Here is a 140,207-nt window from a genome sequence, read left to right as displayed (position 1 = left end):
ATACAATCTTGTAGAGAATTTTCACTTTTATTTTCTTTAGTTCCATTTTGATAGGGCTTGCGGTTTCCCAGCAAAATCGTGAAAACCTAAAAAACCCTAAAAAATTGTGAACTTTAACCGCGATTTATTTAAAAAGCGCTCCGGCGTATTTTTTTTAATTTTTTTCTTTGTACATGTAGTTTCAGAATTTGCAAAAACTTTCCAGGTGTAAGCTCCTTTCATTTAATGTTGGTTCAAGAGCACCGCTCCTCGTTAGCATAAATGCTGAGGATTTCGGTTTACTTAAATTATGCATTCTATTACAGTCTCCATAGAAGTAAAATGTAATGTAATAAACATATTTAACTTTTCTTTCAGATTATTTTTTTAATTTCTCGATAACTCCATACATCCCATTGTCCTAGTAGAATATAAAAGCGAATTGGCTAACCATTGTCCACAGCCCGGTTTTTCCATTTTCCATTAGTCATATGCTATGGCCACGATAAGGAATAATTTGTTACCCACATTTCTTTATGGTTGCTTTGTTCTCTCAACACTCCTCATCCTCAAGCTGTTAGTTTTACACATACGGACTACTAATAATCTTAACGCCTAGTTTTTCAGCTAGAGCAAAAAAAATAGTTGTAATGGGATTTTCTTAATTGGTTTGTGAAATTCTCAAAAAATACGGGTAAGTTAATTTCGTTTTGGAACACAAAAAATCCCGTTTAATTGCAAAATGTTAACATTTTAATCTTTGCAGTTCATATATAAATCAATTGAAAGTCAGATAAAACACAGTACGATTTATTGGAATAAAATCCGGGCATTTTCATTGAGTCACTTATCACAGAATCGTTAAACAAAATATTTTTTTTTACACAATAAAAATGTTGTTGGTATTTTTATTGCCAATCAATTATAGTATTTTAAACATTAAATAGAGGCAATTAAATACATACATACATATGAATTTATTACTTGACCCTGTTGACAGCTAAATGTCCTCATTCAGTACAGTCACAACACAAATACCAATAACAGGAGTGGTGGATTAAATGTCCCATGTACTTACTCCCAATTTAAAAAAATAGGTGGCAAAAAAGTGTTTAAAGGTTTCCAGCGCAAATATGTGAGCAATTTGGGGTAGATATCACAAACTGTGGGTCGTATTATTGCTTTGACAGATCCAATCAATACAACCTACTTGAATTAATTCAATAATATTTCATATATAACAAAACTACCATTCGGGGTAAAAATACCGAGGTCCATACCTCGACATAAAAAAGCTTAGTAACAAATACCACAAAGACCCGAAATTACTTTACTTTTGTGCGGAAGTTTTATGAGGTAGTGACCATATATAATGGTCCATTTTGAGGTCCTTATCTCCAGAAGTTTTGGTTTCCCCTATAAGAAAATTATTCTATTGTAGTCATGGTCAGAAGAAATATCCAGATTTATAATTTCGAGACGATCCGAAAAATTCCTAAAACCGGATTTAATAACAAACGTGTTGAACTTTTGTGAAGGAGGACGTAGTCCATCGTTTGGTCTATATTTTGGAGAAACTCAATTGATTATCGTATAATGTACAGTCTGTCGCAAAAGTTAGTATACACCGTTGAAATCAAAATGTATTAGGGATAAAAAGCACAATAACTTATTGAAAACAACAAACAATTAGTTTTATTGGTAGACAAGAAGGTTGTCTTCTGTAATAACAACTAAAAGTGCGCAATATTTGCATACATTAGCAAATATACGGTTCGAATCCCAAAAAGACCAAAATTTATGTCGCAAAAGTTAGTATACAACGGAGAATCCTCGTGGAACTGTGTAAAAAATTCTTGATATTTTTGAACAAAATGAAACTAAATCTGTACTTAAGATCATAAAGAGTATATTAATGGGTTTTAAAGACAGTTATTGTACTTATAGTGACAAGTCCAACGTACACTGGATCGTAAAGTCCACAAAAATTGGACATCTACTAATACAACACTGTAGCGACAAAATTCCGAGTGTTATGTCCTGTTTATGAATTCTAAAGCCATGAAATGCTCAGAAAAGCTCTAAAGTTTCAATATGGGGTGATCTTTATAGAGTTTCGACTTGTCCTGTTTGAAAAAACGGGAATTTCTTGAAGGAAACCCATACTTTTGATGCCATTGTCCTTTTGAAAAATGTATTAATCCTTAATCCTTACACATAAGGACTTTCCTTTTCAGTTAGTTTTCTCACAAATTATATCCCTTTTTACATTCCCATCAAAAATAAATAGTACGAGAACCTCAAGTTCTGGTGTAAGCCCTACAGTGATACTCCACCACCACAGAAGTATATGATAGCTAATTTAAAATTTTAATACAGAGCTTTCTCTGCTGTTATAACGCATGGATTGTGCAAAAACGTTCGGAAAAGCTGTGTTCGCTTCACTTAAGACCAAAATACAACTAACTGAATCAGTTAGAAGTAGTTCATTAGACATTAGTAGTACATTAGACACTAGGGACACGAGAAGAATGTCCGATACTGCTACAAGGCCGGTAGGACAGTATAACTGAAGGGCTTACAACGGACCTTGATGTTCTCCTACTATTTGCTTTTGGTGGGAATATGAAAAGGGGCAACATTTGTGAGAAAATTAACTCAAAAGGAAAGTCCTTATGTGTAAGGATTAAGGATTATTACATGTTTCAAAGGACAATGGCATCAAAAGTATGGGTTTCCTTCAAGAAATTCCCGTTTTTTTCAAACAGGACAAGCCGAAACTCTATCAAGATCACCCCATATTGAAACTTAAGAGCTTTTCTGAGCATTTCATGGCTTTAGAATTCATAAACAGGATGTAACACTCGGAATTTTGTCGCTACAGTTGTTGTATTTGTATATGACAAATTTTTGTGGATTTTACGGTCCAGTGTACGTTGGACTTGTCACTATAAGTACTATAACTGCCATTAAAACCCATTAATATACTCTGTATGATCTTAAGTACAGATTTAGTTTCATTTTGTTTAAAAATATCAAGAATTTTTTACACAGTTCAACGAGGATTCTCCGTTGTATACTAACTTTTGCGACATAAATTTTGGTCTTTTTGGGATTCGAACCGTACATTTGCTAATGTATGCAAATATTGCGCAATTTTAATTGTTATTACGGAAGACAACCTTCTTTTCTATCAAATAAAACTAATTGTTTGTTGTTTTCAATAAGTTATAGTGATATTTATCCATAATACATTTTGGTTTCAACGGTGTATACTCAGACTGTATGTAGTATGCATATCACCAGGGCACAGAGTGGCCAAATCCAATATTCTTTGCCAAAAATGCTGCTATAGTTTTTTTTCTTAATTCCCAAAATATTGACAAAAAGTGATAGAAAACAAGCTAGTTAAGAGAGTATCATGAATATTTCGTTGGTTGCACCGTTCTATTTGAAGTAACGGTACCTATAACATGACCATTTTTCGTTTAAAAAATATAAAAAAACGACAAGGAATTCGTCGATTTTGTGTAAAACATATAATCACGAGGTATGGGAATTTCATTCGGGCAAAATGTGTCTCATCGAAATAATGGTTTTAGACCCCAGGGATGTTTGGACGAAATCCCTTTCGAACAATTTGGAGTTGATTAAGCCATGTCCGTCCGCCTGTCTATCCGTCTGTATGTCTGGCTGGAGCGTACGATAACTGTCGAACGGGTCAACCGATTATGTCCAAAATTTTGGCTTTCGTAATATTTTGTCCAAACTAAGTTTAAGTTCGGTACCTCCCCCAAAAGTTCGAAAATGCTGGGAAATTGGTGCGCACGATAACTCTTGAAGGGAGTAACCTATTGGTCCATACTTAGCACATCGTGAAATTTATACCAGACTTAGATGAAGTTCCAATATGGACATAATCGGTCCACTTCATCGGGAACCTCCCACACAAAATTTCGGAAAAGTTCACTTAAAGATCTGCTCTCGAATCGCTTTGATTTTTATTCTAACAACTTGTATTTTTTACAGGGGCAAGTCAATTTTTTTTTAAGAAAGAGCCCAGACCGAAAGGGTGTATAAAAAGCCCTATGGCGCCATATGTAGTGGCTGGAGAGCACGATAACTCTCGAACTGATCAAACGATTTTGGTCTAAAGTTTTCAGATAATTTGGAGTTGATTTAGCCATGTCTGTCTGGCTGGAGCGCACGATAACTCTCGAACGGATCAACCGATTTGGTCCAAAATTTGGCTTTCGTAAAATATTTTCCAAACTTAGTTTAAGTTCGAAGATAATTTTTATCGGTCCACTCCTTCCGGTACCTCCCCCACAAAAGTTCGAAAATGTTCTGAAAATTTGTGCGTACGATAAGTTCAGTTTAGGGGCTGCTCTCCAATCGCTTTGATTTTTGCTGTAATAACTTGTATTCACTGCCCCCTATACGAAGGTACAAGTTTCATCATGGGCAAGTCCATACTTCCTGAGAGAATAGCCTGAAAGGTGCAAAAAGCCCCTGTGACACTGTGTGTAGGGGTTGGACGCAAGAACGCAAGATAACGGATTTGCCGATTCGGTCCAAATTCGTATTCGTAATATTTGATTCAAACATAGTTAAGTTCGAAGATAAGCCATATCGGCCCACACCTTCAGGTACCTCCCCTACAAACATTCAAAAATTTTCGGTAAAAAATAGGCCACGATAACTCGGGTACCTCCCACACAAAATTTCGGATAAGTTGACTTTAGGACCTTCTCTCGAATCACTTTAATTTTTGATGAAGTTACTTGAATTTGCTTCCTCAATTATGAAGGTAAAAGTTTTTTTTTCAGAGGCAAGTTCATACTTCTTTAGAAAGCAGCCCGAAAAGGCGTAAAAAACCCCCATGACCTCTATGGCTGGAGAACACTATAACTCCCGAACCGATCAACCAATTTGGTCCAAACTTAGAATCTCCTAATATTTTGCCCAAATTTAGTTTACCTTCTAAAATGGTCGATATAGGTCCTCAACTTAGAGTACCTCTCCCATAAAAGTTCAACGTTTGTGCCTAAGTGCAGTTGAGGCTCTGTTCGAAGATCGTTTGTAAATGTATACCGATGGTGCTCCTTGTGGTCATGTCTAGAACGATATTATGTTTTCCGTGGACAATTCCATGCTTCCTGGCATACTGGTCCAAAATTTATACGATGACCCACTGAAATGACTAGCGGGCGCGATATCCATCGAAAAGGTATGACTTCCTAAATAAGATCCACTACCATAATGGGCTATGTCGGTCCATTCCTTCAAGTACCTCCTCCGCAACACTTTTTAACTTTAATCCTAATCATCATTTTTGTCGGCAAGTTTAAATGTCCAAAAAGAGCCACAAAATTCTGAATATACCCCCGACATAGGCTGAGGGTATATCTCTGTCGGCAAAGCCGACTGATATTTTTTACTTATTTTAGTTCATTTTTAACAGAATTGCAAAAAAAAATTTTAATTTGTGTGTTAACATTCTTCGACCTTGAACATCATGTGCGTACAACCCTGCCCACGCTTGCAAACAAAATAATCACCTGTACACAATTTTTGATTGAAGGATGGACATGCATACATACATATATCGGTATAGAATTTTGCCCTGATCAAGAATATGTGGACTCAATAAGACCACAAATGATTATTTCAATGCGTCACAACCTGAAAAACAGTCTTAATATAACATTTATGTTAAGATGGAAGGTGTAAAACTATGAAGTCGAAGACATGTATAGTGACAGAGGGATTTTCCTGAGATAGAATGAGTGTCCGAAACAGTTTTACCTCCAATCGCGTCCCATCGTAGATGTGAAATATGCAAATATTTACAGCTAAGCTACAGCCTGTTTAGCCAGATAACATAATATTTTCCAAAATAAGACTAATGAGAATAGGTAACATTTCCCGAGTAGTTTAGTCATTTAACACTTTTCTTTGACATGCGTTTCAGACTCGTCGGAAAAAAAGTATCTAGGTCCCATATCACTGAGCCAATATGAATTGATGTGCACCCATTGATATGAAATTCCTATTATTATTAGGAGGCGTAAAGATAGACTTTAATATTCCCACAAAGATCACATTAATGCGGTTATCTAACTTATTTTTAGTTATATCGCAATACCCCTGCAGCACTCCGGATCTAGTGATGTTAGTGACAATCCGAATATTTGCTTGACTTGACAAATCCACATTCTCTCTATCCACCCAATCTTTCCCCTTATTAACTTATCTGTCTTTTGCTTTCTTATTTATAGAAAAACTTTGATGAAGGGTTTAAAAGCAGCCATCCCATTCCATCAATCATCCTCTCTTGCTCTTCATTTAAAATGCGCTATTAAAGACATATATTTTTTTACTGCAAAAACTTTTTCCCGAAGTGATGACATTGGAAAAAAAGTTCATTGGACAGAATTTATTTGTTGGTTTTCAAAAATCACTACAAAGTGGCTACCATGGAAATAACTTGGAAAGCCGCAGAAGCAAGTCAATAAAACCCAAAAGCTATTAGCCTTGTGGTAGTTTGAACAATTTGTATTCGGTTGAAATTCAATACAGCAGACAGGTTCAATGCCTCGGATGACTATTAAATCTAAAATTTATTGAAGTTTTATCACAGGTATGAGGGATTGGCTAATGACGAATTAAAAGGCGGAGAAGAGTAATGATGTAAATGCTCCTACAAATGAATTGAAATAAGTTTAATGAATAGAAAGTTTTGGCTTAAAAAGGCATTAAGGTCACTGTCACAAGTACTAAGATATAGAATTTTCAGGAAAATAAGAGGAGGATGTACCATCCCAAACGTAGTTTAATCAAAACTACTTAACGATGTCGTGGCATCTGACGTTCTTCAGCTGTCAAAGACGGGTATGCGAAAATGCTCATCGGCTTTCTGATCTAGGGATTCTGTCTTATAACGGTGAATTGCTTGACAGAGATATAGATTGCTTGACAGTATCAGAGACTTCTCATATGTCGAGCGCCACCAACACCCTATCGGATGAGTCCTCGACCGATATGTGTGGAGATGGCATACAACACTGTTGTAGTGCAGCGATGCGTACGAAACCCATGTTAATTATCAGAAACTGGATACCTATTCCTGAAGCTGGTGAGGCGGTAGTTTTTGCAAGCGGCAATAAAAGGGAAATCGGTCTGTACGATTCCTTAAGGCCTCAATACATAAGAAGCATGGCATTCTTGCTTAAGTCATATCTGGTGACTAAAGACCAAGTTCGACCTACTTCAAATGTGATTCTGATATCTTTTTATTAGGTCGGACTTGGTGTTTAATATTTTATCAGATATGACTTAAGCAAGAATGCAGTGCTTCTTATGTGTCGAGGCCATTAGTGTTGCTAGCATCATTGCCAAAATTGTCGAAGAGAAGCCAATCACCAAAACAAGAACAACAACTATTTGATATACTGTTTCTTTAAAGAAGATGTTACACGTTTTTCCATTCAAGTAATCGAATTATACGTTGCTTGCAAAGCAATTTTTACGTGATAGTAATACACGCCCATTACAATTGGAATGGATATTCCATTCCATAGCAAGAGAAATGCATACACATCATGTCATAATTGAATGTTGCCATTCAATGAATACGCTTCCATTACTACGAAATTCTCACTTTCGTTTTTTTTTTCTTCAACGAGATATGCATGACTTTAACTTTGTTGCCTCGTCTGCATTGACAAGACATATTGTGTAACATGGAGATGGAGGAATAGGAATAAAATAAATGTCACGTCGACACGTACTTCGATCATTTGAATTTAGGTCAAGTTTATGACAATACAAACAATACAAACTATGGCAGTAACATTAAAATGTCAAAGGAATGTATTTATCTTCGTTTGCACACTTTACAGGAGAAACAAATAAATAATGGAAATGATATGCCATCGGCACTAGAGGACAAACATAAAAATGTTTTTTGAGTTATTATCAAGATTCTGCTGTGTATTCTAGATCTACTCCTCAGATTATATCTTTGGAAAGTGAAAGTTGTGATAAAAGCTATGTTTATCGTCAACATCAATCGCATCTGCAGACAAGTGCCTACAGAAGACGGGGACAAGCATACTAAATAAGAATATATCTTACAAGGACATAGAAAGACCATGTGACCAATACCCTACCCTTCTTCTTTATTTGTCAATCCCTATAGGGATATTAAGGATCATACAATTACAATATAGTGTTACTATAATTAACTTAACTAATTGTTAATATTTTGTTAAACAATTACATTAAATTTTTTGTTCAGTTTGAAGTTCAGCATTCATATGTCTAAGCACTTCCTCATTTGAGATATGTTCAGTAAAATGAATTTTACTATGCGACGATATATCCACATTTCAACAAATTTAATCTTTTTTGATCTGTTAGTTTTAGCGTCCAGGTTTCCGCTGAGTATAATAATACTGGCGTTATGTTTTTTCCTTTTTTATTCCGCATGGTAACATAGGGCTTTTACGATAGAATTCTATCTTATTCTATCATTACATACATATTTAATATGTTCAAAAATTAGGCAATCCGGTGGCTGCCTTGAGAGTCCATTCTAGAGCTTATGGTGTTTTGAGGCTTTCGCAGTGTGTGTCCTATCCATTTCCATTTTCTTCTACTTATTTGACGGGTAATAGATTCCTCGTTTGTTATCTGCCAAAGGCAGTCGGTTTTTATTTGATTCGGCCAGAATATACGACATATTATTCGAAGGCATTAGTTTACAAATGTCTGTAGTCTCTGCACTAAACTAGACGTAATTTTCCAATTTTCGATTCCATACAGAAGTGTGGATTTTACTAACTTACTTAGCTGGCCCATTACAGAATATTTGTTCCATAGACCGAACTAAGAAAAGATCTTCATTTCTTTCTATTTGTTGCTTCGCACTCTGGAATACCGCGCCCTGTCATCTCTTCATCCACTTGCTTGTGCCATATATTCCTTGGCCTGCCAAATCTGCGTGCACCGCCAAGCGGTCCGTATTTATACGCCTTTTTAGCGGGTTCATCTTCGCTAATTCTTATGATATGACCTAGCCAACGCAATCGCTGCATCTCGATACGTTTAACTATATTGATGTCGTTGTATAGCAGATACAGCTCTTGGTTCATGCGACGTCGATATTCACCGTCAACGCAGATTAGTCCGTAGATCTTTCGAAGAATTTTTCTCTCAAACACACCAAGCACTGCCATGTCTGCTTCCGCAAGTACCCAGGCTTCTACATCAGCACGGGTAATATCAGTTTTTTGTAGAGCGTTATTTTTGTTTGACGAGATGTGGCTTTGTTTTTATACTGCTTACTTAAACCAAAGTAGCATCTGTTGGCCAATACAATTCTTCTACTTATTTCACAACTGATGTCGTTTGTTGTCTTTATAGAGGTGCCGTGGTAGACGCAGTCTTTTACCACCTCAAAATTATAGGAACCAACTTAAACAGTTGGTCCAAGCTCAATGGACGCATTGCGCGGTGACACCATTAACTTGGTCTTCTCTCCGTTTACCGCCAGACCCACTTTAGCAGATTCTCCAGATTCTCCTTCGACCTTCAGAAAGGTATCAGTTACTTCTTTTACTGATCGTCCCATGATGTCTATATCATCAGCATAAGCAAGTAACATGTGGCTATTGGTGTAGATTGTGCCACTTCCTTTGACGTTTGCCTCTCGTATAATCTTTTCCAGCAGGATGTTGAAGAGATCACACGAAAGGTTGTCTCCTTGTCTGAAACCTCTTTTGGTACAAAACTCTTCGGAGAGGTTCTTTCCTATTTTAACTGAGGACCTCGTGTCAGTTAAAGTCACTCTACAAAGCCGGATGAGCTTTGCTGGGATACCAAATTCAGCCATGGCTTGGAATACCATTCAACGCAGCGGGCTGTCGAAGACCGCTTTATAATCGACAAAAAGGTGGTAGGTGTCGATCTGCATCTCTTGGGTCTTCTCCAGGATTTGCCGCAGGGTAACTATCTGGTCAATGATGGACTTGCCAGGTCTAAAGCCGAATTGGTATGGTCCAATTATCTCGTTGACCATAGGCTTTAGTCGTTCGCACAATATCCCTGACACGATCTTCGAGGCTATAGGGAGTAGACTTATGCCCCTATAGTTAGAGCACACAGTCTTATCTCCCTTTTTGTGGACGGGGCACAGAATACTCAGGTTCCAATCGTTGGGTACTCGTTCTTCCTGCCAGATGGTGCTAACTAGCTGATGAATACACCTTATCAGAGTGTCGCCTAGGGATTTGACCAGCTCGGCTGGTAAGCCATCGGCTCTTGCGGCCTTATTATTCTTCAGCCGGTTTATTGCTGTCTTTATCTCATTTTGGCTGTACCGTATACATTCAATATCATCTTCTGGGATTGGATCTGTGGTATCTTCGTTGTCTTCGCTGGATACCAACAGGTTTGAAAAATGTTCTTTCCATATCCTGAGCACACTATCTGTCTCAGTTACCAAATTACCTTGCTGGTCTCTACAGGAGGAGGTGCCTGTACCAAAGCTATCAGTTTAATGCTTCACTCTTTGGTAGAATTTTCGGACCTCATTCTGGCTCCTGTACATCTCGATTTTTTCACACTTCCGCTTTTCCATCTCTCTCTTTTTCCTGCGGAAAATACGTTTCTCCTCTCTCCTTTTCACCCGATACCTTTCTCGTGAGCTACGCGTTGCTTCGGATTGTAAAGTAGCCCTATATGCCGCAATTTTCTCTTCGATAGCAGACCTTGGTTGAGGTCTTTGGTATCCAAGTATGGATTTTGCGGCTGTTTGCATGGAGTGGGCAATACTTTGCCATTGCGCTGATATGTTATCGGGATGAGGTGTGCTTTGATTAGTCAATTGGGCTACTTGAGTGGAATATGCTGTGGCTATCTATTGTGATTGCAGCTTACCGATGTCTAACTTTCGTGTTGTGTTCGTTAGCAATTTATTTGCTACGTTTAATCTGGTACGCACCTTTGCTGCAGCAAGGTAGTGGTCCGAGTCTATGTTTGCACCTCGGAACGAACGTACATCTAACACGCTCGATGAATGTCTTCCATCTATCACAACGTGATCAATTTTATTTCTTGTTTTCTAATCTAGAGACAGCCAGGTGCCCTTATGGATGTCGAGATGTTGAGATCTGGTGCTGCTAACTGCCATGTTTTTGCCGCTGCGAAGTCTATCAGCCTCATACCATTGTCAGATGTTTCACTGTGGAGACTGAATTTTCCCGACTGTTGGTCCAAAGATATTTTCCTTTCTAATTTTGGCATTAAAATCGCCTAGAATAATTTTAATGTCATGGGCAAGGCAACGGTCATATGTTTCTTCTAAGCGGTTTTGATATTTTCAAATACATCTGCCAATGCGTAAACTGCACCTTCTCTATAAAGAGTGCGAACATTCCAGGTGCAGATTCGCAGATCATGGTCGTTAAAACGTTTGTGGGGTTCGTCAACTTTCCTTTTGTTTTTTCATAGTAGGCTGCTTTTTCTAGGGGAGGGTTACTAACCCTGCGCCCAAAACCAAGTTTTTAACGATCTTATGGGTGAACGCGCGGCACATTTTAGCTCACTACCTTTAACGGGTGTTAAAGGCAGCTACCCAAGGTGACACCACGGGGAGGTCAGTGTGCACTTGAGATGAAAGAGGGACCAAGATAAATCCTGGACGTTGACCCCCTACGTCACATAAGTTAAATATTTTTAATTTGGTTTTTGTGGATATTTGTGGTGATCGCCATATTTTATTAAGTCTGCCAAATGCAGAGCGCTTTATTTAGTCTATTTTTCATGTCTTCATCCACAGCACCATCTGCCAACATCGTACTTCCTACGTAGCAGAAGGACTGTACGTATTCCAGCTGCTGGTTATCAATCATTACGAGGGTACTGAATGTGTTATTTATGCGCATTGCTTTCGTTTTTTTTTTCAATATTAACTTGCAGTCCTGCTAATCTAGCCAGTCGAACGAGTATGCACACCCGCCTTGCACACTAAAGGTCGTGAGTTCGATTCCCCGGCCAGGCAACATCAAAAATTTCAACGGTGGCAAAATACCCCTCAGTAATGTTGGCGACGTTTTCTGAGTATTTCAGCCATGTAAAACTTCTCTACAAGTGGTGTGCTTAAGACACGCCGTTCGGACTCGGCAATAAACAGTAGGTCCCATATCATCGAGCTAATATGATATGAGAAAGAGGGCGGCCTTGCTTTACTCCTGCGTTTGCATCAAAGTCCTCACTCCTTGTACCATTGGTTGCATACGTTTGTCTTTATTGTGTTTAAAATCTTTGCTGGCACTATGACACTTTAAAGAGGGCCTCCATTCAACCGATTGCTCTATTACAATACGAAGAATATTTGTTTGGTCTAAGTATCAACAACAACTCTAACCAAAATTTTGCCGATCCTATGCAATGCATAGACTCGGAGGAATCTACAGCTATGAGTTACAACGTTACAACAATTGTACATACATACGTTAGTATACGTTTGTTCGATACGAAAATCGTATTCGAGAGCGAGAATTAACTAACATTCACATTCAGTGATGTAAAACTGGAGTTTATGTACTAAGCGATGGGATACATCATAATAATACACTAATACCTCGATTTGTGTCGTTTTGATTTGCGCTACTGAATCGAGTTGCGTTACTAAAAACATGTGGAAACATGTGTTTCGATTTGCGTTGTCTCGCATTGCGTCGGAAGCAACCATTAACGCAAATCGAGGTATTAGTGTACAGTAGTTACCCTTCATGACCTATTCAACAAACTTTGTATTAAATTGTCTACGATATTGATTGTATTAACCTGTATTGTATTAACCTTAAATGAAAACAAACTTTTTATAAAATTTCCCTGTAAATCACAATACCTTCACTTGGCAATGTTGTCCATTCTTCTTCTCAATGTTGTCTATGCCTTGGAATGTCAATTTGTGTACTATGTATGTATGTCCATTGAAATTTCCTTTCATTTTACACAATGAAATCCAACCATGCCACCCACCCAGACCACTTTTAAACTGTCAACACTTGGTTTGTCGGACGTGATACATGTTAAATCCTGTTCAGCAAATTAATATGAGAAGGTATGACAAGCTGTCATTTGGACAAAGACATTGATTTTTCTTTCCTTGTCCATCAACTTACGTGGGTGTATGTTGTAACAAATTTGAATTTTGTTACCACAAATTGACTAAAGACCATGTAGCAACTTTACATAACGGAACTGGATGATTGACAGATGATAAACTGGCATATCCGTGATAACAATTTATGACAGACGAGCAACGGACTTTTATTGTCGAAAATAAAATTTAGGACAAGAAGACCTCATTCCAAAACATAAAGAAGAGTCAAAAGATTGACTGGCCATTTCGTTATCAGTGTCTGCAAATAGATGATAATACAGAAATTAAATACAAAACTGTTAATATACTTTTTTACTTTTCGCTTAAAACTGCATTAAATATAACATATTAATGTTAGTATATGGTTTGTTCTAGAACTATTTTTTTTTTTCGATATCATAATGGAAACATTTTTATCGTAGTAAGAATTTTTGATTCTTTTAGGTTCAGGAACAGGCTTATAATTGTATTTATTTAGCAATGTAATTACGCATCTCATGTAGTTTACAAATCTAATTATATTTTATTTATTTAACGTATGGATTTCCTAAAAAAAACATATAGAGATAATTTTATCGTTATGTATCTACAGGTTCAATTTGTGTAGCCAATATTTCCTGGAAAAGATAGCACAGGACAGTTGTAAATTATGTGGTCGATCGACTGGGTTTGGGCTCCGCACACAGTTGAATGTTCGATAACATTGCTAGCCATTCTATCGGTGTTGATTTTAGTGTCACTGTTATCAGTCTCATGGTGGAGTTTAGTTGGGTGTTTATTCGTTTTACGTGGTGACTGTTGGTCCACACAGGTGCTCCGTATTCGGCTATTGAGTATACCAGAGACAAGGCAGATGTTCGATGGCTGTTGGCCGAGGCACCCCAATTCGTTCCTGCGAGTTTCTGGACGATGTTGTTTCTAGATTTGATTTGTTGGTGTTGTTTAAACGAAAGGGTTCTGTCAAGGGTTATGCCCAGGTGTTTTGGATTGAAGTTGTGGGAGAGAACAGACCCATTGGGGCGAACCGTTAGTTTTTTGCCTGCATCAATATACGTGAGGTGAAAGCAACACACTTCGGTTTACGATAGACTGGGCTTTAGTCTCTATCTTCGGCAATAGGATGAGATTATTGATAGGTCACTCTGTAAAACTTTTGCCAAAAAATGAAACTTAGAGTTTTGAACTACGAACGCCATATCGTCCGCGTAGATGAACTTGTGGTAAGCAGTCTTAGAAAGGTCGTGGAGGTACAGATTAAAGAGTGTAGAAGGTAGTACTGAGCCATGTGGCAAGCCGTTGTTGAGTTTTCTCGTTCTGCTATGGTTCTTGTTTATATGAACAGTAAAGAGGCGGTCGCTGAGAAGAGCTGATATAATATTGCAAATTCTACTGTACGGAACGATTTTATTTAATTTCAGCAGAGGTCCTTTTTCCATACTGTTCATAGGCAGCCGATAGATCGGCGAATAACACCGCTGTTCTTTGCATCTGGTCGTAACCATTTTCTATGAAATTTGTGAGCGCTAGTACTTGTCGCTGCAATTCCTACCTTTTCTAAATCGAGTTTGTCCAGGTGGGATAAACTTCTCTAATAAAGCCTAGATCGGGATTGTAATCACATTGCCATCTGGCAGAAAGAAAGCTGCAGGGGTTCATGGCATCGAACATGTGGAAGCCATGATTTCCCGACCAATGATGGAGCGGCTCCCCGTTTTCATCTTCGTTGGCATATCACCAGACGCTGCGTTGGCTATTGAAATCGCCGCAGTAGACAGCCGGGTGGGGGTAGACGGACAGTACCTGCAGGAGGTTGTGGGCCTTGCATCCGACTTGTGATTATTGATTTGTCTCCTGTATCTGTATATAAGATGACCTCAGCAGAAGAGATATCATTATGTACATACGTAAAAATGGCGTATTTGCTGTGATTAATAGCTGCTAGGTCTTTATAGGCAGAGTTTATTGCCTCAATTGTATAATCTGTTGTGACCCTGTATGGGTTTCCTGGATGAGGACGATATAAACTTTTTCATCTGTCAATAACCTGGACAAAAAGTCAGACGTAGATTTTCTTATTCCCTCGATACTGAGTTGGCACACACGGACCTCTGGTCCTATTTCTTTTGTTAATTTTACCATTTTAGCTTATTCGTGACTTTCTCGGGATTATATTTAGCTTGTTTTCCCTTATTTTGCTTGTATATCGTTTTCTGTTTATCAGTATTTTCTCCTCCTTTGTTGATGTGATAATTTGCGATTTCTTCTATGTCAGTTTGTAGATTACGAAGGGCTTCATTTATATTTCACCTTTGGTCTCTGTATTTTTGTATTGGTCCGGAGGTTAAATTCAGTTTTGAAGTCAACATAAATTCTTAAAATTTAGCGTTACTCAGGATTCACCACAAGGAGACGAACTATGGTTGCATCGCATCGTGGTCGTGTGTTTTTAACCAATTTTCATACCGAAATATGGTGTATTCATACAGGTTTTGTAGTCACTATATATTTTTTTATTTTAAAAAATATTCCAGCTATTGTGAATGGTGGGACTTGCATTTTTATTTATTTTTATCACTAAACATACATATAATATTGGCATAGTTACGTGACGAATAAACCAATACACATCATACATATCCATTTCATGAAATGAAACAAGAGTTTCCGGTTAAAACCAACAAATGTGTGGACAATTGCCAGCTGACTAATGTTATGATTTTTCTTAACCTTGTTTTGGCGAGAAAAACTTTCTGCTCAATCCTACGTTACTCCAACATAAATTCACTCACAATATACTAGCGACTTTATTCTCGGTCCATAAACTTTCACACTCAAATACAATGACACTCAAAGAGCTTCAACATGTATTCCAATGTATAAAGATGTGTATTGTTCTCTTTACCGTTAAATACTTTCTCTATAGCTTATTTGTAACTTACAAATTGTAAGCAACAGGTTTTTTCTTTCATTCTCAGCAATCAGTGTTGCCATTTTATTCACTTCTAGGATTTGTCAGAAAATAAAAACAATAGATATTGTTGTTATTTGTTATGTTAACCGTTTACATTGAAATCGAGTGTATTTCGTAATGTAAATGTAAACGTACCATAAACGTGCGGCGTAAAGAACACCGTTCAATAAATTTGGTGAACTCAATTTTGACATTTGTTTTTTGAATTTGTGGCAACATTGTCACCACAAATGGCGGCTTTTCCGTGTTCAAAGAATACAAAAAAGAAATTTCATTCTATTTGGCAAGAATTCGTTAAAGTGGCCGGTCATCCAATCAGAAAAGAAAAAAAGTTGCAATTGGTTGCAGAAAACAACCAATTCTAATCGACATATTTCTACAACGCACCAACCTAAAAGTGTTAGGTGATATTGTAGGGTGTTTCTCTCGGTTTGGATTACACAAGATCGGAATAATTGGCGAACAAAAAAAGGGGTGAGTTTTGTGCCAAAGTTTTTTTTGCACACCCTCTTGCATACTAAAGTCTGCATGCGTTTTTCTTTTTCGATTTTTGTTCAACAGGTTGAACCGCAAGGCACATGGTGGTTGGTCAGGTTACGTTTTGTCCAAGACTATGTGTAAATTCTGCCACAGCACCAATTCAACACAATTACCAAAACGGTTTTAAGGTGAATAAAAAAACCACGCCACTCTTTCTTGCAAAGCGAATTTTCTTACAGAAATTTTCCACGGCATAACACCAGCCAAAAAAAGAAATTTCCTGTAACAAAACTTGTAACCACAACGTTGACCGTAGCCACCATACCGGCCAAGATTTGTTTCAAAAACTTTCTTGACTAGCCTGTTTGAGTTCTTCTCGAATGTACCACCAGCTGCCAGCCTAGTAGTGGCCATACAGAAATTGAAATTTGTAGTTTTAGTTCCCGTTTAAAAACAACATTCCGCCAATAATCAGAATTGATGTGACGTCATAAATTCAAGCAGATTTACCCAGTAAACAAGTGTAGCAGTGTCGGTACACACCATCACATACATCTTTCCAGACGTACCATAGTTCAAGATCCAGCCGAAATTTATTGATGCAGCCTAGACCTGATCCTGGATCCCTTCTAAATTACGGATAAGTACCGAAAATATAAAAGCAGGTATGAGCAGTGTAGTGAAATGACCATATCAGTGTTTTAAGACTTATGGTGTATTTTTTTTTGGATCTTGATTTGTTAATTTATATTAGCATCTCGTATCCCTGCGGAGGAATGTGAGATCTATTTTTTTTATAAAGAAATATCGACGGTCAGCCGATTTTTGGTTATATACAGTGAGTGTCAAAAATATTCGGGTTTCAATTTCACCAATAATAACACCTCAGTATTTTAGAAGCACATACCCAATATCCAAAAAACCAAGTACTTAAAAAATGTTGGTCCTGTAGCAATTAAAAAATGTACGTAACATGGATTCATGGCAACCCTATAAGCGAGAATAACAAAGAAAACATTGTTAACCCTGTTTTCTATGCGTCAAAAATATTTGGTTTTTGCAACTTTTGTTAAATATTTTGGCAAAATACAGGTAATTATCGAACCTTTTCTGCAATATTAGTATACATTTTAATAATTGTGAACAGAATCTTTGTTCCTGTGTGCAAAAATATTATATTTTTTAGCAAATTATTAAAATTTAGCACTAAGGAAAAACGCTATCCTAGAAAAGAGAAAACTGGTTATATTTCATTATAAAATAAGCAGAAATAAAAGGAAATGTTGCTTATTTTTGAATATTTAGTCTAATATAGTTGGAATAATGTGCAAAAGTCACGAAAATATAGGAATAACAGATTTCGTGAAACACATAAGCCAGCCAAAACCAAGGTCTGGGAGAGAAGATAGAGGAATCTCCTGAAAAATTACGGCTAAACCGCACTAAATTTTCTTTAAATTGGTCACCGGGTCCTTAATGACTTCCAGAAGATAGAAAATATGCACTTACATTCCAAAGAAATCGTAAGGATAAAGCCTTTCATGTTTACAACAAACCATCAAAATTTGTTATGCGTTTCTTTGCAATGCAAAGACCATAACAGTGGGAAGTAGTTACTTGGTTTACATATGCGGCTACGAGATTTTTAAATATTTCTGATGAATTCGCATTTAAACGAATTCATCGGTTACGTTTATTCTTGAGCTCTGGTCGTCATAAAATTGTTTCAATACAAAGAACTGACGAGTCCAAGTGGCGTTGGACGAAACTAGTATTCTTTGCCTTTCCCGAAATTAAACCAATTTTAACTACATCCCAGTTTAAATAAAACTTGTTTTAAAATTTGAAAACAACAAAACCCGAGATTTAGCTGAATTATTTTACAAAAATAAAATAATACTCATCTCAACAAAACTGTCAAAAGTGAATCTATTAATATTTTTCACATTTGATTGAATATTTTGAAAAACATGAATGAAAATTCGTTACATGAAATTTTTGCATTTTTAGGCGAAGATCATTTTTAGTATTAATTTCTAATTAATTTCTCCTTGAAATCGAGTTTAATGAGCAATAATAATATCCCGACGATTCGAACCCACACACCCACCATTATGTGACATGTATGTTCGTTACATTTTCATTATGAAAGTATCCATATCATTCTACTAAATGGATAATTTCGCGCAAAAAGTATAATGCTTGCAAAAATGTTTGGGGTCGCTAAAAATTCATTGAAAAAGGAGAAGCTGTTTCAAACTTTCGTTTTGAAATCAAAGAAGCAAATCCCAGGAAAAAATGGAAGTTGTGCAATGTGGAGTACGGAATTCACTACATCTCACATTGGGCCCAATGACAGGTTTCTGAGGCAAAAAGTCTAGTTTTGAAGTCATATATTTGTATAAATTAGTAACGGGATTAGATTCTTAACACTTTGAGCCACTTAGAAACAAAATCATTTCAACCTGGCAACGCTTCGTGGTCACATACCGAGCTGTCAAAGATATTGCATGTTACTTTGTAAAATTTTATAAAAATTTATCCAACGAAGAACAAATTTGTTTCGCTCGGCAATTAAAAACCGCTGATTTAATAAACAGTTTTTTTAATGGATAAAACGTGTAAAGGTATATAAATTAATATTCTGATTAAGAAATAAAAGAAGTTAGATTTGGTAAGGAATATTTGAAGTAGACTTGTGGTGTATTTTTTGTGTAGTTCGTATTGTAGTTTAAATAGTTTTTGGAATAAAACTCGCGGTATTGCGACGTATTGTCGAAACTATATATATCTGATAGAAGGTAATAGTGAGTACTATATGTGTAAAAAAATTTCATGTCCGTATGGATTCGAATACTTATAGAAAATTACTTACAGATAGCGTGACACTTAAAAATGTGGATATTTTAATTTATTAGACTTGGTTGGGACTGGACGATGCTCAATATGACACAAGTCGCCAAATTTTATAGTTATCTTATCCGAGTTACACCAAGCATTGAAATCTTCAATATTCTAGATCTTTAAATTTAATAACTGGTACTACAAACACCTACTAAATTTCAAGATCTTAACCTGTAATTATAAAGTTTTCAAATAACGGACGCGATCGCGGTTTTCTACTTCCAAAACATAAATTAATGATAGAGGTCACAATTACTATTGTTTTGTATACCAATGCGTCTAATAATCTCTGAGATTTCGCGTTTGGCTAAAACTTGTTGTGGGGGAGGTCCCCCACTCCCTCCATTTTTCGGTATAAAAAGTACCTTACGATCTATTCTCAGACCTTATGAATCTACAAACAAAATTTTATCAAATTCGGTCCAGCCATTTCAGAAGATTTATATTTCGAACATCATGGTATACATCATGGTAGAATTATAAAAGGTAGTGGCATCTGTCAAATTTAGTTAAATACAACTCAGTATGTATGTACTGGAGCGTGTCATGTACAGAACAACAATAATACGTCATGACATTTCATAACAAAAACAAACAAAGTTTGTTATTAATTTGTGTTTACGAAAACTCAAAACAACAAATATTCCGTCTAATCCTCCGGCTATTCATGCTGTAGAGCAGGGATTAACCGCAATAACACGAGCAACAACATGGACCGTCTTTAAAACAAATGCTCCCTTGGCAAAATTTAGTTTTCCTGCAAAGCCAGATAGCACAAGGTGCAAAAGGTATTGATGTTTATATGCAGAGCAATTTAGCAATTTCTTTGTCGTTGGATTTTCCAACAGTAAGGAGTAATAATCTAAAACGATACGAGCTTCACCCGACCAAAGTTCCTCAACTGCACAGAATGAACAACAAAGCAACAACAACAGTTGCATCCTTCAGTTCATCAACAACAGCCAACATCAGCAAGAGATATCTTGCAACAACTAAACGAATTCCTTCAACTGCAAACCCAATCCTAATAAACACTATTAAGATCTTTTAAAATACTCCGCAAAAATTATATTTTTGTCATCATAACTTTATTAAACGAATAAAAAAGATCTTATTTTTTCTGTTTTTATTAATTATATTAATAAAAAACATCTCTATCCATAAAATATGTTATTTCACTGTTTCTATTTCCATTATGGAATTAGTTTCTCTGGTCATTCATCGAAGTCCTTGATAACTCCAACGGAACAGCTCCAAAACTTGCAGGACCTTGTCCTCTTTGTCCGTTTTGTGAAGTTCTTGTGGAAATCAAACGTATCAACGATTTCTTGTTCATGCTTCGTCATCAACAAACTTCTTGTAGTTCTCTTCATCTAATAGCACTTCTAAAATGTGCAAGACAGTTTAACGTTTGCCCGAATCTTTGCAGGTTTGGTATGATATTTACCATTAACATTAGCAAAGTCTTTAGAGCCACCAACAGCGGGAACACGACACCGATAGAACAAAACTATACAATTACAATTTTTTCATTTCATTCGAATGAAATTTTAATTTAAACTGACATGTGTGTAGGTATGTGTTCACATACATAAGCATTCTGCCAAAATCAATTTGACAATGGCCGTATATCAAATTAAAAATTTGAAAAAAAATTGTAATCAGCTGTTAGCATGGAACTACCTTTCTTGTTGTACCATGGTATACATGAAAAGGTTTCTATATACATATATGTAGATATATATCTGAACCGATCAGAGCCAAATTTTCAGGACCTGATTCTAACCTGAACAGGATTTACCATATCAAATTTTAAGGCGATCGGATGCAAATTGTGACCTTTGTGGGGCTTAAAAATAAAATCGGATGAAACATATACATGAAAACTATATCTATATCTGAACCGATTCTTACCAAATTTTGCAGAAGTACTTTTATGCCCATTAAAAACATTGGAACGAAATTTGGTAGCTCTAGCTGCTTCCAGTGACTTGTTGCCTCAAAAACCTGTCATTGGGCCCAATGTGCATCTGTCGATGTACTTCATTTGGATTTATGAAAAAGTCGATATGTTTCCTCACATTTGAATTACATGCACTTTAATGGATTTATGAAAAAGGCGATCTATTGCCGCACATTTAAATTACATCCAATCAGCATATTTAAGTATAAACATTAAATAATGTTTCTTTTTATTCTTCAAATAAATAAAGTGAGAATATACATCTTAATAAAAAAAGAATAACATTTATTGCAATTTGATGAATATCCATGCTACATAAATAATTATCAAGGTATCAAGTAATTGATCGCACAAGTAATCGTCAAGCAAGCAGCAATCAATAACACAAAAACAAAACGCGCACAAGCGAAGTGAAGTGAAGAAGACAAATTAAAATCAATTTAGCATTTATTCATAAAACGTGAATTTCGGTAAATATGAGTTCCAGGCATTATTTTAGAAAAAGTGTTCCAAAAGAAACAGGATTGATAAAATGTTGGAAAATTATAGATCCGAGGAAGCATCAACATCAGTGTCCATGGAAAGTGAGGTTCTGTTACCTTCGGACGTTGAACACAATATTCCAGAATCTCAAACAATTCCTTTACGTGACAAATTGAGAAAGTGGTTTTTGGAACACAACCCTTACGTAAAATGTTGCAACAGTCTCCTTAAAATTTTAAAAGAAGAAAATTTGAATGTTGCTATCCTTTATTGGAAGAACATACGAAATGTGTGACAAGGACAGTGACACCTGGCGAATACATACATGTAGGACGAAGACATCAATTAGAGAAAGCTAAGGAAGTGTTGAACAACATAAATGTTCTTCAATTGGATGTTGGGATAGACGGCCTCCCACTATACAAAAGTTCGGCAGTAGGTTTATGGCCTATTTTGGGAAAAATTGTGGATGAACCCCGTGTTGGTGTATTGTTAATAGGAACATATGTCGGAAAACAGAAGCCTACAAATGTGGATTCATACATACACGACGATGAAGACTTCAAACATAGAAATGACACTGATTTCCAGCTTGAGTCATTGGGAATATTGATACTGTTTTTAACCAACAAGACTACCCAAAAAGTTCCATCTTTACTAAAAGCAGCCATTTCTACTCCTCTACTTTCATTTGCCCCCTTCATAACGGCAGAATTTTCAAGAAGACCAAGGCCACTTGATGAGTTGGGAAGGTGGGAGTCAGTGGAATATCGACAATTTGGCCTTTATACTGGTGTCGTTCTGTTGAACGATAATGTGGGTTTTGATTTTTTAAGCACTTATGAACTTTTCCGCCTATGACTTTGAAATTTTTCTTCAAATTTTGAAGAAACGTATAAAAATTAATGGATTTATTTTCAAAATAAAATCACCCGACAATATATGTTTTATCGATAATACAACATATTCCATTATATCAAAAATCAATGAAAATGGATGTTTTGGGGGAAAAGGTTTCTGAATTTAAAACCGTATTTTGATTTTTCTATAAATCCGTTAGATATTGTCATTGCGTACAGCGAAAATATACATACAACGGACACAGATCAAAGTATTGATACTATTGGAGATATTTTGAAAATTATGATGCTCCCTTATAAAAACGGTGGAGTATTATTTCCTCTCCTCAACTAATAATATTTCTAATCAATTTAGGAAAATGAGACAACCGATTAAAATAACCAAAGCAAGAACAACCGAGAGTATTTTTGAGTATTTAATTGATTTAAGCAAGAAAATTGATATATTGAATGGTAAGCACACAAATATTTTATAATTGTTTTAGATTAGGAGTAATGAATTTTGTCATTTTAGAAACCGTAAATGCAATAAAAGAGGAAATCAAAAACACCTGTGTAACCAGCAACACAATCCTGGAAAAGGAAATAAAAAGTACGTACTGCAAGAAAAGCATTAAATTCCACAACTTACCAAAATAACTTTTTGGTATACAGATTTTCTGGCAGGCACTTGATTTTTGTTTCTAAATTTGTACGCGAATTTGAAACGATGGACAAGAAATGCAACTGCAATGTAAGAGAAGACAAAATTTGATATGATTTGAATGTATACTAGTCGTTAAACCGTTTAGTTTTCAGTCATGTTTTGCAGTTTTTCTAAAAATGTTTGGGTTTTTAATAAAAAGTATTCTGAAATGATGCACTTACAGGTTTTTCTATGGTTCGCAGGTCACAAAGCCTGTAGTTTCAGGGTCATATCTGACCGGTTTCACGTGTCACTATTTGCGGTGGGCTCCATTATAAACCATGGTACAACAAGAAAGGTAGTTCCATGCTAACAGCTGATTACAATTTTTTTTCAAATTTTTAATTTGATATACGGCCATTGTCAAATTGATTTTGGCAGAATGCTTATGTATGTGAACACATACCTACACACATGTCAGTTTAAATTAAAATTTCATTCGAATGAAATGAAAAAATTGTAATTGTATAGTTTTGTTCTATCGGTGTCGTGTTCCCGCTGTTGGTGGCTCTAAAGACTTTGCTAATGTTAATGGTAAATATCATACCAAACCTGCAAAGATTCGGGCAAACGTTAAACTGTCTTGCACATTTTAGAAGTGCTATTAGATGAAGAGAACTACAAGAAGTTTGTTGATGACGAAGCATGAACAAGAAATCGTTGATACGTTTGATTTCCACAAGAACTTCACAAAACGGACAAAGAGGACAAGGTCCTGCAAGTTTTGGAGCTGTTCCGTTGGAGTTATCAAGGACTTCGATGAATGACCAGAGAAACTAATTCCATAATGGAAATAGAAACAGTGAAATAACATATTTTATGGATAGAGATGTTTTTTATTAATATAATTAATAAAAACAGAAAAAATAAGATCTTTTTTATTCGTTTAATAAAGTTATGATGACAAAAATATAATTTTTGCGGAGTATTTTAAAAGATCTTAATAGTGTTTATTAGGATTGGGTTTGCAGTTGAAGGAATTCGTTTAGTTGTTGCAAGATATCTCTTGCTGATGTTGGCTGTTGTTGATGAACTGAAGGATGCAACTGTTGTTGTTGCTTTGTTGTTCATTCTGTGCAGTTGAGGAACTTTGGTCGGGTGAAGCTCGTATCGTTTTAGATTATTACTCCTTACTGTTGGAAAATCCAACGACAAAGAAATTGCTAAATTGCTCTGCATATAAACATCAATACCTTTTGCACCTTGTGCTATCTGGCTTTGCAGGAAAACTAAATTTTGCCAAGGGAGCATTTGTTTTAAAGACGGTCCATGTTGTTGCTCGTGTTATTGCGGTTAATCCCTGCTCTACAGCATGAATAGCCGGAGGATTAGACGGAATATTTGTTGTTTTGAGTTTTCGTAAACACAAATTAATAACAAACTTTGTTTGTTTTTGTTATGAAATGTCATGACGTATTATTGTTGTTCTGTACATGACACGCTCCAGTACATACATACAGAGTTGTATTTAACTAAATTTGACAGATGCCACTACCTTTTATAATTCTACCATGATTATAAACAGTGTCTCTATTTTTGAGTTCCCTGAGTCCAGAAATAATAAAATTGCCAAATGAAAGAGAAAAGGAACAATCTGCGGCATTTTTCGAAAATAAATGTTTGTTCCCAAAAGCTATAGGTATGAACTTACGCTTTGGTGATCAACAATTTAGGTAATTACTTTCAGGCGCTATTGATCGGACGCATATTGTGATTGACCCACCAAGTACTGGGAAAGATGATTACATAGACAGAAAAGGAAATGTTGCAATTACCATGCAAGCAATTTGTAACGAGAACAAAAAATTCATTCACATTTTTTCGGACATCCGAGATCTTGTCACGATACCTGGGTGTATAGAAACTCATCAATATATGATAAACTTCCATCGTACTGGGGAGGTAATTTTGTAAACTTTTTTTTTAAATACATCGGATAGTAATGATTATACCCTACACCACACTGTGATAAGTGGTATTATGCCTTTGTGCATTAGTTTGTAGCATGCTAAAGGAAACTAGGTAGACCCACAGTTCCTTTTTGGGATATGCATAAAATCCGAGCCTATTTATGCATTTTAGTCTGTCTGTCCATGTATTTTTGTAGGCACAGAACAGGTTCTATATCGATACACTCCTTCGGATACTTCCCACACAATATTTGAAAAATGTATAGTGTGTAATATAGTTTCTGTTGCAGCTGGTTGTACTTGCGGCGACTGTTACGATGGTGTAACTTGTTTCGTGGGCAAAACCATACTTCCTGGAAAATGTGTCCAATAGATCAAAAAAACCCTACTAACATCAAAAGTATTTAGTTGACTTTTTTTAGGTACGAGGCTGTCTTTTTTTAAGTCCGAGGCTCTGCCGGCACAGCTGACTGTTACTTCCTTACTTGTTTTTATATATTCACGGTGGTATAGTGTAACATTTAGTCGGTCCTTCCCGAATTTGATCCTTTCCTTCCTGGTTTTTATATTAAATTATTTCTTTCGCAGAGTACTATCTTCTAGGAGATTCTGCATATCCATGCAATCAGTACTTAGTAACTCCATAAAAGGATAACGACCATCTAACGCGCTCACAGAAGCAATTCAATAGCAAACTTAGCTCAGGGCGGGTATGCATCGAACATGCCTTCGGAATTCTCAAGCAACGCATTAGACAATTTTAATATTGTAAATTGCGAGGCATTAAAAGTTGCAATTTTGTACGGGCACGCTGTGTTCTACACAACATCGCAATCGAAGATGACACTGAATGCAGTTTTGAAGATCCGTCTTCCATTCCCGATGAAATCGTTGAATATGGTAATTCAGCTCACAGAAACTATGTAAGGGACCCTATTTGTCAACATATAGTAGCCAATTTAGCATCCAGAAATTAAAAAAAGTTGTTAATGTTATATTCATTTGCATAGTTATTTTTCAGTTCAACATAACAATTTTTTTTTTTAGAAAATAACATGTAAAAATAAATCATCAAGTTTTTTTTTTAACAAATTTACTATAGATTGTAATAGTTAAAATATTTAAGGTTCATCTGTTCCTTTCTTTCAGCTCTAGCCTCCATCTTTTTGAAAAGGTTTTCCAATAACTCTCTCATTTTCTGATCACTTTTCTCATTTTTCTTGGTATGCTCATCAACCTTTTCCACGTATTCTTGAAGTAACGTTTTCCTTTTTCTGGGCTTCAATGGCATTACATTAGTTTTTTTTTTCTGAAAACAAAAATGTATTTAACTTACACCTGGATTTCAAAATATATTTTCAGAGGGTGGCTATATAGACTGAAAACATCCCAGCCACTTGGAAGATGCTATTCAAGCATCCCGTGGAATGACGTCCTTTGACATGTTTTAACCAATTCCCTAGATTAGCATTTTCCCTAATGCTTTGGCATGTCATCTTCATGAACCCTTTATCATGAAACTTTTTCCAACTCCATAGAAATACATCAAGACCAACGAGTTACTGGATACTTCGTCTTCCTCAGCTAAATCAATAGGAAGAATTTAAAAAAGAAAGATTTAACTTCATCAAGTAGATAGAATAACCGGGCATGTTCTAGCATTCACCTCTGCACCTCACGTGTATCGAACACACCAAAACTGTTCTGCACCTAGTTGGGGTGTATTCCTCACACTGTAATTTTGAAGGCGAAAGCCAGGTGTATCATTGTTTTTTCATATAATGAAATGTTATCTACATACAAATAAAACTTCACATGATGATTGGCTGACATGTTAACATTATGTATAATCTGTTTTATGCCACAAAATTATGGAAAAACTCAATAAAGACTAATTTTTTTATAACACTCAAATTTGACTTGCATTCACTTGCCACAAACAGCTGACTTGAAATGAAACCATTAAAGTACGGTTACCAAGTCTTCGTTATAAAATAAATCAAACGAAAAATACTTATTGAATATAAAAGGAATTTACCTCTCTTTTGTGTTGTGGATGGAAAAACAATTGGAAAAAAACTCAAATATTGTAAAAATGTACTAAATTGCAACAAATAATAAAAACATAAAAATATTGTTTTTTCCTATTATCAGTTATATGGTAACTCTGTTTATTTCTGCAAAGTGTCATTTTTCACATTTGTTTTATTTACCATACAAGAACAAAACAAAAAAAAAACTGGAACAACATGTAAGTAAAGTATTTTTATATTTTTTTATGAAATAATAAAAAATACATACATATACTTTTATCATAGGGCACATACCGCCTGGACCCCAAACACACAATTTTAAAAGTAAAGCACAGAGGAGACTCTGTTGTGGTATGGCGTTGTATGAGTGCTTCCGGTGTAGGAAATCGTGTCTTTATCGAAGGAATTAAGGATAAGATGTATTATTTAAACATTCTGAAGGTTTATTTGAAATTTACGCGCTGAAAAAATGGGATTTGTGACAACATTGCAATTTTATCAATATATGAGCCCGAGCACAAATCACATATTTCTCCAAAATGGATGCTATGTAACTGTCCAAAAGTGATTCCAACACCACCCCGATCCCCGGATTTGAATGCTATAGATAATTTATGGAGTATTTTGGAGACAAATATAAAAAATCGTAACATCTAAAGTATAGGAACCCTGAAATATATATGCCTTGCAAGAAGGATTGGGGCAAATTCCGATAACTTGCCCCGAAAACTTAGTTAAATCTTTGCCAAAAGGCAAAAAGCTGTAAAGGAAGGATAACAAGGGATGTCAAACGAAGTGCTAAACTCCTAAGTCCCGGGCCACACTAGAATAATTTCATTGAAATTTTAACATAAAATTATGAGTAGAGTACAATCATGGTAGAATACAATCATGAAATTGCTGTAACGGGGAATTCGGCCTATGAACACCTAATTTCATGAAATTTATTCTAGTGTGGACCGGGACTAAGAAATCCTTTTGGTTTCATAAAACTTTTAGAGTGGATACTTTTCACTGTGAGATAGAAATCGATGTTGTTTAACACTTTTTATTTTTTTATCTAAACTTAGCTGAATTTTGGTAATTTTATTTTATAATATTTAAGTTAAGACAATATTGTAACTCTTAGAAATCGCAGTTTTAATGAAAGAAAGTGAAGTGGATACTTTTGACTGTGATTCACTGTATGTCGCACGAAAACCCGTACGAAAGGAAAGCAGTAGAGTTGTGTAGTTCCGGAACGAACTAGTTCCAAGGAACTATTCCGGACATGGAACTATATCCGGCTCTTGCATTTATATAGTTCCTTTAGTTCATATAGCCCCAGTCGAGCAAATAATTCTTTTCATTTGTATAGTTCATTTTCTTCATTTAATTCCACACTCACTTCGATCTTTCTCGTTCGGTTTGTTCATCGTTCAGATGCGTTCATATTGTAAAATAAACGTAACTAACTTCCTCCGTACATCGCTGCAATTTATTTATTTGTATGTCAATTCATCCACCATAAGATGAAAACAAAAAGAAAGATAAAGATTCGTTAAACTACTTCACTCTCGGAACTATTTGGAACGAAGGAAATAAAAAGAACGACGGAAGAGAAAGATTCATTGATCTATATCGGTCTCGGAACTATTTGGAACGAAGGAAACAGAAAAGAACGATGAAAGAGAAAGAATCATTGAACTATATCGCTCTCGGAACTATTTGGAACTATATTACGGAACTGGTTCCTTTTGGGAAAAGGAACTAGAAAGATTGATCCGCTCCAGGAACTAGATTGCCCAACTCTAGAAAGCAGTCACTCCCGCCTAAAAAGTGTTCATGTATTTCGCAAACTAGCGTGCGACTGCCGTTACCTATCTGATGTACATATTTGAAAACGCAAAATAAACAAATTTGGAGGCATTAAATTTTTTTAACTTTAAGTTAACCGGTACGCTATTAATCTGTTCGGTAAATCCAAACTATAACAAAAGAAGACTTGTAATAATCGGGGTATATTCCATAAATGTGAGCCAAATGAGAAATAAAAACCAAATCCACATACATACATACAAACATTTGAATATGTGTGATTTGTTTGAAAAATAAAATGTGTCGGTATTTTCAATTATTTAATGCCCGTAATTTCTACTCGTAGTTATCTATGAACTCATCGATATCCCCCATGTAAGCAAAATTTCATAATTTCGATCCATAGGTAACGTTACTGGGTCGAAAACGGCCGTGTTACTTAAGTGGGGTACACACGATCAGTTTTGACTGTCAGTTCTGCTCAAATAATCGGTTGCTTGCCAGTGTGGCCGTTCATTTTTGTCAGTTATCAGGCAACCACAAAATATTTTGTGGTTGGTGGACAGTTTGACATTTATCGATGTTTCCGAAAAATCGACAGTCAAAACTGATCGTGTGTACCCCGCTTTACACCAAGGATTTTGCCTGGTTGATCGTTGCCAATGTGTTAAGAATTGTAAAACACTTATATGAGGCAATGTTTTTACAAAATCATGAATGAAAGTCGCCAATGTTACCACATGTTTTTAAAATGTACACGCCTCGGTAAATGGCACGTAGAAATTACCAAACGCGTATGTAAAGATAATTAATAGGTAGCTACCTACCCGGTTACCTATGGCTAGAAATTACGGGCATTATTTAATTAATATAACAATATAATCACAACCGCCTTCAAAACGTGCCTATAAAATTTTTATTTTGTTTCAAGAATGTGTTGCATAAATTTGATTGAAGATTTTCGGTGTTATTCGCGAGTTTACGTTTTACTCGGCAGCTACAAAGCATGTAAGCGATTTTGACATTCTCTTTTTTAAAAATGACAGTCCTTTCCATGGTATAAGTAAAGAGGAATGCTTGGTTTACATTTACGAAATCCACTCGATTTCAACTGTCAACTCCATTGTTTAAACGTCAAATGAAATCCAATGGATTTCAGATGAGATTTCATTTGACGTATGTATATACAAAGGAATTGACAGTTGAAATCCACTCGATTTCGTAAATGTACTAGTAGATCTAGATGAAAACGAATTATAGAACTCTGGTTTTTCCTGAATTCCAAAAACGCCAAAATTACTAAACAAACGTGGGTTTGTTTACAATAATTTTTTTGAGCATTTTTTTTAAAAAAATACGCGAAAAATGAATGAAGTGTCAAAGTTTCTCCACAAAATGGATAAGATGAAATTATTGTTTCAATGCAAAGCTAAGGAATTTCTTCCATACAAATGTTCTAAAAACAAATTTAAAAATCATTGAAATCGATTGCTTTTAAAATTGTTTGACATATTTTTCAAACAGCACACACACATACACAGATTGTGTATGTAATTTTGAAGTATTAGGAACACTTCAAAGAACAAAATTAAACTGACAGATAGCTTTAGCTATCGTTTTTAATTGAGCCATGGTCCTTTCGGAACACATAAACCCAAATTTACATGGAAAAGTGTACGTTTACGTGTTATTTCGTATGGCTTGTCGGTCGCATAGATTTTCGCTTCGAAGGTGTTTACATAAACAGCAAAAGATTTTTTTTTCCACTTCGGAAGCACAAGACCCCTTTCGGTCGACATACATAAACAGGGGGTAATTTTTCATTAAAGTTTCAAAATCTCGAAATAAAAAGGCGTGAAAATGTGAAATGAAAACTTTTATAAAGAAAAAAAAACTGTCACATGAAAAAAAATTATAAAGGAAATAGTTTTCATTTAAAATTTTCATAAAACAAGAATCTAGCCCCTGGGTACATAATCTGCCTCGCCTGGTTGCTTACTTTCCTGCTTCATTTCTGACATACAGTAACACAGAAAAGTATACATACACCCTACAAAAATGCAGTTTAGGCTAAATCGTTGGGTTTTTTACAGCAACAACTGCACTGTGTGGCCCCTTGGTGACAAAATAACCATAATTACACAACTTTATTTTAATCTAATACGTATATTTAATACAATTAAAGAAATTCAATTTTCGCAACACAGAAAAGTATACATACACCCCAAGGAAACCATAGACATTCGCCAAAACTAAAAAATGTATACATTTTGCTACTAATTCCATAAATTTTACGATAATACTCGTATTTCCTTGGGGTGTATGTATACTTTTCTGTGTTGCGAAAATTGAATTTCTTTAATTGTATTAAATATACGTATTAGATTAAAATAAAGTTGTGTAATTATGGTTATTTTGTCACCAAGGAGCCACACAGTGCAGTTGTTGCTGTAAAAAACCCAACGATTTAGCCAAAACTGCATTTTTGTAGGGTGTATGTATACTTTTCTGTGTCACTGTATATAACATAAAATAAAAGTATAAAGAAGCCCGACCCAATTTCGATCTAGGTTGCCCTTTTCTTCTTTATTCTTTTATTTTTGTTATGTCAGAAATGAAGCAGGAAAGCAAGGCTACCAGGCGAGGCAGCTTATGTACCCTGGGGCTCAATTCTATTTCTATGAAAATATGAAATGAAAACTTTTATAAAGGAGAATACTGTCAAATGAAAAACATTATAAAGGAAATATTTTTCATTTCAAGTTTTCATAGAACAAGAATCCAGCCCCAGGTCTTTATCTCTCCGTTCAATCCTAGGACAAATGATAGAACTTTACAACAAACTGATTAAAATGTTTTTTGTACACAAGCGAAGATGCTTATTCCTTTTTAAAACGTTCTTTAAACGTATTATTTTTCTAAATCTTTTATCACTTGGAATAGTTTTTCAACATGGAAAGCGGGATTTTCTTTCCTTATAAGCATTTAAATACGATGTTTGAAAATAGAGTTTTCAAGAAATTGTCATTGATGTTTTCTTCGACCTTTTTGATTTTAAATTAAATGAGTTTTTCGAGCTTGAGGTCTTTTTCCTTTATTTATTTTCCAATATTTCGGAATTCTTTGAATTCCTCCTTCAGGGTGTTTTATTGCATGTGTAATTAATAAGTATAATAAAAACCAGTAAGGAAAGGATCATAGTCGGGCGGTGCCGACTATATGATACCCTACACCACTGTGAATATATAAAATATAGGAGATATGTATCAATTTGAACTGATTTATATACATATATATACACATCCCAAATTTCATCAAAATTAGACAGAGCGGGCGAAAATATACATAGGAGCTATTTCCAAATCTGAACCGATTTCGATATAAGTTGTTACACTTATTTCTAGACTAAATTCAGTCACACATTCCAAATTTCATCAAAATTGCACGTAAATAGCGTGTTTTCAGCAAATACGTCAAATCGGCCGAAAATATATTTGGGAGCTAAATCCAAATATGAACCGATTTCGATGTAGTTTGGGACATTTATTTTGAGACCGAATTCAGTTACACATTCAAAATTTCATCAAAATCGGACGTATATAGCGTGTTTGGTGCAGCAAATACGCCAAATCGGCGGAAAAATATATGGGAGCTATATCCAAATCTGAACCGATTTCGATATAATTTGGTACATTTATTTATAGACCTAATAAATTTAAATGTCAAATTATAGCTACATCGGTCTGAAAATGTAGCTAAAAACGTCAAAACACCGTTATATGGGGGCTATACCAAAACGTGGACCTATGTCCACAAGTTTGGTTATATAAGTTTATTGACACTTAAGAACCCTAAGTGCCAAAATATAGCTAAATCGGTCTGAAAATGTAGCTAAAACTGTCAAAATACCGTAAATCGGGGGGTACCGTTATATGGGGGCTATACCGAAACGTGGACCTATGTCCACAACGTTTGTTATATAAGTTTATTGACATTTAAGAACCCTAAATGTCAAATTATAGCTACATCGGTCTGAAAATGTAGCTAAAAACGTCAAAATACCGCAAATCGGAGGGTACCGTTATATGGGGGCTATACCAAAACGTGGACCTATGTCCACAACTTTTGTTATATAAGTTTATTGACACTTAAGAACCCTAAATGTCAAATTATAGCTATATCGGTCTGAAAATGTAGCTAAAAACATCAAAACACCGTAAATCGGGGGGCACCGTTATATGGGGGCTATACCAAAACGGGGACCTATGTCCACAACTTTTGTTATATAAGTTTATTGAAACTTAAGAACCCTAAATGTTAAATTATAGCTACATCGGTCTGAAAATGTAGCTAAAAACGTCAAAATACCGTAAATTGGGGGGTACTGTTATATGGGGGCTATACCAAAACGTGGACCTATGTCCACAACTTTTGTTATATACACGCAGAGAAAAAAATATGTTTGATCCAACAATATTCCAAGACCAAAATATGTATTGTTAACATATTGTTGGATTCCTCATGTAGTATTGTATATCCAAAAATAGTTTGTGTCAACTGAACAATATTTCTCTCTTTTCTTCGAAAATTTGTTTCTCTTCTCTCGCTATTCGATGCCGTGTTGAAAAAACAATTTTGGTGAGTTGTGGTGTGTTTGTATGACATGCTGCCTTTACCTTTGTTTTTGTGTGTATGTACTTGTGAGACTCTTGTTTTTATTTGTTTCTGTTTTGTTTCATTCTTCTTTCCTTTTCATGTTTGTTGTGGTGTTTAATTATTCCTTATGTTGTGGTGGGTTCTTGTGGCTTTTTGTTTGTCTTTGTTGTCAGCCAATGCAGCAAACCATGTATTTTGTTCATCAATGATTGCAATATTATACGCGACATTTATATCCAAGTTATGCGAAAAGTGTATATGAGAAGTATATGCACTCAAATCAAAAATTTCTGGGCTGGTTTTCTGTATTGACAATACTTTTTGTAAACAAAATTAGATTATGATAGTTCCTACAATCGGTATTGTTAACGATTTTAACAATATTGCGGAAATTCGAAAGTTGTTTTTGTTTTCTATGTTTGGAACAAAAGATGGTATTTTTGGATTTGGATTACAATGTTTGAACAAAACAAATACATTTTTGGAACCAAAACATATATTTTTGTTCCAACAAAAGCGAAAAATATTTTTTCTGTGCGTGTAAGTTTATTGATACTTAAGAACCCTAAATGTCAAGTTATAGCTAAATCGGTCTGAAAATGTAGCTAAAAACGTCAAAATACCGCAAATCGGGGGGTACCGTTATATGGGGGCTATACCAAAACGTGGACCTATGTCCACAAGTTTTGTTATATATGTTTATTGACACTTAAGAACCCTAAATGTCAAATTATAGCCAAATCGGTCTGAAAATGTAGCTGAAAACGTCAAAATACCGTAAATCGGGGGGTTCCGTTATATGGGGGCTATACCAAAACGTGGACCGATATATCCCATCTTCGAACTTGATCTTCCGACGGCTAAAAAAATGGTATTCCCTAATTTTCAGCGAAATCGGTCAACAAATGCGACCTGTATGTTGCGAACGGACGGACGGACGGACATGCATAAATCGACTCAGAAAGTGATTCTATGTATATCCCTAGAAGGAACTAGGGGTCTATCTCGCTTCCTTTTGTATGTTACATACAAATGCACTAACACATAATACCCCTTACCACATAGTCCCAGTAGAAAGTGTCTTTAAGACAACATTGATGAATCGTACACGACATTTCCAATTCGTTCACGACTCTTTGCAGACAGCGCTTTGGGATCGTTGACGACTTTTTCACACAAGTGTCCCAGTATTCATGCACGACAACTTGGGTGACAGGGTAAGCGAAGTTGTCGTCGACGACGATCTAGATGACTAAAATCCCCGTATTTCGTCGACGACTGCTTCACCGACCCTGTCTTGCTACTGGTCATCGATGACCCAACTAAAGACATTTTCGTTTATGTTGTCGTGTGATTTTTATTTAATTATAAAATATGGTAACATGGGGCGCCTTCGCCACGTTTTTGTTCAAATGTTCTCATACCGACACCGTTAAAGTTTTTTCAAATATTATTTTTGGTATAAATATTAGCATATCTTGACTATAAGTTTTGATATATAAGTGGTTATAATTTTGTTTTTAAAATATTATTTTTGAGAATTTACAAAATGTCTAAAAAGTGGCGAAGCCTCCCCACCCATGGGGCAGCTTCGCCATCGATATTGAACATTTTCCAACGGACTCTAAAACTGTAATTTACAATACTTTTTCCTTAAATATCAACATTATGCGAAAAAGGAACATGTTTTCTATTGAATAATCAAAAGTGATTCTAAAATTCACAAATAGTAACCGATTCTAGCGGTTAATTCAATTGGGTTCCTTGAATTTAGGTACAAAAATCGTAATATAACCAAAACAAGATACGTTTATGATATTATTTGATTGTAACTTCACATTATAGTGTGGTATATCTATGACATAAAGAATTGAAGTTAAACATGACAAATTTCTGACATTAACCCACCACACACCTATCATGGCGTAGACGCCCCACCACCAACATATCTCATAATATGAATATATTGACATTTGTTATTATTTTTTTCATGCAAACTATTGGGATTTCTATTCTTCAGTAGTTGTCTTCTAACGGTATAAAATATGTTTTTGATATCACAAAAAACATCTACCATAATTATTTTTCCCAATACCCTAAAAACACAAAACCGCGTGCGTCCGCTATCATACTTATGACACAACTGCCAACTTTTGGGAGATGATAGATCTTAATTAAACTCACAATTTTGCCTTTAACAGATTTTTTCTAGCACTTGTATTTTGCGAGAAAATCGGCGATGGCGTACCCGCCCCAGTGGCGAAGGCGCCCCATGTTACCATATATTATTTTTACAAAATAAATTAGTTTATTAATTAATAATACTTAGCTCCCGTATGTTCCGCAATCCAATATTTTCTTCCAGCTTTACCACGCCATACACGTCTTACCCCACCTGACCTCTCTTTATTTTTGGATTCTGCAAAAAGAAACGATTTTAAATGAATGTTGTGAATATCCACTAAATTTTCTATAATCTTACCTTATACCACAGACGTTGTATTTTACAGTCGCTGGAATTTTCTATGTTCTCCATGACTTCAACATACATGCACCTATTCAAAGAATAACTACAATTAATTTTAAAGCATTTTAATCTATTTATTCTAGCTTACCGTTTTTTACATAATGCAGTTTGTATAAATAAAATTGTTCAATCAGTAACGCGGTTTCCGAATTTTATGACATTATAATTTTTCATTTATTATGTACAAATCAAAAATTTTATATTTGGATAAATATGTGTACAATTGTTTCAAAGCACACTTTTGAGAATTTTTCGGTTTGTTGCCAAGACACAATGCAAGACATGGTCATGCAAGTTGTCGTACATGACAATTTCGGAACATTCGTTAACGAATCGTCGACGAAAATGTCATCGAAGACTCGATTTTCTATTGGGGTGGTGTAGGGTATAACTAGCGTAGCATGTCTACCGTCGTCAAAAGTGTTTAAGAGTGCAATAATAACTTTTGAATGCGATGAAAACAAATACGCATTTTTTATTCGTAGAAATAAATATGGTCTGTTCAATATTTTTTCGATAACATAAAGGAAAAAATAGACCTATTCGATAACTTCCCAAGTAAAAAGTATTTGCAAGCACTTGCAACTACTTCGCATTTCTCTTTTATTGAACACTTGTTATCGAACAGCATTTTGTAAATGTTTGTACAAACTTTTGGGTTATCGAACAGACCTATTGTTATTGTAGTAAAAATTTTTAGATTCTTGCAGGTTCTGGAACAGGCATATACTTCTGTGTTATAGAAAAATAAATTTTTGCTCTGTTCCAAAACCTACTCGAATTTACAAATTTTTAATACGATAGCAATTTTCCGCTTAATGTCAAATTACGCGAAATCTTGTCTTTATTACGGTGTTCTGCTTTAAAATAACAAAATACCGTACTTCCGTAATAATTTCATAATACGAAATAAAAAAAATCACATATTAGCTGTGTCTTTTTACGTTATAATTAGTAATAATTATTATGAATGTTGCAAGTTTTGACAGTTGTATAAAGGAAAAGTTGCTGAAAAAATGTTTCAGCAACATTTAGTAAGTAAAAAGACACACCTATTGCTAAATAAAAGACGCCATTAAACAATAAATGTTCTGTTGAGTGTCACCCTGTATTTACTGTATCGCATTGACAAACAACAAACGATAACAACATTCATCATTGGAGACTTTTTGTGTTCTGTACAGTACTTATTTATTGGTTATCGAGTTTGCTAACGTGAGTGATGCCAGATTTGCCGATTTATCGGCAATTTTTGACGATTTTTAGACCAAAAAAGCAGAAATGCCGATTTGACGATTTTTACCCCTAAAACGTCGATTTTTAGTTGTGGCGACTTTTTCACAAAAAATTTGCTTTTTGTGTGAATATTGTGATTGGTAGCACTGATCTCTGAAAGACGACTATACATAAATCTGTCACCTTATTAGCGTACGTTATATATAACCGAATTTTATAAGCAGGAAAGTACCAGAGTTTTTTAATAAATATTTTTTTCGTGAGGAAAGGCACATTTTGATCTACCATCGGTAATTTTTTTTGTTGAATGTGGACGGATCATCACATATTTCTATTGGCTTATTAAGTATTTATAAATCTTGTCTTTTGACGACCGAATTTTAAAAATATTAATTTAAATAATTCAAACTTTGTTAAAAACTTGAGGACCTTTTTGGCAAAAAAAAAAACGTTTTAAATTTAAAAAAAATCTCTTCTTTAAAGAACAGATTTTTATGTACTTAATAATATAGTGTAATTATTCCACAAACATCTCAGAAGCGACAAAAAATGATCGGTATGATCATCGGTGCAGTCCTTCTCGAACTATAGTGAACACCGTTTTTTTAACATTGTTTTGTAGATGGTCATTTGTCACAAAACTGTTTGATTTTATGAATTGGAAATTGTTTTCTTTACTTAATATTTTATTTTTTATCTCATATAGTAATATTTTAACTGAAATTCAAGTTTTTGTATTTGCCTATTTTTTTGACGATTTGAACTTGGCTCTCGATTGACGATTTTCCACCAAACTTATCTGGCATCACTGACTGTGAGCCAGAATTATCGAATCGAAGGAGGCATTGAAAATGTAGAATAGAAAAAAAGCACGCACACACAATTCGGCCGGCAAAGAAATCAGTTCAGTAATCAGTCTTCTTTTAATAGTGGAATACTGCGCACATGTAACGGAGTGTTGTTAGTGTTATACATAAATAGAACAAAGGAATTCAATTCCGAATTTATAAAAAAGTAAGAAATTGTGAAAAAAAAATAATAAAGAAAATTTGTGTGATATTTTTAAAACAATAGAATTTATTAAAAATAGTGCCAATTAATTATCATTGAATTTATTGCAAATCTCATTTTTGTTACGTGTTTTTGTGTTGGAGCAGCTTATCAATTTTGATAATTAATTAATAGAATGATCAAGGGTTTGTGTGTACCGCTTTGCTTTTAGTTTATTATTATGCTAATAATTAGAGCTCTGTTCCAGAACTAAAAAGTTTTTAAAATTTTTACCACTTTTACACATTTTGTGTTCCCGTACACAAAATTTATATGAAAATCGTTTACGACTTTTACAACTTTTACGACTTTGACCACTTTATAAAGTACGGGAACAGGCCATATGATTCTCCGGGATTATTTTACCTCAAAATGTATTAAAATGTGTCAAAATAAAATAAAATTTATTTTATTTATATTATTAAATCTACATAATGTAAAAATAAATTTGTTTTTATTACAATGATCCTTTAAGAAGTAATCTATCGGTATTTTATTTCACCACTTTAATCTATTGGTATTTTATTTCACCACTTTTGTGTAATGCAGGATAGGTATACCTATATCAGCCAAGATCATCCATATACGTTAACGTGACTACATGATACGTGTACTCACAATGAGAATAACAATCAGTCGTCGTTGAACAAAACCGCACACACCCGCCACATGTTTACTGGTCGCAGTTCTAACAACCACTGAATGCTGATACACATTTTCTTGTGATTCTCTCACTACTTTACTCTCTTTTTACACCCTCAGCCTTTAGGGTATGAAGGGTATATACACTTTCATACGCGCAAAATGTGCCTCATCGAAATAATGGTTTTAGACCCCAAGTATGTTTGGACGAAATGTGTTTCAGACAATTTGGAGTCGATTGAGCAATGTCCGTCTGTCTGGCTGGCTGGAGCGCACGATAACTCTCGAAGGGATGAACCGATTCGGTTCAAATTTTGGCTTTCGTAATATTTTGCCCAAACTTAGTTTAAGTTCGAAGATGGCCTATATCGGTCCACTCCTTCCGGTACCTCCCACACAAAAGTTCGAAAATGTTCCGAAAATTTTTACGCACGATAACTTTTAAAGGGAATAACCGATTTGGTCCATATTTCGCACATCGTGAAACTTGTACCAGACTTAAATAAGGTTTCAATATGGACTCAATCAGTCCACTCCTTCTGGTACCTCCCACACAAAATTTCGGAAAAGTTCAGTTTCTCACGAATTGCTTTGATTTTTGTTTTAGGAACTTGTATTCACGGCCCCCTATACGGCGGTACAAGTTTCATTAGGGGCAAGTCCATACTTCCTGAGAAAATAGCCTGAAAGTTGCAAAAACACCTATGACACCACGTGTGTTGGTTGGAGCGCAAGATAACTCTAGAACGGATCTGCCGATTCAGTCCAAAATTTGGCCTTAGTAATATTTTGTCCAAACATAGTTTAAGTTTGGCGATAAGCCATATCGGTCCACTCCTTCAGGTACCTCCCCCACAAAAGTTCAAAAATGTTCGGAAATTTTGTTCATACGGTAACTCTTGAAGGGAGTGGCCGAATTGGTCCATACTTTACACATCCTAATATATCTAATAGGTATAGATCAGGTTCGAATATGGACTATATTTGTCCACTCCATCCGGTAACTCCCACACAAAATTTCGGATAAGTTCACTTTAAGACCTGATATCGATTCACTTTGATTTTTATTGAAGCAACTTGCATTCGCTGCCACAATTACGATGATAAAAGTTTTTTAGGGGCAAGTCCTTACTTCTTGAGCAAACAGCCCGAAGAGTGTAAAAACCCGCTATGGCACCATATGTTGTGGCTGGAGATCCATTTCCATAACGGTCAATGTCGATCCATTCCTTTTAGTATCTCCTCCGCAAAACTTTTGATATTTAATCCTAATCAACATTTTTGTCGTTTCAAACGCCCAAAATTTTTAAACGTATTTTGGGAAATTTTTTTTCAATATACACAGGCTGAGGGTATATCTCTGTCGGCAAAGCGGACTTATACTTTCTTACTTGTTTATTTTGAGCATCAATGCCTATATCCAACTATACCCATAGACAAATAAATTTATAGACGAATCCAAAAACTCAAAAAAGTTCGAAGCCGTTTTTTGGGGAAAATGACAATATGTTCTTGGATATTTTTGTCTGAGGATATTGCTCCCATCAAAAACTAACCCCATGTAGTCTTTTGCCAGAACAAAATATTTATTAACTTGTGTTTTTTGGCATTTTATTTTGAGTTTCTTTTTCAGCACACTCAATTCGAACATACTCGGTCTATGTTTTCATTAGTCCAGTTGAAGACATTGACATAGACTAATGAAAAGATAGACGTCGGAATGCTCTCATCGAGTATGTTCGAATTGAGTGTGCTGAAAAAGCAAGTCAAAATAAAATACCAAGAAATACAAGTTAAATATTTTGTTCTGGCAAAAGACCTCACGGGTTAGTTTTTGACGGGAACTATATTCTCAGATAAAAATATCCAAGAAAATATTTTCATTTTCCCCAAAAAATGGCTTCGAACTTTTTTTGAGTTTTCGGATTTGAGTAACTTGACGGCGCAAAATTGAGTATTCCTTCATCTATGTTTTCATTAGTCTATGGCATCGTAAAGCAATAAAAAATAAAAACAACAATGTAGAACCATAAACTAATGAAAACATAGACGAAGGAATTCTCTCACCGAGTACGTTCGAATTGAGTGTGCTGAAAAAGAAACTCAAAATAAAATGCCAAAAAACACAAGTTAATAAATATTTTGTTCTGGCAAAAGGCTACATGGGGTCAGTTTTTGATGGGAACAATATCCTCAGACAAAAATATCCAAGAAAATATTGTCATTTTCCCCAAAAAAAACGTCTTCGAACTTTTATGAGTTTTCGGATTTGAGTAACTTGACAGCGGCAACATTGAGTATTTCTTCGTCTATAAATTTATTTGTCTATGAACCACATTAATGTTTAAAAAATGTTGAAATAAGCAATGAAATATCGAGAAAAATTTAGTATTAATTCTCCCTTAAATTTGCCTCTCTCTGGATTTTGCACAGCTCTTACAGAGAGCGAACATATGTGTGTTCCCAGCAAACCAAAATCGGAAAAAACATCAGAGTTCGGACCGAATTCGGTCCGAAAGTTGGATGAAACGTCCGAGTTCGGATCCGAATTCGGTCCGAACTCTGACCGAAAGTCATATGGCGTGGTTGACGTGTTCTCTGACCGAAATTCGGATGAAAATCGGATGTTTTAGCCGACTTTCGGACCGAATTCGGTCCGAACTCTGATGAACTATCGTATAAATTTCTGATCGGACAGCTATCGGTCCGAATTCGGAAGTAAAATCTTATGAAATTCGAAAGTGTTTCAGTTAAGAAATATCCAAATCCTATAAAAGTTTATCTACTATAAACATATTAAAGGTTTTAATATCATCTTATGCTGTGTTAAATGCGGAAAACAAACTGTGGAGAACAACAAATTCGTCAACACGATCTGTGGAAATACATGTCTTCACATGCAAAAAATGTTCATACACACAAAAGTGTTAAGAAACTTAACTTTGGCCATATACAAATATAAAACATAGTTTTGAAGTTTGACGAAGAAAATCTTTACTTTCATTAACTTCACAAAAATAAAGAAATATGTATGCAACCGATCACTATGAATAACATTTAAACACTATCATGCATCAACACGCATAACAAAAATAAACCAAATTTGTTCTCCGATACAGAAATTAAAACCCGAGCACTCAATTTTTCTTCGTACTGCATCAATGTCGGCACATCAACAATTACACATTTACAATGTGCGAGCGAAACATGTACAATTCTTTTCTCTCTGCTTATTTAGAAGAGAAAATAGAAAAATTTCCTTCAGAGAGGGAGAGAGAGGACAGGAAAAAGTTCGTCAGACTAGTCGGACAGAGTTCGGACCGAAGTCGGTCAGACGCCTCGGAAAAAACTTCCGACTTTGAGCAGACGCGTCGGACGTTCGACATTGTGTTTGCTGGGTTAGTACCGTTGTATGCAAGCATGCTGCAAAACAAAAAAAATCAAAACTTTTGTGTTCTCTTTCGTTGCGTTCGGGTCGTGTGTGTGTGAATTGCCGAAAAATTTCGTAACTTTAACAATACCAAAGCACGACATTGACATAGACTAATGAAAAGATAGACGACGGAATGCTCTCACCGAGTATGTTCGAATTGAGTGTGTAATACAAGTTAGTTAGTTTTTGACGGGAACTATATTCTCAGATAAAAATATCCAAGAAAATATTGTCATTTTGCCCAAAAACGTCTTCGAACTTTTTTGAGTTTTCGGATTTGAGTAACTTGACGGCGCAAAATTGAGTATTCCTTCGTCTATGTTTTCATTAGTCTATGTTGCTGATTGTTTGTGCAAAATAATGCTCCTTGCCCGGGTTGACCTGTTCTCCTTTATGGCAGTCCTTGATAGGTTTGGGTTGAGAACTGCGGGCAATAGTCCCGTTCTTGATCGGCCGTGGCTCCGAATTGAGCTGTTCTCCCTTATGGCAGTCCTTGATGGGTTTGAGTTGAGAACTGCGGTCAATAGTCCCGTTCTTGATCGGCCGTGGCTCCGTCATCCGCTTGTACTGCACCCCGGGTTGAGCTGTTCTCCCTTATGGCAGTTCTTGATGCGTTTGGGTTTAGAACTGCGGGCAATAGTCCCGTTCTTGATCGGCTGTGGATCATTTTTGGTCTTTTAAAAATTAAATAGATGTATATAAAAATAAAACATAAATCATAATACAAAAAACATAAAATTAAATTAAAAACATTCAATTTTTAAAATTATTTTACTACCTTTGTTGACTTTCTGCTTTTTTTAACCAGTTTTATTTATTATGACGCCGTTTTAGCAAGTAAAATGCTCTTGCAAAAACCTCCACGTCCATAATTGAATTATCGAATTCCAGTGAGCATCGACGTACACTTTCGACCTGAAATCTGAAATCTCAAAATCTATCAGATTGTCTATGAAATTAAGTTTCTTGCTGCCCATTTTTCTTCGCATTTCTTCCACCACCTGCACCCGGCCGGATTCTTGTAATATGGCCTCAAACATATTTAATGCCTCCTCGGTAAAAATGGGGAAGCGAATTGCGTCCCTTTGAGCCCTGGGTATTGGGCGCACAACACAAACAACCTGATGACCGTAAACGGGACCGTAATTGTTTTGGGACTGTACACTGCATCCGTGTTCTGAGATGTTTGTATGTCCTTGGGTACTGCAACCCGCGTTGAGCTGTTCTCCCTTATGGCAGTTCTGGAAGCATTTGGATTTCTTACTACGGGGAATAGTCCCGTTCTTGATCGGCAGTGGCTCATTATTAAAAAAATGTTAAAAAAACACACAAAACAAAAAATTAAATTAAAAATATAAAATTTCGAAATTTATTACTGTGCTTCCTTCTATTGTAGCGCCGTTTTAGCAAATAAAAAGCTCTACCAAACACCTCTTTGCAATGTTCCTGGGCTTCATATTCGTCCGTTATTGTGTTATCAAACTCCAGGGAGCATATTTCTTTCATTGCGTTTACAAGGTTCGTAAGTGTAAAAATCGATCTACACTTCCGCCCTGATGCGTTATACTTCTTTAAAATCTCATAATCTATGAGATTGTCCATTAAGTTTAGTGTTTTGCTGCCCATTTTTCTTCCGCATCTCTTCCACCACCTGCTCCCGGCCGGATTCTTGTAATTTGCCCTCCACAAGATTTAATGCCTCCATTGTAGCAATGGGGAAGAAAATTGCGTCCCCTTGATCCCTGGGCATTGGGCGCACAACAGAAACAACCGCTTTATTTTGATGCCAGATTTGCCGATTTATTGGCATTTTGACGATTTTTAGACCAAAAAAAGCAGAAATGCCGATTTGACGATTTTAACCCCAAAAATGCCGATTTTTAGTTATGTCAATTTTTTCACATAAAATTTGCCTTTTGTGTGAATATTGTGATTGGTAGCACTAATCTCTGAAAGACAACAATACATAAATCGACCACGTCATTTAAATGCGTTTATATATAAACTAATTTAATAATGCCACTGCATTTTAAATGTCACTTTCATTGCGTATACGTCAAATAAATACTCATAAAGAAGGTTAACCCGAAAAACAGGCTATAAATTAACCTCTTAAAACTATATTTGTATTAGTTAGTGCAGATCAAAAAACATAACTTTTTATGATTTTTTTTTCGACAGAAGTATCAGACTTTTTTAACAGATATTTTTTCATTAGGAAAAGTAAATTTTGATCTTACTTTCGGTAATTTTTTGTTGAATAATATTGCATAGTGTTGTGGCAAATAGCCATTTACGAGACACTATTTTTAAAAAAGCGTCTTGTGGTGTCCCCTCCATCTCGAAAACATCTGGACGGATCACCACATATTTCTATTGGCTTATTAAGTATCTAATAATCTTGTCCTTAGACGAGGGAATTTGAAAAATATTAATAAAAAATGGTGGACTTATAAAATTCAAACTTTGTTAAAAAATTATGTAGTTTTTTTTGTCCAAAAAACGTTCAAAATTTAAAAAATCTCTTCTTTAAAGATAAGATTTTATGTTCTTATGCCCGTAATTTCTACGCGTAGTTATCTTTGAGTTCATAGATATCCCCCGTGTAAGCAAAATTTCATCATTTCAAGCCATAGGTAACGTTACCGGGTCGAAAACGGCCTAACTAACAGGTAGCTACCTACCCGGTTACCTAGGGCTAGAAATTACGGGCATTAATAATATATGTGAGTGTGTGTTGCTGACATAGACCATAGCCGACCAAGTGTGCACACAAAATTCTCAATATTTGCAACTTTTGACAGTGCGTTAGTAACGTTGTATGCAAGCATGCTGCAAAACAAAAACAAATCAAAACATTAGTGTGTAGGGATAGGTAATGGAAAGCAATAATCGATTTTTCGACTTTTCGATTTTGGTCTAAAACTAAAAATGCGATTTTTCGGTGTTGCGATTATTTCAGTTGTTTTAAAACTCGACTTTCGACTTTTTCATAACCGCAGAAAATCGATTATAATCGACTATTCGTCGATTTTCGAGTTTTCTTTTGAAACTGTAAAACCACAAATCTATGGGCAAACTCGAAAATCGATCACAAGATAATCGATTATGCGATTTTCCCTCCAGACAAAAGTCGACTACGATTTTTAGATTTTTGACTGCAAAAAGTCGATTAACCGAAAGTCGACTTACCTATCCCTATTAGTGTTCTCTTTCGTTGCCGAAAAACTTCGTAACTTTAACAATACCAAAGCACGACATTGACATAGACTAATGAAAAGATAGACGACGGAATGCTCTCACCGAGTATGTTCGAATTGAGTGTGCTGAAAAAGCAAGTCAAAATAAAATGCCAAAAAATACAAGTTAATTAATATTTTGTTCTGGTAAAAGACAACACGGGGTTAGTTTTTGGCGGGAACTATATTCTCAGATAAAAATATCCAAGAAAGTATTGTCGTTTTGCCCAAAAAACGTCTTCGAACTTTTTTGAGTTTTCGGATTTGAGTAATTTGACGGCGCAAAATTGGGTATTCCTTCGTCTATGTTTTCATTAGTCTATGTTGCTGATTGTTTGTGCAAAATAATGCTCCTTGCCCGGGTTGAGCTGTTCTCCTTTATGGCAGTCCTTGATGGGTTTGGGTTGAGAACTGCGGGCAAGAGTCCCGTTCTTGATCGGCCGTGGCTGCGAATTGAGCTGTTCTCCCTTAAGGCAGTCCTTGATGGGTTTGGGTTGAGCCCGCAGTTCTCAACCCAAACCCATCAAGGACTGCCATAAGGGAGAACAATAGTCCCGTTCTTGATCGGCCGTGGCTCCGGGTTGAGCTGTTCTCGCTTATGACAGTCGTAAATTTTTGTATACGTCATCCGCTTGTACTGCACCCTGGGTTAAGTTGTTCTCCCTTATGGCAGTTCTTGATGCGTTTGGGTTTAGAACTGCGGGCAATAGTCCCGTTCTTGATCGGCTGTGGCTCATTTTTTGGTCTGTTCCTTTACTTTTAAAAATAAAAATAAATGTATATAAAAATAAAACATAAATCATAATACAAAAAACATAAAATTAAATTAAAAACATTAAATTTTTAAAATTATTTTACTCCCTTTGTTGCCTTTCTGCTTTTTTTAACCAGTTTTATGTATTATGACGCCGTTTTAGCAAGTAAAATGCTCTTGCAAACACCTCCACGTCCATAATTGAATTATCGAATTCCAGTGAGCATCGACGTACACTTTCGACCTGAAAGCTGAAATCTCAAAACCTATCAGATTGTCTATGAAATTAAGTTTCTTGCTGCCCATTTTTCTTCGCATTTCTTCCACCACCTGCACCCGGCCGGATTCTTGTAATTTGGCCTCCAAAATATTTATTGCCTCCATGGTAACAATGGGGGACCGAATTGCGTCCCTTTGAGCACCGGGTATTGGACGCACAACACAAACAACCTGATGAACGTAACCGGGACCGTAATTGTTTTGGGACTGTACACTGCATCCGTGTTCTGAGATGTTTGTATGTCCTTGAGTACTGCACCCCGCGTTGAGCTGTTCTCCCTTATGGCAGTTCTGGAAGCATTTGGATTTCTTACTGCGGGGAATAGTCCCGTTCTTGATCGGCAGTGGCTCATTATTAAAAAAATGTTAAAAAACACACAAAACAAAAAATTAAATTAAAAATATAAAATTTCGAAAATTATTACTGTGATTCCTTCTATTGTAGCGCCGTTTTAGCAAATAAAAAGCTCTACCAAACACCTCTTTGCAATGTTCCTGGGCTTCATATTCGTCCGTTAGTGTGTTATCGAACTCCAGGGAGCATATTTCTTTCATTGCGTTTACAAGGTTCGGAAGTGTAAAAATCGATCTACACTTCCGTCCTGATGCGTTATTCTTCTTTAAAATCTCATAATCTATGAGATTGTCCATTAAGCGTCTTGTGGTGTCCCCTCTATCTCGAAAACAACTGGACGGATCACCACATATTTCTATTGACTTATTAAGTATCTAATAATCTTGTCCTTAGACGAGGGAATTTGAAAAATATTAATAAAAAATGGTGGACTTATAAAATTCAAACTTTGTTAAAAAATTGGGTAGTTTTTTTAAAAAATCTCTTCTTTAAATATAAGATTTTATGTTCTTATGCCCGTAATTTCTACGCGTAGTTATCTTTGAGTTCATAGATATCCCCCGTGTAAGCAAAATTTCATCATTTCAATCCATAGGTAACGTTACCGGGTCGAAAACGGCCTAACTAATAGGTAGCTACCTACCCGGTTACCTCGGGCTAGAAATTACGGGCATTAATAATATAGTATAATTGTTCCACAAACATCCCAGAAGCGGCAAGTGAGGGTTGGGGTGGTGTTGTACTCAATAAGCGCACAAAAATATATGATGATCGGTACACTCCTTCTCGACCTATAGTGAACACCGTTTTTATTTTTTAAACAGTGTTTCGTAGCTGGTCAATTGTCACAAAACTATTTTGTTTTATGAATTGGTAATAGGTTTCTTTACTTAACATTTTATTTTATATAGTAATAATTTGAAATGAAATACAAGTTATTGTATTTGCCGATTTTTTGACGATTTGAAAACTATTTTGCCGATTTGACGATTTTGGCTCCCGAAAATTGAAGATTTTCAGCCAAACTTATCTGGCATCACTGACGACGTAGTAAATACTAGTCATTGCTGAGACAACAGAGAGAAGGGGTAAGCACGCTTGTGTAATAGCACACAGGCAAATTGGGAAATCGTACGTTTATGCAATTTTTTATATTTTTTAATAATTTGCATTGTGGACGATTTTAGACAACATTAGTGTTTAAAAAATGTTGAAATAAGCAATGAAATATCAAGAAAAATTAAATTTGCCTCTCTCTCGATTTTGCTCAGCTCTGACAGAGAGCGAACATAATGTGAGTGAGTGTGTGTTGCTGATTGTTTGTGCAAAAATAATGTTATTTGATTTTCGCCAGTCGCTGTTTGGACAGTAACGAATTAACATGTGCCCGGATGGGTGCGTTATTTTTTTTTAATTTACTAAATTTGTGGATTGGCTTAAGGTATTTTCGTGTTAAAAAGTACAGGTGCTTAACTGAAACAATGTGATCCCCGATCATGTAAAAATTAATTGTAAAAAATCGCTATATTTCTGCAATTTTTGATATTTTGTAGTACCTAATTGCTGATGCATCTACCTTGTGAATATGCCTTTGTGGCATCGTAAAGCAATAAAAAAAATGAAACAACAATATAGAACTTCGTTTTGCAATTACAAAGGAAAAAAAGTTAACCGTAGTAAAATTTGTAGATTCATTCATTCATTTTTAACAATCCGACAATCGAAAACGTTGTCGACACTAAAAATTGTTTGCAGTAACAATTGTGTTATTCTGTAAAAATGTAGACAAATTGTCTATAAACTTTTAAATGCTTTCAATTTTCAATATATTCATAAACGAAACATACACACAAACCAAAGGCTACTCCAATATTGAACATTTTGTCGATTTTTTAACAACTACTATTTTTGTGTCGTTTTCATAACGACATTTGGCTTAAATTTCCTTTAGAGGTACCTAAGGTAGGAAGACCATATTTTCACCATAGATAGTCCTTTCTATTCTGATTCCAACGGTGTATAACTTCCCGGAAATGTATACTTCCCCATATATAGGCCTCGAAAGTTCCACCAAAACCCCAAGTTGGACTTAAGTTAAAAACATTTATTAAACTAAATTCGTGTTAAAATTTTGTTAAAACGCATTTATTAAACTCAATTCGTGTTAAATGGAGGGAAAAACATTTGGGAAAAAAATGAAAAAAATTCTGTGACCTATTACTCCGTAAGTGTTTACTTCCCATATAATTGTATTCAAAAATAATAGATTTTACAGGTTCTGAATCGGAGGAATTATATATGCATGTATTTTGCTTGTTTCACTTGAATATAATATATTTTTGATTATTGTCTAAGAATTACTTGTATTGGCTGCCAAAACCCCAAAACTTGCCTGTGCGTTTTAGGCCTCCCGACAACTGTAAAAACAGTTGTAAAATTATGAATGAAAAATTGATTTCATTTTGTTTTCCCTTCTCATATTTCGTTATTGTTCAACTTCTTTTGTTTAACACATTTCAATTATCATCTCACTTATTTTTATAAAAATGTAAAAAACTTTTTAACCCAACGGTCTCTGATAATTTGATGAACAGCAGGCAGACAAAACAAATTTGTTCTATTTTAGAGGATTTTAAAAATGTAATTATGTTTTTCCTGAAAAATTTTAGTACGACCCTATTATTCAATTTTTTTTGCTTCTTTTTGACATTCAATTTTCAATGACAACAATGTTTTTTTTTGTAAAATTGTTAGTTGTTGTAATTCATGCATGCTATTAAATCAGAGTTGTATTTGAAGACAATCCCCGGCATAAAAATAAAACATAAATCATAATACAAAAAATATTAAAATTAAAAACATTAAATAGTATATAAAAATAAAACATAAAACATGGAACATGAAACACAAAACATACAATTAAATTAAAAACAATAAATTTTTAAAATTATTTTTCTCCCTTTGTTGCTTTTCTGTTTTTTTTTTTAACCAGTTTTGGTTATTATGACGCCTTTTTAGCAAAAACCTCCACGTCCATAATTGAATTATCGAATTCCAGTGAGCATATTTCTTTCATTGCATTTACCAGGTTCGGAAGTGTAAAAATCGACTTACACTTCCGACCTTATGCGTTATACTTCTGTAAAATCTCATAATCTATGAGATTGTCCATGAAGTCTAGTGTTTTGCTGCACATTTTTCTTCTCATTTCTTCCACCACCTGCTCCCGGCCGGATTCTTGTAATTTGGCCTCCAAAATATTTAATGCCACCACGGTAACAATGGGGAAGCGAATTCCGTCCCTTTGGGCCCTGGGTATTGTGCGCACAACATAAACAACCTTCGTTACCGTAATTGTTCTGGGGCTGCACCCGTGTTGCGTGTTGAGCATAAAACATAAATCGTAATACAAAAAACCTAAAATATTAAAATTAAGTTAAAAACATTAAATGGTACATAAAAATAAAACATAAATCATAATACAAAAAAAATATTAAAATTAAAAACATTAAATAGTATATAAAAATAAAACATAAAACATAAAACATGGAACATGAAACACAAAACATTAAATTTTTAAAATTATTTTTTCTCCCTTTGTTGCTTTTCTGTTTTTTTTTTAAACCAGTTTTGGTTATTATGACGCCGTTTTAGAGAGTCAAATGCTCTTGCAAAAACCTCCACGTCCATAATAGAGTTATCGAATTCCAGTGAGCATATTTCTTTTATTGCGTTTACAAGGTTCGGAAGTGTAAAAATCGATCTACACTTCCGACCTGATGCGTTATACTTCTTTAAAATCTCATAATCTATGAGATTGTCAATGAAGTTTAGTGTTTTTCTTCCACCACCTGCTCCCGGACGGATTCTTGCAATTTGGCCTCCAAAATATTTAATGCCTCCATCGTAACAATGGGGAAGCGAATTGCGTCCATTTGAGCCCTGGGTATTGGGCGCACAACAGAAACAACCTTCGGGACCGTAATTGTTTTGGGACTGCACCCGTGTTGCGTGTTGAGCTCCTTGGCGTAAATTTTTGTACACTGCATCCGTATTCGGAGATGTTAATATGTCCTTGGGTACTGCACCCCGCGTTGAGCTGTTCTCCCTTATGGCAGTCCTTGATGCGTTTGGGTTTAGAACTGCGGGGAATAGTCCCGTTCTTGATCGGCAGTGGCTCATTATTAAAAAAAAATATTAAAAAAAGCACACAAAAAACTAAACTTTAGGCGCGAAACACTTTTATAGGAATTCACATGTTCATAAAAACAGAATTGAGTGCAATTCTCTAAAGGACCAAATATATGTATAAGATCAGTTGCGTGACGCGTTGACAACAATAACCACATGAAAAATGTGTAAGTGATGCCAAGTTTTTTCTTGTGTAAGTGATGCCAATGTTTTTTTTTTTTTTTTAATTGTTAGTTGTTGTAATTCATGCATGCTATTAAATCAGAGTTGTATTTGAAGACATTCCCTGGCATAAAAATAAAACACAAATCATAATACAAAAAATATTAAAATTAAAAACATTAAATAGTATATAAAAATAAAACATAAAACATGGAACATGAAACACAAAACATAAAATTAAATTAAAAACAATAAATTTTTAAAATTATTTTTCTCCCTTTTTTGCTTTGCTGTTTTTTTTTTTTTAACCAGTTTTGGTTGTTATGACGCCTTTTTAGCAAAAACCTCCACGTCCATAATTGAATTATCAAATTCCAGTGAGCATATTTCTTTCATTGCATTTACCAGGTTCGGAAGTGTAAAAATCGACTTACACTTCCGACCTGATGCGTTATACTTCTGTAAAATCTCATAATCTATGAGATTGTCCATGAAGTCTAGTGTTTTGCTGCACATTTTTCTTCTCATTTCTTCCACCACCTGCTCCCGGCCGGATTCTTGTAATTTGGCCTCCAAAATATTTAATGCCACCACGGTAACAATGGGGAAGCGAATTCCGTCCCTTTGGGCCCTGGGTATTGGGCGCACAACATAAACAACCTTCGTTACCGTAATTGTTCTGGGGCTGCACCCGTGTTGCGTGTTGAGCATAAAACATAAATCGTAATACAAAAAACCTAAAATATTAAAATTAAGTAAAAAACATTAAATAGTACATAAAAATAAAACATAAATCATAATACAAAAAAAAATATTAAAATTAAAAACATTAAATAGTATATAAAAATAAAACATAAAACATGGAACATGAAACACAAAACATAAAATTAAATTAAAAACAATAAATTTTTAAAATTATTTTTTCTCCCTTTGTTGCTTTTCTGTTTTTTTTTTTTTAAACCAGTTTTGGTTATTATGACGCCTTTTTAGCAAAAACCTCCACGTCCATAATTGAATTATCGAATTCCAGTGAGCATATTTCTTTCATTGCATTTACCAGGTTCGGAAGTGTAAAAATCGACTTACACTTCCGACCTGATGCGTTATACTTCTGTAAAATCTCATAATCTATGAGATTGTCCATGAAGTCTAGTGTTTTGCTGCACATTTTTCTTCTCATTTCTTCCACCACCTGCTCCCGGCCGGATTCTTGTAATTTGGCCTCCAAAATATTTAATGCCACCACGGTAACAATGGGGAAGCGAATTCCGTCCCTTTGGGCCCTGGGTATTGGGCGCACAACATAAACAACCTTCGTTACCGTAATTGTTCTGGGGCTGCACCCGTGTTGCGTGTTGAGCATAAAACATAAATCGTAATACAAAAAACATAAAATATTAAAATTAAGTTAAAAACATTAAATAGTACATAAAAATAAAACATAAATCATAATACAAAAAATATTAAAATTAAAAACATTAAATAGTATATAAAAATAAAACATAAAACATGAAACATAATACAAAAAAACATAAAATTAAATTAAAAACAATACATTTTTAAAATTATTTTTCTCCCTTTGTTGCCTTTCTGTTTTTTTAAACCAGTTTTGGTTATTATGACGCCGTTATAACAAGTAAAATGCTCTTGCAAAAACCTCCACGTCCATAATCGAGTTATCGAATTCCAGTGAGCATATTTCTTTTATTGCGTTTACAAGGTTCGGAAGTGTAAAAATCGATCTACACTTCCGACCTGATGCGTTATACTTCTTTAAAATCTCATAATCTATGAGATTGTCAATGAAGTTTAGTGTTTTGCTGCCCAATTATCTTCTCATTTCTTCCACCACCTGCTCCCGGCCGGATTCTTGTAATTTGACCTCCAAAATATTTAATGCCTCCACGGTAACAATGGGGAAGCGAATTCCGTCCCTTTGAGCCCTGGGTATTGGGCGCACAACCGGACTGCACCCGTGTTGCGTGTTGAGCATAAAACATAAATCATAATACAAAAAAACATAAAATATTAAAATTAAATTAAAAACATTAAATAGTACATAATAATAAAAATAAAACATAAATTACAATACAAAAAACATAAAATTAAATTAAAAACATTAAATTTTTAAAATTATTTTACTCCCTTTGTTGCCTTTCTGTTTTTTTAAACCAGTTTTGGTTATTATGACGCCGTTTTAGCAAGTAAAATGCTCTTGCAAAAATAATATATAAAAATAAAACATAAAACACAAAACATAATACAAAAAAACATACAATTAAATTTTTGAAATTATTTTACTCCCTTTGTTGCAATTCGGATTCTTGCAATTTGGCCTCCAAAAGATTTAATGCCTCCATCGTAACAATGGGGAAGCGAATTGCGTCCATTTGAGCCCTGGGTATTGGGCGCACAACAGAAACAACCTTCGGGACCGTAATTATTTTGGGACTGCACCCGTGTTGCGTGTTGAGCTCCTTGGCGTAAATTTTTGTACACTGCATCCGTATTCGGAGATGTTAATACGTCCTTGGGTACTGCACCCCGCGTTGAGCTGTTCTCCCTTATGGCAGTCCTTGATGCGTTTGGGTTTAGAACTGCGGGGAATAGTCCCGTTCTTGATCGGCAGTGGCTCATTATTAAAAAAAATATTAAATAAAGCACACAAAAAACTAAACTTTAGGCGCGAAACACTTTTATAGGAATTCACATGTTCATAAAAACAGAATTGAGTGCAATTCTCTAAAGGACCAAATATATGTATAAGATCAGTTGCGTGACGCGTTGACAACAATAACCACATGAAAAATGTGTAAGTGATGCCAAGTTTTTTCTTGTAGTTTTCATGCGGTTGTTTTAACGCGACGCTCAACGGACCTTACGTGCCGGGGCCTTAACACATTTTTTGAGTTACCGACAAAAATCGGTAAATTTAAAACGCAAAATTATGAACGAAAACTTCAAATAAAAGTTGACAACACTTTTACTATCGGTAGAACTTTACGACTTTTTTTCATTCGTCCCTAACTTAAAGGTAGTTTACACAAGCTATCAATGTCATATGACCCGAAATAAAAACATTCCATATCTACCTACCCACGCAGGCAATATGGGGACGTAATTTCAGTGCATTTGTGGTGGTGTGGATGCAAAAGTAAATGGCGTAAGGAAATTCCCCAATATTGCACACATTAGCGACTGTAAAACGATGGAAAATTTCAGCACATATGACATTGATAGATAGTGTAAACAACATCTTACCGAAAAACATCGGTAATTAACAAAATTATAAGCTCAACTCGAAAGAGAATTAATTAAAGATCACTATAAATGACCTTCTCCTTAATGAGGCAAAAATAAAAAAAAGCATTTTAATTTTACCGACAATTGCCGGTAACTCAAAAAATTAGTTATATAATCGCACTACTGGGCCTGGATCCTTGTTCTATGAAAATTTGAAATGAGAAATATTTTCCTTATATATTTTTTCACTTGACATTTATTTCCTTTATAAAAGTTTTCATTTTAAATTTTCATAGAACATGAATTGAGCCCCTGATTACTAAAAAGATATAAAAAGCCAACAATAGGCACGTAAAGCCTGAGGGGTTACCAGTAATCGAATATTTTTGTATACCATTTTAATCATAGCTTTTCACTCCACAAAAATATGCTTAAAATATTTTAATTTGTTCGTTTCTATCGAACTAAACTTTTACTCGACAACGATACATCAATTTTTTCCATAAATGCAAGGCAAATTTATATAAGGTATATGCATGAATTACAACAACTAACAAATTTACAAACACAAAATTGTTCTTATTCAAGGTACATTTATACAAGGTAGAAGTGACAATCAGCTGTATTCTTACTTTTTTTGTAAATTTAGTTTTCAAGATGTAATAGGGTCTACTCATGAAATTTGAAACTTCGAAATTTGCTACCATAAAATACTGTTTTTCTTCCTAAACGTGCAATAAAAATGACCTACGACAGTTCTGAATGCTTTATATTTAGATTGTCGTTCAAATTTGTTCTATTTTGGAGGATTTTCAAAATGTATTTATGTTTTTCCTAAGAAAAGTTTTGGAACGACCCTATTATTCAATATTTTCTTTGACAATTAATTTTCAATACCAACAATGTTGTTTTTGTAAATTTGTTAGTTGTTGTAATTCATGCACATACCTTCTATAAATTTACCTTGTTCTTATTGAACATTAATTGTCAAAGAAAATATTGAATAATAGGGTCGTTCCAAAACTTTTTTCAGAAAAAAACATAAATAAAAAAAAGCCGAAAAGTGAGTGCGATTCTCATTCATATGGGAATACTAGACACTTAAAGAGTTCGGTTTTTCGCTAAAAAGGCATCATTTCAAAAACTGAGAAGCCAATTGATAATTCCCTTCGCCGGGATGAAATCATGATATTGGTAGCGATCAGTAAAATTTTGCAACACTGTCAGTTCATTTTGAAAAACATTACTCTCTGTAATAGAGGGTAATAAATGAAGGTGAGCCAATGGGGGAATACTCCACTCAAGCAATCGAAAATGAGATTGAATCTTCAACAATAAACAAAACAAAAATAGGGATTTTCCTCAACTTTCGATGCCGATATCTCGGGAAGTATATATTTCCGGGACAAAAATTATACATCGTTGGAATCAGAATGTAATGGGCTATGGCCAGGTGCCGTTTATCGAATGCATAACATCGACTGTTGTTAAAAAGTTACAGAATAGGCCCACAGATTAAAAATTGTTTTCAAGATCGCATCTACTTAAATTTTAAAATATGTGTATACTAAACTCAATATAAAAGTTTGCGCAGTTAATTGTTCTGTTCCAGGACTTGCAAGAGTCTACTATGGTTGAAATTAAAAAAAAAATCCTTCAAAAAAATTTGAAAAAGTTCAAAAATAATAGATTTTGCAGGTTCTGAATGTATTGTATTTTGCTTGTTTCACTTGAATATAATATATTTTTGATTATTGTCTAAGAATTAATTGTTTTGGCTGTCAAAACCCCAAAACATGCCTGTGCGTTTTAGGCCTCCCGGCAACTGTAAAAACAGTTGTAAAATTATGAATGAAAAATTGATTTCATTTTGTTTTCCCTTCACATATTTCGTTATTGCTCAACTTCTTTTGTTTTCAACACATTTCAATTATCATCTCACTTATTTTTATAAAAATGTAAAAAACTTTTTAACCCAACGGTCTCTGATAATTTGATGAACAGCAGGCAGACAAACGACAAATCCCCAGCAAAATGTTCGATGCTAAGATGCTATTCAAGAATGGGTGCAAGTGAAATGGAATGTCGTTTTTTTAGCATCTTCACTCATTCTTTTTACAAGAGCGTGACCCCCAAAAGATGCAATTCATTTTCAGATCCTAAGCATGTCATCTCCACTAACTCGCTGGAATGACATCTTAAACAATTCTTTGGCATGGCATATATACCAAATCTTTGGCATGGCATCTATACCAATTCTTTGGCATGTCATCTTAATTAATTCCCTAGAATAGCATTTTCGCTAATCTTTGGCATGTCATTTTCACCAACCTTTGGCATGAATTTTTCACGTCTTTTTTCGGAAAATGCTGTATTGAAATATGATTTTTATGGCTTTTATATTTATTCAAAGCAATTTATGAAATAAGTATAACTTAATTATAATTGCAGTTTGTTGTTGTAAATGTTAAATTTTCTGCTTAATGAATGTGGCTACATATTGAAGTTTGTTAGTAGATTTGATGCTGAACAGATCTTTTGTGTAATGAAACCTTGCTCTATAGAAATTTAAACGGCAGTACCATCCCGAGCGTATTAAGCCAAAAATACTCTGCTTTGTCCTGACAGCTGACGCTCCTCAGCTGAGATAAATGGTCGATATTCTCCGAGGACCGCATGCATACGATAGATAGTTGTTTATTGAATCTGCGACTGCATTCATGTGAATACTTCTTAAACCTGCTTGATAGGCTTGTTGATCCTGGTTCTGCTCCCAGCGACCATGACATTAAACTCTATTGTTCTCAACTCTACCGCCCAGGTGGTGAACAAAGTGGCCGTAGATTTATTGGCTGATATTTGTATATTCCTCACGTGGAAAACGGTGGTAAGATCAGACAAAAATGAGTTCAGCCCTTCACAAATTTCATCAGGGAAGGCACCTGACACCAAGATCGTACAATCATCCGCATACGTTATAGGATAGACAGTTCCTGCAATATCACCTCGGACAACTACAAGTTTCACTCTACGGGTCTCGGACATCTTAATCATAAATTCTACGCACGACAGGCGTCCAAACATATAATTTATTATCCAACGTTTCAAACTTGGCCGGAGCGTAGTGTACTCGATGAACTCAAACAGCGTGGAGTGCTTGACAATCTCAAAGGGTTACTATCACTGTTCTATCGCACGGCTTACTTTGATTGAGTCCTCGACTAATATGAGTAGAGATGGCATGTAGCGCAGTTGTTGTGCTGCTTGCGGATCTCATGTTATTGATCGGCAACTAGATAGTTATTTCTGATGCTGGGGTCTTTGTTACGGGCGACTAAAGCGAAATTGGTCTGCACGATTTACCTTTGCTGGCATACTTGCTTGGCTTCAGTAGCTGGTATACTTTCCAGACTTGGGGAACGATGTGTGTGGCAAGCGACAGGTTGAGAACTTTATTGAGATACTTGACATTCGACGGTCCAGCTGTTGCAGTTTAAGCACCGCCGCTACTCGCAACATAGTTAATTCCTCCGCAACTGATTGATTGATTCATCTTACAAAAGGTTTTTCAGTTCCCATCAGCAGTACAGATTTCGACATGGACTCTAACTGCAAATTACTATTTCGTGAATTTTATTTTACGAACATTTTGGAAATGTAGGGATCTACAACTCGACTTGTAGAGCAGGGCTCTCTAGAGCAGACAAGAACAATTTTATAATACCAAAGATTGAAGTCCGACTCTATTTTTTGCTCAATGATTGGGACTTCCTAGCGTAATAAATCTTAGATAAGTAAAAGAAAAAATATATACATGTGTATAAATAAAAACACAAAATGCATCTCTATTGGATCGATGGAATGGGTTCAAATGCTGACGAAAAGATCGGATCTTTCACGACTTCATTTGAACCAATGCAAAAGATCCAGTGAAATCATGGCATCTCATGGAACCACTTCCTTAAAATTTTGCTGGGTCAAGGCACATTTATATAAGGTAGAAGTGACAATCTGCTATTTTTTTGGATATTTGCTTTTCAAAATGTAATGCGGTCTGCTCATGAAATTTGAAACTTCGAAATGTGCAACCATAAAATACTTCTTTTCATCCTAAACGTGTAACAAAAATGACCTACAACAGTTCTGAAAGCTTTATATTTACATTTTCATTCAAATTTGTTCTATTATAGAGGATTTTAAAAATGCATTTATGTGTTTCCTGAAAAACATTTTAGCACGACCCTATTATTCAATATTTTTTTCTTCTTTTTGACATTTAATTTTCAATGACAACAATGTTTTTTTTTTAAATTTGTTAGTTGTTGTAATTCATGCATGTTATTAAATCTGAGATGTATTTGAAGACATTCCCTGGCATTAAAATAAAACATAAATCATAATACAAAAAAAAAAACATAAAATATTAAAATTAAATTAAAAACGTTAAATAGTACATATAAATAAAAATAAAACATAAATTACAATACAAAAAACATACAATTAAATTAAAAACATAAAATTTTTAAAATTATTTTACTCCCTGTTTTGCCTTTCTGCTTTTTTTAACCAGTTTTGGTTATTATGACGCAGTTTTAGCAAGTAAAATGCTCTTGCAAAAACCTCCACGTCCATAATTGAGTTATCGAATTCCAGTGAGCATATTTCTTTTATTGCGTTTACAAGGTTCGGAAGTGTAAAAATCGATCTACAGTTCCGACCTGATGAGTTATACTTCTTTAAAATATCATAATCTATGAGATTGTCAATGAAGTTTAGTGTTTTGCTGACCATTTTTCTTCGCATTTCTTCCACCACCTGCTCCCGGCCAGATTCTTGTCATTTTCCCTATTAATTTAATAAATTTGTGAATCGACTTAACCCAGCGTTTATACATGACAGGACAGTTGAGTTCATATAATAGCTGTGTTCCTTTACTTACCTGAGGTTACCATTTGCTACCATTTTTACCTGCAATGCGTTCCTTAACGCCAAAAAGTGGTAAAACTGGCTGCAATTTTGAAGAGAGTGAGAGAGGAGAGAGAACACATATGCCTTTCTCTTCTACCACAGGCTACCAGACAAATTTCTACAGGTAAAAAATGGCAGAACTGATTTTTCAATTTTGTTTGACGATTATTTCACAATGAAGAAAAAATTGACGAAAAACAGAAGAGTAAGGCGAACGCTGACAAAACTAAATCAAAAACTGTGAAATAGAAGACGAAAATTTATTTGTTATGTTTCTTTTTGTCATTGCTACCAGATCTACCATTTTTCCCTTCCTTTACTTTTCTGGTAAAAATGTTCATGAGAGAGCAATTTTGACACTTTTCTCTTTTACCACTCTTACCATTAAAAACGTAAAGGAACAAAGCTAATGACAACTGGCATAAACTGTTGTAAAAACTCCTAGTAAGATATTTTTGTGTTAAAATTTACAGGTGATTAATTGAAACTAAAGGGCTATCCTGTAAAACCAGTTGACACCTACATTTCCTGTCAAAATATTGATGTGATTTGAAATAAAAAAAAAACTTTGTCATTCCTTATTCCAAAAAAATGTGACAAATTTTTAACCCTCCGTTTGCACATGCAAGTGACAGATCTAAAAATACGAATATGTTATGAAAAATTAATACAGTAGCAATGTTTATATTCGTACACCCTTCAAAAATTAATAATTTTTTTATTATTTACATAGTGTTTTGCAAATTTCGTAATAAGGCGAAGTCAGTAATTCGGAGGGAGCTCAGAAAGTTTTATTCAAAAAAAAAAAAATTAATGCTATGAGCTCATCAGCTCTTTGGCGCTTCCTCAGAGGATCAGGATGTCTAGGCGGAGATGATATAAGTTTTGACATTGACGTTAATGCTGTAAATAGGTGTGTCTTTTTACGTGATAATTTGTAATAATTATTACGAAATGTTACTAAATGCTATCTTTTTACACAAAAGTTCAGTAAAAGAGAGCGAAATGAGAGAACAACTTTTACGGTTGCTTGCTGAGAAATTGCTAAAAGTTGCTGAAAGAGTTTTTCCCAGCAAAATTTATCAAGTTCGATCAGCTATTTTCTAATCATCTGCTAATGGTCAGCTGCTCAATGTTTATCTTATTTTTGTGGAAAAATGCTATAAATATTACGATTCAGCTATATTAATTGATTGTTTTATTAATATATTAATTATTTTTAATTTATTTTGCTTAAAATTGAAGAAGTTTTTCATTGCTTTGGAGTTAGTTTTTCTTTCTATATATAACCGGATTTAACAAACCGACTGGGTTTTAAATGTCAATTCCATTGTTTATATTTCAAACAAATCCTTATAAAGAAGGTTAACCCAGCAAAAACCTCTAATATAAACAGCATATTACTCTCTGAAAAGAAGTTACTGAATAATACTTGTTGTGTATTTATTTCAGCTAAAGTCCATACTTTGTTGCTTCAAAATTTGAAGAAACAAAATGTTTAACAGTGGGTATTGAAATTGATTACTACGAGCGGAGGCAGAGAATACTATAGTTTCGGAAGCAGCCAAACTTCCTCATCAGTTCTCTTAACCGCTGACTCTGTATCAATAAACAGGTCAATAAGAGTGACCAGAAAATTAAACAGAACGAGAAATTTTCTGTATCCTCCTAAATCTGTTGACCGCACAATTGAGTCAGAATAATCAAAATCATATACCCACTACTGTGGGTATATGATTTCTCGTTCTGTTTAATTTGCTAACTCGTGATGTCGATTTTCCGGAATTTGCTGAGTCCGACACGGGATTTTCCTTTAGCTGTTTTTATTATCATGATATCGAAATGACGCTTAGTAAAATAAAATTCTAATCTATTGGTGTAATGAAATATATCTCGATTTCTTGAAACTAATTTTTCCTTATATTTCAGATTATGTTTTAGGCTTAATTAATTCCATCTTCACGTCTTCTTCCTTTCCTTTACAGTGGAAAAAAGCTCGTGTTATGCCTATACCTAAAGGTAACAGCTCCGATGATCACAGACCCATTTCAATTCTCCCTGTATTGTCTACAGTGTGTGAGCACATTATGAAAAACCAAATGTTGTTGCATGTTAACCAGTTTTGTATAATGGTCAATTTGCTTTCCGCAGAAATCACAGCACTACTGGATTATTGCTCTATATGACTGATATGATTAGAAATTGCTTTAACACTAATGCAAATTCTATAGTTGTATCATTAGATCTAACCAAAGCATTTGATTAGATTTCTTAACATGTATTGATTCGGAAGCTCAAGGATGAGTTCAACTTTTCTAGAACTGCTTGCAAACTCATAATGTCTTACTTGTGCGACAGATCGCAATTTGTTTTCTATAACGGTGAATCTTCCACGCTGCTTCCCTTTACATGTGGCTTTCCGCAGGGTACAATATTGGGACCTTTGCTTTTTGTTCTGTACGTCAACAGTATCGCCGAGTGTTTTAGAAATGTTAATTGCACAACTCTTTTATTTGTGGATGATATTTTTCTCGTTTTTCGTGGAGTGTCCGTTAGTGCATTTCAAGATGAAATAATTTGTTGTCTTAGTCGCTTCCGGGATTGGTGCTTTGAAAATGCTCTTCAAAAGCTATTAAATTCTGAAGTCACTATAGTGACCTCAATATTTTTCCAGCTCAAAACCCGATCAGATTTGTAAGTTGTCAGAAGATCCTGGGAATTATTTTAGATGATCGGCAAAAAAGTAAACTTGCTTAGGAAGAGTCGTATGAACACGACAATACTAAGCTCTAGAGTTGGGCAATCTAGTTCCCGGAGCGGATCGATCTTTCTAGTTCCTTTTCCCAAAAGGAACTAGTTCCTTAATATAGTTCCAAATAGTTCCGAGAGCGATATAGTTCAATGAATTTTTCTCTTTCAACGTTCTTTCTGTTCCCTTCGTTCCAAATAGTTCCGAGAGCAATATAGTTCCATGAATCTTTCTCTTTCATCGTTCTTTCCGTTTCCTGTATTCTAAATAGTTCCGAAATCGAAATAGTTAAACAAATCTTTCTCTTTTGTCGCTCTTTTTGTTTTCATCGTTGGTGAAAGAATTGACATAAAAATAAGTAAATTGCTGCGATGTTAAGTGCATGTGATTTACGTTTATTCTGAATAAGTGAGTGTGGAATTAAATAAGAAAGGAATTATATGCACGAGAGGAACTATATGTACTAAAGGAACAATATTAACACAAGAACTGGATATAGTTCCAATAGTTCATTGTCCGGAATAGTTCCTTGGAACTAGTTCGTTCCGGAACTACACAACTCTACTAAGCTCTTGATTTATGCTGCTCCTGTTCCGACTAAATTATCAAACGAAAAAAAATGTTGAACGGATTTTTTAAGTATTTGGGAAACTATATGACCCAACAAATAAAAAATACTTTTTGTATTGATTTTAGTTGACCTTTGGACTCAGTATTCCTTTTTAGTTTAGTTTGGCTCAAGGTCAGTAGAATAAAAAAAAACATTTTTTGGTTTTTTATATCATTTTATTTAAAAAAATAAATAACTCTGTTTTTATAATTTTAACAATAATTTACATTTTTTGACAATAATTACATTTCGTTTTAATCTCGGACAACAAAGTTTACTTCCACGCCATTCGCAAGTATTTTCCGACTAAACTTTTCTCTGTTTCTCTACAATATTTCTATAAATTTGAGCACAGTGCTATGTGTCAGATTTAAAGTTTATTCTATTTTCTGCTGGAACATTAATAATGTGGAGCATTTCCAACATATATCTACGCTTGTAATTGTTCTCTTGATTCAAAATATCAACGTTTTTAAAGTTAGGTCATAGACTAATGAAAACATAGACGAAGTATGTTCGAATTGAGTGTGCTGAAAAAGAAACTCGAAATAAAATGCCAAAAAAAAAAAAAAAACAAGTTAATAAATATTTTGTTCTGACAAAATGCTACATGGGCTTAATTTTGGATGGGAACAATATCCTCAGACAAAAATATCCAATAAAAAATTGTCATTTTCCCCAAAAATCGTCTTCGAACTTTATTGAATTTTCGGATTTGAGTAACTTGACGGCGGCAACATTGAGTATTTCTTCGTCTATAAATTTATTTGTCTATGGTTAGGTGCATGTCCTGTTGTTGCACAGTGGTTTGCCTTTAGATTTCTCGTCATATTTGTGGGCGATTAATCTGGTTTTAAATTTGGATTTTGTTGTCCCAACATATACTTTTTGGCATATGTTGGAACCGTCACCATTACATTCGACTAAAAAAGTTGTTGATAGTGTTTGTGCTTTTTAATGTTCTTTGTTATAAGGGTTAGAGTTGGATAGTCCCTCAGAAAACCCAGGTAGTATTACGAGACGCCACGACTGTCAGAGTCACCGCTCAGAATATTTCAAATTCTCGATGAACGCTTCGAAAAACAATCCAACCCACTTATGTAAGAGTTCAAATCCATGTTGGGAGAAACTGAGAAACCTATTCTCAACGAATTGGATTATAGGATGTGCGAATTAAGACCTGATCTCACGGATTTAAACGACAGGGTTATACCACTAGAAAAGGTCACAGATGAAATAACGATTCCGAAATCCAGGATCTGAGAATGCAAGTTCTAAAACAGGAAAATTCGTATGTGGCTTGTGAAATTACGGTAAATGGTATACCATATTACCATGATGAGAACCTTGGCAATCTGTTTGGAAACATTTGTAGTTCAATTGGAGTTACTACCCCCGCTGTCAAATCTATTCACAGATTGGAAAATCGCAACAACACTAAGAAGCGAAATTCCCCAGACGGTGTTAGTCTTGTCAAATTTTGGTCACCCTATGACGAGAACTTTTTCTTGAAGTCGCTGGTAGGTTTTTAAAAACACAATAACAACAAGCTGCTGTCTTCAATTGGGTTTTCATCAAATAGTCAATACTACACTAACGAAAACCTTTCTAATACAAACTACAATTATTTACAAGAAGCTATACACCTAAAGAGAAAAAAACAACTACAGGAGGCATATACCTTTCGAGGACTTGTCTATGTAAAGCGCATCAACCGCAGTGAACCTATTTGCATAGCGAATCTCGCACTTCACAGGAATAGTATCTCTTTTGTCCTGCTTACAAATTGGATTCATCTTTCTCCATTATCTGCTGATATTACTATTAAATTTTTTTATTCAATTCTTAACTTTTTTATAACTTCAAATACTGTTTATTCTCAATATTTCTTACCATTTTGATTACAATCAGGATATTATATCTGCTTACAGGCGTTGTTGATACAATCACCTATATTATGAATAACACAGGTCGAGATTCCAAAGACGACACCCGGAACCTACTGAAAATTCTCGCTAAACAAAAACATTGTATGTATTAAGATTTGTCACATTAATGCGCAAAGCTTAGTGAACAAAGCCGATGAGTTCAGATATATCGTTGATAACTTTCTTATATACATTATATGTATTTCGGAAACATGTTTGAAATTCCCGTATACCTGATTGCTTCATTAATCCTCAGGGGTACTCGTTGTTTAGGTCGGATAGAATGCCAAGATTCGCCTTAAATCAAATTGTGAAGGGGGAATTGAATACATTTTCATTGACCTCAAAGCCAATAACATAAACCTGTTAATAGGATGTATTTATAGACCTAACAACACTATTGGGGCTTCACTTCGTAAAATCAAGATCGATACAGCAACCAATTTTATTCAAAGGGTACTAAACATCAGCGATGTTAAATTTCATACAAAGGATATAAACAAAATTACAGATATTTTAAAGATGAATGATTTTCCAACCAGCAGCATTAATGATCTCATCAAACATGCTACATACATACATATGTGTGGTTATGTGTGGCATTGAACACCCAATATTGACATGATTTACTTATGAACTGACCACACTTCATTATATGTATGTATGTACGTACATACATATCTACATATGTATGTTTTTATACTTATTGATCAATTTTCTTAGTTCAATACTGCATTGATAATAAGTGTCGTTGGTGTCGTCGTTGCATAAGTATATATCGTCACCATAAATGCCGGAAGACGTAACCGACATGGAAATGGAAATTCGTTTGTTGATGGAATCTGATATATTAAGCTAAAATACATGCTCTGACAAACTTTCAAGCTTCTACGTTTAAAAATAACGATCCTATTCAAGAAATGCCAATAGACGTAACAGCATACTGTAATTTTCATAGAACACAAAAGGCGTAACCCACATTATTTCAAAACTAAACAGCAGTACAAACAATGTATTCTTTGATATTTGCAGCAATTATAATGGCAGAGGGAGGGCTTATTGAGTTAATGTATATTTTCCACGGGGCGGATTCGGTTAACCGGTTATTTGACCCGAAAGTCCAGGATCAAAACCGGGTTAGACCCAGTTCTACTGAACCGATTACTACAAAATGGGTAAGGTATGAAAGCTTATGGAAATACCTATCACATGGTGTAGTTACTTTAACAGTTTTGTCTTTTACTCGGCTTATTTCTCCATATGTGTAATTTGACTCTTAGGTTATCATATCTCAAGAATGGTAGCTTTTTTCAAAAATCACAAAGACCATTCTTTTAGTTAATTTTTAAGGCATAACTTTGACTTTAGACGGTTTTTACTGGTCTTACAGAAAAAATCCATAATTGAAATAATTGAAGATTATGACAGAAGACCTATGCCCTGATTTAAATAAACATCTAAAACGCACGTATGGAAAACAATATGTTAACCGGACAAAAGGATGTGGTTATTCGGAAGGCAATGCTCGTCCCGATATTGTTCATTTTTCCAAGAGAAAGAACGAACGGAAATGTTCAAAATTTGAGACGTTGATACGAAAACGTGTAAGTGGTCAAAATTCACGTCGTTCTAGTACAAAGATGTATTCTTTAAATACGGATACGATTAGGCTGTAAATTTGCAAAAGATGGCCTGGTCAACTAACCCATGGTTTAATAGAGATCAACTGATTGTAATAATCGAATAGGTCCAGACAAAAACGCAAATTTTCTGTATTGGTTTGGATTATACAAAAAGACAGGAAATCCTACAGTCACTGCGAGCATTGGCTTTTGATCATAGCAGTATAATCTTTTTTAAACTTGATATCAAAGACGAGTAGCAGATTCTACCATAGAGAAGTCCGACAAATTTTGAGGCAGTGAATCCTCCTCATATGTACACACAAAGGCTAAAAGTTTCAAGAAAGAAATTTCAACACCTGCAAGACTTAAAACGCTTAATTCCAAGTGATTGTCATTACTTTTATGACAACATTTTTATGACAATTAAAAGTTACATTTAAACTGTTACAGATCACTTAATTTATATGAACTATATTCTGTCAATAAATTGACTTAAATACAACAATAAATATAATATTCCAGATTTAATATCGTCTAATACAATTGAAATTAGAAGTAATTATAGTGATGGTTGGAATAAACAGTTCACCTAATTGTGGTCCATTGAAATATCAACGTCAAGACTGGGAATTGAACCCAACACTGTCAGATGGCTATTTTAAAGTTCGCTTAACCGCGTTGGCCAATAAACCAGTCCTAATTTGTTTATAATTTTTCATTTATACTAGTTTCTTCAAATGTATACTCAATAAATTGTAGGTTACGTCTTTTAGTATTTCAGAAAAATACAATACCAAAAGACGTAACCCACGCAGCTTCTAACATTCTGGAAAAAAATGTAATTTTTTTCAAAAAATATATTTCTTCTCTGTCTTAAAACACGATACTAAAATTTTTCGATATTTTATAACACCGTTCTCATTTTATAACGTTTTTTGCTTCTCCTGTAAAGTTTTATTTTTGTGGGTTACGTCTTCCGGCATTTATGGTGACGATATGCTGACTAAACAAATTTATTATTTGGGAAGTTACTTTTTTTAAGTAGGCTAATATGAAATTCTAGCCAGAAAGATAAGCAAATTTAATACCACAAAAACCATGCTTATTCCGTACATTAAACTTTTTAAAATATACAGTTAGACAACAAATGTATTGCAAAGACCAACAATGTAAAAATGTGCACATTAATTGTTCGTTTATGGCAATAATTATGTAAAAATTTTATGGTTTTTTGTGTAAATCTCTTACTGTTGGTCCTCAAAACAATATCGTCCAGGTTTCGGCAGAGTATAATAATACATATTTTCGTTGATAGAGGCATGTCATGGCTAGTTAGGGTTCTCTTATATTTCAAAAATTAGTTTTTCGCCATTTCAATTCGACATTTAATTTCACTTGACATATCTCATCGGTCGTTTATCTGAACTCCTATATGAATAAACTAGTTCTATTTAATACATCGTATTTAATACATCAAACATTTTTCCGAACAAACCCGTTAATAATATCATTGGTGCGGCAATTTATCATAAAATTAATGATAGTCGGCTGGCATCAATCGTTTTAAATCTAGCAAGTCATCATATTTTCTTTTTGAAATATGTAATTGCTGATTGTAGTAAAATTTCATCATTGCACATTTTTCGATTGAGTTCTTTACGAATTTTTCTCCAGTTTTGCTAATTTCCCTGAACTTTACGTGCTCTTTTAAACCTTATTACGCCAGAGAATTCATTCTAAAATACAGAAATACCGTATCAGACAAATCGGAATCAGTGATGGGATGATATTCGCTTTTATTTGCTAAAAAATCGGTTTTGATGAAAAACTAGAGTATTGAGAATCCATTGAGATAAAATGTCCCGTTTCTTCAGTCAAGATTATGTTTACAGTTCCGCGTAATGGACGGTACTTTTTTATAATATATACTTCTGCGGTTAACAAATAATCAAAAGTCGACTTTTAGAACACTCTCAAATAATGGACTGACCGAAAATAGAGTTTTAAGTTTTTCACGAAAACCGTATAATCGAAAATCCGGTTATTGCATTCCACTGCGTATCGCTAATTTGAAACGTAGTCAATCTAACGAATTTTTAGAATACGACGGTAAACTTCCTTAGAATTTTATTTTCATCAAGCAAAACAAAGATCAGGGGGTTGCTCTGTATTGCAATGCGTAAGAAAAATTGTACCAGATTCAGTAATTGGTACTCTCTATTTCGTTTCACCTTTCGCATTTAGTTTTCGCAAATCCTAGCATCACCGCACTCTTTAATACAAAAGCGTACTTCAAACTCGTGCGTTAAGCGCAAATATCTAGCGATAACAAAATATGCTTAAAAACGAAACATGTAATTAAGCAAAATTTAATGTTTATATTTATATCTAAATGTTTTATCCTTTAAGGCAAAGGTCAAAAAGTTACATACTCAGCAACGGCAGTTCGAAACCTCGGTAGGTTTTATGGTCCAACACTAATAGGGCGTTTATATGCTGTTTATATTAGAGCTTTTTGCAGGGTTAACCTTCATTATCAGGATTTGTTTGCCTAATCTCATTAAATTTATGAAGATTTACCATACAAAGTTAAATCTTTTCATGACCGGATTTGTTTGAGATCCTGCACGAAATCCGGGTACTAATATAATACAACACTGTTTTTGTACTGAAAAATGCAACTCATTTTCCATTATACGAAAAGTTGCAAGCGTTTGTTTTCATTTGTTTTGTTTACATTTTATTTGTCAAAAAATGCGCAGCAATAATAATAAGAAAATTTCTAAAAAGAGGAAATTTTGAAATGAATTCCAAGAGATGTAAGTAAATATGTAAATATTTATGTATTTGCATAACAAAATAAATAAGCACTTCTGTTTTTTCGCAGGAAAATTACAATACAAGAAAGGAACGATCGTAAATCGTTGCTGAAAAATTCTTAAATTGATGTCTGACCAATAACAACCCCTAAATATAGACACCGTCCCGATCTAGTGGAAGGTTTCCCCACCCAGGCTCGTCAGAAATAGGAGCCCGAACATACTGGACGATGGTCCCTGATTGTGATTAATAACTGCTTCAAGATATTGGGTGCAACGTTTGGCAGAATTTTTAAGTCCTTCGCGCAAGCAACACCTGTTTGCGAATTAGGAGGATGGTTCTTAAGTCGCTGGCGGGCAACATTGATGGGCAGACAAACAAACCTTGTTGACCTCTTACAAAGCAATAGGCCAAATCAATGTGGTAAGCTATGCGGCGCCAGCGTAGTAAGCAAATGTTCGCGCTACGCAGTGGAAGAATATTCAAACCTGCCAGAATGTCAATCTGAGGACTGCAAGAGGGTGCTTTCTAATGACACAAGTGGAAAACTTCATGTGAAGACGAAGATTTTACAGAACAAGATATCACGATCTAGTGGTCAGGCTTCCCGTACCCAGACACGTCAGGAGATATCTTCAGAATCTTGAAAAAGAGATCCAAAGGTACAAGCGAGAACGTCAAGGCAAGCACGTGTGGTTTTAGCACATTTATAATTCGAACGATGCCGTCATTTCATATTGGACCCAAATTGATGGTACGGCACACTGCATTTGCAGCTAAACCTACTCACGTGTCTCCTGATTCTTTATGGCGGCAGCCACTCCAGGTTGAAACTGTATACATACAGAGGCACAAGGACTAGATAACTGAATAAAATAAGAATGTTCTGTAATGTAATAATAAACAAACGAACATATTTGCGTTGCTACATCAACAACTATTGAAAACATTCCAGATACCACGATGTTGAGCCCCATGTATGTTTGGACGAAATCATTTTCAGACTATTTGGAGTTGATTTAGCCATGTCCGTCTAGTTGGTGCGCACGATTTTGTTCAAATTTTCGGTATCGTAATATTTTGGGCAAATTTACTCGGGAAACTTCTACACAAAAAATGGTGCGTACGATTACTCGAAGGGAGTAACCGAATTGGTCATAAACAGACATAGATCAGATTTGAATATGGACTAAATCGGTATACATCGTGTACTTCTCACACAAAATTTGGAAAAAGTTCGTCTCAGATCGTTTTGAACTTTTTTCCAACAAGTTCTTCACGTGGGCAATTTTTTCGGGTCCAAGTCCATACTTCCAGAAGTAATGGCCCAAAAGCTCCAAAAAGCCACTACCAATTAAAATGATTAGTGAGTAAGGTAACCCTCGAAGGCACAAACCGATTTGGTCCAAACATTGTACATCGTATTACACGGTGTGCCTTAACTAATTTTAAATGAAAGGTGCTTACAACTGAGATGATCTTGCGGATTCTGAAACTACAAGGCTCATAGATGAGAAAAATTCCAAAAACAAGTAAGAACGGCGTAAAATTTGGCATGGTCAAACTTGTTATACCACCCACCACGATTTGTATTGAAGTAAAATGGAATAATAGTACGTTTATATATAACCGGATTTAACTAACCGGCTGGATTTCAAATGTCAATTCCATTGCTTATATTTCAAAAGGCTATAATATAAACATGGCCTATTTTAATTTCGGTTAAACCGTTCTACCGGGCTACATGAAGGCGTGGACCTATACCGAAAAATTTAGAGGGTTAAAGTTTAATACCCCCAACGAACACTAAGTAACAAATTTCAGCCATATCGATGTGATAATGAAGCTAAATCATTCAAAATACCGAAAATCGGGTGGCACCATATAGCCCATTTGCAATACCAAACATCCTAGGAGTAACACAAACTTCTATACCAAATTACAAAGCTCTGTCTTAAAAATTACGAGCTGTATGGCTGACTTCCGTATCGTCAGTTGCTTTACAAATGACTGAAAATCTGCGAAGTATTATGTTTCTTAACTCCGTTGAACTTAGCAACTGCGAAGCTACGTGTTTCAAAACGTCAAAAATACACATATTTATCGCAAGTAAAAAGCAAACATGTATCATTTTTATTTCTTTTACATTTAGTTGCATTTTCGCATATGAATGTGCAACTGAAATATTTGACGAAATTTAAACAGCACAAAGCAACTGACGACACGGAAGTCAGCCAATCTTGATTTCAACAGACGGATAGACGGACGTTGTTATATCGACTTAGAATTTTACCCTGATGAAGAATATATGTATATACATTATAGGGCCTTCGATGACTATTTCGATGTGTTACAAGCGGAAAATCGCTGGAGGGATTTTGAAATAAATCGTGGTCAAAGGTCACATTTTTAGGTTTATTTTAGGTTTTCAGGATTTTGCTTGTTTTTGGAATTTTCTTATCTATTAACATTGTATTTTCAGAATCTACAAAAACATCACAAAAACGAAAATTGACAAATTCGGATTCCTTTTTCGGGTACCTCCCACACAATATTTGTAAAGAGTGCAGTTTAAGGACTCGCAACATGTGCGGCCCTAATTACGACGGTACAATTTTTTCGGGGGCAAGTCCATACTTCCTGAGAAACTGGTACAAACTCAATAAACACCTAGAAGTATTGTGTTTACTGTGGGCATATCTCTGTGGGTACAGCTGTCTGATACTTTCTTAATTGTTCTCTATCTCTAGTACTTGACCACTTTAAGTAACACAATCGGGACCAATTTAAAGCCCAGACAGTTTCTGGCCACTTTTGTTGAAATGGTCTCATCCCAAGCTGGAATATTCGTCATTACATTTAAAATCCAAAACATGGAAAAATGCGAACAATTATTGCGATATCTCCGTTATTTGACCACGTAGTATGCCCACCCACTTTGCATCATTGTCAGGCTTTTGTTTGAAATATCCCCTACTAAAGATAGGGATATTCGCTTTAGAATAAAAACTTGACTATTTTCTCACAGAAGTTTTTGCCTATTCCGACTCCTAAGTATTATATAAACCTTCACAAAATATATAGGCTTCTTCATCTATGGGACCCCATCTTCACCCAAAAAATTGCTACCTGATCTGTAGCGTAATTAAAAGGTTTAGCTGGACAGACCTGCCAGAATGCCGCTGTGTGGTCTCTATCAGGGTGCCTCCTCAACCAGTGGATCATATTTATGAGGAAACAAAGGTTTTAGCGTTTGTCGATGCATTGCATGGGTGCATGGGTGTTAACACAAGTGATGTTAGCCAGTTAAGATCCGGACGATTATAATTATAAATTTTATTATGAATAAAAACACGTACAATTGCACTAAAATCGTTGGACAACTTTGGACGCTTTTAAATTACAATTTGAATCACACACAACATAACATAAAGGAAAAAATGCTATCGTAGTAAAAAATGGTAGCTTCTTGCAGGTTCTGGAACAGAGCAAATATAGGCATTGTTAAGGACACACCAGCGATTTCCAATTCCATGTAACACTATAAGGAAGGTGGACATATTTTCCGCCATTATATCCGAAGTTTCAATAGTCATCACCAGGACATAGTGTGATGTCGGGGTTTTGGTATAGCTACATACATATGCCGAAATCTGTATTTACATGTTCTAAGCGGGATTCTTTACAATATTTATCACATGACACATTTATCACATTCATGAACATTATCCAATCCACCACCATGAGCATCCAAAAACAAATTACCAGCACGACCAACCTCCTGCACATAATTTTCAAAATTCCAGTTAACACGTTTTCGCTTGTTTTTCTTTTCCAGCTCATCCGCTATACGATCTTGGATACAAGTGCGCAGGAAACTGGCAATAGGCTCACATCCAAAAGCCGACGCATTTCCGACAAATATATATTTATTTTCCAGTTTTTTAATTTAAATAAATAATTAAAGTTATGAATGTTGATTTGATGTTTTGAATGTATACACAAACAAAAATCAGCTGTCATTCATTTATATCCTCATAAAGGCATATATAAACGGTTAAGATTAACCCACTGGATCTTTAAATCCCACAGGGTTAACCTTTAATAGTATAAACGCCCTATAACATATTACCATAGCTTTCATACTGTGCTTTGATTTTCTGTTGAAGAATGGGTGTTCCTGGCCGGTCGAATCACTTGCATATGAGTGCCATCAACTGCCCCAATCACCCCAGGAAAATCCCTCTTTTCTTTTTCAATTTCCTCTTCCGCACTTAACTCGTAGCCCTATTTTCTTATATGTGCTCATTTAGGGAGAGTACATTTTATCGATCTCATAAAATTCTTCTCCTAATTCGTTCATCATGTTCAATTTCGTCCTCAAACCATAACGCCACCGAGAATCCATAATTATTTATTTTTTGTTAATAATTGTTTACAATTTTTAAAACACACACGTACAGCTCAAAAATATAGTTTAAAATTTGTTGTGTATTTATTTCAGCTAAAGTCCATTTTTTTGTTCCTTCAAAATTTGAAGAAACAAAATGCGTGTTCCAGAACCTGCAAGAATCTACTAATTTTTACTACGATAACAATTTTTCCTTTATGATATCGAAAAATGTAGTAAAAATTAGTAGATTCTTGCAGTACTGGATCAGACCAAAAATGTTTTACAGTGGGTAATGAAATTGATTACTACGAGCGGAGGCAGAGAAGACTATAGTTTCGGAAGCAGCCAAACTTCCTCATCAGTTCTCTTAACCGCTGACTCTGTATCGATAAACAGGTCAATAAGAGTGACCAGAAAATTAAACAGAACGAGAAATTTTCTGTATCCTCCTAAATCTGTTGACCGCACAATTGAGTCAGAATAATCAAAATCATATACCCACTACTGTTTTTTAATGCTGTCTTTGCATCGCAAAGAAGACAAGCATAAGTAGTGTTGTTTGCAGTAAGCAGAGATCACAACAAAATGTTGTTTTTGCTTTATGCGTAGTCAACAAGTAAGGCCGTGCTGATTGTCTGTTATTGTTGTTGGCTTTGTATTGTTGGACTGCAAAATAATACTTGTTGTGTATTTATTTCAGCTAAAGTCCATTTTTTTGTTCCTTCAAAATTTGAAGAAACAAAATGTTTTACAGTGGGTAATGAAATTGATTACTACAACACTACTTATGCTTGTCTTCTTTGCGATGCAAAGACAGCATTAAAAACAGTAGTGTGTATATGATTTTGATTATTCTGACTCAATTGTGCGGTCAACAGATTTAGGAGGATACAGAAAATTTCTCGTTCTGTTTAATTTTCTGGTCACTCTTATTGACCTGTTTATCGATACAGAGTCAGCGGTTAAGAGAACTGATGAGGAAGTTTGGCTGCTTCCGAAACTATAGACTTCTCTGCCTCCGCTCGTAGTAATCAATTTCATTACCCACTGTAAAACATTTTGTTTCTTCAAATTTTGAAGGAACAAAAAAATGGACTTTAGCTGAAATAAATACACAACAAGTATTATTTTGCAGTCCAACAATACAAAGCCAACAATAGTTTAAAATATTTATATTTACTAGGCGTTTACACACAGACAGTATTGGCAAGACAATAGCAAAGTTACAAACCATTTTCACCAATACATTCATACTTTTCTCTACACATATTTAAAAATGTATAAATGTATTTGTGAAAAAGGTTTGTATTTTTGCTATTGTCCTGCCAATACTGGCATTTGTAAACGCAGGGTTACAGTTTTTTGACATTTCTTTTTTTTATTCTTCGTTATCGTTTACTTTGTGATGCTTTTGTGTTAATGATAGAGAATGCCAAATTGTACTCTTATCGAATTTAGCTTTCGCATCGAACTTGCATTCGCATCGCAATGCAGAGTAACCCCCACAGAACTAAAATGAAATTAGGTGTGATGGCGTTTTTTATTGGGATGACGTCTTCTATTTTGCTTTTCAAAATAGGCTTAATCCCTTAGTCGTTCTTGTAGTGGGAAAAATTTGCGATGTTTACCAATGGGTAAGGCAGGGAAGGCCCATATCATTGCTATCGAAAACGATATCGTTTTCGAATGTTTCTCGATAGTTTTGCGGATATTTTGTTCGAGAACGAATTGAAAACGATTAATTCGTCGCTCAGTTTGTGGCAGGGAAACCTTCGATTTCGAATATCGGCAATAATATTAGCAAATGAATGACGATAGTTTCTACGATAGTGGCGAAAAACATTTTTGTGTGGAATTTCTTGATGTTTCTGTTATATACCTTTTCCGTTCTTATTTCTTTGTTATGTTTGCGACTCGATATGTAATATGCCATTTAGATATGACACCATTAGCCGAATTTAGCGCATTATCAGGTTTTATTTGCTAAATCCAGCCAAAATCTACCAGATTTCCCATACAAAAATAAATCCTCCTATTGAGTGGATTTGTTTTTAATCTGGCATAAATCCTCGTATACAACTCTGTTTTTTGCAACATGTTGCTAAAAAATACAAAAAGTTGCAAGCTGGCACAAGAAACAAGGTAGATGCGTCGGTGAATTGCTACACTAAAAATAATTTAAAATGTAAAAATTTGTAAACAAGGCGGTAAAATTAAATTTGTTTTGATGTACAAGTTGATTTTAATCAACCAAGACTAATATTTATGATGTCTAAACGATAAAATAATTCGTTTATTTATTTTAGATGGACAAACTGCGATAAAATAATTCTTTATTTGCTCTTTAGTTAGCATTAGTAGCATAATGTGCTAACATTTTCAGTATTAAACAATAAATTTGTAATTTGACGTATGTCTTTTGAGACGAATTTAATTTACAAAAATTCTTTTGACGTTTCAAATTCGATCAGATGGGCTGATGCATCTACCTTGTTAATTGTGCTATGAACAAAAAACAGCTGACTGCCATTTAAATCCTCCAAAATGTATATCTAAATGCAATGAGATTTGTACTGGATTTATTAAATCTAGTCGAGGATTTATGGCTAGTCTAAATGAACTGTTTATAAACATTGTTGTCTTGTGTTTGGCAACCTACCCATATGTTATCTTTATCAAAACTTATTGCTTATATTAGGCTTGTCCTCGTACTTACAAAATGTTGCTGAAACACTTTTTTCAGCAACTTTTCCTTTGTACAAATGTCAAAATTCGAAACATATGTAATAATTATGCGTGTCTTTCTACGTGAAAATTAGTAATAATTATTACTAATGTTGCAGATATTGACAGTTGTATAAAGGAAAAGTTGCTGAAAAAATGTTTCAGCAACATTTAGTAAGTAAAAAGACACACCTATTATTACAAATTATCGAGTACACGGACAGGCATATCATACGTAGTATTTATATCGAAATTATTTGAAAAAACGCAAATGGGAATTTTATACAAACATAAAATTATTTTTTGAAACCAAAACATTTTCAAAGTAAAAGATGTTTCTCGAAACAAATTTTCTTGTGAAGAAAAAACATGCACAAAATGTTCGAAAGCACAACGTGCTTATGTACACCTGAAAAACATATTCCAAACATTCGACAGTGATAATAGTTTTCGAATGTTTTTGCCAAACATTCGAATAATATCAGCAACTGGTATGGGGGGTAGTTTCGGATCTAATCAGTTCTTTTGTTTTCTTTCTGATTCAATTGATGCCCAAAGATTGTGTCATACAAGGCAATTCAATGCCGTATGTATGTATTTTGCGCCAAGAATCTATTAACCTCCTGAGAAATCTCAGGTCCAGGAAGGTATATTATGCACAAGGACAACTGCAAAACTTTCTATGATCTCAAGATATGCAAACTGGCATTAATTTTGTGGTTTTTTAATGTACAATACCTAAAAAACGTAAAGAAATAATGAAGAGTCCGGCTTAACGAGCGTTACAAGAGGTCTGACCTTAGATAACGGCATTTAACCCCCAAAAATTATTAATATTATATGTATTGCTGTTACCTTTTATTGTTCTATCATGCATATTTCCTTGGGAAGTATGTAAACTTTAGTAACATACATAAATTTTTTGGTTTTTGTAAAATTCACCGTTATTTATATTATGGAATATACTTTTGTTGTATTAAATAAAGTTTATTAGTGAGAAGAAATAAAACTTTGTACTTGGAAGTTCAAAAAATCATTACTTATCCTAAAACACGAGATTTATGGGGAGTGTGTAAACGTTTGTAAAAATGTGTAATTTAGAAATTCCAACCCTATAAAGTCGTTAAGGTATACATTTTCTCTTTTAATTTAAAATTATATATTGAATAAAAACTTATTATTTTAAAAAACACTACCTCATATTAATTTTTTTAATTAATTGTATTTTTGTTTTCTAACTTTTCCTATCAACACACATCAGTCTTTCTAGAGTTTATAAAGTCCAATTTACATATGCACATTAAATGATTTCGTTTTACGAAATCCTAGAATCAAATGAAGTGTATTTACATCTGTTTTTTTGTGTCATTTGCTTACGCACACAATCGCACATACACACTTATACAAGTCCACAAACACACACACACAATATATTTATTCTGAAAAATAGGAATTTCACAACACAAATGTGTATCAAATAACTTAAATTAATTCTAAAAACAAAAAAAAAAAACATTATTTTTGCAAGTTTTTTAAACATTTATTTTCACTTTTGTCATCGTTTGAGTATTTTTGTTTTTCTACAACACACACAAACAAACAAAGGCATCATAAAACAGTTGCATTTTTTGGTAGTTTATGACAAAAAAAAAGAACTCGGCTGCTTATAATAGCATGGCGTTTTCGTGTGTTGTTTAGAATAAAGACGCAGCTATCGTCATTTATTTTTGTATGGTAAATGACGGAAAATGTTGCCTGTTTTGGCAAATAAATGACGAAACAGCTCTAAATGACGAAAAAGTTGCTAATGTAAATTGGACATAACTTATGAACGGTCCCATGCAATGTTATCGCTTATTGTAGTTTATACCTAGTTATTGAACCATCTAAACAACTCGGAAATCTATATGTCAACATACGTATACTATGTTTACATTTACGAAATCCACTCGATTTCAACTGTCAATTCCATTGCTCAAACGTCAAATGAAATCCAATCGATTTCAGATGAGTTTTCATTTGACGTATACACAAAGGAATTGACAGATGAAATCGAGTGGATTTCGTAAGTGTAAACATAGTATTACACTCAGGCTGTCTTAAATGTCAATGCCCCGTCAAGCATTGATTTCAGTATTAAATAAGATGTGGATGGAATAATGTCGATTGTTAGTCGCGAAGTGTTTTAAAAACAAAAAGAACAACAAAAATGTAAGTGCCTTTTTTGTTTTTCATTGTTGTTTTTATTTGAGATTGTTTGGTATATTTATGATGCGTGTGTGTGCTATGAGCGCTTATCAGTTTCTAGCAATAATCCTTCTCAGATTTCTTTATTTTTTTTAATTTTTTGTTGGATACAAACCGTTGTCTAAATGTGCATTCCAACGAATATGTAAAAAAAATATTTGTTTTGTTGGTATTGCCTTCGTTCATTCCATGGGTGTGTCAAATTATGTCCCCTAAGCTATTTCAATCAAGCCGTGTTTTTCGCTTATAATTAATTTTCAAAGACTTGGTCGGCAGGCATTGCAAAACATATTAATCGAATGATTATTAGAGGGTTATTAAATTGAAGACAGCAAACCAGAATAAATTAAATGTAAATTTTCATAATAAATCGATTAAGATTTGTGAATTTTTCAAAAACCAAATTGATTATTTCAAAATTGTACCTAATTACCTCGCATACGCACAGTGTGTACAAATTCAGTATTTTGTAATAAGATGGCCAAATTTTATTATTTTTTCTGAAATCTTGTTTACCTGAAATTATGAAAGTGTAACGGGATATTACACATTGCAGGTAGTCAAGGTCGATTTAATTGTCTAGTCATATTGTTAATTGGAAATTTTAAATGTCGTTCCTGGAATATAAGAGCACGCAGTTCTGACTTCGAAGACTTTTCGAAGACTTCTCCATGTGTTTTTAGTCTGCCCTTTTCTGTTTACTTGAGTGTTGTATAGTAATGTTCACTTGCGTAATGCTTCTGATGTTTTGGAGAGAGTCGTGCTAATCCAGCCGCATATTATTATACTGATTTCGACAACTAACGTCTTCGTTACATATTTTGACTTTTAAACCCACTTTTTTGATTCTCTCGCAAGATCATTAAAGCCAGCAATATGGGCCAGATTGTTTTTGATGATTCGCTCCAGCACTATTTTTATGAAAACTCTCATTATTATGCCCAGTTTGTAATACCCATCTATTTATTGCTGTTTGCTGTGCCACCGCATTAAGCGCTCCTCTCCTCATCCTTTCATTCACGTATTTGACCCTTTGGTAGCACGTTCAGAACTATGTATTTCTTTCAACTTCAGTAAAATTTTTTTGACTTACGAGTTCTTTTTTGAAGAAAACGTAGTAATTTAAGATTTATATCCTTTGGTAAAACAACATCAAACTTAATGCCTCGGCAGATAAGAAGCATGGCATTCTTGCTGAAGTCATATCTGATAAAAGATTAAGAGCAAGTTCGACCTAATAAAAAAATTTCAGAATCACGTTTGAATTAGGTCGAACTTGGTCTTTAGTCATTTACCAGATATGACTTAAGCAAGAATGCCATGCCATCTAAGCCACACTTGCTAAAGGTGCCGTTGCTAAACTGCCGAAAATATGGCGTTCCCGGCGTTGAGACAAAAATGCCTATTATCAACTCGAACTATTATACATATACGGTGGCCTGACAATTGGATCTCAAATTCTGAATTACATAGAATACGCAATCAAGCCCCAATCAAAGAAGAAATGGCTAGCAAAAAATGGGTATGACACACGCTGCGGAAATTCCCAGACAACATAGCTAGACAAACCTTAGAGTGGAACCCACAAGGGGCTTGATGTAGAGAAGGCCCAGAGGCTCTTGACGTAGAACCTTAGCCGGTCTCAAGTAAACCCAATAGCTAAAGATCGTACCAAATTTAAGGAATTTGATTATTAATAATTACATTCAGCGTTGCCGACAGTTTTTGGATATTTTCTCAAGCAAAAAATTGATAAATAGTACTACATAGATTTTGAATGGTCACTTATATTTAAACACTTTTACAGCATTTTGTCACATATTTTGTCTATTCAAAAATGAATTGGCAACATTTGTTCTCCACGGTCCGAAAACCTCTGTGTAAAAAAAAAGTCAAAATACACATATGTATAATGTTTTATTTTCTGCCAAGTGTTTTTTTTTTCTATTTTGATCTAAAAAAATGTCAAATTTGGCAACGCTGTGTAAAATATCCGCCTCTAACAATTCGGAAACAATTTTCTTATTCTCCCATTTTTCCGGAAATTACAATTTTTAGAAATGAACAGAAAATATTTATTTTAAAATGTGACGGATTTTCGTCAATTTTTTTCATGAAACTCTCCATATTTGATTCCTCTTATAAATTTAATTTATTTATGCTCATGTAAAAACCTAGCCCATAGAGCCATGATCGCTTTCAAAAACAACTATACATTTACTACTCTTAAACCAGACATGCAAATACACAATTTTTACAACATACATACTGCTTCCTTCCAAACAAATAAGAAAAAACAAGTTTACAAGCTGAGGTAGAAAACTTGAAGAAACAATGCAACTTATTAACTTAGCATGATCAATTCGGTCAAACGCCTTCTCCAGGTCGACAGACAATAGCACACAACATCCCCCAGTACCAACCGTCATCAGTGAACCCAACAAGAAGGGAAGTTGTGCTGCGATTGCTTCTAAAACCATACTGACTTTCGTGAAGCAACGACATATTATTAATATAGGCAAGCATTTGATCTTTCATTACATGTTCAACCATATTAGAAAGTATTGGCATTATTGATTTAGGACTATATTCACTAGCATCACCACTTATATGAATCGGAACTATCTTCGCTATTTTCCTCAGGAAACACAGATACTGTCAAAATAGTATTGACAACATGCAACAAAAATTGACCAACAATAGGAAATACAAGTTTGAGAAAATGATGCTGATCGTAACCAACTGCATTAGATTTTATTTTATCAAAAGCACATACAAGTTCAGCATAAGCCATAGCCAGAAAAGAAAAAGCATCACAAACTCCAACAGGAACACACGACACATCAAAAGCAGTGGCGGATTGATTGGAAACAAAAGCCAAATTCAATTCCTCAACATTTAAGAGGTTAGTTGCTTCTGATAAAAGAATAAAAAAGAAAAGGGCAACCCATTTCGAAATTTGGCCATCCTTCTTTATTCTTTTATTTTTATTATGTCAGAAATGAAGCAGGAAAGCAAGGCAGCTTATGTACGCAGGCCTTAACATTCTCAACCTCGTTATCCTGTGCACACAAACCATTACTATTTATTATTGGCCACATTTTCTTGGTAGTTTTATCAACAAACATTTCCTTGTGGGCACTCAATTTTAATCTTCTAAAAATTTGCTTTGCTCTGTTCCGACATCGACAAAATATTTTCCAATTTTCTACATTTCTTTCACGAAGATACGTCCTGTATGCTATATCCCTTAGAGACATGTGATAACAAATGTCAGGAGATTTAAACCAATAATCTCTGTTAAAATTACAACACCTTCTTTTAATTGGCACAACACTGTGCAAATGTCGAAGACAACAGGTCAGTAAATTGACCTGGACATCAACATCCGCTACAGCATACACATCACCAAAGTTCAAGAGTGTAAAAGCTTCAGCAAGAGCCACAGGGTCAACTGAATTATAATCAGCGTATTCATAAAACTGCAGAATACGAGGGCTAGGGATATTTAGAGACATGAATATAAATGAGTGATAAGAAATGCCAGGACACAAAAACTGATTCGAACAAGCTAACGAATCCATACACAACACAAAAAATAATAATCCAACAATGAAGTCGAGGAGGGCACAACATCAACATGCGTTGGCATTGCATTGTGAACAACAGACAAACACAATCTACTACAAACTTCTCGAACAATTAAACTTCTGGGCACGTCAAACATGTTATTATTAAAGTCTCCCATAATAACAACATTGGAGTACCTTACAATTATATCCGAAATTTCATCTTCCATGGCCAAAATGTCACCATGCGGCAAATAAACAACACCAACCAGGAAAGCACTGTTGTTCGCAATAACCTCACAAAAACATATTCCACAACACCATAAGACATTCCTCTACACAAAACTTATACTTCGTGTCCTGCGAAATATATAATGCAACACCTCCTCCTCTATTATCAGGACGATCGGTCCTGCAACAAACATAATTAGGTATAGGTGTTGCTTCACTGGAAATTGCAGGTTTCAACCATGATTCAGTCAGACCAAAAACATCAAGGTTATTCCCCTCTAAAATATTTCTCAGATCATGTATTTTAAAAGTATTTTTACCAAAATTAAAACTTCTAACATTTATGTATATGTCCTACATTATAGTTGTTTTTAAAATTACATAGCTGATTCGACAGAAAACAATAAAAAAAAACAAAAAGAATTGGCAAAAAATATATACCCTGGAAAAATATAAAAATAATAAACAATTATACTACTCAATCAATCGTTTACTTTAAAATATCCTTCTTAGCCTTAAAAATTTTCAGACGCTCATTGAAAAAGGAGAGATTGTTTCAATCATTTGTTTTTGAAATTAAAGATTAACATGTTTATTAGAGCTTACTTTTTTCACATTTAACAAAATTCCACACGTATTAACAAATGTTGTACCGCCTCTATACGATGTGTTTTAGTGTGCGACACGTCGTTCCGACTTGGGAGAGGTTACATGTCATTAATATGAAGAGGTCTTTATGGGAAATAGGTTTTTTCTGAGTGATATATTTTTTCTCAAAAAATATATACCAAAAATAGAAATAAATGTCATACTGACCGTGGTGGGTGTGCATACCACCCGCCTTGCACGCTGAAGGTCGTGGGTTCGATTCCCCGGCCAGTCAACATCAAAATTTTCAACGGTGGCAAAATACCCCTCAGTAATGTTGGCGACATTTCCTGAGTATTTCAGCCATGTAAAACTTCTCTACAAAGTGGTGTCTTAAGACACGCCGTTCGGACTCGGCGATAAACAGTAGGTCCCATATCATTGAGCTAATATGAATCGGGGTGCACTCATTGATATGAGAGAAGTCTCCCTTGTCCCGTATGGGATGTTTGTGGAACAATTATATTATATAGAATTTGACACTAACATTACAGCTCAGTTAAGTCAGCTGGGTATTGTTGTTACCTTATATTGTTCTATCTTTTTAATGAATTTAAACAGATTTGTATTCATTCAGAGAAATTTTCTATTGACAAAGTTCCATTTGAATTTTTTTCGTATTTTAACATTTTTCATTAGTTATTTTATAAAATACTGAACTTCAGAGACACTAATGTTGACATTTAATTTTTTCTAAGACTACAGAAACGTTTGCATATTCTTATTTTAATGTCGTCGAATGTGCAATAGGTATGGATGCATATTTGTTGCCGTTATGAAGCATGACAAATTTCAAACTTTTTTTGTACTATCTATGAAACGACGCCAATCAGTAGGATCGTACTCTCTTATGTCCGTATTTTTCTCAAGAAAAAGATTTAGTTTTTTTGTAATGATTGTTTAGGCAAGTTTAGATCTCTTATGCCCGTAATTTCTACGCGTAGTTATCTATGCGTTCATAGATATCCCCCGTGTAAGCAAAATTTCATAATTTCAATCCATAGGTACAACTCTCTAATTCATAGTCACTACAATCTACAATTTACCTATGGTTTACTGTTATCAAAAAAATTGTGATTTAAAATCCCTGCAACGATCGCAAAATAAAGCTTTACGTATTGTTTACAACCTTCCACGAATGTATCCCACACTTTCATTATTCCAGAATGTATCTAAAAACATTTTGCCAATACATGGTCTTTAGTTACCGGGTAGGTAACTACCTATTAGTTATCTTTACCTACGCGTTTGGTAATTTCTACGTGCCATTTACCGAGGCGTGTAAATTTTGAAAACATGTGGTAACATTGGTGATTTTCATTCATGATTTCCATGGTACAAATACACAGGTAGCCGCATCGGCAATTGTTGGTAACATAAGATGTCAAAATTTGACATCAATTTAATGCAATTGACACATTATGTTACCATCAGCTGGCTTGATAATGCTACCTGTATTATTGTACCATGATGATTTCGTAAAAACATTGCCACATATAGGTGTTTTACAATTTTTAACACATTGGCAACGATCAACCAGGCAAAATCCTTGGTGTAAGTAACACGGCCGTTTTTGACCCGGTAACGTTACCTATGGATTGAAATTATGAAATTTTGCTTACACGGGGGATATCTATGAACTCATAGATAACTACGCGTAGAAATTACGGGCATTAGGCACGTAAAGGAACATAACTAATGTCTTAATTAATTTTGTTTTTATTTTAAAGGATGTAACCAGTCATTATGGAGAATAAAAGTTATAAAAAATTGCGTTTTCATATAAAATTCCCTTCAAGTAATTATAGGTCCCTGGGGACCTATTACCTCATATAAATTTTATTCACTAATCGAAGGGTTAAAATAACTTCTGTTGTTAAATTAATAGACCAACAAAATATAATTTCCATTTAAAAATTTTCCGGAGAACAATTTGGTCACTCTTTTCAATACATAACGATATGCTCACAGTGTTCATATTGGTTTTATAATTGATTCTTGAGTAATTGGTAGCATAATTTATTTCAATTTTTGTTGAGTTGATAGAAAATTATAAATTCTTCCCAAAGATTTTCAAATTTTTGTTCCACTATGTTTTATACAATTTAGGAAGAATCTTCGGACAATTTTTTTTTTGCTTTTAACTCCTCCTTCAACCCTTAGATCACACCGCTACCACCACAAAGCCAAGAAAATGGTGCACAATTAATGGTAAAGATCCACGTCAAAATGTGTAGTCTAACTACGTTTGTCTGCTATTTCATTCGTTTAAATTCCTTCTTGCGTTGATTTCTCTGGTAAAATTCGGTAACAGGTTTAATGCCTTGTTCAGACTGGCGGTAATTCGCTCTCTATTCGTTGTTCGACCCCAAATTACGATAGAATCACTTCATTTCCCATACAAAATTTTGAGAACGAACAACGATTTGTGTACATTGTTCAATTTAAATTACGCTCAGATGACTATAAAATATGTCCCATCTCTAACATATGAGAGAATTTATCGAAATAAATTAATTATGACAGAAAAATATTAAATTTAAAATTCATTTAAAACCCAAACATTTTTAGAAAAACTCAAAAACATGAATAAGAACTAAACGGTTTAACGACTAGTATACTTTGGCAGGTCCATGGTTCAATTATTAGAAGGTTGGGCAGGTTGATAAAATTTTTAAAAAACAACTCTGAAGCCAGTTTGCTTATAACTTCAAAATTAATAACAACAAATGCAACAAGTGTTGTTCATTTGAAATGTTGTCAAAGTTTGTATTGTTTACATTTTGTTTATTTTATCTTGTTTGACTTAATTTGTAATTGTCATTAGACACTTGCGTAAGACTAATGATTTACATATATATTTTCCGCGCCTCAGTACCGCAGGCTCTCTCTCTCTCTCTCTCTTCGGTCTCTTTCTCAGGCTGGTCTATTTGAATATAAGAAAGTTGGTTATGAGTACTTCAGCTACATTACCAAGTGTAGATGAAGTCCCAAGACTTGTACCATTCTGTTGACAGGTGCATGTAAGCTTTGCATGTTGCACGTAACTTGGTAATTGAACCACGTCTGATTTCTGGTGTTGGTTCAATTGAAATGTCTTTGTAACAACTTTGGACTTGCAAGCAGTTAACTGATTTGAGAGCAAAACATGCTTCGCACTCGGGAGAAGGCGATTGTGACTGGGATCCATTGGCTGTTAAAATGGGAACCACTCATTTTCATTTATTGAAATGCTAACATTAAATAAAACAATATTTAGAGAGACCTTTATAGTTTGGTACATAGTAAGTTGTATTACTCCTAGGATGTTTGCCCTTAAAAACGGTTAAATCGGTTTGCGTTTTGATATAGCCCCCATAGAGCCGTACCTCCCGTTTTTTGGTGTTTTTAAGGTTCATTATTCAAGCCAAATGGCTAACATTTGGTACCTCGGTACCTATATCTGTTGGAGATATAATATATTTCTGTACAGAGTTGTCGGTCCAAAATTTTGTATATAGCCCAATCAAAAAGTTATTTTAAAACCATGGATTTTAGCATTGGCTACTTTTCTTCCAAGCCCGACCGAAGAGAAAGATGAACAGACGATTGACATATTTAAGGATTGCCTACTAGGCAATGCCTAGTATAGTGTTGTGATAATGGCATGAACGCGATGTAGTTGGTAAACCAGGTTAGAGCATTTATGAAGACATAGACAATGTCTTTTGTGGTTTCGCTTGTCCAATCAACCAGATTGGAAGCCATTTATTTATGTCATTTTTTTACTAGGAATAACTGTCTACAAGTAGTCATTTAGTCTATCCTTCATCCGGTTGTATTGAACATATATGTATGAACATCCGAAATGATGATTCAGCAGAGGTTTTTGCATACCACGTTCTTCGTAACTTTTAGCCAAATCCTCGGAATTGAGAAGATATCGAACCTTATTCCTTTTTTTTTAAATCAACATGTAAGATGGACAATGAAAAGTTATTTTCTCCAATCTGTATCTCAAAATGTTGGCCCTTTAATGCAGGTCCCCTTTTCAGTACATTTCGACTTTGGTTCGTTATTATCATTGTCCAGTTTAGGCTTTTTTGAATGAGGGCTCTCAGCAGCCGGCTTGTACAATTGCAATAAAGTTCCTGGAAATATTAATTGTACAATTTATTCCGATTTGCTGCCACAACCTGTTTCACGCTAGGATTTAGACACATACATATGTTAGAGTTACCCATAGGTTCAGTTATACAATCGCAGCGAAAATTTCAATTCAAGCAATTCTAGGTTTTCGTGGCATTGATAAGTACATACCAAACAGACACCAGCTCATTTGGACAAATCATCGTGGCTTTTTGGGGCTGCAAGTCAGACATGAATACAATGCTTGTCATTTAACAGGACACTGCGTATATGTGCATACCTTTTCGTCAAATGCTCCTAATAAAGCAGCATATTCTTCCTCCAAGACATCTAAAATTGTGGCACTGGATTCGTCCAAAACATTTTTTCCAACTTCCGGCTTTCTTTACGTTTGGCATAGCTCGGATATAAAACACACGAAAAATGTATTTTTCCCACCAAGATAAAGCACGCATTGGATTTAGTTTGTGAATTATCAAGTTTTATATAAAAACAACAAAATCTGTTTACATAAATTCAATAAATATTTGAATTCAATACATTTGTTTTGTCGTTTGTCAACCTTTGTCAAAACTGTTTTGACACAATAGGCGGACCTCAAGAAAAAATTGTAATCATATGTTTGCTGTGTCCTACCTTGTAATGATTGTACCATGGGCAGGTCTCTCTCTCGTTAATTTTGAAAAGAGAACAATTAAAAAATGTACTGAAAACACCAAAATTGTAAGATAAATAGAAAAGATGAATGAAAATAATATAATTAAATATTAAATAGGTATCTGAAAGAAGAACAAATAGTTTTTCAGTTCATATCAATTAATTTTACTCGTTTTTTGGACGAAACTTTCTTTAAAATCAGTAAATAAAAAGTATGAAAATATGAATCATGTTGCTATGAATTATGTACCATGTCGTATGAACGGGTTAATTCGTGTACATAATTATGAGAGCGAACAAAGTGATTCAAATGCTGGTATGAACATGGCATAAGGCCTATAGCCATTTGACATCAACGTGTTCCCCTTCTGCGAAGAACACGTTTATTAAACGGGCGACGCCTTGGTTAATACAATTAATTCTTCTTCGCTGTCCTTAGCTTCGTTCCAGTACTTTTTGATGATAAAAGAGCAATCTGTTGAAAATGAGTCCAACACACACATTTTTCCAAAATGTACGGGAACGGAAAAATGGCAGAAACGTAATAAAAACTGAAACAAATGTCAAAGTCGGCGTGTCAGCCAATCAGAAGCCGGCAAACATGTTGCACATTTTTGCTCGCCCAAATTTTTGTTCAAAGAGAAGTGAACATTTTGCAACATTTTTGTTGTACGGGAACGTATTTCGGTTAAAAAAGTGTAAAAACTTTTTAGTTCTGGAACGAAGCTCTTGTCTATATCATTGGTGCTCGCTTCCTTACGGTAGAGTAAAAACAAGCCACACGTATTCTCTCTTTATTTCTGATTTGCCATTGCTTAGCAATGGGGAGAGTGTCTTACCACTACTAATACACCAACTATTCTGAGCACCCCTGGTCTACATTACTCGATTGATCCGATTGGACTTATTTTAGCTTCGTTCCCGTACTTTTTAATAGTAAAACTCGTAAAAGAGAGAACTGCAAAAAATTTGTTGTCACACACAAGTTTTTTGAAATAGTTCGGGAACGGAAAAATGGAAAATACGTCAAAAAAAATGGAACAAATGTCAAAGTCGGTGTATCAGCCAATCAGACGCCGGCAACCATGTTACTATTTTTTTACTCGCCCAAATTTGTCGTGTAAAAAGTTTTTAAAGAGAGCGTCATTCAGCGCCATTTTTGTTTAAAGAGAAGTGAACATTTTACAACTTTTTTGTGTACGGGAACGGTTTTTGGAGTAAAATGTGTAAAAGTCGTAAAAATTGTAAAAACTTTTTAGTTCTGGAACACAGCTTTTATTTACGACTTTTCGTTTTTTAGTATGAAAATATAGTTAAATTATTAAAACGCATATATCATGCTGTGTTTGCAATTCTTCTTCTTGTTCAAGAAACCGTAACCATTGTAATTTTTACTTTTAAGTTAAGTTTAGGTTCAATTAATCCGAATAGATTTTATTCATTTATTGTTTGCGTTGATTAAAACGATAAAATTCAGCAAAATCTGGTTAGGCCCCCAGCCAATTGATAAGCACACAGCGATTTGGCACACAGCCTTTTGTTAAACAATTTAGGAACATATCCTTTGTCAACAGAAATACAGAAAACCCTTGTTAAGCACATAGCCATTTGATAATTTTATGTTTAATTATTTTCACTTCCTTATCCCGTAGGTTTTTATCACTGTCAGAGGACGTCTACTCAGGAAGCTGTCCGAAGGCGAACTTCTTCGGACAAATTTGTTTCTATTTTGTATCCCCTTGCTATATGACTTAAGGCCTGCGTACATAAGCTGCCTTGCCTGCTTACCTTGCTTACTTCTGATAAAAGAATAAAAAAGAAAAGGGCAACCCAGTTCGAAATTTCCTCGGCCTTCTTTATTCTTTTATTTTTATTATGTCAAAAAATGAAGTAGGAAAGCAAGGCAATCAGGCAGAGCAGCTTATGTACGCAGGCCTTTAGTCCGTGTTTAGACACACAAATTTCTCGAGAAAGTAAATTCAATTTTTTGGCAATAGGGGAAGGAAAGAGTATTGAGGAGCTCTTTTCTCTCCGCTCTCTGCCAAAAAACTCAATTTACTTTCCCGAGAAATTTGTGTGTCTAAACACCGACTTACGTTTCTGTTCACTGAAATGAAATGTTCTCTATTATGACCATATATTCGTTTGTCTAGTAATTTTTATCCTGCTTTGTTTGCCTCATGGTACAATAATACAGGTAGCATTATCATGCCAGCTGATGGTAACATAATGTGTCAACTTCATTGAATTGATGTCAAATTTTGACACCTTATGTTACCAACAATTGCCGATGCGGCTACCTGTGTATTTGTACCATGGTTTGCCTTCAGCGTGACCGTTGTGCCACTAAAGTATCAATTTTGCCACCTTTTTCGGCGTTGATACTTCTGTGATACTTTTTTATATTGATACCAAATGTGACACTTTTTCAAAATTTGTGCCACTTTTTTATGCCTTGTGCCACTGTTTTTAAATTAATAACATTAGGTGTGTTCGTTTACTCAACAATTTGTACAAGTTCAGTAACTTCTTGTAATCGGCTAATGTCTTTTGCATTGTACTGTTGAGTAAACGAACAACATCCAGTAACAATTTGTAAAAATTTTGAGTAAACGAACACACATATTGTATGAAAACTCTCTACTAAAATCACTAACCCTGCGTTTACACATGACAGGACAGTTCAGTTCATGTATTGTCAAAAACCCAAAACTTGCCATTGTGACGTAGGCGTCCCGACAACTGCAAAAACAGTTGTAAAATTATGAATGAAAATTATCGATTTCTTTTTGTTTTCCGTTCACATATTTTGTTTTTGATCATATTCTTTTATTTTCAACACATTTCAATTATCGTTTCACTTCTTTTTTACAAAAATGTCAAAAATTTGTTAACCCTACTGTCTCTGAAAAAATTATGGACAGCTGGGAGACAAACGACAAATGTATGTGTTAGTAAATCAGAGTTGTATTTGGAGACAAACTGTCTTGTGTAAACGCCTAGTAAGAGCAGTAGAAAAATTTCCCAACTACACTGTTTTGAATTAGGGAGTTGAAGAAACATACGGCACGTTTTCCTATTAGGTTGTTTTTAGGAAATATTTGCATCTGTAGGAATGAGCGAAAATGTTTGGTAATGGTAGTCAGACAGTTTGATCCGCATAACGGCTACACTCAAGACTCATTTTTCTTATCAAGTGAAGATATTTACAATGCCATCCTATCCACATTAGACTGTCATAACTTTCCGTACATGGTAGAACAAATACAAGGTAAAGTTAATACTACAACAAATACAACTCGAACAACAACCACAAAGGAATTTGTTGTTGTTTGTAAACCTTAGTGTCAACGTAAATGTAAACAAAACAAGGAAATGTCTATAAATTATTGGAATTTAAAAACTAATAATTTTTCACATTTGATTGAATATTTTGGAAAACATGAATGAAAACTCGTTAGATTTTCAATTTGAATGTTTCCATATCATTCCACTAAATGCATAATTTCTCGCAGAAAGTATAATACTTGCAAACATGTTTCGGATCGCTGGTAATTCATTGAAAAAAGAGAAGCTGTTTCAATCATTTGCTTTTGAAAACAAAAAAGCACATGTTTATTAGGGCTTTATTCTTTTCAAGTTTAACAAAATACCACACATATTAACAAATATTGTACCGCCTCTATAAGCGGTGTTATAGTGTGCGGCATGTCGTTTGGACCTGGAGGAGGTTACATGTCAATGATATGAAGCCGTCTTTATGGGAAATAGTTTTTTTTCTGATGAATAAATTTGTTCTTGAAAAATATATATCCCTAATATACATCGAACATAGAAATAAATACATAAAATGTCGAATGGAATTTGACACTAACACTACAACCCAGTTCAGTCAGCTGGGTATTGCTGCTACCTTTTCTTGTTCTACCATGCTTTCCGTAGAAGAGTTTTGTGAGAATTTCTACGGATAATGCATTTAGGTCATTTATATCGTATCTTTATAGTCAATGTTTGTTATCCCTTACTTTAAGACAAGTAAGGAATAAAGTTCGCATTACCAGGGATTTGTTATTACATCTCATATAACATTTGGTCTGTCCCTTTACTTTTAAAAATGGTAAAAGTAGCAAAAGTTTTGAACTACTCCCATATGAATTGTATAGTATCTGAAATAAGGGAACGCTTTTCGAGTAAAAAATGGTAAAACTTCAAGATTCTTGCACGATAGGTGGGGTACACAGGATCAGTTTTGCTCAAATAATCGTTTGCTTGTCAGTGTGGCCGCTAATTGTTGTCAGTCATCAGGCAACCACAAAATTTTTTGTGGTTGCTGGACAGTTTGACATTTATCGATATTTCCGAAAAATCGACAGTCAAAACTGATCACTGATCGTGTGTACCCCGCTTTAAGGAACAGAGCAAATAATGTTATGTGGAAATGTGGCAATATCAAGCCAAAAAAAAAACCCCAGTATACTTTAAGTTTACTCTATTCTGTAGTTCTGTAACTAATTTTTCGAGTTACCGACAAAAATCGCTAAAATTAAAATGTTTATAATTTCGGTAATTAAAGAAATTTTTGGGTAAGCTAACAACCAAGATAAAGTTGTCACTAATTCCTACCGATAACAACAGTGTTGTCAACAGAATTCCACTACTGATGGGTTGATTTGAACTTGCTTTCAAATTTTCCTTGGTTTTTGTGTATCTTTTTTACTTTCACTTTTAAAAAGAACACGAAGTTCCATTTAAGTTATCTGACACCTATTCTTCAAGCAAACATGTAAGAATAAAAAACCTGTTATCTGTCGGATAAGTTACTAACCCTTAGAATTTCAAAGAAAATGTGATATAATCTATGTTTTAATATATTATTCTTCTTTATTTGCTAATTCGTTTTCCGAATGTTAGCGACCAATGCAATACAAATATTTTTTTATAAATATATATGGATACAATATTTGTAATATTTTTGTTTATAGATTGCTTAGTATATCTGCAAACGCCTCTCTATCTCTAGCCTTAAACAATAAGGTTGTAATGTCTCGGATGCCAGTCCATTCTGTGATGTTAACGATCCATGTTGTCTCCTTTCTACATCTAGCCGGCCTTCCTTCTATCCTTGTGCGTATTACAATTATTATACATTACTACTTATATGTACACGATTTATTTCTGTTATGCTCTTATATTGTTTTCAGATTTTAATAATAAAAATGTGTGCTACTTTTTCGAAAGACGTGTGGCACTTTTTTTCAGAAATGATACTTTTTGTGACACTTTTTGAAATTTTCCAGTCACGCTGTTTGCCTTGTTGATTTTCGGCTCTCTGTGGCATTTTTTGTTTTCTTTTTTGCTTGATGTTTTGTTGATTGTCTTTGAGTTTTACGTTTAAAATTTATTCCTTTATTATAAGCTTTTGAATCTTAGTCCCAATTTACATTAGGCGAGTTTACTTGCGGCAATTGTCAGTTTGTAGGTGAGAGAGGGTGCTGAGAGGCAAAGGGTTACCATATGCCTCACCTCTCTCTCCTACAAAATGACAATTGCCGCAAGTAAACTCGCCCAATGTAAATTGGGACTTATTGGTAAAAAGTGTCGTCTTGTAACAGGGGACAGGAAAGAGAAAGGAGATTTCTTTTTGTAATTTGAGTTGTTTATTTTTATGAATGAAAAGAAAAAATATTGTTATCTTCATTTGTTGTGTCCCTTTGATCTGCTATGCTGTTGGCGGCTTTTCGCATTGGAGTGCCCGTAATAAAATAAATTATTTATTTAAATAAATTAGAAGAGTAAAGTTAGTCAATTCGCCACCGAATTGCAATGAAAATATGCGCCAAGCATTGTGAAATAGGAAACGCATATTTTATAAAATGTGTTGTTGGCGGAAGACGTTTCCATAAGCAGCAGTTGAAGAATAACTCATGTTTTTTTTACAGTATGACATATACACACGTACAATACTCGTAGTTGTACTGTATAGCGTCTTTCATAACGACAAACAAGAACAACTTTTAGTGGAGCACAATACAGTACTCTTTGTAGAGTTTGTGTACAGTACCATACTGTGTCATCGATGACTAGGCAAATATGTTATCGTAATGTTGCGTTATCGGAACATAAAGTAACCAAATAACCACACATCAAATAGTAGATACATACACACATAGCAGGCAGGCGTTGGGCTCAGTATTAATAAAGAAGTGAAATAAGCAACAACTAAGCAAAAGTCGGATAATTGAATAGTGATATAAAAGAAAAAAGTAAAAATGTAGGTTCTTTTTTTCAGTTCATTAATTTTACATAATTTTTTTTTTCATCATTATAAAACCTATATATGTGAATTTAATTATTTATTATTCTGTATACTGTGGTGTGGTGGTTTATAAGTATGTATGTATGTGCGTTTGGTTTGTTCTGGTAATTTCATAATGCGAGTATTCCCTACTGACGCTTTGTTAGGAAACGATAAGACGTCGTTCTGGTCTCGTACGTGTGTTTGTCCAAATGTGTTTGTGTGAATTTTTTTGTTTTTATTCTTCTTATTGAAATGACTATGTCCCGCTGTAGAATTTTAATGAATTCAAGTGTGTAGGAATGAATATTAGAGTTGTATAGTTCATGAACGAACTAGTTCAATTCAACGATTCATTGAAAAGAGCGTATGTACTAGATCGGTCGATATAGTTCAATAGCTCACTGAACGCCGACCGAAAAATCCACGAACGATTAACAATCTATTTCAGCATGTCATTCACATATAAATAAAGTGACGCCGTCTTCTCTACTAAGTGATGACTTCGTGATGTTTGTTTATGTTTTGGGTTAATGTGAAGTGTCAACCCCCATTGTAATAAAATTAATTTCTACATAAAGAACATTTTTTACGTAACATATCCCAATACATATATCGAATGCATTACCTATTTAAAGTGCCTTGTTTTGGTTAGAAAAAAGGGGCGAAGTAAGAAGAAACATACATACACAAAGTTTTTTTTTCGCAGTGATAATTTCTACACACACACAACTTAAGATTTTTTTTGCCAGCCACTTAAATGAAATTTTTAATTACATTTATTTTCCGAAGTACGTTTTTTCTAAACTTAATGCAAACTTAATCTTTTTTTATGAATGGAATAAAAAAATATCTAAATGTAATATTTTTGTAGCAATGTTTGTTCCCATCTGGGGTATGTATGTGGTTTCATCAAGCGAACGATAAAAGGTGTGAACCGAATGAAATACGCCGTTTTTTTCACGCTCAGTTTCATGTCAAAGATTAAAGACCAAGTACTACCTAATTCAAATGCTGCCTAAAGCATTTGAATTAGGTAGTACTTGTCCTTTAAGCTGAAAACACATACAACGTTCGAGTAAAGTTTTGCGTTGGGCGTTGACAAAAAACAACAACAACAGGGCGATGCCGACACCAAATGAATTTGAATTTTTCGGCATCATGCCCAACAGTGTAAAAACGGCCAAAACGACACAAAACTTTATCCAAACGTTGTATGTGTTTTCAGCTTTAGTCTTTTACATGAACCTGAGCGTGATAAAGCGGCGTTTTTCACGCTCAGTTTCATGTAAAAGACTAAAGGCCAAGTACTACCTAATTCAAATGAATAAGGCAGCATTTGAAGTAGGTAGTACTAGGCCTTTAATCTTTTACATGAAACTGTGCGTGAAAAAAGCGGCGTATTTCATTCTGTTCACACCTTAAGAGCCCGTGAACGATTCTGATCCGAATGATTGAACTGGATAGTGAACTATGAACTAGTTTACTGAACTAGTTCAGTTAAAAGAGCTGAGCTATTGAACTAGATCTTTCAAATGAACTAGATTGTACAACTCTAATGAATATAAGCGGTTTGGTCAGCGAATATGGAATACATACATTCACAATATTTCGTTGTTGGCAGCACTGATTACAAAATAAATTAATTTTTTAATACACCAAAAATGTCGTATTATCTTAAATGTTTTTAAGTTCCTTTTATGTTCGACTTAAATTGATTGGAGGTCGGCGATTGGACAAAATTATTATCTATAATTTGATAAACACCATGGTGCAATTATAAAGTCATTGTTTTTGTGAATTAATCGTATGAAAACGTAACCAAAATTTTTGGCAGCTTGAAGGACTTTGCTTCAAAATTGTGTTGTAGTTGTACTCGTTACAAGATCTTGGACCTAATTACGGCATTCGATTCGATCGAGTATTCTCTCGTGAATGCAAAAATCGAACAATGAAAACCTATGTGTTCTATAAAGAATATTAAGAAGGTATATGGTAAATATGTGTGTTTATTTTAAAGCAAATATTGAAAACTAACATTTGGTCTGGAACAGAGCAATTATTAATGAAAAATGTAAATCATGGTACAATAATACAGGTAGCATTATCATGCCAGCTGATGGTAACATAATGTGTCAATTGCATTGAATTGATGTCAAATTTTGACATCTTATGTTACCAACAATTGTCGATGCGGCTACCTGTGTATTTGTACCATGATGTAAATGTTTGTTAAATTCGTTGAGGAATACTTTGGGTAATAATTTCTGAATGAGGTTGTTCTAAAAATGTATGAAATGATTTATCTTTGTAAAACTTTTTGATATTGTTGTAACATATTGCTAATGCATATACCTTAGGAAATGTACGGTTGGTGGCGCGAATAGGTATTCATAGTTCGATTTTTTTCATTCACGAGCAAATACTCGATCGAATACCGTAATTATGCCCTTGTTAAATAGGACCTTGGTACACACTTTCAATTTGGAATGACCGTGTCGATTTCGATTTAATTTTTTTTAAAAGTGAGAAGGCGCACAAGGAGCAAGCGCAATGCAATTGAAGCCTCAATCAAAACTTAATTTTGGAGTGCTGATGACTACACCTTTTTCAGGTGTAATTCGAAACATTTTAGTTGTAATTCGTAGCATTTCATTTGTAATTCAAGAATTATATTTTTAATTCGTAACATTTCATTTGTAATTCTAATTATTACATTTGTAATTCGAATTACTCTATTTGTAATTGGAATTATTATATTTGTAATTGGAATTATTCCATTTGAAAATCGAATTATTCCATTTGTAATTAGAATTATTCCGTTTGAAATTCGAATTATTTCATTTGTAATTCGAATTATTCCATTTGTATTTCGAATTATTTTATTTAAAATTACACATGAAATCATTCGAATTACAAATGGAGTAATTCGAATTACAAATGGAATAATTCGAATTTCAAATGGAATTATTCGAATTACAAATGGAATAATTCGATTTACAAATGGAATAATTCGAATTACAAATGGAATATTTCAAATTACATATGGAATAATTCGAATTGCAAATACTCGATCGAATACCGTAATTATGCCCTTGTTAAATAGGACCTTGGTACACACTTTCAATTTGGAATGACCGTGTCGATTTCGATTTAATTTTTTTTAAAAGTGAGAATGCGCACAAGGAGCAAGCGCAATGCAATTGAAGCCTCAATCAAAACTTAATTTTGGAGTGCTGATGACTACACCTTTTTCAGGTGTAATTCGAAACATTTTAGTTGTAATTCGTAGCATTTCATTTGTAATTCAAGAATTATATTTTTAATTCGTAACATTTCATTTGTAATTCTAATTATTACATTTGTAATTCGAATTACTCTATTTGTAATTGGAATTATTATATTTGTAATTGGAATTATTCCATTTGAAAATCGAATTATTCCATTTGTAATTAGAATTATTCCGTTTGAAATTCGAATTATTTCATTTGTAATTCGAATTATTCCATTTGTATTTCGAATTATTTTATTTAAAATTACACATGAAATAATTCGAATTACAAATGGAGTAATTCGAATTACAAATGGAATAATTCGAATTTCAAATGGAATTATTCGAATTACAAATGGAATAATTCGATTTACAAATGGAATAATTCGAATTACAAATGGAATAATTCAAATTTCAAATGGAATAATTCGAATTACAAATGGAATATTTCAAATTACATATGGAATAATTCGAATTACAAATGGAATAATTCGAATTACATATGGAATAATTCGAATTACAAATGGAATAATTCGAATTACAAATGGAATAATTCAAATTTCAAATGGAATAATTCGAATTACAAATGGAATAATTTGAATTATATATGGAATAATCGAATTACAAATGAAATGTTACGAATTACAAATAGAATTCTCGAATTAAAATTAAAATAATTCGAATTACAGCTGAAAAAGGTGTAGGTCAACACTTTAGTTTATTTTTTTTATAAAAATCTAATTAGGTTTCTATAAAAAAAAAATAATGAGGGTTGGCGTTTTTTGTTTGGGATGACTACTTCTATTTTGTTTTTCAAAATAGTCTGGCTTAATCCCATGTTCGTTGTTTTATTATTTTATTAATATGCGAATATGGGATTAAGCCTGACTATTTTGAAAAACAAAAAAAAATTTACTTTGAACGCCATAAAGTTTTTTTGGTATTTTATTATTCATAACTATAGAATAGAGCTGGCAAACTATCGATAGTTACACCATTCGATAGTTTCGACATTTCTTATAAAAATTATCGATAGTATCGATACTACCGTTAGTTTTTTTATCGCCCGTATTTGAAATCAAAATGGATTTTAAATGTCAACTACATAGAGTATACGTCAAATAAAATTTGCAATGATTCATTTGACGAATAAGCAAGGTGACAACTGAAATCCAGTGGATTTCCTACATTTAAAACAGCCTGTTTATATATAACCTTTCCCTTTATATTCCAATAAACAAAAACATTTAAAACTTTTCAAATTTATAGTTCGTTTGCATTTAGGAAATCGAGTGGATTTCAACTGTCAATTCATTGGACATATGTCAAATGAAAACTCATGTGATGGATTTCATTCGACGTTTAAGCAAAGGAATTGACAGTTGAAATAGAGTGGATTTGGTAAATATAAACCCAGCATTAAAGTGAAAAGGGTTCAAATTTTGTTGCATGTGGTTTTATAAAAACGTATTTAATTTGTTTGCATTGAAACCGGCAGCACTGCTCTATTCTGTATTGTATGTGTACTCTAGCTGCCGGCACAAGAAAAAATTAGGACAGCGGAAATGGTGAGTGACTTCATAAATCAGAGTTGACAGTTCGAGACCATGTTGCCACCTCGGTGGTGTTGCCATTGCGTAGGCTGCTGGGTCAAAATTAGTCGATACTTAACGGGGCACATATGTGGGATAACGTATCGTGCGGGTTGTTGAATGTAGCTAAAGCGGAGATTAATAAATGTCGGAAAATTGTGTGCTTCAAAAGAGGGAAAACCTTCTACTGGCGTTGCCTACAGCTGTATAAAAGCACAACCAGAAGCGAACGCTGGATTACAAGTATATTGGTGCCGACAAAGTAACATTGTGTGAATGCCTTTTAAATCTTGTTGAAATAAAACATTCATAGTCCCGGGCCACACTAGAGTAATTTCACTGAAATTTTGACATGAAATTATGTGTCTCTAGATGGAGTTCCACAGTAGAGAAACTCATGAAATTGCTGTAGTGGGGAATTCGACCTAAGAACACCTTATTTCATGAAATTTTTTAATGAAATTCACGCTAGTGTGGACCAGGGGCTCAATTCTTGTTCTATGAAAATTTGAAATGAAAAGTTTTATAAAGGAAATAAATGTCAAATGAAAAATTGTATAAGGCAAATAATTTTCATTTCAAATTTTCATAGAACGAGAATCTATAGTATAGAACGATTGCTCCAGCGACACATGGACATTATTGGGGTGTTTTATGAAAAGAAAATAATTAATAAAGAAAAACTATCACATAAACATATCGACATTATTCATTAAATATTACTTTAGACTGGATTTAAACGACTAATTATATTCCAAAAATCCAGAATATTATATTCTGCTTGGTAGTTTAAAGTCTACACTTTTAGCAAGTTAAAAAAAGTAAAAAAAAAAAACACATTTGCATTTGAAAAACAAAAAGTTCTAGGACAGAAAAGCTATCCCACAGTCGATACGTCTGAAGAGCTGCTCAACTAACAGCGAAACCAGGTCACGTAATTTGGTGACTGTATGGGTTCAAGTCCTTGGCCTTTCCTTTTTCACTTGCAAAAAATGTTCGATCATCAAGCTTATCTCTGAACGAGAAAATTAATAAAAAGGTAATTTGAAGTGTTTTTATATTGTTCATAGTCAAAAAACGTATGTATTGTCAAAATACTTGTTGTGTTTGTTGTAGTTTGCATTCGCCAAAAATGTTTAAAAAAAAACAAATTTTGGAAAATAGATAGCATTACTTTTTGGAAAGGCCTACGTACATAAGCTGCCTCGCCTGGTTGCCTTGCTTGCTTCTGATAAAATAATAAAAAAGAAAAGGGCAACCTAGTTCGAAATTTGCCCGGCCTCCTTAATGCTTTTATTTTTATTATGTCAAAAATGAAGCAGGAAAGCAAGGCAGCCAGACAAAGCAGCTTATGTACCCAGGCCATAAGTGACTTTCAACGCCTGTTGTTAATATTAACTGTATCGACTTAGTCATTATTTTACAAAAAAAAACAATAAAGAGAATAATGTTCATAAAAATATTTATATTCAAATAATCCTCTTAAAACCTTTTGAAGAATACATATGTATATATTAAAATGTTAATCACATTTGTATTCTGTCAATGAATGTTATTTAGATGATGTGGGTTTTGTGTTTTTGTTGACGATACATGGTAACTCCGTAATGTGTCAGTTGCAAACGAGATGGCAATCCCATCTTAAAACCGCTTCATTTACAATTGTGTTCCCAACCAAGTGAAAAAAGAAAATTATTGCTCTAACATTTTTTTAAATTATTGCTCTAACATATTTGATTAATGAAATAGATTTCAATGAGATGAATTAGGGAACAATTGTCCAAATGTTTCGTTTCCAACAAGATGTCCACAAAAAGAAAAATTAGTTTTGGAAGAATGTTAAAAGTTATTGTGAATCAAACTGAGACAAGCTTTTTCATTTGCTGGATAATGTGTAAATTCAAAGTCGAGCAGTTTTCATCCCGCAGCAATTAAGAGCAATCTTTTATGCATAAGAATACGACAATGTTATAAAGCAATTAAGAGCATTTGAAAGTGTATTTCTAGTTACGAAACATAATACGTCAATACACCGTTGCAATTGCTAAAAACGTTACAACTCTGTGATATGTATTAGCTTTTTTAATTTAATTTACAATTGATTATTTATTATAAAACATGTGTGTTTGCTAGGTCACCAGGTCACGTATAGAGCACAACAACAACTCTATTTTGACCGCAAATTCTTCAAGCTGTCCATATTGTTGCTTAAACTTTCATACAATTTATTCCCAGTAACAAAAAATTGACAGAAGCCGCCGAATGTTTTGTGTGGCAACCGCCGCCGAACGCAAATTCGCATCGGAGTTTGTCCCTTCCATCATGTTATTAAAATTTTTCACATTTGTCATTCACAACGAGTATTACTATCTGTTTATTGTTGTACTTGATCGATCTGTCAATAGTCAATTGTTGCCATAACCACATGCATATCCACGGATGAAGTTAAATCGCTAGTACAAGTGCCGCGTAAGTTCATCTTTATTGCATTAACATAATTATTGTTTCTAAGAGAAACAATTATAAAAAGTCTCCATTAAATTTAATCTACTTCCTGCCGCACATCTGATTTTGCATTATCGGTCAAAGGGTTTTATATTGTCCTCCCACTCCAATTCAGATTTCAACACGGACCTCAACTCCATTAAGAATTTTCGTCTTGTGATCTACTACAAACAAGTTGTGTATTTCTTTATTTTATAACAAGAAATTTGTACACTCTTTATATTTTCAGCATTTATGCTAACGAGGTTATATACACTTTCATACGGGCAAAATGTGCCTCATCGAAATAATGGTTTTAGACCCCAAGTATGTTTGGACGAATTGTGGTTCAGACAATTTGGAGTCGATTGAGCAATGTCCGTCCGTGTGTCTGTCTGGCTGGTGCGCACGATAACTTTCGAACGGATAAACCGATTCGATTCAAATTTTGGCTTTCGTAATATTTTTCCCAAACTTAGTTTAAGTTCGAAGATGGGTTATATCGGTCCACTCCTTCCGGTACCTCCCCCACAAAAGTTCGAAAATGTTCGGAAAATTTGTGCGCACGACAACTCTTGAAGGGAGTAACCGATTTGGTCCATACTTTCTTGTTTCAATATAGACCCAATGGGCCCACTCCTTCGGGTACCTCGCACACAACATTTGGGAAAAGTTCAGTTTAGGGCCATCTCTCGAATCGCTCTGCTTTTTGTTTTAGCAACATGTATTCACAGTCCTCTATACGACAGTACAAGTCCATACTTCCTGAGAAAATAGCCTGAAAGTTGCAAAAAAAAAAAACCCCTATGACACCGTGTGAGGTGGTTGGTGCCTAAGATAACTCTAGAACGGATCTGCCGATTCGGTCCAAAATTTGACCTTAGTGATATTTTGTCCAAACATAGTTTACGTTTGAAGATAAGCCATATCGGTCCACTACCTTCGGTCCAGGTACCTTCCCCACAAAAGTTCAAAAATGTTCGGAAAATTTGTTCATACGGTAACTCTTGAAGAGAGTGGCCGAATTGGTCCATACATTACACATCCAAATATATCTACTAGATATATTTCAGGTTCGGTTTTTTCAGTGGCAAGTCCATACTTCTTGAGCAAACATCCCGAAAGGTGTAAAAACCCCATATGTAGTGGCTGGAGATCCACTTAATGTTCAATGTAAATCCATTCCTTTTAGTATCTCCTCCGCAAAACTTTTGATCTCAAATCCTAATGAACATTTTTGTCGGTTCAAATTCCCATTTTTTAAAAACCCCTAAATACATAAGTTTTTTGTTTCAATATATACAGACTGAGGGTATATCTCTGTCGGCAAAGCCGACTAATACTTTTTTACTTGTTTTTTATTTTTTTTTTTTTTTATTTGGAAGAAATGACGTCGTTGCTTGTAGGGATCTCTAAACAAGTGCTTATAAACTGTATATCGGAGTCCATTTTTCATAACTCCGTTGGAAATATCTAGTGAAATACTGACACCACATTGCACAGCTTCTAATTTTTTTGCTGGTTATGGATTTAATATTTGTGGATTTAGCATAACGTAGCTTTGCGTAGTCTAACGTATACGACGTAGCTCAGTTAGTGAATCCGTAAAATATACGGGTATGTTCTGGAATTCGAAGTGAATTCTATACACATTACACTCACACTTCACCGCTCGTCACAAAGGCGTCTTTGTCTTTCCCTTGTGTAGAACTCTCAAATTTCTCTAAAGTCAAGAATACATCCTGCTCTAACCATGTCGAACTCACCTAAATTGGATGTGTTGTGTGTTGCAGAAACGCTTTCAGTGCGTAGTTTTCACATAGGCTGATGAGGTGAATGCCAGAACAGGCCCAATAGAATGAATTTATTATTAAAGCCTCAGGCGCGCATTTACGTGGGAATCATTATTGTCTGTGCGATACGAGAATGTGGGAACAATCCCTCGAATCACATTCAGTGAGCTTAAGAATTTGGAATGTTTAGAACTGAACTGGCCACACTATATAACTAGGGTTGGCTCATAAAAATATGATTTTTGAGTACAAATACGGGTGGCCCACGTGGCAGTTAAGACCTAGGTACATAAGCGACATGGCGTTGTTGCTTACGTTATATATGGTAGAAGACTAAAAGGAAAAGGGCAAACTAGTCCGAAATTGGCTCGGTTTTTCTTAATTCATTTATAAGAAATAACTTAAACAAGGAAGCCAGGAACAAAAAGCATACAAATTATCAGTGATCCGGCTCGAAGGACCAATGATAAACTTGCATCCTTTTTTTTCTAAGAGAAACAATGTCTCTCTTGTTCGAATGCTTCATATGCACTGTTTAATTGAAGTAAAAAAATTCTTAACAACTAAGTATTATAATTTGACTGAACCTAACTGAGACCAATGTTTAAAAAATAGAGGGAGAGTGCACATATCTGTCATACAATCTTATGGATAGGTCATAATCTCACATGTGGCAAGCAAACATGCTACATATGGTTATCAGTCTGCAGCCTAGATTACATCCAGCAATCTAACTCAGACATACCACATGTGGGAATGAAAATTCTAATTTCATTGTATTCTATCGATCTACTACGAGAAGTCGGTCTGCTTACCACATGTTTATTATTCTCAAGTTTTTTAATAGATCCCTGCTTAATTAAAATATATCTCTTGTCTACACACGCAACCCTCACCAAGCCATTCACTACATATCTTTATTAGAAAATCAGCATGTTCGCTACGTGAACATCCTCGCACCATAATTCTGTATCATCCGTGTTTTGTTTTCTTGTTAGTTAATTTTGGGTTGTATTTGTTGGATTGTATGTGGTGCAAAGTGTATTGGATCACCGTAGTAGTGACACTTTTCTTGGAACATGAGTTTCCTGGCTATGCTGCCTCGATGGCATACTGTCTCAGCACAAACCTTGTTGTTTGTTCCGTACAATCGGACATAGATTTTCCAATGTAAACATTTCCTTATTTCGAAGTATTTCTTCGCTTCTTCATACATATAATTAAGAATTTTCGTGTTGTCTCTGTTCACTGTTCCTTAAATATAGGGTGTTGACGGTTTGACTTTTTTCTCAAAAATTATTTCCCGTTGCACAAATGAACAAATTGTTGCCTATTAATGGCATTTATTCCATTTCATTTTCAAGTGGTTTCTATTTTATTTTTTCAAATTATATATCGAATCAACTTATATGTAAATTTATATATAATATTAAAAGCTTGAAGATGAATATGTGATACAGCAGAACAATGTTGTGTAAGAGTTATCATCTATTGATGTCTCCCATCTCCTTATTTAGAATTAGTCAACACAAAAGCTCGGTCTCCGACAAATTCAGTTACCTACCTTAAGCTGTAAACAGATACAACGTTTGGGTAAAGTTTTGTGTCGTTTTGGCCGTTTTTACACTGTTGGGCATGATGCCGAAAAATTCAAATTCATTTGAAATATATGCCGACAAACAGATAAACGCTGTTGTTGTTGTTTTTTCTCGACGCCCAACGCAAAACTTTAATCAAACGTTTTATCTGTTTTAAGCTTTAGTCCTTGGTCACACTAGCGTGGTTACTGTTCTTTTGTCTTTGTAACTACTTGATATCTATTCACATATTCGAGAAGTTTTTTTTAGCTAGAAACTACCTTTCAGTGGTGTTCAATAATGTGTCAACTATCCTTTAAGTTATTACAAATAAAGTAGAAAAAATTAATTACCCTTCGTATACTCTACCAACATTGATAAAATATAAGTTATTTTCCTCTTTGGAAGATTCGACTGGTTCATCTCATTCTCAAGAATTTTGCCCCATCTAAATCCTATTGCATACATTTTTTTATTCACTATATGCGACCTCAATATTATTTATATATTATTTTGCGTTTCCGAAACTTTTCGTTTAAAACCCTTTTTGTGTCCAATTAAGACTTTCCATGAAGTTCCATTCATTATAAACTATTTTTTTTATGCACAAATTCTAAAAATATATCCCAGAAATAGTTTAAAATTCCCTCTATTATTTACATTATTAACGAATATTGTTTTATAAGTCTCATTTTATCATTTTAATCACCACATATAATACCTTTAGTTGTTATAGTTTATTATTTACCTAAACCATTTAATCATTAACAAATATTACATTTGTACATATACTGCAAGTCCCATGTCATAATTTCTTCATTATGCTTAGTGGTTTCGGTTATTTTTGAAAATAATGTTTGAATTTTATTTTTGCTGTAGTAGCTATCCATCAGTGTGGTAAAATGAAACAAAAAGAAAAAACTTGCACAAAAGTGGAAATATACAACAAAAGTATTGTGAAATAAAAAGAAAAAATGTTCATTACGGCAGAAGTCTTCGTTTCTATAAAACAACTAAAAACAATCCAATCAATTTTTGTTCTCAATAAACTCACTTCATCGGGGAAACGAAATTACTGCGAGAAAAACCAACCAGTTTTTGTTTTCAATAAATTATTACGCAAGCTGGAAGCAGTAACAAGGAGCACACATTTTGATGGATATCGATTTAAATATTTGCTGTCCCAGTTGTCTTTGTCATCAGATAAAAATTAAAATAAATATTGCGGTAAGAAGCAGTATGTTATTATTTCCAAACCACGTTTATTTCTCTGAATTCTTTGTTTTAAGCGAAATATTTATAATAACTTGTACACCATTTTTATTATTTTATTTTCGCTGTTCGTGCAAGAGTTTTTAAGTTGTGCAAGTCTGCTGAACGCACGATACTGAATTTTTTTCCTTCTCAGAATATGACTGTAATAAAAAAACTGTTTATACATTACTAATATGCAAGGAGCATACCCGGCAAATTTTTCAGCAGAGCAAAGTATATTTCTGCATATTTGAGTTCAACCAAATATGTTGTAACCTAGAATATGATAATTTATAAATATTTTACAACAAAATATTTGTGTGCTTAAGTTTTATTTCTATTATTATTTTATATTGCTTATTTGAATATTATTATTATTGTTATTATTTTTTTGAGAAACCTAAAAAATAGAAATGTTTAATTTTGTTTTTTAAGATAAGTTTTAGTTCTATTATTGTTTTATACTGCATATTTGGATGTTATTGTTATTATATTTTAAGATATTTTGACACTATTAATACACCATGTCGTGGTTACATGTAAAATAATACTGATAGTTTTCTCTTGTTCACGGAAGAACATATTAATTTTCTAATAAAGATAGTGAATGTCTTGGTGAGGGTTGCGTGTGTAGATTAGAGATCATTGTGTTAAATAGGGATCTAGTTTAAATACAGTCCACTTGAAAAGGGTAAACATGTGGCAAGCAGACCTCCTTATCGTGGGAGGTTATTAGAAGAAAGGAGATAAGAATTTCCATTCCCACAATAGATTGGTACAGGCAATCTATGAGCAGTCTAATAACCATGTGGTTGCTTGCTACATGTATGCGCATGTAAGATAAGAGTATCTTACGACCTCTCCATAAGATGCGTTCGTACACATATGTGCACTCTCACTTTCTCTTTTCTACACACTAGTTAAGTAGGTTAAGTAATAGTTTACTATTTAGTTCTTAAGAATAATTCTACGTTTAATAAATGAGTGCATGTATAGCATTCAAAAAGGAAAGACTTGTGTTTCTTTCCTAACATCGGATCCCTGTTTACACTCTATCTCATCAATTTTCATGGTTATAGGCATCCAAAGGTTTGAGGCGTCGATGCAAAATGGGATCATTTTATCAGGATTATATCTTCCAAACCGTTAAGAAATTTGATATAATATCAGAGGCAAAGTCGTAGCTCTTCTCATAAAGAACAAAAATTGGGAACATATAAAATCCATCATATTTCATCTTCAAGGTCAAAATCGCCAATGTTAAATTTCTTTCAACATTTTTTCTCGTGTTTTGGTCTACAGATATGAAACCGATCAAGTTTGAAGGAGACAACCAACTACAAAAATGTACCTTAGATCTCAATAAACATCTTTCTAGAACATACGAACTTCGTATAAACGGTTCTAAAACGTCAAAATACCAAAGCAAATTCGTTTTTTATCTTTTTTTTCTGTTTCTGGTCCATAGATACTAAACCATTCCAAACAATCAACTACAGTTATGTAGCAAAGATATCAGTAAACAACTTTCTGGAACGCATATCTTGTCTGCGAAACGTTCTTAAAAGTAAAAAATTGCAAAATATTTTAGAGAATATTCGAGTTTTATACTTTTTTCATCGGTTCTGGTCCATATATACCAACCCTTCAAATTCAAGAATACAAACAACTACAAAGATGTACCTTAGATCTCAATAAACAACATTCTTGAACATATAAACTTTCCATGACCGCTTTTTCAAGCTCAGGTCCGTAAATTACAAACCTTTCAAATTTGTTTGAGTTTTGAACAGTTTATTATTTCCAGGCCAGTAGAGGAATTCTGTAACTTTTATCGATTGAAAAGTTGTTAAAATTTCTTTTGTTCTTGTAACAACTACAAAACAAACAAATGAAATTGTTGTAAAATAAACAATGATTAAAGTTGTTAAAAAGTTACAGAATAGGCCTACTGTAGTGCGATTCTCTAACTCATTTTTTGAGTTATTGACAAAAATCGGTAAAATTAAAACGAACAAATTATGAATGAAAAGTTCAAACGAAAGTTGAGAACACTATTGCTATCGGTAGAACTTTACGACTGCTTTTTATTCGTCGTTATCTTATCCAAAAACATGGTTAATTACCGAAATTATAAGCATTTTAATTTTACCGACATTTGTCGGTAACAAAAAATGAGTTAGAGAATCGCACTACTGATCAGGGGAAAACGTTGACAATAATTTAATTATTTGTGAATTTCAGCTTAAAGAATTATTCCTAGAATATTTATATGTTCTAGAAAGTTGTTCATTGAAGTCTTAGGTACATTTTTGCAGTCGTCTGTCGGCCAGAATCCGAGAAAAAATTATAAAATTAGAATATTTTTCTAAAGTATTTTGCTATTTTGACCTTTATGAACGTTTCGCAGACAGCTTTTATGTACCAGAAAGTTGTTTAGTGATATATTTGCTACATAATTGTAGTTGATTGTTTTCTTCAATTTTGAACCGTTTAGTATCTATGGACCAGAAACAGACAAATTAAATCCGTCTATACCGAGTTCGTATGTTCTAGAAAGATGTTTACTGAAATCTAAGGTACATTTTTGTAGTTGGTTGTTTCCTTCAAACTTGATCGGTTTCATATCTGTAGGCCAAAACACGAGGAAAAATGTACTATATTTTCGATATCATAAGGAAACATATTTTATAGTAGTAAAAATTTGTAGATTTTTGCAGTTTCTGTAACAGATATTTTGAAAGCGGTTAAGATTTGGATATATCTCCCACATTTGATGCAACCCATGTCTGTCCACCAACTTTTAATTTTCGTTTCCACAACAAAAATATACGAACGAAAACGTCTTAGAAGCACCATGGAATGAATATTAACATTTTGAGCTGAAATTTAAATCGCGTCACGCAGGGCAAATCGTCACCTGAAATGTCCAAAGGCGTATGCAACTCAAAAATCTTAAGCTTATCGGAAATGCAAAAAACGTTATAAAAATAAAACTTTTCATCACAGATCCGAATACTCGCGAGTGAAACTCTTCTCGAATTCGAGCAAGTTGAGGGGGAAAACTAGACCCCTCCCCAACACCAAACAAAAACTTATGCCACCCCGAAATAAACTTGCCCCACAACAGCCAACAACCGTTTTTCATTTCCGCGCGAAACGAAAAAAGCTTGGGTGTAAAAATTTGTGTACCGGGACATTCTCTGGTCAATGCAGACACTTCGATTGTTTACGTTCATTTGAGGCGTGTACAACCTTGAACTAATATAAGAAATTAGTCTATCCGATGTTTATATGGTGCGGTGGTGCAGTGGTTAGCATGTTTGCTTTGTATTCTTAACGTCATGGGTTTGATTCCCAGGCCAGGCAATATCACATTTTTAAAATTACAACATTAATTTAGACGACAATTTCAACTAAGAATAGTTCTTTAAAACCTTGGGTACTTTGGAAAAATAATTCGAATAATAAAAAAAGTAAAAAGAAAAAACTAAATAAATAAAATTTTTTTTCGTCACAACCAATTTTATCGCTAAAAGTACATCTAGGAAGTCTCGAAAGCGGCATTTACAAGTAGTGTCGTGGTTCATTTCTTCCCGAACGGTGTGTCTACTTCAATTAGAATGCGAGATCGCGGATGTGTATTTCTATCGCCTGGGAGTGACTGCTTCGGGTAATGGGCGATAAAAAATGCTTGTTGGGAGAATACTAGTAAAAGACAAATATGTATGTACAGTCAACCAAAAAAATCTACATACACCCTATAAATCTCGAGTTTTAAGGGCAAGGAAACATTTTTATGAAAATCCAAGTACATAGATCTATTTCATATCCCTAATGAACAATATTACATACAACAAAAATATATTCCATAATACAAATAACGGTAAATTCTATAAACATTAAAAAATTAATAGAGAAAAAGTGTACATACACCCAATGAAATATTAAGATGACCGTAAAATTTATGGAATAAGCAATACAAATTTTACATTTTATTGCTTTATCGAATGTCTCTGGTTGTCTATGATATATTTTTGACAAAATAGGAACATATTTGTGCTTTAATTGACGTTATTTAAGGTCAGACTTCGCGTATAGCTCGTTAAGGCGGACCCTTGCAGATTTCTTTGAGTTTTTCAGTCTGATAGTTTATGAAACCCCAGGAAATACAGTGGGACTAACTATTTTGAGATCCTAGAGCACTTTGAAGTTGTTCTTTTGGATAATTTATGCTCCTGAGCTTCGCTAAATATGCGAATCCCTGAGTTTTTTTTATAAATTTTATAGTTTTCACATCATTCCAAGGGTCAAATTACAAGCAAGAACCTTGGAATTACTTTGTAATACATTTTTGGACCTTAACTCAATCAGAAATGTACAACATTATTCTCCAAACCCGCTCCTAAAGTTTCCAAAGCATCAAAATAAAAGCACCACCAAAGAGTGCATGCAATTTGTATGAAATTTACACTGTTAACTAGTATGCCCTCGTATTATGACCGTTAGGGTCACTTGAAGCGCAACAAATGTCGGATACTTTTACATTGCTGATTTAAGGCATGCTCGAGGATTGTACCAGACCTTATTACAAGGTAATTCGAAGGCTTCTGCATGTAATTTGCTCCTTGGAATGTTGTGAAATCTTTAAAATTTATAAAAAACTCAGGAATTCACATATTTATCGAAGCTCAGGAGCATATATTATCCATAAGAACAACTTCAAAGCGCTTTAGGGTCTCAAAATAATTAGTCCCACTGTATTTCCTAGGGTTTCATAAACTACCAGTCTGAAAAACTCAAAGAAATCTGCAAGGGTCCGCCTTAACGAGCTATACGCGAAGTCTGGCATTAAATAACGGCAATTAATCCACAAATATGTTCCTATTTTGTCTAAAATATATCATAGACAACCCGAGACATTCGATAAAACAATAAAATGTAAAATTTGTATTGCTTATTCCATAAATTTTACGGTAATCTTAATATTTCATTGGGTGTATGTACACTTTTTCCCTATTAATTTTTTTGTTTTTATAGAATTTACCGTTATTCGTATTATGGAATATATTTTTGTTGTATGTAATATTGTTTATTAGGGATATGAGATAAAACTATGTACTTGGATTTTCATAAAAATGATCCCTTACCCATAAAACCCGAGATTTATAGGGTGTATGTAGACTTTTTTGGTTGACTGTATATGTATGTATGTATTTATGTCTTTGTAATGCTACCTATTAGTTATCTTTACCTACGCGTTTGGTAATATCTACGTGCCATTTACCGAGGCGCGTAAATTTTGAAAGCATGTGGTAACATTGGTGATTTTCATTCATGATTTCGTAAAAACATTGCCACATATAAGTGTTTTACAATTTTTAACACATTGGCAACGATCAACCAGGCAAAATCCTTGGTGTAAGTAACACGGCCGTTTTCGACCCGGTAACGTTACCTATGGATTGAAATTATGAAATTTTGCTTACACGGGGGATATCTATGAACTCATAGATAACTACGCGTAGAAATTACGGGCATAAAAGATACATAACTAATGTGTATATCGCATTTGTTTTGTCTTTGTCTTTTTTTCTATTTATTGCACAATCGAGTTGTTGTATACGTAAGCTTTCTAACATATACATATCTCTTATTTTCTATTTTCTCTTTGTGTATTTTATTTGGAGTTTTTTCGACCTTTGAATTTTTATTTGTCAGTTAAGAAATTAATTGAGCCCGAGATTTATATATTTATTTAATAATCAATAGTTCCAATTTTCATGAATTGCATCATCAGGATGATCTATAAATAATAAATAAATAAATACAATTTTATTGCTTTTATTGTTAAAACACAAAAAAAATAGGATACTTAAAACTACAGCAGCATCACTACCATTGTCATCAGTTAAAAATATTGCACTGTTGTTTCGTTTTATATTGCGATCTCTTTATTGGTATGTTCCTTTACTTTTGAAAATGGTGAAACCGGCAAAAGTTGTAAACTGCTCCCATGTCCCGGGCCACACTAGAGTAATTTCAATGTAATTTTAACATGAAACTTTGCATTATTTGGAAAAAATTCATAATTTCGAGAAACTAGTGTACACGGTTTCATGTGTTCTGCAATTTTGCTTTGTTGCAATATTCGTATGAAACAAACGGACCGTTTTATTTTACATTTCCTTTTACTTTCATGTCAAAATTTCAGTGAAATTACTCTTAGTGTGGCCCGCGACCATGTGAATTGTATGGTGTCTGAAGTAAAGGAACGCTTTTCGAGTAAAAAGTGGTAAAGCTTGAAGATTCTTGCACGTAAAGGAACAGAGCTTATATTATTGGCTTTGCCAATTAAACCTCTGTAGCTTAAAGCGCTGTTGTCGACGTCCGTTTTGAAATTCATTCTGCGTGTTGTTGGTACGTTGAGTATATGCAGCATTTCCCCATCGTGTAACGTTTATTGTGATGGGATTCGCTCTCCAATACTCTCACTCTCTCGAAATCAGGGTGGTGACTTTTGCTTGCACAGTGGCTTACTAGGGCTGTTTTGGGTTTGTCATGTTGTTGTATTAATTTGATATCAGACTTATGAGCTGATATTGAATTTGAAAGGTTAATTAAGTCAATATTTACATTAGGCAATTTTCCTTTGTAGGTGAGAGAGGTGTTAAGAGGCAAAGGGTTATCATATGCTTCACCTCTCTCTCCATCAAACTGGCAATTGCCGCAAGGAAAAATTCCCTAATGTAAATACAGTCGGACCTCGATTATCCGTGATGGTTGGGACCGGAGGCATTACGGATAATCGATTTTCCCGGATAATGGAGGCAATGCTTTTATGCAGTTTTTGAACAAATTTTTAAGTAAAAATGACATAATATTGAACAATAATATGAAAATCTGCAATTTTTATTAAATTTGTTACGGTAATCCACCAAATTTTAGAAGGATACATAATATCATCATCATCAGATTCATCTGAATTGACTTTGTCCCATGGTTTTTGTGATACCATAAATATACAAATTGTGTAATACGGGAGAATTTCCAGTTTTCGTTTGTTTACCTTTTCTTTGCTTTATCAGATTAATTTAAAAGTGTGTTTTTACTCCCGGGAAATGAAGTTTATAACGAAAAATAGAAGAAATGGAAAAAAATCCAACATTTCTTTTCTATCACGGATAATGGAGGTTCCCGGATAATCGATTCACGGATAATCGAGGTTCAACTGTATGTACTTACAGAAAATACCAGAGATGGGAGTCCGAAATTACAAATGATGTTACCTTTATTGTTCTACCATGGCCAACGCAGTTTTTTTTTTTGGTATGCCCGTGATATGTTTAGCTATTCAAAGGGAACTGATAAAGTTGTTTGAACTAAAACTATAGTCTTCCCAACCTTACCTCCGCCGTTGTTATTCAAATGTTTAAATACAACAAAAATAAAACTACTGCAAAGTAAGAACGCGTGTATTATTTCGACCCATCTACGACATTTCAATAAATGTTACACAAATAAAGTTAAAACTTTTCAACTTTGATAATCCGTATTTTATACTTTTTCATTCTTTGAAAAGAAAAAAATGTAAACTACTTCTGATGCGAATTGTATTTATATTGGTCACTTTTATAACCGCATGATTTGTTAATCAAATTTGTTTGTTTTTAATAGAGATGTGGGCCATGCATACTTGGGTTTTACGGCCGTACAACATTTTGTCGCATTTTTATGTATTTTTATAATCATGTTTGTTACGAACGATTCGTTTGAAAAACAAAAAACTCTGGGGGGTTACTCTGTATTGCGATGCGAAAGCAAATGCGATACGAAAGTTAAATGCGTTAAGAACAATTTGGTACTCTGTATCACAAACGCTTTCGCCAAATTAACCGAAAGTATGGCAACGCTGGCTGCACAATGTAAACAATAACGAAGAATGAGAAAAAGAAATGTCAAAAAATTATAAATAAAAACATTTTAAAACAATTTTTGTTCGGTACGTGCGTTTTTAAAACTTGCTAAACGTTTATAACAAAAAGAAAATAATGCTAGGTTTACATTTACGAAATCCACTCGATTTCAAATGTCAATTCTTGCTCTGTTCCTTTACGTGCCTGAGGTTACCTTTTCTTACCATTTTTAACCTGTAAAGTGTTCCCCATGGTACAAATACACAGGTAGCCGCATCGGCAATTGTTGGCAACATAAGATGTCAAAATTTGACATAAATTCAATGCAGTTGACACATTATGTTACCATCAGCTGGCATGATAATGCTACCTGTATTATTGTACCATGGTGTTCCCTTACTTTTAATAGCATACAATTTATTTGATAGCAGTTTACCACTTTTGCCATTTTCTGCCACTGTTACCATTTTTAAAAGTAAAGGAACAGACCATCTATTGGTTAAACGTCAAATGAAATCCAATGGATTTCAGATGAGATTTCATTTGACGTTTGAGCAATGGAATTGAAATCGAGTGGATTTCGTAAATGTAAACCTAGCATAATTATGGATTCGGTGGCGGAACGGATTACAAGGAGAAAAAAATTTGTTCGTCTCAATAAAGATGCGCTTATGTACATTTAGACAACTAATGTAATGTGACAAATAAAGAAATTGGAACAAGTGTCGTTTAGAAGCACCTCTCGGATGTCTCTATACTTCCCGAGATATGGGTCTTAACTTTTTTACTTGTATTACCATTATTACTAAAAGCTATGAAATATGAGACGAAGAGTACTTTCCAATGCCGCAAATAATTAATAATTGTAATATGATTTTTTTTAATAATAGTTTATTAAATTATTATACGTCAAAATTTGACAACATTTCCCTAATAGAATAAACAATTCTGATATAAATACAAGCATTTAATTCTGCTAACTTACATGATTCGTTTCCTTTGCGTTTGATATTTTGTTAACGCAAGAACGCAAGATATTTGCGCTTATCGCACGAGTTTGACATAGGCTTTCGTATTATGGAGTGCGGTGGTACCAGATTTGCGAAAATTAGATGCGAAAGGAGATCCGAAAACGCATTAGAGAGTACCAATTACTTGATTACGCATCGCAATACAGAGTAACCCCCCATAGGTTGTAAATATTAACCATTTGACATTATAAAATAAAAAAAGTGAAGAAAGAGAATAAATAAAAAAGGATATAAAGAACATTTATGAAACAAATAATTTTAAATCGTAAGTTTCTTTAAATAGCCGGTCTTCGGTCGGGATTTTTTCCATGTTCAGGTGCAAATCTCGTGAAAGGGAACAGAATTTTCATTTAATTTAAACAAGGTAATTTTCGGAACTATGGATTCCCATATCTCGAGAAGTGTATATCGTATAAATATATAAAGAAAAGATAAGCAATTTATTTATTGTTTATTTAAAATATTTATGTGCCTATTCAAATCATTGTAATTATTATCTAGATCTTTATAATATTATAAAAAAATTAATTATCTATTTTTTTCATTTTTTCCTTTCAGCATGACTACGGATATAGCAAATATGGATAAACAAATAACAGAAAAGCTTGAGGCTTTAATGAAATACATCCCCTTTATAGATTATATTTTAGAAATCGATAAAGTAAAATATGTGAAATTTGTAGATATTAAACAATGGATTGTAAACAAAAAGAGGTAATAATTCTTATGCTTTAATTATTTTGATTTTATAAAAAAAAACATATAGATTCGAATATGACTCTCTAATTAACTCTTTAACGATTCCATAAAATAACCTTCTATACCTAAATATTTTAAGACAATATGAACAAATTTTAAGAACTGTTGTTGTTTTCCTATTTTCAGATACCCCCTAAATGATTTAAACAAAATTGAGCAATCCATTATAACACAATATAAACATCTGCTAGTTATCGATGATAAGGTAGGAAAAGCCGTTCAGTCTAACTTCTTTCAATGATTCTATACATATTTTCTCCTCTTGTTTTTAGAAAGTACCACCTGAAATAATGCAAATCTTCAGCAATAACGTTAAGACGGTATTTGTTGATCTCTGTTCAGATGATGATGAAGAAAATGTGGAAATAGAAAAAAAGTCGAAATCCAAACACTCTAAGAAAGAAAACGATCATAAATCAAAGAAAGAACATGAACATAAATCAAAGAAAGAACATGAACATAAATCAAAGAAAGAACATGAACATAAATCAAAGAAAGAACATGAACATAAATCTAAAAAAGAACATGAACATAAATCAAAGAAAGAAAAATCTTCTAAGCCAATTGAGGACAGTGATGACGATTTAGAAATTATATCTGTTTCATATCTTCCAACAACCTCCGAAGCCAAAAAAGACAAGCAGCAACAACAGACCAAAAATGAGAGCAAAGATCAATCTTTGGAACAAAATAACATTAAGGAAAATATGGATGATATCACCAAAAATCTTTTGCAGCAAATTGATGATATTTGTGATGATACAAATATTAAGATATTACCACTTGAGGGAGATAAGAAAAGAAATGAAGACAACACAACCACCAAAGAGGTTAAAGAAACATCAGAGGCGACGACCAGCCTCTTTAAAAGACGTAATCATTTTGAAAATGACAAGGAGCAGCCTAAGAGTAGCAAGGCAACTACAAACATAACCGTTGCAGACACCATAACTTTGGATGATTCCAGTGATGAAGAAATGGAAATTCCAAAAACCGTGGAAGCGGAAACTGTAGATCAATTAAGCGTCGAGGAGCCTCAGCCTGAAATCCCTGTTGCTGAGGAAAAACCATTGTTTACCAGACTTTCAGATGTTCGCAATGCTATGAAGAATAAAAATGAAGCGAATTCGCCCGAAAAAGACAATGAGCAAAACCTGAAAAAGTCGTCCAGCCCACCACCTACTCTAAGTTCTAGTCTACAAAAACTAAAAACCTCTTCCAGTCCACCACCACCTGCACAGCGGTCTACTGAAGAAGAAACAAAACAGAGCATACTTGCATCCATTAATGAAATAAACTTTAGTTCTTTGAATAATTCAAACTGCGAAGAGCTTCTAACTTGTATTATCAAAGTTAGTGAGAGCAAAAATCCAACTTTGGAAAATTTACTTTTAAAAACAATTATTAAGCGTCTAACTTCAAGCGATAAACTAGAAGTTAACAATGAAAAGAACATACCAACAGAGCCGTCAGCGACGTCATCGTCAATGCTTGGAAACAATGATGCTAAAGAGAATGGTTCAGCTCAGTCAAGCGTTATATCAGGAGATACAAATTTACCAACTACACCTGCGTTACAGTTTCAGCAACACCCACAGCCGCCAGCACCTGTGCCTGGACAATTTCCAATTTATAATCAAGCAATGCCACATCAACACCCTCCATCAATGTCACATCAACAACCTCCTCCAAACCCATATCAAGGTCCACCAATACAACATCAAATGTATGGTCAAACTTCAGCCTATGGCTATCAAAATGCATCTGCTTGTATGCCACAGTATGCCGCTCCTCCTTGTCCTCAGCGTCGTTTCAATCGCAGTGATCCACGAATAAGAAATTTTATTAATAAAATGAAGGCCTCACCTCTACTGACACCGCAGGAACGGGAAGCAGCTGACAGATTTGGGCAATTTACAATGCCTCAAATACTTAATACAGTGCCGATGATGACACCGATGACTTCCGTCCAACCAGTTCCACAAACGTATGGCCAACACCGGCAACAACTTCAACACAATCAGAGTTTATCAAGGCCACAATATTCCAAAACTCCCCCACCTCATAACCACCAAAATCAGAATTTACCCAGGCCAAATTATTCCGCATCTTCAAATCATGAAACTCAACAACCCCCATTTACTCAAAATCATGGTATACCTCGACCAAAGTATGCCAAATCACCAATACCTCAAAATCCGGGAGGTGGAAATCAATCAACAATTTCAATGGAAGAATATAAACGACGGAAAGAGAATGAAAGACTACAAAGGCTGCGAGAGGATGAGCTAAAGGAGGCGGAACAAAAACGTAAAGCTGAAGCTGAAAAGATACGTGAAGAAGAAACTAAACGTTCCTTGGAAGAGATTGATAAACGTAACAGCATCAAATCCACACAGGAAATACGTTCCATTCTATTGAGTACTCTACAGCCTAGTGAAATAGATGCTCTTAAGACTTCTTTTAAAAATGCCCAAAAAAGTAATTCCGAATCGGAGAGTGAATCGAAGTCCAGTAAACAAAATGACCACATGGAAAGGAGTAAGTCTTGTGAGAAGGAATATAACAGTAAAATTGAATCAAAAAATTATATCTGCACCGAAGAGACTTCTGACAAAAATTCCAAAGAAACGGAAGGTAAAGCCAATAAATCTCGTAGACCTTCTGAAAGTGCCAAAGAAAGAAATTCCTCAATTAGTGAGAAACCTGCCCGCCGACCATCTGAAGGTGCCTCAATTAATGAGAAACCTGCCCGTCGACCATCTGAGGGTGCCTCAATTTGTGAGAAACCTTCTAACAAATCACGCCGATTATCTGAAAGCTCCAAAGGGAAAACAATTGCTGATCTTGATGCAGAATCAATTGCTTTTGAACATCAAAGTCCTTCAACAAAATCTTCCGAAGAAGAAAATAGAAGAAAGAGCAAATCTATGAAATCAAAAGAAAGAGAAATGATGCGTATCTATAAAGAATTGCATTGCACCGTCAAGGGTTTCGATCAAATAAAAGATTATATGCCCAAAGCTATTGGTGGTAAACGACGTTCTAGTGTACATGCACGTTCCGTAATAGCTGAACAATTAAATGAAGGCGATTCCACAGCAGAAATTAGTTCATCACAAACATCCACCGAATCATTTGAATCCTCTTCAAAACGTCGTAAAACCATTGACAGCCATTTTGAACACCAGAAACGTCAATCAAGTATGCAGGCACGTAATGCAATTTCTGTACAATTAAATCAATTAGATACTCCAGAACTGATTGATGATAGCGACGAGGATAGTAGAGATGCACTACCGGAACGAAGAAAAACCACTGAAGGTGATTTCTGTATGTTTAAGGAAGAAAGAAAAAGAGAAATTAAATTACCTAACAAGGTTCCAAAAATAATACTCAAACGTTTATCCAAAGAAGAAATCGATAAATATACAATTGTTGGGAAGAAGAAGAAGGATGTTAGTGAAACGCCTAAGGCTTCAATACACGATACTAGTATACTTCAGGTACAATTAATACCTGCAACTGCAACCCGAGTACCCACATCACCAAAATCGTCATCACCCTCTACTTCTTCTACTTCCTCCTCCTGCTCAGCTGGTAACAAAAAACCCGCACTTAAAGTACTCAACAATGACTGTCAAATGTTTGAAAATAATACCACAATTTGTGTTCTCTGCAATTGCAAGCCCTGCGATTTGACTAGTCACTTTATACGTAAACATAAAACCGAGTCGTATATATCCCGTTTGTCATGGTCTCAGCTGGATGATTTACTTTTAAATACACCATTTGCCACAGAAATTCAACCCCCGCCTGGCTCCTCAATACCTCACTACTCAATCATATGCCAATTTTGTAATGTAGAATTGAATGAACCATTTTCCAAATTGTACGATCATTACTCTTCACATACCGGGGAATATGCCTATCAATGTGCCAAATGTAAGCTAAGTCGACCCTACCGGCGTTCTATTAAATTACATCAAGAGGATACGAAATTATGTCGTAATTCAAGGCTACAAGTTATGTATCGTTATAAACCCGATGCCAGAGTTATTTATCTGCATTACTGTAATATTTGTAATTTTGTCCAGCTGAACGAGGCCAACATACTCAAACATCTGAGGGAACATCATGGTCCCCGCCAAGCAATAAGTGAAAATATACAAAAATGCATTTTGGCAGCAATAAGTGATGCTCCTGACACCAATAATGGCGGCAGCGACTGTGCTATTGAGAGTTGCGATTCCCCAATACCTGCTCTACCATTACCACAAAGTGAGGTAACAACCAAAATGGAGACGAAACTCGAATTAATGGATGATAATATACCAGTGTGTAATGAGCCATGTATGGATGAGGAAGAGGCGAATTATGATGCCTCAACATGCAGCCTTGATCAACAATTGAAGAGAATGCATGAGGGTACTAAGCGACAAGCGCAAGCAGCAGCACCCACCATCGTTGCCAGTACAACAACGGGAAAACAAAAACCATCCAACATGCCTACGACAAATGAATGTAAGAGCCACACCAAATCGATGACTACCACATCATTACAGCAGCAGCCACCACCAATCATGACAACAATACATTTGGCTACCGCTCAACCTGTCGCTAATGGCTTAAAACCTTTTCTCATCAAACCAGATCCCGAAATATTGGACGATGAAGATAACAGATTAACACCACCACCAAGACAACAAACTACACCAAACTCCGCCATGCCCAATTCAATTCTGTATAGACTTTCATATCGTACCTATCCAATACATGTTAAATACTTCGGTCTGTATAAATGTCTTAGCGATGATTGCTATTTCACCACAGATTGTCCGCAAGAATTTCAACAACATTTACAAAATCACTGCCAAGAAACTCTTTGCTTAAAATGTCCCTATTGTTGTTTTTCCCTCGGACAATTATCGAATATTGAATCATTGATAGATCACACTCGGCAAGAGCACAGTCACATGGCATATCAATGTTCGGAATGTTGTTATCGCAGTTTGGATGCCTCCAATGTTTTGATACATCAAAAAGAACAGCATTCGAATGCAAATAATTTGAATGTATATAAATGCGTCGGCGTGGAACTTTTTATCAATGAAGATTGTATCAAAGATAAACTGAAAAGAACTTCGCCGAAAATTTCCTGTCTATGTAAGTATTGAAAAGATAATAAATATTTTGTCAAGCTAGTGTTTTCGAATAGGAAAACGTCCATTCAACCTGAAATCGTCCATTCAATATGGTTTTCCATAGGAAAACTTCTATTCAGCCTGGCTGAATATGGTTTTCCATAGGAAAACTTCTATTCAGCCTGGCTGAATATGGTTTTCCATAGGAAAACTTCTATTCAGCCTGGCTGAATATGGTTTTCCATAGGAAATCTTCTATTCAGCCTGGCTGAATATGGTTTTCCATAGGAAATCTTCTATTCAGCCTGGCTGAATATGGTTTTCCATAGGAAAACTTCTATTCAGCCTGGCTGAATATGGTTTTCCATAGGAAAACTTCTATTCAGCCTGGCTGAATATGGTTTTCCATAGGAAAACTTCTATTCAGCCTGGCTGAATATGGTTTTCCATAGGAAAACTTCTATTCAGCCTGGCTGAATATGGTTTTCCATAGGAAAACTTCTATTCAGCCTGGCTGAATATGGTTTTCCATAGGAAAACTTCTATTCAGCCTGGCTGAATATGGTTTTCCATAGGAAAACTTCTATTCAGCCTGGCTGAATATGGTTTTCCATAGGAAAACTTCTATTCAGCCTGGCTGAATATGGTTTTCCATTGGAAAACTTCTATTCAGCCTGGCTGAATATGGTTTTCCATAGGAAAACTTCTATTCAGCCTGGCTGAATATGGTTTTCCATAGGAAAACTTCTATTCAGCCTGGCTGAATATGGTTTTCCATAGGAAAACTTCTATTCAGCCTGGCTGAATATGGTTTTCCATAGGAAAACTTCTATTCAGCCTGGCTGAATATGGTTTTCCATAGGAAAACTTCTATTCAGCCTGGCTGAATATGGTTTTCCATAGGAAAACTTCTATTCAGCCTGGCTGAATATGGTTTTCCATAGGAAAACTTCTATTCAGCCTGGCTGAATATGGTTTTCCATAGGAAAACTTCTATTCAGCCTGGCTGAATATGGTTTTCCATAGGAAAACTTCTATTCAGCCTGGCTGAATATGGTTTTCCATAGGAAAACTTCTATTCAGCCTGGCTGAATATGGTTTTCCATAGGGAACTTGCTGTTTCTTAAATGTTTGCTCATCACCTTTGACCGCAAAATCCTAAAATTTAAGACTATTAAATTTAATGTATTGTTAGTTTTAAGCTTTTGGAGTAGTGTATGTTTTGTAGCTTTAGGAACCGCTCTTGGCCCTATGGGCTAGGTTCCCATTTATGAAAATAAATTGAAATTGAATTGAAAAAAAAAAAATGTTGAGGGATTTCCTAAATTGTCTGTAATTAGTTTTGCCAATTGTATCTGTAAAAATAATTCATTATTTCTACTATTCTCTTTCAGATTGTCCCGTCAAATCTTTCTACAATTCCAATCTGTTGAAGCAGCACATACAAAATGATCATAGATTACAACATAACTTGAAATATTATTCATGTATTTATTGTGGGCTTATAGGACATGATGAGGAAACGCTAAAGAAACACTTGGCCCTCTGGCATCCCAATGAATTTGCATTTATTTGTAATCACAATACCAAAGAGATACCCAAGGAGGTAAGTTTTTACTATTAATGATTTTGTATGAAATTGTCATCGACTAATATTTCACCCACTTTCCTTTTAACAGGATTCTGTGGACCACTTACAATTGTTACATGTAACCGAACCATTATCGTCGATTACAACGTTAATTGATTGTTCTGCTGAAAGCGACAGTGGTCAAGCTGATTTAATGGCAGATGTTAAACCGAGTGCCGAGGAGCTTTTGAAATGCCAAGAAGAAACTGTTAAAGTTCGCCTAAGGAAATTGACAGAAAAGTCGGGTGTAGCTCCAGATTGTTTGTATCGTTGCCCGGAGCAATCATGTGGTGGTTTCTTCTCCATTTACGATTTATGGTTACGTCATATGAGAACTAAACACTGCTGTTTAGAATGCAAATGTCCGCATTGTCCAGGTGGCGAGAAAGTTCTCCCGTTGGAAGAATTTAAAACACATTTTGAAGGACATCGTCGTCATACGTATTTGTGTTATCACTGCCCCCAAACATTTGCCAGCAATGAGAATGCTGCTGCCCACGCTTCGGCTGCAGAGCATGTACAAGCATTTGGTCTTATGCGTTCAGAGCGAATACGTTTTAGTTTAAGTTATTCTTATTTTATACAAATTGGTACAGAAGTTTTGAAAGATCGTACCGAATTTATACTGAATCTTTTGAATACCTTGGATGAACGTTTACGTGATCAAGAATCTAAAGATGCTATGGGTTTAAGAAATAGTTGGCCAATTCCAATGGAAAATGTGCCAAACTGGCTGGAAGATTTCCCCAATGATATTTGCCGAAAATTGAAAAAGAAGTGCTTCAATGGCCGCTGCGATTTTCGTGCCACAGAGACTGCCGATCTTTTCAAGCATGTTCGGGAAAATCACAAAATATCCGGTTCAACATTCAGTTGTCGTCAATGTGATTTTAACATTGTCAATTGTCAGCACTGGGATGATATCCTGGCCCATATACAACAACATTCCGATAGTTCATTCTTTATATGTGGAGCCTGTTCGGCTTACTTTTACAATCGTTCAAAGGTGGCGTTTCACATACGTGAAAAGCATGATGGACGTGATGTACCACTTATAAATTTGGTCAAAATCAAAAGGCAAACCTATTTCCGTTTGGCATTTGTCTTTGCCACCAAATGTCTATCGTTTAGTACAATGCGTAATTGTTTCTGCTGTGAGGAAAAGGGTATGAAAGGCGATGCCTATATTTTGCATTTGAAACGTTATCATAAATTCGCCCTGCATTATTTTTGTGAATGGTGTAATTTACCCATAGAATCTTTGCAAAAAGTGCAGGAACATTTTATTAATTTCCACACTAGAAATAGTTTGAAAATACGCTGTGAATTGGCTTCAAAATATGACTTGAAAATTGCAACGTTGAGTAATTTTGAGGTACAAATAGAGACAAATGGGGAACGGGTGTCCTGTCAACAATTACCAATCTTTATAAAACCGGAACCTGTGGACATTGCAGAAAACGACGACGATGATGATAGTGTAATAATTCTCGATGATGATGACGTCATCATTGAGAGTCATGTAAAAGATCAGGAAAAGTTGGAAAGTGTGAATAAACCAAAATTAAAATGTATTGCCATGGATAGTTTAACTGCTCCAATAAGTACAACACACACACCACCTCCATCTAGTCCAGCTGCTAATATGCCACAAACTCCGTTTCAAATTAGTAGTGTAAACTCCATAAATACACAAAATTCAAATATTCCTTTAACCACAGGTTACGGTAATACAAAACAAATGCCATCCCTTAAGCAAATGCCTCAAAATAACCCGCCTTTTAATGCAAATTATTCTCAAGTCCAGTCTAGTGTAAAAACTCCCACGACTAGTAGTTATGTGCCAATGCAACATGTCAATATTTCAAGATCTACAGCCCAGTCTAGTGTAAAAGCTCCCACGACTAGTAGCACTGTGCCAATGCAACATGTCAACATTCCAAGATCTACAGCCCAGTCTAGTGTAAAAACTCCCACGACTAGTAGCTCTGTGCCAATGCAACATGTCAACATTTCCAGATCTACAGCGGGATATGTCAATACAAATAATACGGTACAAGTTGGTCAAAAGAAGATATTATTGGGCATACCACCCAACTCCTTTAGCAATATTTCAAACATTCAAACACAACCCAATGGTTTATCAAGAAATATTCAAGTTTTAGTTGGTGGTGGTAGCTCACAGAGATCCATGCCATCGCAGCAATCACAACAACAGCTTCAATATCCCAGAAATCAATTTACAACTCAACAAACAGCAAATTCAAATCACAATATCCGGCCACAACAACAGCAACATCTTCAATATACAATGCCTTCATCTGTAAGCACAACAAATTCAAATCAATTTTCAAATAAGCAAATTCCACACAAACAGCCTTTACTAAGCACCTCAAATTCAAATCAAGTTCCTACATATTCTCCTTCGGTAAGCACAACAAATGCAAATCAATTTTCAAATATGCACCAGCCAAGTACAATGCAATCTGTTAATTTTCCTCAAGCTTCAGTAACAAAACCTCAAACTCCCACAACATATTCCCATCACATGCCTATGCCGCCATCTGCCCAGCGTTATTATTACACAAATAATCAGAATGCATATGCGAATAAAACTTATTCTGGGCCAGTTGCAAAAGTTGGTAACAACTCCTCCAATCAATATACCGCTGCACCATCATCGTTGACAGCAACAAATGTTACCCAACAAAATAATCATGTTAATTCTGTAACAACGAAACCGCAAAATCCACCTCAACTACAAAATGTTGGTCACTACAGTTCCTTTATGTAGACGCAAAAAGGGAATAGATTTGAATTTGTGCAATATCTAGGTTAACCTTTCCCGGCTAAGGGACAAGCATATATTATGCAGTATCTGAAGACTGCAAATATCCCCTGGTGGGTAAATCTGTTCAGGTTTGTGAATATTGCTTGATAATTGCTGGCATGGGATAATTTTACAAAAAACCCACTCTCTTATGGGTGAAATAGGTTTACCATTTTGAATGTTGATATCCTTCCAAATAGCAATAGCAGTGCGCACATAAATGTTGTTTACAATGTCCTGAGTCTTCAACATATGTATGTATATTATTTTAAAATGCAAGAGCAGATCCAATTTGTATACATATATGTAGATATATAGGAATACTAGGGAATAGATTTTGAATTTGCAAACGTGTAGTTACATTATCTCAAGCAAAACGTTCTTATATGTATGTGTTCTTATTAATCTCCAATGTATTAAGCCATCCCCGCTTTATTATCTTGGCGTTGAATGTACGACATCAATTTAGTCCAAGTCTGTTCTGCTTCGTGGTATATATAAATCATATGTCCAACAGAAATGAGATAGAATTTTTGATAGAGTAATGTGCATTTGTTAGGGGATTATGTATTACCTTTTTCATCATAAATGGCGTGACTTTAAATACTTTTAGTATTTTTATTGAATAATAAAAAACAATTATTTTTATTAATGCTGTTTGAGGTGATGACCACTATTTTGAGATACGGAAAGCTTCAATGGCCTCTTTTCAAACATGTTTGAGGAAAAACACAAAATATCCGTTTCATCATTCAGTTGCCGGCAATGTGATTGTAACATTATCAATTGTCAGCACTGGGATGATATCCTGGCCCATATACAACATCATTCGGATAGTTCATTCTTTATATGTGGAGCCTGTTCGGCTTACTTTTACAATCGTTCAAAGGTGCGTGAAAAACATGATGGTCGTGATGTACAATCTTATAAATTTGGTCAAAATCAAAAGGCAACCCGTTTTGGCATTTGTTTTTGCCATGTTTCTGCGGTAAAAAGTAGGGGGATTTTGTGGAACAATCTGTTAAACGAAGGATTTATAAAATAATCGTATTTTGTGTAATAAATCTTAAGAAGCTCGGTTCATTCCATTCTGCGACACAATGGTCGCTTGCATAGATTTTTTTCTTTTAACGTTCGTGTCCCACTCAATCATGTTCGGATGTAAAACAGAAGAAGAAAATAAACATATTCTCAGACCCTTATGTTTTTAAAAATTCTGTAAAAATCTCCCCCTGTCTTAAACTTTAACACAACAGAGCATTTAACTGGGTGAACTGTGAGAATAATTGTTGTAACTATTCGACTCGACGATATGACGATAAAAAGGAGGAAAATCTTATTTCTTTGATATAAAAATCAAATCGTATTGCACACATTGTCACTTTGAGAATTTTCTTGAATTTTCTCAAATTATACTGTACCAGAAAAATCATTTGTTTCCCTAGTGATCGGAGTTTTTACCTTTCATCCTGTTGAGATATGAGCATTCTGTGTTAATTGTTGTACCCTTCTCTCTTAGCCTTCCAATATGGCGATAAAAAGGACGAAGATTTTAAATCATTGACATAAAAATTGAATACATGTAGATTGATATGTCTCTCATTGGACACACCGGCTATGTTTATGAAATTATTCTGTCCTGCATGAGGCATTTTTCGGAGTAGTGTTTTCATTAGAGCTTTGATCGTTGTAATGTCATAGGTTAACGATGGATTCGTTGTGGGTCGATTTCAGCTACATCTAACGCGGAACGGTTCATATACTACGGTTACACTAGAGTTTTTTGCTTCGAGAGAATTTATTTGACGTTTGTGCTATGGAAGTGACATTTGAAATCCAAACCCACTGTGTTAATCCGGTTAAGTGTACCCGGGGTTGTTGTCTCCAGTACAACAAGTACATCCTCATTTAACTTTATAACATGATACTCTATGGAAGAATGTCGCCTGTATAAACTCAATGTATTCTTGTCTATATCATAGACTCTCAGGGCAATCATGAATATTTCCCTCGGAATTTTTCCGCACGGAAAATTAATTTAAAAAGTGAAATTCTTGAAAACTCATTATTTTAAAACGTGGAAAACTGCTGGAATCTCCTAATTATGGAATATTCTTGCCTCAATCAACAAAAATATTCTCTTTTTGGACATAAATACGGAAATAAAAAATTGTGAAATTGGGGAAAGGGAACAAATTCCGCACGGAATTTTTATTCATGATTGCCCTGTCTATTGCCCATTGATCATCACTGAAATACACAATTTTCACATTGAATTCGAAGAATTTCAGTTGTAATTTGATTATTTCATTTGAAATTGCAAACATTTCAATTGTAATTTGGGAATTCCAATTGAATTTCGAATTATTTCATTTGAAATTGGAGAATTCCAATTGAATTTCGAATTATTTCATTTGGAATTTGAGAATTCCAATTGAAATTCGAATTATTTCATTTGTAATATGAGAATTTGAATTATTTCATTTGTAATTCGAATTTTTCCATTAGTAATCCAAATTATTTAATTTGTAATTCGAAATTTTTCATTTTTAATTCGTTGTTTCCATTTGTAATTTAAATATTCTCATTTGTAATTTGATTCTTTTCATTTGAAATTCGAATTATTACATTTGATATTTAAATTATTCCATTTGTAATTCGAAACATTTGATTTGTAATTCGAAAACTCAATATAATATCAATGCAACTACACCTTTTTCAGATGTAATTCGAAACATTTTAGTTGTAATTCGTAACATTTCATTTATAATTCGTAACATTCCATTTGTAATTCGAATTATTCCATTTGTAATTCGAATTATTCTATTTGTAATTCGAATTATTCTATTTGAAATTCGAATCATTCGATTTGTAATTCAAATTATTCCATTTGTATTTCAAATTATTCCATTTGTAATTCGAATTATTTTATTTAAAATTACAAAGGAAATCATTCGAATTGCAAATGGAATAATTCGAATTACAAATGGAATAATTCCAATTTCAAATGGAATAATTCGAATTACAAATGGAATAATTCGAATTACAAATTGAATAATTCGAATTACATATGGAATAATTCAAATTTCAAATGGAATAATTCGAATTACAAATGGAATATTTCGAAGTACAAATGGAATAATTTGAATTTCAAATGGAATAATTCGAATTACAAATCGAATGATTCGAATTTCAAATAGAATAATTCGAATTACAAATAGAATAATTCGACTTACAAATGGAATAATTCGAATTACAAATGGAATTCTCGAAATACAAATGAAATGTTACGAATTACAAATAGAATTCTCGAATTACAATTAAAATAATTCGAATTACATCTGTAATTTTTGTTTCGAATTTCAAATGGAATAATTTGAAATACAAATGGAATAATTTGAATTACAAATGGAATAATTCAAATTTCATATGTAATATATCGAATTTCAAATGAGAAAATTTCGAATTAAAAATGGAAAAAAATCGAATTACAAATTAAATGATCGGAATTACAAATGAAACAGATTAATTATAAATTAAATAATAACAATTTCAATTGGAATTCTCAAATTACAATTGAGATATTTCGAATTATTACTGAAATTATTGAAATTACGTGTGAAGGTCGGGCAGAACACTACACATTGGCTGACTTCCGTATCAGTGAGTTGCTTTGTTTTGCTTAAACTTCGTCAAAATATTTCAGTTGCACACTCATGCATTGTTCCTCGAAAATGCAACTAAATGATTGAGAAATAGAAATGATACATGTTTGCTTTTTACCTGCATTAAAATGCGTATTTTTGACGTTTTGAAATACGTAGCGTTGCAGTTGTTAAGTACTACGGCATTAAGAAACATAATACTCCACACATTTGCAGTCATTTGCCAAGCAACTGACCACACGGAACAATTGTTCCCGGTGCGCCTTAACTAATTTTAAATGGAAGGTGCTTACACCTGGGAAGTTTTTGCAGATTCTGAAACTAGATGAGAAATAGATGAGAAATATCAAGAAACAAAAAATAGCCGGAGGGATTTTCAAATAAATCGCGATTTAAGTTCACATTTTTAGGGGTTCTTAAGGTTTCCACGATTTTGCTTGGAAACCGCGAGTCCTATGTAAATGGGCCTAAAGAAAATATTGTAGCTGTGAAAATTCTCCACAAGATTGACCTTTATGATATTTTGGTATTTTTTACCGTTTTTGAGATATAGAAGTTCAAATTGGGACAATTCAAATTGAGACAAGTCTCCTTATAAAACAATGTTATGACTGCAATTTTCCAACTTAAAAGTATATATCTCAAAAATGGTACAACCTAAGAAAAAATAAATCAGCCAATCTTGTAGAGAATTTTCACAGCTACAAAATTTTCCTTAGTCCCATTTTATCATGACTTGCGGTTTTCAAGCAAAATCTTGAACATAAAAACCTAAAAATTTGAACTGAACCCCTATATCTCAAAAAATGGAAAAACCTACGAAAGAACCTATAGGTCAGACTTATAGAGAATTTTCACAGCTACAACAATTTTTTTAGTCCCATTCCGATAGGACTTGCGGCTTCCAAGCAAAATCGTGAAAACATAAAAACACATAAAAATGTGAATTTTTACCGCGAGTAATTTAAAAATCCCTACAGCAATTTTTTCTCGTTTTTGGGATTTTTCTCATCTATGAACATTGCTGTTTCAGAATTCACAAAAACGTTCCCTGTGTAAGCGTTTTTCATTAAAAGTTAGTTAAGGCGCACCCTTCATGATATTGTTTTATAAAGGGGCGATACAGTCAGTACATTGTCCCAATTTGAACTTTATATCTCAAAAACGGTAAAACCTACGAAAATATCAGGAAGGTCAATTTTCACAGCTACAACATTTTCTTTAGGCCCATTTGCATAGGACTCGTGGTTTCCAAGCAAAATCGTGAAAACCTAAAGAACCCCTAGAAATGTGAAATGTGAGATTTAAATCTCTCTCCTTGTGTCTTACACACGAACAAAAAAATATAACTGTTGAGGTTACCGCCCCTAGCCAGTCAATCGGGTGTATAGAACCGGTCACCGTGGAATTGTCTTTGTGTCATCGAATATGTTCGTGGAAAATTATAGCGTACGAAATGTCCAGGGCTAGTTGACGGTTGTTTGTACATAGGTCTCTGCGCAATTCCTTGTCGTACTAAAAACATGATCTATAAAAATATTTGATAAAACCCTATCCGCAACTTTCATCGAGTTTTCAACACAAAATGTCAATTAAATTTTGAAGTCTTCAGTATAGATTCACCTTCGAATTTACTTAACCTTCTTCTGATATTGTTTGAAAGTTTTGTTCTTTAAGGGTGGGCAGAAAACTTCAGTTTTACAATTGCTCCAAGTTTTCAAATATTGTAGCTGTTTAGTTGCGAAATTTAATTTAAACTATAATACCTTTCAAATGTTCATTATAAAACTTTTGTTAATAACTTGATCCACCTCCGATTTTATGTATTTTCATGGACATATTCATACAGGGCAATCATGAATAAAAATTCCCTTAGAAATTTGTTTCCTTCCCCAATTTCGCTTTTGTATTTCCATATTTATGCAAAAGAACGGAATATTTTGGTCGATTGAGCGAGACAATTTTTTATAATTAAGTGATTCTAATAGTTTTCATCGTTTTAAAAAATTCGATTTTATAAGAGTTTAACTTTTTAAAATTATTTTCCGTGCGAAAAATTCCAAGGAAAATATTTATCATTGCCCTGATTTACTCATTTCTTAATACTAAAGACTTCTAATACCTTGCAAATTTTAAAAAGTTCAAAATAGATTTAAGTTCTATTTTATGTATTTTAATGAACATAGCAGTAGTCTTCCGATGTTATTTCAACAATTTGGTAGGACATTTTCTAAATTATTCAGCTGCAAAGATTCTAATTAGTAAGGAAATCCAATTTCGTTTTGGTATAGGTCATTTATATGGATACCGATTTATGTAATGTCAAGATTTTATTCGGTAATAGTATGCATTTCATTAAAAATAAGCCCACATTGACTTCGGATGATGGCAGAACTTTGCCCATTTTAATTTGTTGTCACAAACACGTAAAAAATATTAAAGATTCAGCTGTGTGTAGAGGATGTAAAGGTGGCTTCATATTTATCATCTTCAAATCTGGATGAAGCATTATTCACCTTGCAAAAACGACAACAGTTTAGTGTTCAATAGCCACAAGGATTTAGTGCTAGCAAGTAGGATAGTAGAGCATTCAGGTGTGTTCAATCCACTAATTAAGTATGGCAAATATGTATTTGTTTATGTTTTTTAACAATTACCCATCCATCATTATTTAAAGGAGTAACTTTTTTCCTAAAAGAAATTTTAATCCGCGTAATACTCATGTCCAGTAGTGGCATTCTCTATCTCGTTTTTTGATTACCGAGAAAAATCAGTAATTCTTATAATATCGATAATTAACGAAATCAGCCATAATTTTGCGTTTTAATCATACCGATTTTTGTCGGTAACCAAAAAGCAAGTTAAAGAATCCCACTGCAGGTGCAGTGGACCATAGCATTTCCCATTTTTAAGTTTTAAAGCCATGTGTCATGTTTTAATTTCATCCATAGCAATAAGTTCGATATTTGATATCGCTGAAATTACTTACAAGAGAGAGCCTATGGTTCTAATTGTTTTATTGTATGTATTTTTATTATACACAAATAATATACAAATTTTAAAATATTAAAAAAAAAACAAACATTTGCAGATTATATTGAATTCAAACTTTGTAAATTAGCCTTTTAAAACATTGTTTTTAACAAAGAACAACCATATTATAATTTTTTTTAACTGAAATTTAAAATAATAATTTTTATTTCTACACTTAATAATGTAAAAATTATTGTTTTGCAATTACAAAGACTTTTTTATGCTTTATTCAATAAATAAGCATCACTCATTTTTAGAAGAAAAATATATATTGTTATTATAATAACATTTGACTAGTTTCTAATTTTTTTTTAGTTCTAGGCTCTAGTAATAAGAATTTTTAGTTTCTTTTTTTAATTTTGTTATTTTTTTACGAATTCAATTTAACTTCCAGCGTACTTATAAAATATATCTTATATAATATACAAAAATATGTTATTGCGTAAAACTTATTGTGATTCATTTTTTTAAATAAAACATTATATACTTAAATATAAATAAATAAAAAAGTGTTTATATTTCTTTAAGCTTAGCAATAGTGACGTCTGTAGTAGTGTGGACGAAACTTCCTTAAATCACAAAATCCTTAGTTCGGCTTTCTGGCTCATTTAAAATGTTGTTTCTTACGGCTCGGTCTACCATATCCGTGTAAAACCTCACGTTTAAGCCGATTGGGGCAAATAACGCCCAGCGTTTAAAACACGTTTAACAGTTTTATCTTTCCTTTGATTATTGTAGAGTTTTAAGGCAGCTAGTTTTGTATGCACAGGAGAGCCGATGACTTTTCTCATAATTAAACCAGTAAGGAAAGCATCAAAGTTAGGCGGGTCCGACTATATGATACCCTACACCACTGTGAATATGTAAAATATATATGGGAGCTAAATCCAAATGTGAACAGATTACGATATTATTTGGCACATATATTTCTAGACCAAACACCGTCACACATTCCAAATTCCATCACAATTAGACATACATAGCGTCTTTGGAGCATCCAATACCTTAAATCGGGCGAAATATGTATATCCAAATCTGAACCGATTTTGATATTATTTGGCACACTTATTTCTAGACCAAATTCCGTCACACATTCCATATTTCATTGAGATCGGACATATATAACGTCTTTCGTGCACCAAATACTTCAAATTGGCCGAAAATATATATGGGAGCTATATCCAAATCTGAACCGATTTCGATATCCCTTTCCGACCGTATACGCACAATTGTGCGGGTAAGATTAAATCAGTATAATTTCATCAATATTTGACATTATGGGATGAGATCGGCATAAATACATAGTGTATGTCATTTTTTCATTAGTCTGTTAAAGATCCGTCATTAAATGTTGTCTTTTCATATTAATTTCGTTGTTCAAGTAGTGTACTTTTTGAAGTTGCAAAAATCAGTCGAAAGGGTAAGTTTGGATATTAATTACAAATTATTTAAATTGAGAAATCTTGTATCAAATAATTATCGTCAGTAAAAATAAATAGTAAATATCGTGTGTAAAGTGCTAACTTCGAAATTTTTTGTGATTTTTTATATTTTTACGTCAAAACTATTTAAGGTACCACAATTGTGCGTGTTCGGACTAGATTATAAAAATATTTTTACTTTTTTGTTCTTGTTCTCAAGAAGATTAACTGAAGACGGAATCTTAGATCAGCTTTTAGATTAAGGTTTGGAACACTTTAGCGGTGATGCTAAGTGTGTAGATGCAACTTGGGATTTACCCATAGCTGCAAACGGTTTATCGGACCAGGAAAGCGTCAATAAAGAAGAGTCGAATGTTCTACCAGAGACAATAGGAAATGTAAGTCAACCAGAGCTACGAATACTCGCTCGAATTCCACTCGCGAGTGAAACTCTTCTTGAATCCGAGCAAGTTGAGGGGGGCAAATTGCCCTCCTTCCCCACCCAAACAATAAATTACCCCATCCTCAAATAAACTTGCCCCACGTCCACAAAAAAAAATTGCACCCAAAAAAACTTACAGACTCCTCCCAAATTTTCACTCGCGAGTAAATCTGAGCTCTGAAGTTAACTGGCAATAGTCGTGATATTTCTGAGAAAAATTTGAGACTCAGTTGGAAAATTTATGCGGCTGAGGAGAAAATGTAATGCTTATTACTTAATAGATAAGCAAATGATACCAGTTACTGGTCGGTGCCCCGTTAGATAAAGCCTTCCATATAAGCCTAGAGGAGTGGAATTAAAAAACGAAGTTTTAACAACATCTGAGGGGCTCGTCCTTGATTTTAAAATTTTACAGGGCTAAACTTCAACAGTTTCAAATATGAATTTAGTCTTAGGATCAGGCTTTGTTTTTCGTTGTTCATTTTTAAACACTTCCTGAAACTCCCTTATTTCACGACAATACCAATACTACAAGATCAGTTGAATCGTGAAATCTTTTCTACTTGTACAATGAAGAAGAACATAATAAAAATGTACACGAATGAAAAGCACAAGAGGGGTGATGTGAAAAATTCTGTCATAGTGAATAAAATATTGTCGTTGTTCAGTGGAAGGTTTCAAGTCCGTAGTTCTTGCATATTCAGCGTAGGACTGTAAACACGTGAACCGCCGAAAGAAGAAGCGCAGGGAAAAAGAGAAAATGTATGTTGAAGTTCTACGGCACAGAATCGAGAAGGAATACAATAACTGTATGGGTGACATTGATATTTGCTATCAATTAATGGAATCATGCAGGTCAGCTTTTAAAACCCGAAAATTTACTTTAAAAGTATTCATCAATTTCATTGTCCTTGCTTGCTACAGTGCATGGATGCAATATCGTGATAGTTGCAAAATGAACTCCCAACTTTAGAAAGATACTCATGACTTTACTAAGGTTTAGATTGGCGTTACTAAACAACTAACACCTATAGATAAATAAGAAATATTGAGTATAAATCTGAGGGTGAGGATGAAGAAGAATGTTGCCAAAACTAGCGTTCATCCGAACAGCCACGTAAAAACAAAAGACATAACTATCCGTCAAACTCTGACCCCTTGAACATGATTTGCCGTCAGCAAGATGCTGCCGACGTGTAGGGTGGAAATCAAGAACGTGAACTTATTACTCATATATTAAATTATATTTATGTTTAAGTAAAAAACAAATCTGTTTCTTTAAGTATTACAATGAAAAATACAAATAAATAATATTGTTTCAAAGAAATAGATTTTTTTTTATTTTAAAATTAAACCGACTGCAACAACTGTGCCTATCCTGAAAAATAAGGATAAAGGGTCTTAGTGACGAAACTTATTAACTTAAAATGTTTTGTGTATACAGAAACGACAAAATTCAAAAAATCAGATAAATCGGTCACTAGGATAGGCTATATTTCGGAAAGGGATATAATTTGGCACATTTATCTATAGACCTAATTCCATCACACATTTCAAATTTCATCAAAATTGGACAGATACAGCGTGTTTGGTGCATCTAATACCTCAAATCCAAATCTGAAACGATTTTCACCAAAAGCAATAGCGTTCTTCATTAGGCTAAAAAAATGATCTTCCCCAATTTTCAGCCAAATCGAACAATAAATGCGACCTGTACGTTGGGAACGGACGGCCGAACATGCATAAATCGACTCAGAAAGTGATTCTATGCATATCCCTAGAAGGAACTATGGGCCTATATCTTTTCCTTAGGCATGTTACATACAAATGCACTAACACATAGTACACTTACCACAGGGTGGTGTAGGGTATAAAAAATTATTGAGAAACAAAAGGACATGTAATTTTTATGATTGTGGTAGGAGACTAATAAACTCTACTAATGCGTCGATTCCGTATTGCGACACGAGTGGTGTCGAGTTTCCAGATGCAATTTTTACATTACGTATGGCAATATTCGTCTGGCACCGTCAAATTTTGTCGCCATAACGTTCATTTTCCGGCGACAATAAATTAGCTGTAAAAAAATTACTACAAAACAGCAATTTGAAATGCTGGTTGAAAAAAGGTAGCTCGTGGAGTCAGACTTTTTGGCGAAGCTAAAGCCACTTTAGGACTTTTTTTCAGAATTGGTAAAATATTACTTGCCCACAAAACTTTTAAACTAAAATATCCTTTTCTATTCAGATATAAATGGCGAACATCTTCTTTGGTTCCATTATATGTACGTGTGTTCCGTCAATGCATCCGACAACCCCCGGGAAATTTGTTTTTGAATAAAAATAGCGTTTATTTTGACGTTTTTCCTCTTCTGATAATTTGGAAACAATCCACATTTAACAGTTTTTCCTCTATTAACTCCAGAACTTCGCTGACAATGTGTGTGACCTTTGACAATGTGGGTTGAGCTATCGCGAGGTTAAAGTCATTGCCATGGGATTTTGGAAAGCAAATTGCAAATTGAACAAATACCGCAATACACCAAGACCTCGCTTTGCGTCGTTGATACGTTCCAAAAAAACACGACTCAAATTGAAACGACGCAAAGCGAATTAAGATTTTCTATGGCGAGCCATGTAAAGTTCGGAGATAGGTAAAAAAATTAACAACTAGTAACAAGTAAATGCCAAATTGTAGCTATTTTGGTCTTATTCGAACGGCAAATGTAGCTAAAACAGTAAAAATACCTGAAATCGCGCGGCACCGTAATTTGAGGGCTGTAACAAAACATGGACCAATGTATATCATTTTTGGTGGATAAGTTTCTACATCACTGGCAGCACGAAATGCCAAATTATGGCTAATTCGGTCTGAATACCGTCTATTGGAATGCTCTTGCAGTAAAAAATGCATGAATAAAAGGTGGGATGAACATTTGAAATACTTAAGAACAAGTAAAAAAGTATCTGACGGCTTTGCCGACAGAGATACACCCTCAGCTTGTGTATATTGAAACAATTTTTTCCCAAAATACGTCGGTATTTAGGGGGTTTTAAAAAATTTGGGCGTTTGAACCGACAAAAATGTTGATTAGGATTAAAGATCAAAAGTTTTGCGGAGGAGATACTAAAAGGAATGGATCGACATTGACCGTTATGGAAGTGGATCTCCAGCCACAACATATGGTGTCATAGGAGGTTTTTACACTCTTCGGACTGTTTGCTCAAGAGTATGGACATGCCCCTAAAAAAACTTTTAATATCGTAATTGAGGCAACAAATGCAAGTTGCTTCAACAAAAATCAAAGTTAGTCGATATTAGGTCTTAAAGTGAACTTATCCGAAGTTTTGTGTGGGGGGTACCGGATGGACAAGCATAGTCCATATTTGAACCTAATCTATATCTGGTAGATATATGAGGATGTGTAAAGTATAGACCAATTCGGCCACTCCCTTCAAGAGTTACCGTACGAACAATTTTTCATTTTTGAACTTTTGTGGGGGAGGTACCTGAAGGAGTGGACCGATATTGCTTATCTTCAAAATTTAACTATGTTTGAACAAATCCCAGCAAAATTTATTTGAAGTTGTTCCTTGTGAAGTAGTGATCGAATAGCTTTTTTTGAAGCAGTCCACGCAGAGTCATGAAAAATGCAGTCCGTTCTTCACATTTTGACAATGTCCGATTTGAATCCATTTCATAAAATTTTCACATTTTAAAAATTTCAAAATTTTGCAAAAAAAAACTTAAAAAGACAAAGAAATTAATTTGTTTCTTGTTAATTATAATAACAGCAATATGTTTGCATCCATAAAAAGTAATTTGTATACAAAAAATAATAAAAGTGATTTCGAACTACATCTTTGTTTGTAGCCAAAGAAGTAGTTGAATCATATGTTGTTGTGATTTATTCACTACAAAGAACTAATGCAAAATGTGTGCTTAAGAAGTAAATTAGACAGTATCCTCACTGCACCATGCCCTTGTAAAAATCATGACTTCTTTCACATAAAATGATGTAGTCCGGAATCACTTGCACTCATGATTTAACTACTTCTTTGGCTACAAACATTTTGCTGGGAAATATTACTAAGGCCATATTTTGGACCGAATCGGCAGATCCGTTCGAGAGTTGCGCTCCAACCACCTCACACGGTATCATAGGGGTTTTTTTACAACTTTCATGCTATTTTCTCAGGAAGTATAGACTTGCCCTTAATAAAACTTGTACCGTCGTATGGAGGGCAGTGAATACAAGTTGCTAAAACAAAAATCAAATCGATTCGAGAGATGGCCCTAAACTGAACTTTTCCGAAATTTTGTGTGGGAGGTACCCGAAGGAGTGGACCGATTGATTCCATATTGAAACCTTATTTAAGTCTGGTACACGATTCAGGATGTGCTAAGTATGGACCAAATCGGTTACTCCCTTCAAGTTCAGTTTAGGGCCATCTCTCGAATCGCTTTGATTTTTGTTTTAGCAACTTGTATTCACTGCTCCCCATACGACGGTACAAGTTTTATTAAGGGCAAGTCCATACTTCCTGAGAAAATAGCATGAAAGTTGCAAAAAAAACCCCTATGACACCGTGAGAGGTGGTTGGAGCGCAAGATAATTCTAGAACGGATCTGCCGATTCGGTCCAACATTTGGCCTTAGTAATATTTTGTCCAAACTTATTTTAAGTTCGAAAATAAGCCATATCGGTCCACTCCTTCAGGTACCTCCCCCACAGAAGTTCAAAAATGTTCGGAAAAATTGTTAGTACGGTAACTCTTAAAGGGAGGGGCCGAATTGGTCTATACTTTACACATCCTAATATATGTACCAGATATAGATCAGGTTCAAATATGGACTATATATGTCCACTCCATCCGGTACCTCCCACACAAAATTTCGGATAGGTTCACTTTAAGGCCTGAAATCGAATCACTTCGATTTTTGTTGAAGCAAATTGCAGTCGCTGCTTCATTTACGTTGGTAAAAGTATTTTTCAGAGGCAAGTTCATACTTCTTGAGCAAACAGCCCGAAGGGTATAAACAACCCATAGGCACCATATGTAGTGGCTGGAGATCCACTTCCATAGTGATCATTGTCGATCCATTCCCTTTAGTATCTCCTCCGCAAAACTTTTGATCTTTAATCCTAATAAACATTTTTGTCGGTTCAAACACCCAACATTTTTAAAACCCCCTAAATACATACGTTTTTTGGGAAATAATTGTTTCAATACACACAGGCTGTATATCTCTGTCGGCAAAGCCGACTGATACCTTTTTACTTGTTTTATTTCTTATCCGATTTGACTCAAATTTTGGATCTAGGCGTTTTAAGGGCCAATTTTTCGATATTTGGGGTCATATCAAAAACAGGCTGACCATGTGATACCCTACACCGCTACCCATGTGCATAAGCTTTTCACTGGTAAACATTTCTTTTAGGGAATATAATCCGATTACCACCAAACATAATATGCCTCTTTCTCTTTGGGACCCCCATAAGCAACGAAAATGTCGTGACCATCCGATCAAAATTACGAACTGTAGCGTGATTGCAAAACATTGAAGAATTGGATGCATTACCGACTCTTGTGTTATCTCCCTTGTTTGACCACGTTCGCCAACCTACTTTACACCAATGTAACGGTAATATTTTCTTCTTCCATTGACAGGCTTTGCCGTTGGAATAACCCTACTAGAAATCGATATATTCTCCACATCAGGTTTTCCCCATTCCGACCCCTAAATATTATCCGACTATCAC

General features: G+C 34.4%; 1 protein-coding gene across 1 annotated transcript; it reads left to right on the top strand.

Annotated features, from left to right (window-relative positions):
- The first annotated feature begins 38,581 nt into the window (after nt 1–38,581).
- LOC141399334 (uncharacterized) lies at nt 38,582–127,066 on the top strand. Its single transcript, XM_073977845.1, has 6 exons — nt 38,582–38,675; nt 116,078–116,233; nt 116,405–116,483; nt 116,551–121,444; nt 122,817–123,028; nt 123,102–127,066. Exons 2-6 carry the CDS (start codon nt 116,079–116,081, stop codon nt 125,844–125,846), a joined length of 8,085 nt encoding a protein of 2,694 aa, XP_073833946.1. The 5' UTR covers nt 38,582–38,675; nt 116,078; the 3' UTR covers nt 125,847–127,066.
- Nucleotides 127,067–140,207: the final 13,141 nt, after the last annotated feature.

This window comes from Musca autumnalis, unplaced genomic scaffold (genome assembly GCF_047663935.1).
Source record: "Musca autumnalis isolate F117 unplaced genomic scaffold, ASM4766393v1 scaffold_3, whole genome shotgun sequence".
NCBI classification, from domain to species: Eukaryota; Metazoa; Arthropoda; class Insecta; order Diptera; family Muscidae; genus Musca; species Musca autumnalis.
Note: the sequence above shows the minus strand (reverse complement) of the source record. Positions and strands in the feature narration are given on the sequence as shown.

What these genes read in the sequence shown, in the direction of transcription:
- LOC141399334 (XM_073977845.1), top strand. Translation starts at nt 116,079, where the DNA reads ATGACTACGGATATAGCAAATATGGATAAACAAATAACAGAAAAGCTT. An exon ending in TGGATTGTAAACAAAAAGAG is followed by an intron (nt 116,234 to 116,404) that starts GTAATAATTCTT and finishes TCCTATTTTCAG; the next exon opens with ATACCCCCTAAATGATTTAA. An exon ending in GCCGAAAATTTCCTGTCTAT is followed by an intron (nt 121,445 to 122,816) that starts GTAAGTATTGAA and finishes ATTCTCTTTCAG; the next exon opens with ATTGTCCCGTCAAATCTTTC.